Source organism: Hoplias malabaricus, chromosome 14 (assembly GCF_029633855.1).
Source record: "Hoplias malabaricus isolate fHopMal1 chromosome 14, fHopMal1.hap1, whole genome shotgun sequence".
Classification (NCBI taxonomy): domain Eukaryota; kingdom Metazoa; phylum Chordata; class Actinopteri; order Characiformes; family Erythrinidae; genus Hoplias; species Hoplias malabaricus.
Genome location: NC_089813.1, coordinates 31646205 through 31790383, shown reverse-complemented (window position 1 = coordinate 31790383; position 144179 = coordinate 31646205). Strand labels below are relative to the sequence as shown.

At 40.3% G+C, this 144179-nt stretch overlaps 4 protein-coding genes and 1 long non-coding RNA gene across 6 annotated transcripts; 3 read left to right on the top strand and 2 right to left on the bottom strand.

Moving 5' to 3' along the window:
• The first annotated feature begins 28339 nt into the window (after positions 1-28339).
• On the top strand, positions 28340-44452 carry wnt2bb (wingless-type MMTV integration site family, member 2Bb). The gene is made up of 5 exons (XM_066643232.1): positions 28340-28547; positions 34859-35079; positions 37026-37303; positions 38654-38918; positions 43325-44452. Exons 1-5 carry the CDS (start codon positions 28402-28404, stop codon positions 43552-43554), a joined length of 1140 nt encoding a protein of 379 aa, XP_066499329.1. The 5' UTR covers positions 28340-28401; the 3' UTR covers positions 43555-44452.
• Positions 29114-56581, bottom strand: LOC136665586 (uncharacterized). 2 transcript variants are annotated; one of them, XR_010795291.1, is made up of 6 exons: positions 56522-56581; positions 56240-56320; positions 50178-50582; positions 49816-49896; positions 35734-35847; positions 29114-29698 (listed from the first exon to the last, which is right to left on the bottom strand). It is a non-coding gene; the product is annotated as an uncharacterized lncRNA (long non-coding RNA). The 2 variants fall into 2 exon arrangements; XR_010795290.1 differs by having other exon boundaries at positions 49816-50582.
• A 5778-nt stretch (positions 56582-62359) lies between these two features.
• LOC136666057 (putative helicase mov-10-B.2) lies at positions 62360-79816 on the top strand. The gene is made up of 22 exons (XM_066644039.1): positions 62360-62511; positions 62973-63078; positions 66347-66534; positions 67146-67384; positions 67789-68038; positions 69832-69960; positions 70071-70233; positions 70368-70522; positions 71598-71771; positions 71877-72024; positions 73302-73463; positions 73541-73638; positions 73787-73884; positions 74248-74346; positions 74478-74580; positions 74726-74843; positions 74962-75156; positions 75855-75929; positions 76225-76350; positions 77226-77314; positions 77713-77831; positions 78304-79816. Exons 1-22 carry the CDS (start codon positions 62360-62362, stop codon positions 78360-78362), a joined length of 3045 nt encoding a protein of 1014 aa, XP_066500136.1. The 3' UTR covers positions 78363-79816.
• A 745-nt stretch (positions 79817-80561) lies between these two features.
• Positions 80562-93673, top strand: LOC136665911 (putative helicase mov-10-B.2). The gene is made up of 22 exons (XM_066643775.1): positions 80562-80732; positions 80870-80975; positions 82779-82993; positions 83202-83440; positions 83561-83810; positions 84187-84315; positions 84863-85025; positions 85164-85318; positions 85898-86071; positions 86359-86506; positions 86776-86937; positions 87228-87325; positions 87481-87578; positions 87707-87805; positions 88198-88300; positions 88378-88495; positions 89350-89541; positions 90443-90517; positions 90612-90737; positions 90896-90984; positions 91182-91300; positions 92333-93673. Exons 1-22 carry the CDS (start codon positions 80590-80592, stop codon positions 92401-92403), a joined length of 3072 nt encoding a protein of 1023 aa, XP_066499872.1. The 5' UTR covers positions 80562-80589; the 3' UTR covers positions 92404-93673.
• Positions 93674-98566: 4893 nt separating this feature from the next.
• On the bottom strand, positions 98567-134789 carry rhocb (ras homolog family member Cb). Its single transcript, XM_066643140.1, has 5 exons — positions 134632-134789; positions 109895-110052; positions 103342-103462; positions 102759-102889; positions 98567-100317 (listed from the first exon to the last, which is right to left on the bottom strand). The coding sequence occupies exons 2-5, from the start codon at positions 110048-110050 to the stop codon at positions 100144-100146; spliced, it is 582 nt and encodes a 193-aa protein (XP_066499237.1). The 5' UTR covers positions 110051-110052; positions 134632-134789; the 3' UTR covers positions 98567-100143.
• Positions 134790-144179: the final 9390 nt, after the last annotated feature.

Genomic DNA, 144179 nt, shown 5'->3' with positions numbered 1-144179 from the left:
GCATAACACACACTAACACACCACCACCACCATGTCACCAGTCACTGCAGTGCTGAGAATAATCACACCTGCTCTGTGGTTATCCTCTGGGGAGCCTGACCACTGATGAACAGGGTGAAATGTGGCAAAAAAAAAGTATGCAGAGCAACTGATAGACTACACTCTGTAGTTATAGAACTACAAAATGCTCCTCTATGGTCAGTGGAGCTGGGGGAATTAACAGTGAGTGTGGAAACAAGGAGGTGGCCGTAAAGTTATGGCTGATCAGTAGGAATTTCCATGCACTTGGACTTGCTTAGGATCCGAGGATAAAAAAAGCAACAAAATTCTGAAACAAATTTTTAAGTCTGGATAAAATGTTCCTGCAGAAAAATACGAAATGGTAAAAAACACCTGAACACCCTGTAATTATGCAATGACTGGACATGAACCCTAAACCTAACTGACTTTTGGGCTGAATAAAAAAAAAAAAAACCTAGCTGAAGTTTAAAGCATGTTTAACTTGAACACATAGACTGTAAGTGTTTTGAGGACTGGAAGAATACTTCAATATGAAGACGGTGTGCAGTGTGGTGTGTGTGTGTAAAGGTGAGGTCTATTCCCACGACCTGAGCACTGGTAACATTAGCTCGCTTTGATGTGGAGCGGCCCGCTAGTCCGTCCCCCCTCATAATGGTGGAGGCTGCTGATGGGATGTGACAGTTGTGAGGCCTCTCTCTTTGAAGTTTTCAAAAATGTAAGGGTATTATCGTCTCCAAAGGCCTACCGCACACACCCACCCACCTTCACACGCACACACACACACACACACACACTGAAGTACGTAAGTAGAAGCCTACACAAATGTTATAAGTCTTAATGATCTTGTATGCAGTTTCCTTGTAACATATGGAACATAACGTGGAATAAACGATGAACACACTGCAAAGCACAATGATAAAAAATGCATTGACTTCTCATTTCCCTGTACAGAGCACAATGCTAATGAAGTAGTAGGCATCCATTTCAGTCACAGCCAATAATCTTCACATAGTTACATGGTAGTTACAGAGAAAGGGGGATTGAGGGAAGGGATGGGGAAAGAAGGTCAGCTTTGTTCGACTGTAAAAGCATCACAACACCTTGTAGAGTTTGTTTTTTTGCTAGTCGTGTTTAGGGAAACAGCACAGGGTTATCTGTGTTCTCACTTGAGCCCTTGAGCGATGTGTGTGTGTGTGTGTGTGTGTGTGTGTGCGTGCGCGCTCATGCAAGCCTGAAAGGGTTATTTTAAGTAGACTCCTGGGAAAAAGTAGTCAGGTTAATGTGACATGTCAGTGACATCCACTCCACGTGAAGGAAGTGCAGAGATAAAGTCAATCTCTCAACTCTCTCTCTCTCTCTCTCTCTCTCTCTCTCTCTCTCTCTCTCTCTCTCTCTCTCTCTCTCTCTCTCTCTCCTCCCTCCCTCAAGGTTAGAGCCACTTGAATGGCTCAGACTCTTAATGGCGGGGTCAAGGTTAAATTCCAGTCGAGTCTCTCAGTTTCTGCTCCTCTCTCTGAAGATCTTGGCCAGTCCAAGCCTTGCAGAGTATTTCTGTGTGATGCTAAAGCCACAGGCTTAAACAGAGATCTTTCTTTGTGTATAGAGCTGAGGGCCGCATATTAGAAAGGATAAACCTCTGTTCACCTGGGAAGGGCGCTTCCAGAGTTATCTGATCAGATTTTGGCATCTGCACTGGGTTCAGTTCCCAGCCTGGCCAGTCATATTGTCAGCTCTCGGAATGTAATCCGACCCAGAAGGAAAAATCCGACAGGTTATGTGAATAGGTTTTAGGGAACTGGCCCCATTGCTTGTTGTTGATAAGTACCCCCCGATTCTTCATCTCACCAAATTGCCACACTAATGTTCACTTTAGGAGTGCAGAGGGAGATAGGTGTTTATAAAGTAATGATACATTGGCCATTTTCATCCCCTCAGTTCAACTTATGCGCCATAATTCACCATAACTCCCCTCTCTGAGTCTAATAAGCTTTAGAAATGTTTCTAGATGATAAATTTTGAAGTGCAAATTAGAGCTCTGTGTGTGTATGAGAGAGAGAGAGAGAGAGAGAGAGAGAGAGAGAGAGAGAGAGAGAGAGAGAGAGAAAATGTGTGTAACAGCACGTCCTCTGCTTGCTTTTTAACGCATAGCACACTGACTTATTGAAATGACTTATTGTGAGAGTATGGTTTCTGTGCTGTGTTCTCCTCTTCTGTGATATTATCCATACAACCAAATATTAATTTATCACTGTTATGGCTTCTCTGCAGTTTAAAGAAAGGCACCATGGACAGGCTTTATTCACAGGGAAAGGAGATATGCTCTCTAACCAGCCTTCACTGGAAAGATACAGATCATTAGAGCAATTGTCAGTGCACAGCTCAGATCAATACTCAGCACTCCAGCTGTGGGCTCTGTGGCCGGGTCAGAACATGGGTGACACACGGTAGAAAAAGGCTGAGACCATCGGAGGTTACACTGATTTAAAATTGAGAAACAGGCTCAAAAGCCAGAGTCAAGAGGCAGATTTTGTGAGAGCTGAGAATCAATAAGGTGAGCATATTTTAATATTTTATGAAAGAATAAGGTGGGAACGTGATGGTGTTCATCATGGTTAGGACGTTGTGGCTCAGGAGTAGGCCTAAGTTGTAGGACCGTGGCAGTGTGTGTGAGAATAGGACGGAGTTATATAGCTCTAAAAAAATGCAGCTATATCTATGAACATTAGCCAATTTACAGTTTCCCAACTTTGGCAGGTTTTTATTATTATTATTATTATTAGTGTTTTAATATAAATGTGAACAATTTTAATAAACATCAATAAAATAATTTATAAAAAGTGTGGTCAAAATTATTCATCCATTTATTTATTCATTGTCTATAAGCACATAGTTCAGGGTCGCGGTGGGTCCAGAGCCTACCCGGAATCACTGGGCGCAAGGAAAGAACACACGCTAGAGGGGGCGCCAATCCTTCACCGGGTGACGCCCATACTCACACCTTTTGAGTCACCAATCCACCAACCGACATGTGTTTTTTTGGATTGTGGGAGGAAACCGAAGCACACCGACACGGGGAGAGCACACCAAACTCCTCACAGACAGCCACCCAGAGCAGGACGTACCAACCATGTCCAGCTCCTTGGAGATGTGCGACTGCGACAACTACCTGCTGTGCCACTATGCCGCAAATTTTTTGTGTTTAGACATTTTTAGGCTGTGGTCAATCCTTGGGAAGCATTTTGACTAATGGTAGTTGGTGGGAATGTGAAACAAATTGAAACCTGTATAAATCTGCACAAAGAATGTGTGTCAATTGTAGAAGCAAACACTGATGTGAAATCAATGCCAAATCCCAGACATTTTACACAGTTTATAAATCCCAGACTGACACATTTTTTCAAATCCCAGGAAGAGGGTATGTCCAGGATAAAAAGGAGGTATGGTCACCGTATTCAAGACCAGGAGTCAAGACCCAAGTTATAATTGCAGAATAAAATGCCATATATAAGTTTATTTTAAACTAATTTTCACTTTGCTGTTGAACGTAACACGCCTTTTAGCACGTGTTGTTCAAACTTCTGCGTAGCAGTGTGTTCCTGCAGGCGGACTGTCAGCTCAGAGCTGCTTCTTAATGGGAGTGGAGATGATAACAGTGCTTGTCCTGAGACCGCTCTACATTACAATGTCGTAACCACCGTGGTTTATGTGTCAGCAGGAGACTGGCGGAAATATCTCTGCAGAGACCAGAGCATATGGATGCAGCATCCACAGCAGCAGGACTATCAGCCATTTGGATCTTAGCAGTCAGCTGATGCAACACTGAGTCTGAGGGTGACTAATTCTGTCTCTTTCTCTCTGTCTCCCACTCTCTGCAGGGGGATGTATTTCTTCGGCTCTGTGTGAGGTTACCGGGTTCATGATCTTCAGCCTCTAGCTGAGGATATTTCATTCTCTTATGCTACATATGAGTTAAGACAAGTCACTACAGGTGAATGGGATGATTTCTTATAACAACTGTTTTACAGGTAGTAGTCAGTGTCACTGTCACACAGAAGTCTATGAGAAGTGATGCAGATACATGAACTGAGAACCCCAGCTGATAGGTGGTGGGCTAAAATGTGTAGCAGTGGACATGGAGCAACATGTATTGCTGTTTTCTCGCGTGGGTTTACTCCAAATGCTCTACTTTCCTCCCACAGTCTAAAAACACAAGTTGAGAACTGGATTAACTTTAAAAATGTGTCTATAACAATAACAAGTGTGTGATGTCCTGTGATGGATTGGCGCCCAGTCCGGTGTGTGTTCCTGCCTTGTGCCCAATGACTCTGGGTAAGCTTGGAGCATCTCTGAACCTGAAAAGGTTAAAGCGCTTACAGAAATTAGTGAATGAATGGATGAATGACTGAATGAATATCCTGTTGTATGTGGAGAATACACACCAGAATTTATTATTTTGTTCTGAACAGACTATTAGAATTTTAAAGTTATACATGAAAAGTCCATTTTAAAACCTTTAAAAGATATTTCAAGTCTGTTCCTAGTAATAAAGGTAGTATAAATCCACAAAGGAGGAATGGTAAACTGCACAATAAACATAAATATGAATCTATTTAAACTAATGAATTCAGGGTTTTTTGGAAGCAACGTGTTGTGATTCAGAAGCGAGAGAAAAGCTGATTTCAAGAAAAAAAGTGTATAAGAATTTACAAGATATTTTTGAAAATGATTAAAAACATGTTATTTGGATAGAGGTCCCTATATAGTGGTCCCCAGAGGTCCATATATTTCAATATGGAATATGCAATAAAAAATTGAAAGCCAAAAAAAACCTACCAAAAATCACTATATGAACCTGTGGTGTTTGCCATGTGCCAAAGCCATTTTAATCACAATAAAAGGATTCAGTTTGTCTCTTGTGAGCACCACAGTTCTTCTGATTCCATGATACAGCCGGTGAAAAACAGGATGTGAAAATGTGGAGAAAAGCTGAACAGAACTGTAATGGCATTAGTTCACTAAAGTGGTTCTAATGGGATTAGAAATGGCCCCAGGAACACACAGCTGGATCAGAGCCTGCAGAGGGAGGAGATGCTTATCAAAGTTGGGGGGGATCATCAGGCATATCAGCAAATGAAACTGTATGTGTGTGTGTGTGTGTGTGTGTGTGTCCTGACTATGTCCCGGTCACTCTTGGGTTACGGGGCCGTTGCACGCTAGTGTAGCCTACATCTGGATGCTTTTTGTTGGCACTAAGTATGTACATACTGTATCTACTCCAGGAGGGGGGGCGAGGGTAGGGTGAGTGCTGTACATACTCTGGGGGGGGGTGTATATGGCCTGTATGGATTCCTGACCTGAGGTAAGAACCCAGTTAACCACTTCCAGCCTGCAGTGTGTTGCTGGCCTCTTTAGCATCCTGTATGAACATGATCATGACGGCATGGCTGACATTTCCATGATGTGTAACATTTTACCCAAAGGATGTCACACATGTAGAGACTGAAGCCAGTCACATATCTGATACAAACTCTATTTCAAACATGCACTAAAAGTTTGTATATCAACTCATCCACCTTTTCTTATGATTTCAAACAATTATCTCCTATTGGCTGCAGTGATATTCTCTACTCCCCAAGGAAGATTAAAGTAGGAAATAAATTTTGGAATGTTTCTGTGACAATTTGATAGCTTTCAGCCAAAGGGCATTATTAAATATCTTCTCCCTGGGCGCCGTGGCTAGGGCTGCCCACCGCTCCGGGCATGTGTGCTTACTGCCCCCTGGTGTTCACTAGTGTGTGTGTAAATGTGTGTTTCGCTGCACGGATTGGGTTAAATGTGGAGAACAAATTCCTCTGAGTGCAAGCTCAGTGGCCAAGAAAGTGATTCTAATTCTGATTCTAATTTATTCTAATATAACGTACTGTGAAAATGTCAAAGACCATCTCTCATCCATTTCATTTCCTGACAAACGTGACTTGAAACGTGACATTGAATTAATACAACTTAAGGAAGAACTAACTTCTAACTGCTTCAGTGGAGTGTATGTTAGCTATCACAGACAAATTGCCCTCTTGCTGTCCGCACACAGACACACACACACACACACACACACACACACACACACACAGACACATCTTGAATAGCATGAAACTACCCATTGTGAGGAGTGAGAGAGTTGGCGGACGAAAAGAAACAAATGTCAAGATGCAAAAATCAGAGCAGCTGGCAAAGTGTGATTTATATAGGGGAGTGTGTGTGTGTGTGTGTGTGTGTGAGAGAGAGAGAGAGAGAGAGAGAGAGAGACCAATACATAGATCAGGACTGAGAGAGATAGTGTTTGAGGCGTAATAAAGCAGAATGCCCCCTCAAACACTGGCCTAAGCTGCCTTTAATTCCTATTACATGTATTCTGCTTTAAGTTATTTATTTGAACACTAAAGATTGATAGCCTGGTATACTGTCAGTATGGAAGAGAAGAGAAGAGAAGAGAAGAGAAGAGAAGAGAGAGAAGAGAAGAGAGACAAAAGCACTAGATGTGATAAGAGTAATGCTTTTTAAGTTGAACATGAGGGCTACAGATGTGGCATTAGAACAGTGGCCTGCACAATACTACTCCAACACGAGCTTACTGCTCAAACCAAGCACAGCTGTGGAACCCCTGTACTCACTCACTCACTCTTTCTCTTTCTTCTTCACTCTCATTCTCATATAGGTTTGTGTGTGTGTGTGTGTGGGTGTGTGTGTGGCTTAATGGCTTGTTTCTCAGTCTGCCAGCAGCTAAAACGCTAAATCTGTTTTTTATTCGGGGAGGGGTGGGGGGGCAACGATTGTGTATTTTTTTTCTGCCTTAACTTGCCTCTCACAGGCTCAAAGATCACAAATGGTTTCCCACACAAACCATACTTTGAGTTCTGGCCTGTGCTTTTTCCTTTTCACTCCTTTTATTCTTCAAAAATCCCTGTCATATTTCAGCCTTCATTGTTTTCTTTTTTCCACCCTGTTTCCTTTCAGGAATCTAAACAGTCACACACATGTTCTGCTGTTTGCTCAGAAACAGGTATTTCGTCATTGTCAGAGCTTTGATTCAGATGCTGGCTTTGTTGGCGTACGCATCATCGTTATTGGCCTGTGCTCTGCGTCACTGGACTTGATGGTAATGTGGGTGTGATGAGGTGTGAACGAGAGCAAACACTTGTTTACAAACAGATGTAGGCCGGCGATGGGGCGACTCCAACGTTGTTTGGGTTTGGCGTTCCGATCGCTCCTCAGATGCTGAGCCGGGTCAAGAGAGCGCGACGCGGTGCCGCAGTGTTTGGAGAACAGAGATAAGTGCAGAAAAACAAGCCCAAGGAATACACACACACAGCAGTGTGATGGCCCCGAGGTCACCACATGAGCACTTCCACACTCTTATTCCAGTGTTGTTCAATGGTAGCAATTGAATGTCCATTAGTTTTGTTCTGTTTTAAAATCAGTGGCCTACAGTGTCATACTGATATTCTCCACCTGTTACAAATTTGGGGACTGCTTCCTTATCCTTTCGACGCTGCTATATTTCTCTCACTGTGAAAATTTACCCAACAGGTCACTGGACCAGAGGTGCCCAAACCTTTGTGTACAACTCTTCACACATGTCAAAACTTGACTTACATTTTATCATCTGTAAAGAATCAGTGTGAAAAGACCTTCAGTGCACCACACATTGTGTGCTCAGGCAAATGTAGGCAATTGCTTTCACATGATCTGACAACTCATAGATTAAGGCAGGTACATGTCTGTGGTAATGGTGGGAGTTTTCTTCTAAACTTGAGTGTAGGGGCAGTGTATTTAAGAGTGGGTCTAAAAATCCAAAATGTGAAATGATCCATGAAGATAGCAATACAAATGTGTGCATGTGCGTGTGTGTGTGTGTGTGAGTGTGTGTGTGTGTGAGCATATGTGAGTGTGTGTTTTAAGGCCTCACATGAAGATGCTGGGAGGTGAACATAGAGAGAGAGAGAGAGAGACAGAGGGAGAGATATGTGTGAGAAGTATAGCAAACCCATCTCCACACATGATTATATGACACCATTTCTAACTTGGTGCAGGTGTGCGTGTGTGTGTGTGTGTGTGTGTGAGAGAGAGTGTGTGTGTTTTACTCTGTGTGTATGCAATGTGTATGTGTTTGTGTGTGTGTGTGTGTGTGAGTGTGTGTGTGTGAGTGTGTGTGTTTTACTCTGTGTGTATGTGTTTATGCAATGTGTATGTGTTTGTGTGTATGTGTGTGTGTTTAAGTGTCTGTAACAATATGGGTGTAAGTATTAAGTGTGTTCATGTGTGTGTGTGTGTGTGTGTGAGTGTGTGTGTGTGTGTGTGTGTGTGAGTGTGTGTGTTTTACTCTGTGTGTATGTGTGTATGCAATGTGTATGTGTTTGTGTGTATGTGTGTGTGTTTAAGTGTCTGTAACAATATGGGTGTAAGTATTAAGTGTGTTCATGTGTGTGTGTGTGTGTGTGTGTGTTTCTGGGTGGGTGTGTGTTCAGCAGGCAACAAGAGAGCTTTGAAGTGGAAGCCAACTTGGACTTGCACCCAACCCAGACTAGCCAGCACACTGTTTTAGTTCAAACACAAAACACACTCACGCACACTCGTGCACACACACAAACACATACACACACACACACACACAAAGTGAGAGAAAAAGAAAGAGAGAGAGAGAGGGGGTACACACACATATCGATTTACACATTTTCTGTGTCTCCCATCTGTGTGTGCGGTGTAAGAGAGTATGATTTGTAAAAGTAAAGTAATACCATTACATCCCTTTGGGGTGGGGTGGGGGGGGTAATTATTTATATATATATATATATATATATATATATAAATATTTATAAAAATATATAAATATAAATGTATTAAAAATAAATTATGTATATATAATTTTTTTTGCTTAAATAAATAAATAAATAAATGTATATATATATATGTAAAACGTTTGACTGATCTGGATAGGGCCCATGCGATAAGGCAACTTCAAGCTGGTGTTCTGCAAAACCAAGTTGTGAAATTATTTGGAGTGAGCCCTGGTACAATCTCCAAATTGAAGGCTAAGTTTCACATAACGGCAGGATGTCAGAGACCGGCTGTGAAGTGAGCATCCCAAGAAGATGACACCCCAAGAAGATCATTTCCTCACCCTGTCAGTACCTGTAGGTACTGTAGGTACTGTAGACTTTTACAGATTTGCAGTCAAGGTTTGCAGGACGATTTGGCCGACGGCTCTCTGCCCAGACACACAGCCCATCTCCAGTCTCATCAGGCCTGCCATTACTGCCCTTTGCCATCAGGCCCATTTGTGCTGGTGTCGGCAACATGTGCACTGGAACCTGAACCTGTGGAGGAATGTTATGTTCAGTGATGAGTCCAGATTCTGCCTCCAGCAGTTGGAACCTAGGGTCAAAGTGTGGAGAAGATGCGGAGAATGCTACGCTGATTGCTGCACAGATAGGGTAACATCTTTTGGCGGAGGCAATGTGATGGTGTGAGGTGGCATCTCCCTCACTGGAACAGCGAGGCTTGTCATCACTGGAGGCAATTTAAATGAAGAGATATCGAGATGAAGTTCTGCATCCAGTGGCAATCCCATATCTCCACAGTCTGGGACTGAACTCTATCCTCCAGGATGACAACGCTCAACCCCACAGAGCGGGGTTTACCTGAGACTACCTCAGAATTTGGGAGTTGAGAGGATAGCCTGCATCCTGCCAGCGTCCTGACCTCAACCCCATTGAATACTTCTCAGGTCAATGCCACAGTGACCAACACAACCACTTTGGCTGACTTGTGACAAATGCTGTTTGAAGAATGGGATGCCATCCCACAGCAGTGTGTGACCAGGCTGGTGACCACCATGAGGAGGAGACTGTCAGGCTGTTGTAGCTGTGTATTGGTTCTTCCACATGTTACTGAGGCTCCTGTTTGTTAAATTAGTAAATTGTTAAATTGCCAATATGTTCTTGTTTCTTCAAACTTCAATCATCCAGTCACCAAACACCAAACAAGTCAATAGCAGAATAAGCTGTTTGGCATTGACAGAGAAGATCTGGCAAATTTTTCATGGGCGCAACCCACATACTCAGCTTTTCTGCTCATCACACAAATGCATGTTCCTTACAAATGTGGCACCATTTAAAAGAAAAATTAACAGGCTTTCCAACAGTATAAGATTTATTCAAGAAGCATTGTTACAATCATGCAAATTACAAAAAACCAAACACAAATTTCCTTACTTTTTGTGCTAAGTTTATATGAAAAGTACAATGTGGACAGCTGACAAACAAACACTTTCTCAAATTGTGTTTTCTTCAATTGATTGTGCTTCCTTTATTTTACTTCAGTATGTAAAGGAAAGTGATCAAACAGTGAACAGAGATTTATTACAGACACTGAACACAGAATATGTATACAGAACTATGTTTAAGACTACCGTACTTTGCTAAGCGAATTTGCAAACCCTTTGCTGTACATTTTTGCATTTCACATAAAATACATTAAATACTCTCTTGAATCTTTCTGTAACTTACAAAAGTACAAAGTACTTTCACTATTGTTTCAGTTGGACAAGAGCCCTTCCAGAATCATTCAACACAAGACAGGAACACAATATAGACAGGGCCTTCACACACTCACCCTGTCACTCACACATTTAGATACCAATCTACCCACCAATACGTGTTTGTGGTTGCGAGCTGGAGCACCTGGAGGCAGGGAGGGAGCCCACAACCCCAGAACTGTGGAGTTCTGTTGCAGTGACACTTGTTTTTACTGCATTATATCGAAACCCTGACATTTCCATTTTGTGGTGTAAAATTATTGTCACACATTATAACATTACAAATTCAATTCACTTTAATAGCATTACTATGCGTCAGTCAATTCAAAACCTAATATTCATCCTGTAAAGAGGTTTTGAACAAAACTTATGACATATCCATTGAACCATATTGTTTTAGGCATAAAGAATTTACACTTGATTTCCAGTCATGAAGCTGGAGGCAAATCAACAATGAAATCATTTATAGTATGTGGACTGGCCAAACGATGCTGGCAGGGACAGAATGTATTAGAGCAAAGGACCACAGTGGATGGTGCAGGCCAGTGGGACGCCAACATCACTTTGTGAGCAGAAATATCATCAAATGGATTGCTATTACACAAACCCCAAATCAGACCATACACTGTACAGAGCATCTGATTTCATTCTTGGCTGAGCTCTGTAGAAGGGGTGTGTTTGACGAGGACAGGGGCGTGGGTCAAATGTACATGGGTCACTGAGATGTCTCTCATGTAGCTGTAGTTTATGCAAAGCAAGTGTGGCTAGAATGAAGGGTGGATAACAACTATGCCGTTTTGTAAGTGAAGTTGGCAAGTAATTTTAGCCGATAGAAAACATGCTAAGGGCTCTATTTTAGGTGCATTGCACTAATTTTTGTTTTTATCTGCACAGTTTGGCCATTTGGTAATTTGGTAGACAGGAAGATACACCTGTGACTTGGTGGGAGGTGCAGTGTTATTTTGGAAAAGATTTTGCTTAAAAAACACATTTGTGCTTAGACTGCCTTGGACAGGGTCTTAATAATTTTGTTTGTTATTTGTAAAATTATTTTTTACTGTGATAAGAATACACTTCAAATTTCCATTATTGCAAATTGTTGTTTAAGGAACTTTTCTTGTTAAAAAGGATGGAAAAAGTTAATCTGACTTGATAAACCCTGACCACAGCCTCACTTTGGGATTGTCCCATGTTGTGTCAGACCTTAATGTATGCACCAGGTCTTATGCCTTGTTTCTGTGCTTGTGCTGGGTCCACATAATGATTATCTACATGCTATTTACTGCATGCAGAGCCTTGACTGAGTCTTATATTTTCTTCTGCACAGCCATCCTGAACAGTAGAATGCAGTACTGATAGTATGAGTGAAACTTGCATGAATCAGTGTCTCTGGTTTTGGCCACTTTTCATGCAGAAGAATATCTGTCATAAATTTCTTGTAAATAACATTTAGTTCCTTAAAAATGTTATCTCAGATAGCAGTGAATGTTTGGCTCAAATGGGGCACATCTGCACATCTCTTATGGTCCAAATCTGGCCTTGAATGACAGTGTTGACTCGGGGTCCCAGCCTTATACAGGCCAGATGTCAGATGTGTTGTGGACCACATCTGGGCCTCATGACCAACACGTGTCGTAATCAAAGCCAAGCCAGGGTCATGATATTCTGTCTACGCCTGGCACACGCAACACAGTGCCATAAAGTGACACAGATTAGATCAGAATGTCTCTGCTATATGAGCTGGACCCATCACTTTGACAATGAATAGAAGTAGCATTTCTAACCCTGAGCTCATACTGAGATGCGGGGCAAACCTGAATGTAATGCTTTCCTACCTGTTGCTGCTCTAAGTGGACCACCATACAATTCCTGACCATTCTCAAATGTCAATTAAGTTCCATGTCCTTCATGATGTCTGGATGCTGACAGTTGAAAGTTTTAAATCCACAAGTTTCTACTGTGACTTTTGAACTTCAAGTTGTGCTTTTGACAGATGAATGCTTTTGAAAGTTTCTGCCATTTGCTGATGGTTGCAGTCATATTTCACCCAGTCACCCTGCCAGATATTGCTTTTGGAGAAATCAGATTTCAAGAAAATCAAACTTTTCTCTCTTTGAGCAGCCATGACAGTGGGAGTGATTTGTACCTCTTTCATCGTCCTCCAGAGAGAGAGAGAGAGAGAGAGAGAGAGAGAGAGAGAGAGAGAGAGAGAGAGATATTCTCCTTACATTATTGAGTGAGTGTCAAAAGTGCAGCCAACTGATGTTGGAGAACTGAAGCACCTTTGTTTCCTGATAGTGTGATATTTCTCTAGCGTTGTCATTTTGATTTGATAAAATAAGGATTCTTCGGTTTGCTTCATCACCAACTGACTCCTCATCCTCAACACCTGCAACCTGCTTATACCAAGTCATAGTCTTTTATCAATTGAGTTTACATAGTTTAGAAATTGTGTTTATAGATGTTTGTTAGTCAGCTTCAGATGTCAGTAAAGCCCAATCGTGCCTGCTAGGGTTCAGCTCTAGTTCTGAGAATTTGTGCCCTGTGACAAACTGCAGTATTATGCCTGGAGTGTCAATCTGAATGTGGATAAACTGCCAGGAAAACATTTCTCACACTATTATACTGCAACCCAAGGGCGTAGACTTGTAGACTCGCTCTTGATATTGGTGGGGGCCTATATATATATATATATATATATTTTTTTTTTTTTTACCTTTGCTCTGTGATAAAATGACACCGTAAGAAAACAGACAAAAAGTTTGTTGTGCAGTTAATCTCCAAACCATGTTATTCACAGCTACAGACGATGTTAGCCTGCTGCTATGATGGACACATTTAATTAGTGAACTTGACTTTAAGTGACTTAGACGTTTCTTTGAAAAATAGCTCCTTGTATCCACCTTCTTCTTCTTTATGCTGCCATCATCACTTGCGTTTGACACCCATGTGTCACCCACGTTGCACCTAAGTCTTGCAGAGTAATAATGGCTTATGACTGGAAAGTTTTCCTTCCAGTTTTGGCTGCTAACAACCAAACTACAGTCTCACGTGACAGCTGGGAAAGGCTCAGCCAATCACACTGGCCATATGTGCTACAGGTAGGACTTCAGTAGAGAACATGATTTAACCCTTTCTGCACCTCTAGGTTAATGAGACGTTGACAGATCTGTTTTTTTTTTTTTTTTTGGAGGGCATCAAATTATTGGTGGGGACTGTTTATTAGTTGTTGAATATTGGTTGGGACATGTCACCTTGTCAAACTTGTCAACACTCTCTGTGTTATTTTAACAGTAATAGTGTTGATTTAACACTGGTGAATTTGCTGTGTAGCCTGAGCTGTTGATACCAGATAAGATAACACCAATAACTCAAGAGACTAGTGTCAAATTATGACTCTTCCAACTTATAGCTGAATAGGAGCCTAGATTCATCAGAGGCAAACTTTCAACTAGGCAAACCCCAGTGGTCCAGATTTGTTTGTAGTTTGTGGAGATCATCAGCACTTGACATGGTCTTGGACTGTTGTAAGTCCATTTACATAAAAACATTCAAAATAAGTACACAACACTTGGTGTGTAATTGCACCCAGTGCTAATTGCTGACTGAGCAACAAGAACAACACCAAGTCGCACCTCGGTAGATTTGTTGTTGATGCAGTCCTGCAGTTCCAGTGGCATATGATACCACTTCTCTGTTAACAGGATGGATGGAGGAGATTAGCTGAGAATGGGTTATATAGCCTTACAAATAGCAGCATGCCGGCAGGAAGACCATACACTCTGCAGCTCTACTGTCAGCTCAATGAAGATGGATTCGCTGTTACAACACACAAAAATAAACCAGTCCAGACCAATCCTCCACAAATGAGACAGAGCCCAAGGCCAAAGATGTTGAGGACAGAGCAAGAGAGGGATGGAGGGAGAAGGGGGGCATGATGAGAGAGTGAGTGATGACTAAAGCGACAAAAGGATGGAGAGAGAAGAGAGGATGAAGAGGAGATGGAGAGAGAGAAAGCAGCGAGAGAGATGACCCTAAGAGCACTGAACTCCAGATCTGTTTAAAGCTCCTACTACAGACTGTACTCAAACACGGTGAACCCTTCAGCACATACACACACACACACACACACACACACACACTCACACACAAGCACTGAACTCTTTAAACCCATACTACATCTCTTAATGCAACACACACAAACAAATGCATGTGCACGCACACGCACACAATGAACCCTTTCAACCCCTCATTACATCTCTTTATACACACGCGCTCAGCATTTTTAATATGACTCTGTTTACAGCTCTCACTTCCGAGGTCACAACGCCTGGAACAGAGAAAAGTAGTGGTCATCCTGCACCTTACATGGTGACTGACCGCCTCACACTCCAGCATTCAGACCCCCATCAGGCACAGTGTAAGCCCCATAGAACAACAAAGCATGGAAAACAAAAAATCATCCTAAATGTACGTATTCCTCGTTGGCATTTGACGAAATCCCACATAACCCCCTTGCTCTTGAGTATCGGGGTTTGTTTTCAGAGAGAGAATCCTTTAAGATTGCATCTGTAGGTTTTCATTTCCTGGGCTGCTGAGGCTGGGTGGCCACAAAGCTCAGGGCCAAGCTTCTTAAGTCCACTTTTCATTTACCAAGATGCTCACAGAGACTTTCAGGCTGAGGACGAAGCCCTTAGGTCTCTCCTGCTCTGCCTCGGATGCAGATTATTCCATTTTTCCTCCATGTTTACAGAAAGATGTCTGACACACAACCTCTGAAACTAGACAGTACAGTTTAGAACTATGGTTCAGCCAAAAATCAAATTTGCATAACTTTCCCCTTACCCCAAATAGGGCTGATCGGCCAAGACATGTTGGCTGTCCAAAGTTCTTTAGTTTGGCACTGGATCTACAAGGTTAACAGACCAAACTAACAAATAACAGCCACCAGTTAACACTGAACAAACCATATACTTAAGTCATTACACACTTGCCCCCAGCCATAGCCAGGGATGTGTGCTCATCGGAAGTTTCTTTGGAAATAAAGGGTATTAATAGGAAATCTGTCCGTCTTTACTGCAGTAATAGCCTCTACTATTCAGTGATAACTCTATACTACATATTAGATCATTTCTGTGAGGATTTGAATGCATTCAGCTGTGAAAGCATTTAAGCATTTACGAGGTCAGGTGCTGATGTTGGATGATTCACTGGGGATTGAAAAAAACAACTCATCCTAAAGAAACTGGGAGCTACTGCATCACTCCAGAGAATTCCGTCCTAGTGTTGTGCTTTATACCCATCTGGCCTACGCTTGGCATTGTGCATGATGACCTTAAACTCATGTGCAATTGTTCTAGAGCATATCATTTCATTACATCCTCGTCTGTGCAGATTATACAAGCTGTGTGTGCACCTGTATCAGCAGTGGTTGCACCTTAGAGTATTATTATGGGTTTGTCTTGGTCATATTATGTATCTGTAGGGCTGTCTGATATTGTGCTGATTGCGCAGGTCTTCGGGTGAAAGATGGCGCAAGATGCGTAGAGCGCCGCAGGGTGCGTTCACTGGGTGAAACATGCTGTTTTATGGTGTTTTTCAGAACAAGCCTCCACTAAACCTGGCTCTGGTGTTGAGTTATGATTCAGAGAAGTAGGCAGACTCCTGAAGGGCTCAAGGAACGTTCTCTGCTCCTCCAACAATCATTCATTTTCATTCGTTCTGTAATTGATTTGTCGAGTCTCAACCATGGGAGAGATTTGAATGGTGGACTAGGCGTTAGATAATGAATGAAAGGTACCTTTGTCTTACAGGTGGAACCAAGTTGGTGCTCAGTATTTGACACTGACTCACCAGCGTTTCTGGAGATTTCTGTACCTGGGCTTTGCCGCGGCAAAGAAGATGAACAGGCCATCCCTAATCTTTGGACTGACATACAGAGATTCTCCACTCACTCCAGCTCCTGGCCGCTGCTAACCCCGGAGGGAGAGAGTTATGGCTCCGATAGCAGCATGGATCCACTCTCCATTTCCAATGAAGTCAGGCACAGGACAGGCCAAATAAATCTTGCCCAACTCGCCCCACAACTGTCAGAGAGAGAGAGAGAGAGAGAAAGAGAGAGGGGGGAGACAAAGATGTAGAGAGTGTAAGGGAAGACAAAGCAAGAGTGGGCAACATCAAGTTCAGGTAGATATGGAAAGAGATTTTGGATGGATGTTGTGGAGTGGATGAATTCAAGTAGCTGTCTGAAGCCTATAGACCATCGCATTGGCTGTTTACTTCAGGTTCATTTGAGAACATGTTCAAAAGGTTGACTTTCTCTAATACAGCACTTATCTTTACTTTAAGGCTGAATGATTTGGTCATGAAATCAAGTAGAGCTTGAATAATGCTTGTTATTATATTTTATCATTTGTTTTATGGCTGACACAGAACATTGCTTCTGATTATCTGTGTGTTATAGGGTTAAATTTCACTGCGTAACATTTAAAGAAACATTATTGATCATTTAAGCCACACTAAAAAAATGCACTGAACTTCCAGCTCTACTTCAAAAACAATTGATTATGGAGAAACTTGCTGCTTTTTTTTAATACTATTCCAGTCATTAGTAACTCATACTGTTATACAATATGCATGTGCAGCATTCTGATGATGATGAATGGTGATGATTATTATAATAACACTTCTCACTGATTAAAGACACTGTTTTCATCTTGTAAGACTGGAATGATTCTGCTCGCCCTGATCCATGCCAGCTTTTCTGCGCTGTTTTCAGCCCATAGCAAATAATCGATTAGTCCTTCATACCATCGGCTGATTAGTTGACCATGAAGAATGAGACCTGCCCATCCCCAAAGCTCTGCACACACACACTCTCTGTAAGTGGGATGTAAAAAAAAGAGAAGGGGGTACTGTGATTTATGGATGAGAACATTGGTATGGAAGAAATAAATCCCTTTTTGTCTCCTACTCCGCTCCTCTGCCCTGCTATGGGCAGCGCTCAGAGAGTGGGACGAGAGAGGAGCGAGGGATGAAAGGGAAGAGAAGAGGGATGAAAGAGAGGCCAAGGGGGGACAGGGGGAGATTGTAGGTCTGCTATAGATTATCCCCATCTCTCCGGCACAGCCGTCCTGCTACCAGGAATGAGGAGGAAGGCAGTACGTGTAACAGGATTAGCTGTTTAAAGTAAGAGGAAGGGTAATGGTTATCCATTACTAAAAATAAAATAATAAAAAAAAAGGCAGAGTTTCACGTTGTGGATACGTTTGACAAATGGGGTGATCAGTCATTGGATTATGTTCAAGTCTATGTTCAAGAGAAATGCAGCAGTAAATAGGAGGAACAATCAATCAACACTCTCTCCATCAAGACAAGAGAAATATACGCAGTAGAAAGTGTAAAGGAATTGCAAAAACGTGACACTTAAGGGGTAAGTTTGACCTGGATTAGATTGAAGTACACTGCAATACATTTCCATTCTTCACTCTCATGACTACATTAACATACATTAATCAGTTCTTAGTAAGTGAATATAATTCATTGTAATACATCAGGATTTACCACAGAACAGCAGTTTACGTTGCTAAATGGAATGTACACTATTTCTACCTGCTGCCGCTGTTTTAGAGCCAGATATTCAGTTGTACACACATTTTCATGAACAAAATCATCAAACAACATGGGAAACTCTGGAGCAACTATACATGAACATTTATCCCCTCAGCACTGCACTGTAGAGCAATCAGTGTCTTAGTGATAATGTGGACTGATCCAAACCTAATCATCATACAGCAGTACCGGACCTCACTGGTGGATGACTATATTGCAGTTGGCCACAATCTTTTGACCACGATGTTTAGTTTAAATGAAAATAAAACAAAAATACATTTATATAGAGCTTTTCAAAGACATCAACTCAAAGACATCAGGTACGCATCCTCTAAGAAACTGTGTGACAGCACAGCCAGGCTGCCCTCTGTTCTCTTTGTTACCTCCCCATATGCTTCTAATATAACTCACGGTGGTCTCTCTCTCCCTCTGTCTCTCTCTCAACCCATTTGTTAGAAGAGGTGCTGTTCAGTTCTTGCAATTTGACAAAGAGTTGTAATGTCAGGCTCCCTTTTTTTAGTATGTGTGTGTGTGTGTGTGTGTGTGTGCATGTGAGTCCATGGAGACGTACACAAAGCTTACAGTATGTAAGGCAATACAATAAAAACATTTTAAAAGTCACTCAAAATTAATAAAGAATAAACAAAAGGGCTGTCTTTATTTCACACAGGGGGCCATAAAAATGATTACTTACCCTTTTGCTATTACTACTTCATAAATTAATTTCAGTTATTTAATACATTTTTTTAATTTAATTATAAAACGACTTCTCGGGCGGCGCGGTGGTGCAGCAGGTAGTGTCACAGTCACACAGCTCCAGGGACATGGAGGTTGTGGGTTCAAGTCCTGCTCCGGGTGACTGTCTGTGAGGAGTTGGTGTGTTCTCCCTGTCTCTGCGTGGGTTTCTTCCGGGTGCTCCGGTTTCCTCCCACAGTCCAAAAACACACGTTGGTAGGTGGATTGGTGACTCAAAAGTGTCCGTAGGTGTGAGTGAATGTGTGTCGCCTTGTGAAGGACTGGTGCCCCCTCCAGGGTGTGTTCCCACCTTGTGCCCAGTGATTCTAGGTAGTCTCCGGACCCACTGCCACCCTGAACTGGATAAGTGGTTATAGACAATGAATAAATGAATGAATGATTGTTACAGACTACTACAGTATATGTATATTTTCATAATTTAAGAGAGAGAGAGACTACTACATGGTTCACAGCACTGCTAACAAGGACAATATCACACACACACCCTCTCTCTCTCTCTCTCTCTCTCTCTCTCTCTCTCTCTCTCTCTCTCTGTTTTACACACAGACAGACAGGTTGCACAGATACAAACAAATGCATGCAGTGAGAATAACATAATCCAGTTGATTTAGCTGTTTGTCTCTCGTCTGCTGCTGCTCTGGTGTCCTCTGGCCTGGCTGAGCCTCAAATATTATTTAAATTTTATTCTTTTCCTTAGCAGACAATGTCAAGTTTGAATTATCTGCATAAACAGCATATTATTTCTGCATAAAAGCATAAAGTATTGTGTTTCACCTGTTCATTCTAAAGTGGTATTAAAGTAGGCACAGGGTATTTACAATAAACAGCTAATTACATCTCTCAGACTGTAGGGGGATTCTTGCACTTATTACATCATGGCAATCTATTTACTCATTATTCTTTGGCTATATATCCTCAAATAGATTTACAGTGTAATCATGTTACAGATGAAGGTGAATTCTGCAGTTGGAGTCATGCTCATTGACTTTTATTTGTCTCTCAAGGGAACGAATCCTAAGTGTTTCCCAATGTGCTGTTTGTCGGGTCAGTTTCTCCTCAGCCCTGTTCTCATCAATAAGCTTAATTTTATTTACTTGTTTCGTAACATTGTTCCGCAGTTCCCACACCTCTAGACAAATGATTTTGTATGTGTATGTGGGTGTATGCCGAGCCACACGGCTGCTGAGTTGTTTTTGCTCTGACTGGAATCCCTGAGAAGGGGGGGTGGGGTGGGGGGACAAGTGAAAGAATGAAAGTGGGGATTTGATTTGATGGAGGGATGAGCTCGGCATGATAAACAGCAAACCAATCAGCCGTCCGCTGCTGGGATGACTCAGACACTGACAAAACATGATACAGTCCTCACACAGGCCTGCAACTCCAGACATAATGGTCTGACCGAAATAGTACACAGAACCGTAATCAGTACACTTTGTTTCTTTTGAGTTCTGAGAGAAATGCACCACAGTCATATCTAATTTTATTTGTTTTGCCGTTTTCCAAATAGGGAGTCTGGAGGGGGGCAGAAAGGAGGAACAGTGCTTTCGCCTCCCTCAGCATCCATGAGTGAAATGCCCAAACCCCCAGCTGCTTCCCGGGTGCTATTGCTGCCTACGCAAAACTCTTTGTCTCTCTCTGTATGTGTGTGTGTGTGTGTGTGTGTGTGTGTGTGTATGTGTGTGTGTGTGTGTGTGTGTGTGTGCGCGCGCACATTCATTACCATGGTTTGATTAAATATGGAGTCTCAATTAAAAAGAAGTATCACTTTTTCTTCTTATTATTATTATTACTATTTTTCAACAGTAGAAAATCAAGGCTCTAGTTGTTGACTGAAACTGCTGAGAGACTCTTCTGGAACTTGTACTGTGGGAGACACTGAGACACTTAGCAAGAGAGAAAGTGAATGAGAGGAAGAGGACTGTTGCCCCATGGCCTTGTTTACTTGAGCTAACAAATGCTTGTATTAGTTATAAACACAGTAATCTGGTGAGGCAGCAGTCATGTTGGGAGAGGGCCAGGGACAGTTTGTATACTCCTCTGTTCATTATAGAGTAGCTGTAAATGTGTAGTGTGTGGTTAATGTTGTATAAATCTGCAGAGATGATACTGTGGGATAAAAGCCATATTAAGATATTTTTATGGAAAATAATGAGAAATAATCACATGTTGCCCTCAGAATCAAAAAAATACATTAAAACTAAAACAAGTGTATTATTAAATTCAACTGAACCTGGAATTTTTGTTAAGGGTTTTGTAAGAATTATTTAAACCCTGCAAAATATATATTCATAGAGATATAGGGATATATGAGATCTATACCAAACAAGGAGACGTCCTATTGATATTTACTTCTCACTGCTTCAAACATCATAGATTCATGCCTGGCTTCAGCTAATGCTACCTCTACTTGACCTTCGAAAATGCGCTAAAGTATGAGGGGCCATTGTGGGGAACATTGTTGAAGTGGAGGATTTCAGCTATGTTATTTGTTTTGTTCAGAATCAGAGAAACACACCTACACAATTTAACAGTGCTGTGAAATGTGGCGAGGTAAAGTACAGGTGGACTTATAGTATGATCAAAAGACAGGGGCAGGGTAATGACTACCTGATTTGCATATTGAGATGTGTCATGCTTCAGTATGGAGACACGTCATCTTGCTCCAATAGCAGAACTGAAACAGAGGCGGAACTGGCACACCATTCAGGGGAGAGAGAGAGAGAGAGAGAGAGAGAGAGAGAGAGAGAGAGAGGCAGTGTTAAATGAAACAAAAAGGTGAGGAAGTGTGGAAATTAGCTCAACAACAGATTTATGCTAATCCAGAATTAATACACCCTAAAAAACATTCATTCATTATCTGTAAGCGCTTATCCAATTCAGGGTCGCAGTGAGTCCAGAGCCTACCTGGAATCATTGGGCGCAAGGCAGGAATACACACTGGAGGGGGCGCCAGTCCTTCACAGGGCAACACACACATTCACTCACACTTTTGAGTCGCCAATCCACCTGCAACGTGTGTTTTTGGACTGCGGGAGGAAACCAGAGCACCCGGAGGATACCCACACGGACACGGGGAGAACATACCAACTCCTCGCAGACAGTCACCCGGAGCGGGAATCGAACCCACAACCTCCAGGCCCCTGGAGCTGTGTGACTGCGACACTACCTGCTGCACCACCGTGCCTCCCTCACATCAAATTTGTAGATTTAAAATGTTTTAAATGTCATTATTTTTGTCATCAACACACAGCACATCTTTCCTTCCACCTCTGTGTACTGACACCAGTGTCATCACTATTACAACCAATGCCTTAGCAAACTCTACTACAACCTGTTCTTACAAGTTGGACTAGGTCACTTCTAACGTACAAAGTCTAACGTAACGCCAGTCTAAAAGCAACAGATTTGATTGGGGTTTGTCCTACAGTGTTAACAAGGCTGTAGACTTCAGAAAGAAAGTCTTCACAAAGTCTTTGAACACGTACACTGTGACTTTCTGAGAGCCTCTGAAGTGAAGTGTGAATGTGAAAACCTCGCAGCATCCCTGTCAGAGCATCTAAAAATACAAGACAATAAATTAGAAGCAGTGTGATGTAGCTCTTTGGAGGGAAGACAGAAGGAAAATCCTCTCCTCCCCCATGATCCAACCTGGTATTTTTAGGGGGTGTTGTATTGTTGATGACCTTCAGCTGAGTTTAGGAGTAATGCTCCTGGATTTGCGCTGATTAATGTGATATAGTCACTCATGCATCTACCCTACTTTCTCCTTTATATAATCTGTTCATCCTGCTGCTATGCAGTGTCTAAAGCTTCAGTACATAAGAGCACTGAGTTCTCAAAACACCATTCTTCATCCACAACTCCCTTTTTTTTCCTATCGTCTTCGTCATCACTCATGTCAGGTACTTGCAGGAAGCACATTTATGCCAGAAGAAAGTAAAGCAAATGTGATGTTAGGAAACAAGGTGGAATATCTTTATTGAGAGCAGATAGTCTAGTCTTAGCATTATTTTGGGGGCTGTGCACTTCACAATTCACTTTTGGCTGTTGTTATCTTAGACTTGTGAAGACTGGATGAAGACTTGCAGCTGTTTTTTTTAGCATTGTGGTTTTGTCACACTGCTAAGACAGTGATGATCCAGATGTAGATTACAGAAGTGGAACAATACTGAAAACCACAATAAAGTGTCACATGACATCTGGGTTTCTGCATTCTCAGCTTTGTTTCCGCACCAATAGCATGCTTTGACATATAACACAATGTTCTGCTTGTATCATTACTTTCATCGTAACGACATCAGTCTGTAGATCATCTGCATGTAGCTATTCACAGTGACATAAATACACTCCCTCTTACAAGCATCCACAACAGATATCACAGCGAATGCTGGGCTCTTAGGGCTTCCCTATATGATCAAAGGCTAATAATGCCTGACTTGTTGTTACAATTTCACAAGAGGACCTTTGGAAGAACACCTGGTTAAAATAGCGGCATGCCTTTTTCTGGCCAGACAGGAGAGAGGACACCCATAGCGTCTCCATTCCTGAAACCCTGCCAAACCTGACGACACTGCACAGTTAAAGCTGCACTCTTCACACACACACACACACACACATACAGGAATAGACCATGAGCTCACAGCAGACTGTTCCAGTGTCCCAGGTGCTTCGATCCACGGTGGTCACCTTGTGTTATTAATCAGTCTTTAAAAACCTGCCGACAGTGCACAGGACATGACTGTGATGTCATAGAGTAAAGCAGTGCACAGTGTCATATAGCAGTAGAACACACTCTACCATTGCAGTGTCATTTTCTCCATTTATTCAAATCAGAGCTCATTCATAACTTAGTAACAGAACAAACGGTAATGGACAGAATGCCCCAATTAAAAATAAACTCCTCATTCAGATGTGAACTAAATTTACACAAATATTTATATGTGTAATGGTGCATTGCAGAGGATCCTGACTCTGATTCATTTTTGTGGTGGGAGTAGGAAATGGGTAAAAAATGTCTGTGATGCAGGTATATTGCCAAACACAGGCGTTTTATTTAGTACCTAAAATGTCCTGTGAATCTGCATGTACCTGTTGAGTAATCTCAGTAATAAAATAGCAATTAATCTATTTAAAAAACTCCAGGCCACCAGGCAGTGCATGTCTAACTATATGGTGTTATGTATTTATGTGAACAAGCTTTTAGGGGATTTGGACATCTGGTTTCGTTCACCAAAGTATAACTAACTCCTAACCAGTTTCTGGTTATCAAATGACTAAGCTGAAATTCTGAACACAGACAAAAAGTGTTGTCGGTATAAAGCACCCCCTTGTGGAGCAGTTCTTATATATGAGTGAGTATGTGAGAATTAATGCTCCTTGTGGTGCCATTCCTAACCGTGAGTAAGGAAGTATGTACGTAACAGAAATAGTGACTTAGTAAGAGTGAGTGAATAAGTGAGAGAATGAGTTACAAATCAGGTGCTTTGTATCTGAAAAAAGCAATGCCCTTTAATCTGTTATCCCAATGAAAAAATGGGTACATATTTGACTGAGCTAAAGGGCAAATGTATTCCTGGTCATATGCAGTAAGTCCAGCTTGCTGGTGTCGTTCAATACTGTTGCCCATTAGTGGTCAGTTTCTGCTGATCAGTCTAACCCAAACCACTCAGTGGCTGGTACAACATACAGCTCTGGAACTTCCAGAAAGTGACACATGATGAATAGGGGATGAGGCACCTGACGGTGTCATGGCTATATATTTATATATAAAGGAGATGCAGCTCATAAAACTCTCCATGAATGTCAGTACACAGATACTAACAAAGTGGATGATGGGTGTATTTTTGTACACTGAGACTTTGACAACTGCAACAGAGCAGTCAGCCCTATCACAATCTACAGCAGACAGCTATGATGTTCCAGATCAAATGTCTAAGGCACAAAGGGCTTTGTGGGTTTATTCTAATTTGGGGGGCAGCCCACTGCTCACATGCATTGCGTTCTTGTTGGATATTATGTGTGTGAGGTGTTTCAGAGGCATGCTAAATGTAGCTTAGCACCATGCATTTAGCACCATGCTGTAGACTTATTATGAAATGACCTTCTAATTTACATAGAGACAGATTGCAGTGGTGTAATCTGTCTGAGCATGGTGTGGACAACTGTCCAAGGACTTGACTTCCAACTTTTTTTTTTAGCTGTCAAGGTTTTTCCTGCTTGAAGTGTGAACCTTGTGTCAGTGATCTGAGCTCAGTTTATCAGACAGAGAACTGGCTCTGAATCAACACTTGCTCATCATTTCCTCTGTTCTGTTTGCAGCTTTGGAAAGCTTATGTGAAAGTGTCACACTGTGTTTGGCATGTTGCTGACTCATCAGAAGATCAGACTGTCTGCTATGTCATTATTTTCCCTTGAATTTGTCCACTCTTTAAAAAAAGTATGTTCTTCAAGTGTTCCTAAGAAAAGACTTTTTATGATTTTGATGGGGTCTAGAGACTAACTGGAATCAATGGGCGTGAAGGCACCAGTCCATCACATTCCACCACATACCCTTCAAGTCACTCACACTGGTTCTGTTTAGAACTGTGAGTTCTGTACAGAATAATGTGCATGGTTAAATGGTTCTTCAGAACGATCTGGAATATAGTTGTAAAATGTTTCTTCAGCCTGATGGAGAATGTGTTGGTTCCCGATAGCACAAAATATGTTCTTCTATTGAAACAAACTGGACATCGTAACAATATAAGAATGTAGCTGTATAGAACCACTTTCAAAATGTTGCTATACAGAACCATATGCAAGACATTCTTCACCAATATGTAGAACCATTTTGTCGTGCTAATATGTCTGTGTAGAACTCATGAATCTAAATAGAATCCTAACTTTAAAAAGAAATGAATAAAACCTGCCTGTTTCTTTTTTTATTAAACTGTATCTGCCCAATGTGTGAAATGTGGGACAAGTTATCCTGTAAGAACCTGTAAGAAGGTCCAGCCCCTTGCTCAAAAAGGAAACAGACATCATTTTATTCTCTATAGAACTAACTCACTTTACGCCCCTCCAAGACAAAATGTCTGGGCGCCCTTATTCTATGACCTCACTCCAAAGAGCCCAGATTTGGCAAAGCCTATTGTTTTGAAAAGTGTAATAGGGACGCATACACTCTTACATACACACACATAACAATACTACTCCTTAGCCTTGTTAGCTTTAAGGGAACATAAGCCTCGGCTCCACGGGCTAAAGTTTAAGAAGAAATAAAAATGTCAGAGAAAGGAGATTAGCCTAATTTAGGACTTAAGCATAAACATTAGAATTGTTCCCTCAGTTCCCAGTGAAAACAACAGTTTGGTTAAGCTAATTCTAATAGTTTCAATTCCAAGAGGGATTTGAGCCTAGCCTTCGGTCAGCTTGCATTACTGTAAAGGTCTCAAAGGAATGTAACAACACTGGAGCCTTTGGTGTGATATATCCCCTCAGCCAACACTAAAGGTGCTGTTTGCTTAAGGGATTGGCTTTTGATCATTCGATCTAAGTCGTCTGTTTCACGCCACAGACATCCCAGGAACGAAAAGCTGTGTCCCAGGTGAGACAATCTGAGAGGACCGGACCGAGCCTGAGCTCAAAACCAGCTTCTGCTCCACATGTGATTCAGCTCATCACATAACGATGATCCTAGTGATATGGAGCAAGTCACTGATTGCTCATGATAATCTTTAGACGCTTCACAAGACACTTCTGTTACAGATATAATTCACAGTTATATACAGGATCAAATCTGAGGAGAGTTTTTACAAGAAACATTTTAAGGCTTATCTACAGTGGATTTTTCTGTCCTCGTGGTAAAGTAATGAGTAAGAGTGGATTTTAATCAGTGTTTAAACTTAGACTGAGATTCAGTTCCTCATCTGTAAACATAAGCATTCCTTACATGGACAGCTCAGGTCTTGCACAATGAGACTCTGTATGAGTAAGAGTAAAGATGCTTGTAAAGAATATCAGTCATGATAAATTATACACTAATAAATGTGATGATTCTGAAGGTGGAGCGTGTGATATTATTGATTATAATGATGATGTTGATGATGATGATGATGATGATGGTGGTGGTGGTGGTGGTGATAATGGTGATGATGATGATGATGATGATGGTGGTGGTAATGGTGATGATGATGTTAATGGTGTTGATAATGGTGATGATGATGATGATGATGTTGATGTTGGTGGTAATGGTGATGATGATGATGATGGTGGTGGTAATGGTGATGATGATGATGATGTTAATGGTGTTGATAATGGTGATGATGATGAGGATGGTGGTGGTAATGGTGATGATGATGCTGAGGATGATGATGATGATGATGTTGGTGGAGGTGGTAATGGTGATGGTGATGAGGATGGTGGTGGTAATGGTGAAGATGATGATGTTAATGGTGTTGATAATGGTGATGATGATGAGGATGTTGTTGATGTTGGTGATAATGGCGATGGTGATGATGATGAGGATGGTGGTGGTAATGGTGATGATGATGCTGAGGATGATGATGATGATGATGTTAATGGTGGTGGTAATGGTGATGATGATGCTGAGGATGGTGGTGGTAATGGTGATGATGATGAGGATGGTGGTGGTAATGATGATGATGAGGATGATGATGTTAATGGTGGTGGTAATGGTGATGATGCTGAGGATGATGATGATGATGGTGGTGGTAATACTGCTGATGATGGTGGTGGTGTTGGCAATGAGAATATTAGTGGTGGTTAAGACTCTAATGATGCAAATTATTATTATTATTCGTGATGAGAAATTTGTATATGGTGATGATTGATGATGATGATGACGATGCAGGTGGTGGCAGTGAAAATGATGTGTCTTCTCTCTCTCTCTCCCGCTCCCTCAACCCCAACCCCCCCACCCTTCTCTTTACCCTATGCTCCCACCCTCCACACATCTCACGCGCCTCAGCTCTACTTCTGTGGTTGGTCGCGCGCCGAATAGTGGCATAACGCGTGGGGGTGTCTTTACAGACCACAGGGTTAACGCATCTCGACGTTAAGCGCCTTCACTCGCGAGACAGAGATACAGAGAGAGAGAGAGAGAGAGAGAGAGAGAGAGAGAGAGAGAGAGAGAGAGAGAGACGCACGCACGCGCGCGCACTCAGAGGAGTAGAGCGAGCTCTGGAGCGTCTGGCTCGGATTATTTCTGCTGCCGCTGCCAGCTCGCGGGGAAAACTTTTTAAATGGCACGCGCGAGCACTCGGTCAGATCGGAGCTGCTGCTCGGTGGAGCGCGCATCGCTCGCGCGCAGCGCCGCGTCTGGCCGGCCGTGATGCCCGCGCGCTGCTGAGAGGCGCTGGACAGAACTCACGCGCGCATCTCCGCGTGTCCACCTTAACCGAGGATAATACCACACTCCCGCCATGACCGCCACAACCGACAAACCCGCACCGCACGCAGGCGCCGGCGGCACCGGGTCTGCGGACAGCGCTCGCGCTTCCTCGCGGCTCTACTGCGCATTCATCATTCTGCTCCTCATCCTCACGCCGCGCGTGGACTCGTCCTGGTGGTGAGTGCCTCTTGAAGTTTCAGTTATGTCACAGAGAGAGCGAATAGAGGGTTGGGAGTCTTGCCCGATGACAAGGCGATGTGTGGTGTGGGAACCCCAGTCTTCTCCAGGCAGAGATCTTACAGCACACCACACCAGTCCATGGATCACTGGAATTACATCACATTATAGTGTCTACCTTTAGAGTAACTCTGATATCACTGTGTGTATAACTACAGCAGCCATTATGTAGTATACAGTATCATATAATATATAATGGGAAGAAATTAACTAGGGCTGAAAGATTAATCATTTTTATATTGAAATTACAATTTAAAAGTGTGCTTTTTACAAATAAAGAGCTGCAGTTTTATTTCTAGCCTTCTTTGAGAACAATGTCCTAAAAGTATTAAATAGTGATATTGAGCTTGTCCATAACAGAGTTTGGCCGTTCAGTGGCTAACAAACACTGTGCTGTGTACACAACAACAAGCAAAAATAAACAACAGTCTGGAACTCTTTATTCAGTGTTTAAAATTAAAGACAGATCCTCCTGGTGTTCTTGTTTATAAACATAGCCTTGGACCTTAATTTATAAAAAATAATTGCAATTAAAACTACAATGGAATCATTGGTTATCAAAATCACAATGGGATATTTCCCCCAAATCATTCAGCCCTAACTTTACTCTATGATTCTGAACTTACATTTTATTGACACCATCAATGATTCTTTTCATTGGAACCCCTTATTAAGACTGGTTCTGTGAATCAACGCCAGCCTGTGCCAGTGCACACTGTTTGGAAACAAGCTTAAAATAAGTGGAAAAAATGCACGCGTTCATATTCAGAGTACATTTTCCAGCATCGCGCATTAAAATGTGAAGCATGTGCTGTTTTGCGGTGAGCAGGCAGACACTCAGCCTTCGGCTTCGGCTTTCATCACGGTGCACAAGCGCGGTTAAAGGGGGATTCCACCCGCTCTCAGAATCTCTGCCTAAGGAAAAGGCAGGAGATGTAAACACAGTCACCGAGGGGTGTTTGATGTGAAGTGCTCTGTTCTGGAGAAACTTGCCGAATCCAAATCGTTCGTGGTGGTGGTGATAGGAACCAGACGTCATGTCTGCAAACACCTTACAGAAAGTCCACTCCTGGTTCCTAGCCGAGGTGTTCCTTGGTTCATGAAACATTACAAAGCAAATATGTCAGATAATGTGTACTAAATATGAACTGAAGTAAATTCTAAGCATGGCCGCCCCCGTGTTCTTTCAGGGAATAGAAAGCATTTACTCATCTCATCTGATGTCAATATAGTAATATAAATGAGAATATAATTACTCTCCTATCTATTTTCAGCTCATTTCTAGTGAATTTATTTCTAAGTCTTTAGTAAACACCAGCTGTGGACTATTGTTCTGTGCGGTAATGAATCCGGGGCTGAAATAGTTCTGTAGTGTCAGTGTGCTTCAGTTCTCTATCAGAGTTATGGGCTGTAGTTTTCCTGACGGCTTTGCGGATCACTGCCAGCCAACTCAGCTTCGGCCTAATAGAGAAATAAATGAAGCCCAATAAATGTAATCTGTGTCAGACCTGCTGGCTTTAAACACACACACACACACACATATGCGAGTGCATGCTCAGCTGGAGACCCCAACAGTGTGAGGCACAGACACTATTAATACTACCTCTCTCTGTCTCTCAAGCTCCCTTTAACTACAATGTTCTTATAAATAATGAAAAGTCTGTCACTGATTTCCCCCAGAGACTGAAATGCATCAGAGCAGACGTAGGTTTACAGTTTACATGGCGAGGAGACAGAGAAGTTCGGTCAGAGAGGAGTATGTCTGCCGCTCTAATTAGTCTGTCCTGGGCTAAAGAGAGCCGAGTCCTCTGTTACTGGCGACTTGTTATAAGTCAGCTGACGTTAATAAGAACACCGACCAAAGATAGAGAAGAGGAAAGGTCAGGGGATGTCTTTATCTGTCTGTCTGTCACTATCTCCAACACTACACTCACCCCACCCACCCACCCCCGGGTGTAATCCCCTCATCCGTCACCTCAAGCAGACGGAGGGCTCCTCTTAAGCTACTGAGCAGCTTGTTGGTGTCTCATACAAGTGAACACTCATGTGAGACCTCTTTCTCTCTCTCTCTCCCTCTCTGACTGTCTCTCACTCAGGTCAGCAGGTCAGGTCTGTGCAAAATTCAGAAACCACCATTTTCTAGTAATACTAGTGATTAGATTATTCACTTTAATCAGGGGATACATTTACAGAGAAATAAATGGGGCCCCTAATAATTATCCAAGATCCAATAGACCACCAAATGTGTCCTCATCAGACACAAAGCGCTCTCACCTTTGAGAGATGATTGAGAAAATCAGACCCCACTCTTTACTCTATAGGTGTTTCTGTCTGTCTGTCCACTCTGAGACGACAACGATCGAAACGAACATTCTGAATGGACAGACGTAGTGGCAGAGCGACTTTAGCTTTTCCTTTTACTCTTTGTTTACATGCAGTGCTGGAGTACTGCTCGCGGTCATCACAGTCCCTCGGAAGGCTTTGAGTGAGGAGGTTAAGCAAGTATGCAAATAAAATAACTCCAGCTAGCGTCAGCTAACTTTCGAAGTATTGCTTACATGTTGGACAGCTGTTGTGCAAGATGTCCAGGAATTCTTCTTGACTGACATATTTAGAGAGCCTTAATAAATGCTTTCATAACGTCTTACACTGCAACCACTGTATTAGCTTTACGTAAAGCTCCAAATCAGCAGAAATTACACTCCTAGCCCAAATTCCCCAGTTGATGATTAAGTAGGTCTTACTCTACCTGAGGGCAAGTTCGTTGATGCCGAACCAAGAGAAAACGTCTAGACCATAATTTTGGTCACAGAGGCTATATTATTCATGTGAGCATTTTTATACGTAGACAAATGGGTACACGGTCTGCCTGTTATGGGCTTTCTAGCCAGCATTACTCTAATTAAGCTTTTCCTATAAACTATTGCTGACATATTGTTTTTAGTGGCCAGTTTCATTTTCTCGTTGTCCTCCTGTGCATGTGTCTGTCTTTTTGTGAGTGTGTGGGTGTGTGTGTTTGGCTGTCTACGTATCCCTACGAGGGGGCAAATCACCGCAGTCATGCATTCTTTACCCAGTCAAGCCTAACCATATCCAATCCCTCACACACACTCTCTCACACACATATACAGTGTACATGACAGGGGTTACAGAATGTGTTTTTTTACGGTGTGTTGTTATAGTCCTGTGGATAATGATTTACTATAGCAGTAAAAGCCACTCTCCATCCCACCAACACGTGTGAAACCAGAGTGGGCTGTGTGTGTGTGTGTGTGTGTGTGTGTGGGCTTTATATGAGGTACCACCCCCTCAATATAACCTACACTTAAGACACCATTGTGGGAGCAGGCAGTATATAAAAGACAAAAAGATAAAAGAACAGTTTCCCTTTGGAATCTGCTTCAGTGGAATGATTCAAACACTTCAAACCCTGACCAAACTCAGCTCAATGTGACAGAATGATTTAACTGAACCTACCAGGTCAAAAACATAGCCTTTGATTCATTGGGCATCGTCAAGTTGGAAATTGGATGCCGTTATAATCTATAATGGGCTCTTTAGACATTTTTCATGTGTTGACATTGTCTATTGTGCAGTACACTTGATCATGTTTCACGTTTTCTCCAGTATACACACACTGACCCATGAGAACCTGCTGGTTTAGGTTATGGGGTGTTTCTTCTCTTTAAATGACGCAGCTTGGTCCACCGTCTAATCACCATTCAGGAGTTCTTTGAATCATTCAGTAGCTGTTAAGTGATGCACACACCCATCTTCACCGATGCACATACCGATTTGATGTGTGTGGGTTTGTACTGATGTAGCGTACTCGCATTAAGTGACAGAATGGGCCACACTCAGATTATTGACAGAAATATGACTCGTGGGACTGTGGCAGCTATGATCCATAGTTAGGGAAGGGACCTAACCCCCAGCTACTCCTCAGCAGCTTGGGATGGTTGCCCACCGCTTCCGGGATGTGTGAATTTGTGTGTGCATGTGTGTGTATGTGTGTGTGTGTGCCACAGATCGGTTAAATATGGAAGATGCATTTCTTTGTTAAATGAAAAATAAACACGTTATAATCTTTTCACACTTTGCTTGGAACGAAAACATTCAAATGACACTGGCACTCATATAATCTGTGCAATCTGAGTGTGTGTGTGTTCTGCTGTGTTGTACAAGAACACAGGTTGCGCTGTTTTATCTCAAGCTGAGACAGAGACCTGGGCGATGTTAACAGGAATGTTAAAGATAAAGCTAGTAGGGAGAAAGAGAGAGTCCGACAGAGACAGACAGTGTGTGTGTGTGTGTGTGTGTGTGTATAGTTTGTGCCAGTCTCTGTTAACGGGGGCGTTGGGGGAACGGTAAACAAACGGTGGGCAGTGATGGAGCAGGACATCCATAACAGGAGTGGAAACTGGCAAGAGAGAGAGAGAGAGAGAGAGAGAGAGAGAGAGAGAGAGAGAGCTGAGGGAGCAAAAGGGGAAGAAGAAAAGGGCTCTGCTATCTCTCTGTCTTAAGTTAGATTAGTGAAGATATCAGAGTAACACAGTCAAGATTAGTATACTCTATTTAAATACTTAGTATTTTCTAGTATCCTGATATATACACCATGTATCCAGAATGGTTTGTAGTCTCTTTTATAATTAGTCATTTCAGTTGCTTTTTTCAGCTTGTACACACAGTTTGTGTAATCTCCACAAACAATTATGCAATGAAATGGCACCCTGGAAGAATATGCATATGTGCCTAAGGTCACCATGCTCAGTGCCAAGTGAAGGCTAGAGGGATGAAATAAAAAAGACCCCCCTAGCATTTGCTTGTGGAGTAGTGGAAGTGTAATTTCTAAAGAGATGTTGCTCCATCTATTACCTTTGGGTATCACTGTCAATGGTGGTAGTGGAATTAGAGTAAATACAGGACGTGTTTAATAGGTTTCAAGGGAAACAAGCTCCGTCTTGGCTTTTTCTTGGATAAAATACCACTGCAAATATTCAATTCTATTACAGTTCTTTATGAAATTGAATTGTATTCTCCTTGTTTACGTGTGGGTTTTCCTCCAGGGGCTACATTTTAATCTATAAACACACGTTAGTAAGTCAACCTGCTGTGGGAAATTTGACCCTGGTGTCACCCACCAAAAACCTGATCAGGATGAAGTGGTTACGGAAAACGAATGAACGGATGAATGACATTTTTGCCTTTGGTTTTAACCAGAGAAACATGTTTTTAACCCAAAACAGATTTCAGGTTCCCTTATTCATGGGTTAAAATGAAACATTTACACACATCTATAACCTATAACAAGGATTAGTAGTTTGCAATGCAAGCTTTCAATTTACTGAACAGAAAGCCTGCAGATGTAATATGTAATAAAAGAAACATGAAATTAAGTTTCAGGGGATTTTAAAATGTATTAAAAGATCCAGAGGAAACTGGGCTCCCAACAACTAAGGCCTGGGAGACTGTCAGCATCAGATTCACAAAATATCATAAGGCCCACCTTACATACAGAGGAGAACATCAAGCTATACTTTTACTTTCAGATCTGACCACTGTGAGAAGACTACTGTAAATGTGCAAGGAACTGTCAAGAAACTGAGATAAGGAAATAGCAATACCAAATCTCAGAAATATACACCCTCTACCCCAGAGCTAGGACCCCCACATCATTGAATGTCTGGACTTATTTGTGTTGTGAGACTGAAAAACATCTACGACTGAACTTAAGACTGAAAATGAAAAGCTGCGCTGTTCTGACTGTAATTTAAAGAAATAAATGCTAGTCTCTGACTTTTACAATGTACTATGGAAGTCCATTTCCAACTGATAAAAAAAGACACAAATTTATTTTTCATTAATATGAGATCATATGAGATACTAAGTCAATATATTGAGGTACTATCAATTTTTTCGAAATACTAAGTCAGTATATTGAGATAGCACCTCATTATTTTTATATACTACATCAATACATTGAGATACTATCTCATTATTTTGAGATACCAAGTCAATACATTGAGATGATATATTATCTCAATATATTGACTTATTATCTCAAAATAATGAGATAGTTTCTTGAAATATTGAGATAGCAACTTGCATATTAATGAAACAAATTGGTGCCTTTTTTTTATTATTTTATGTGGTAGAAATGGGTTTCCATAGCGTACTGTACGTTTGAATGCTACTGAGATTATTCTGAGCCATGTTGTGTGTGTTTTTAACTTTGAATATGTGTGTTGCAGGTACATCGGGGCTTTAGGAGCACGGGTGATATGTGATAACGTTCCAGGCCTGGTGAATAAGCAGAGGCAGCTGTGTCAGAAACACCCAGACGTGATGCAGTCTATCAGTGAGGGGGGAAAGGAGTGGATCCGTGAATGTCAGCACCAGTTCAGACACCACCGCTGGAACTGCAGCACACTCGACAGAGACCACACTGTCTTTGGCCGGGTCATGCAGCGCAGTGAGTGTCACCCTGTATGTGTGTGTGTGTGTGTGTGTGTACACATCAGTGTTTCTCCTGAAAACGTGTGTATAACCTATCTGTTGCATTAACTACTCTTCAGGGCTGATATCACACTAGGTGCTGTAACACTGCTCTGAGGATCTGATTGCTTTTAGACACAGGAGCTTTAGTGAAGTCAAGTAATGATGTTAAATCATTAGTTTTGGCTACTTCTACATTCCCAATTTTAATGCACGTTTACTCTAAAACTCAGTGCTACAAATGCTGGGGGCTTTATACCCTTTAAGCTAGCACTTGGCATTGCACATTGGGCTCTTCAGCTCATGTAAACCTGCTCTAGAGCATCACTGGCAGTGCTTTTCTATGGGGATTGTACAAGCTATGTGTGGTTAGCTGAATGCTGAATCAGCAATAGCTCTCCCTTAAAGCAGCTGAATTTGTTCATTAATAAAATCTAGAAGTGATAAAGGATAAAGGACAGGAAATGCGAATGTGAATGGGTCCAGACTCCCAAATGAAGGACAGATTTATAGCCAGGAGTATTAGAAATAGGTGTGCTGAATGGTGGAGATCTGAGGAGCTTGGAACAGTACATATATAAGAGTCCAGTGTGGTGCCACAGGGTCACGAGGTCCTGGGTTCAATTCTCACCTCGATTCACTGAGTGGGGTTTCTCTGGGCTTCCTTCCACAGTCAATGTTGGTAGGTCCATAGGCTGATAACCAGATTAGCCTATGGTTCAACAGGTTAATGGATGTATTGATCCTTTAAAAAAAAAAAAAAAAAAAAACGATGGTTAATTAAAGTACATGGTGTTTCCAACCTTCTTAAAACTACTGGGATATTTTGAAGAAGTATGTCTGTAGTATTTTGCTTTCCTCTTTGTCCTATATACACACACCCACACAGCGCTTTAGTGGGAGAACACAGGATAACACTTGTTACGACCGAACATCAACAACTGCAGCCTTCACAAATACTTTCCAAAGAATTAAACCTGTACTAACCTCTTATTAATGTGACAGTAATGAGTAACTTTTACAGTAATCCACTGTTATTCCAACAGCTTAAAGAAGGCCACGCTGCCTCATATTCAGCATCTTCCCAGCACTGTGGGGAAATGAAGGTTTATATTTTCTTGTTTTCAGTTCTGGAAGATTAATCAGGGTGAGTGACTGGAAGGCAAACACAGGGGCTGCTCTGGGTGGGACGCTGGTGTTGGGGAGAGTGATCTACCTCATGTGACTTCCACAGAGCTGCAGTGAGGGGGGCATCAAACTGCCCGGCTTTAAACAGTTTATCTGAGTGGAGAGGAGCCCATCCCGGAGAGATTACCGCTGTACTAATATTTAAAAGTAACACTTACGCTACACACTGACGCGTCCTTTCAGCTCTGTCCGTGGCAGACGAACCAGCTCGGCGGGTGTGTGTGATATTGTTTGGGATTGGGAGCCTCTTTCTTAAACAACATGGAGTGTGTGATTATACATTTGAGTGAGAGTGAATGAGTGAGTATGTGTGTATGTTTGTAATCAACTACTAGAACTATACTGTTATTCCTACAATGCGGGAATGAGTTTGAGTGAGTGAGCATGTGTGTGTGTGTGTGGGTGTGTGTATGTAGCAGGAATATATCAAATTCTGTAGGTCAAAAAAACATGTACATACTCTCCTTGTGGGGACTTGGTTTCCTTGTGGCCCCCGCAGTGCAAATTATTACATTTTAATGAGAAGACGTTTTTTTAAGGTTGAGTTAAGTTTAGGGTTAGAGTTAGGATTAAGCTAATAATTCTTATGAAAAGTCAGCGCTAGGTCTCCACAGAATGAAAGTCTATATAATGTCCCCACATTTCACAGATACATGATTGTGTGTATAGGGCTATGGGTCCAAGTACTGAAAAGTGATGGGATTTTTCTCTTTATTCGGTTTCTGTTTCTTGCAGGCAGTCGGGAGGCTGCTTTTGTGTATGCAATCTCCTCTGCAGGTGTGGTGTACGCCATTACTCGTGCCTGCAGCCAAGGTGAGCTGAAGACATGTAACTGTGACCCACACAAGCGCGGTAAATCGAAAGATACACGAGGAGATTTCGACTGGGGAGGCTGCAGTGACAACATCAACTATGGGATAAAGTTTGCCAAATCCTTCATTGATGCTAAAGAGCGGACAGTGAAAGATGCACGAGCATTAGTCAACATTCACAACAACCGATGTGGAAGAATGGTGAGCAACCAGACAATCTGCACAGACATTTACAACACGTTACACCATATTGAGTTAGGGGGTACATATAAACGAACAGGTGTGAGTGAGTGAGTGAGTGAGTGAGTGTGTGAGTGAGTGAGTGAGTGAGTGAGTGAGTGAGTGAGTGAGTGAGTGAGTGAATGTGTGATGCCTTGTGATGGACCGGTGCTCTCTCCAGGGTGTTTTCCTGCCATGAGCCTGTAATGATTTTGGGTAGTCTCTGGACCTACGACGAACAAACAAACGAATGAATGAGTGAGTAAACGAGTGAGTGAGTGAGTGACTGAATGGATGGATGAACATAGACTTATAAAAAAACTGTATGTGAAATCCCTAAATCAATACGCTTATTAAGTCATGACATAACGACCGTGTGAAACGTCACGTCCGGGTCCAAACCGCTGCTTGTTATAGCAACTTAGTGATTTTGCCACTAGATTTAGAGACTTTTCAGACCTTCTAGTAAAATATTAAGAAGAAAAAAAAATGACAAGCACCAAATCTACGTACTTTCTTAACAAACCTTAGCTACTTTTAGTACCACGTTAGTACCACTCATTAGAACAGCAGGACTAACAGTGAGTGGGAGCCATCTCTCGGCGGTTCCTCTACTTTCAGAGACGGAGCAACTGGAGACACTGCACTCACTTTGTGGTCCTTGGCTCCCAGAGACATCTGTGTGAGACACAATTCTTCTGCTCCCAGAGACGGAGCAGCACAGTCAGTCCGCACGGCAGATCACAGATCAGAATTAGCTGTGGATGTGCACACAGTGCTACCAAACGCATGTTTGCTTCTTTTTACGTGTAATTTATTCCATTTAATGAACCCCTGAACCAAGATAACAGAATTGATTGAGATATTCAGCTTTATTTAAACTATAAACACATACCTTATGAATGTATGAGATGGGACCAGAGGCGCGATTGGACCCGGAAATGGCAAAGCGTCACACGTTAACATGCACAAGCAGATACATTTCCTCAGAAAATCTTTGCGGCAGGTTTTAGGGGGCTACAGCCCATTAGGGTGGATCTAGCAGCAAATGTTAAACACTTTGTTCCTATACAGGTATCTTTGTTATAAGATCATGTCTGACAACACAAGGCTATTTCTGTGTATCAAGCGAAGTATTCATCCATATTGGGTCCGTACAAGCATTGCACAATATACAGTTGAATTGTATCCAATTGAGCTGTCTCTAGAAGTCCTCTCTCTAATTCCATAATGGAGCTGATCATAGGCGGTTTCTAACACTAACAGTACTGGGTATAACAGTAAGGTAGTAAGAAAACATCTAACACCTCTCTCTCCTCCTGTGTTCACCAGTCAGTGAAGCGCTTTATGAAGCTGGAGTGTAAGTGTCATGGTGTCAGCGGCTCCTGCACGTTAAGGACTTGCTGGCTAGCGATGTCTGACTTCCGGAAGACTGGAGATTTCCTCCGCAAAAAATACAATGGAGCCATTGAAGTCACTGTTAATCAGGATGGAACAGGATTCACTGTGGCTAATAAGGACTTCAGGAACGCCACCAAAAATGACCTGGTGTACTTTGAGAACTCGCCTGACTATTGTTTAATGGACAAAGCTGCAGGTAAGAGATACTGACTGATAATGCCTGATCTTGTTAAGCCTTGGTATTGATAGTATAAACTATTTGGTAAAATGAACACAGCAGTTTTGGTAAATAGAGATCAGATGGGTTCCTGCATGCATTTGGAGCATGCATTTTAAAACAACAAATAGGAGAAATTGATGTTTTGTTTTATTGCCCTTAATTCATTCTGGTTTAGAAAAAGAGGGAAAGCTTGGTGACTAGTGACTGGATGCAGTGTTTACTGACGTTTTATTGTTAAGGATTAAAGTTTACGTACACTCTAAATATAATGCTATTAGTCTTGACATTTTGAGTCGAGAGACAGCAAGATTTTGACAGAACTTCAATCTGTGTCTATTACTCCTTTGTTGTTAATTAATTTAACTCCAGATTTTAAAGAAGCCTCGCCAATTATTTAGTTATAAGTTAAAACCGCTAGAGATTTACAGAATGTCTTTTTCTGAAACAGAGAGCTGACAAATTTTACAAATGTACAAATGGCCCATCTACAGCAAAATGCAGACTGTGGCTGTTATTCAGTACTAAAAACACAAAGAATAGACTTGTGTTCTCTTCAAAAACATTCTTGAGAAGTCACCTTGCAAGAGCAAATTCATGATGCCGCAGTGAATGATGGGACTTTCAGGTCATTCTTGTTGGCAAGTCACCAACGGAGGCATCCTTGCTATTTTGGATGGATCAAGAGCAACATCCAAGTACTTTAACCGTCCTTGCCGTTTGTGTCCTTGAACACTGGAATGTAAATTCATCAGGTCAAAATTATGCCAAGCAAGAACACATACTGAGAAACTGTCTGTATACCACGACGACCGTGGACTGTAGACAGCAAGGGTCTTGCCATCTAATGAGCCTAAAGCCAGTGTGATTAATCTAAAGTGGGTAAAGTATGTGTGAGAAAGCTGCTGAGTGTGAGACAGGTGGGATTTGTTGGCGGCAGTAAGCCGATTCTCACACCTGCCCCAGCTCAGGCCCCTGCCACACAGCCCCTGGGGCAACAGGGGCAGTAAGGGCTTTAAAGGGGTCAGGAGAGGTGGAGCATGATGTTTCTGCCCCGTTAATCCCTGATACTCTCACACTGTGACCCCACTGTCTGCAGGCGATATGCTGAGACACACATCTACAGGACACTCTCATCTATCTGCCTCAACTCACAGCACTTCACACACAAGCACACACACTCATACACAAACATACACACACGTTACTACATGCACAGGTCTTTGACCCCTTTGCTGGTAAGAAAAAGACTGTCACATATTACACCGATCATCACTGATCAGTGGAAGGGGCTTATATAGTTATGAATTATGATATTTTGTACCTGATCTTCTCCTCTGAGATTAATGAAGGTTTGTAATTATATATAATTATCAATAATTCAGATAGATAGATAGATAGATAGATAGATAGATAGAAAATTCAAGGTCTCAGTAGCTTACAGACATCACAAACAACAATCACTAACAGCAATGGACTAAAAAATTTTTTCAAAATATCAAAATCAAATACCAAGAAGTTAACATAGTGTGCTTAAGAATGATCAAACATAGCCTTGCAAGAATCTGTGATACAGTGAGCAGCTGAGGATGATCTCTTGAATGTTATCAATATACAGACATTGCATTATATATAATGTATTTTTATACTTAATTTAGTAAAATTACTTAATTTGATCAAATTAGCCCTTCATTTGAGATATGTTACTATGGCTGCCACACAGGATTCTTGGGTATTGGTTTCAATCCCTACACTGTAAAAAAATTATTGTAAATTTTACGGTAAAATACTGGCAGCAGAGTTCCCAGGCATTTACCGTATTTTTACAGGAACACTACTGTATTTCAAATTTACAGCACATTACTGTAATTGAGTAATACAATAATTTGCTGTAAATATTGTGATTTACAATAAAATACTGTAGCAGAATTGCTGTGAATTTACAGCATTTTTTTTTACAGTGAACCCAGTGTCTGTGAAGTTTGCCGTGTTCTCCCCGTGTCTACGTGGGTTTCCACCATGTGTCTGTATTTATTCTCCCACGTCCAAAATCACATGGTGGATTAGATGTGTAAAATGGCCGACACGTGTGAGTGACTGGGTGAATGTATGATGCCCTGTGATGGGCCTATGGCCTGTCCAGGGTGTGCTCCTGCCTTGTGCCCAATGATTCTGGGTAGGACCCGGACCCACCACAACCTTGAAAGATTAAAGAATAAATGAACAATTCTGCTTTTATGACTTTAGTTGGGTTTGTGTCATTGGTTGAGAATCACATTTGCAGATTAATGTTTTTGCAAAAGAAAAAAAACTGCAAGAAAAATTTGTGTTTTTTTGTTTGTTTGTTTTTTTCCTCAAAGATTATATCTCAGATTGTAACAATCTCCACTAAGTAGTTTAAAGGACAGTTTATTGTTATTGCCATTTAAAATGTAGGGTTAAAGACTTCAGGAGAACAATCAAAATGCAAAGTTATCAACATTGATTCATTTTTATAACTGAAACTATAAACTGTTTTTTGAGCCTAGAAGCCCAGAATATTAACATTTAATGCAATAGTATTCTGTGCAGTGTCGACTGTAAAGTGTCCTTGAGACGCTATATAAGTGTAAGTATAAATTTATAGAAATGTATCATTTTTGTGTTCTGAAGATTACCTGCATCTGATTGGCCCAGCTGTTCTGTTTTCAGGTTCAATATTTGCATTTTCTATCCACTGTAAGCTGTAATTAATAAATTGAAGCTGCTCAACAGTCCATGGCCTTCCCTCACTCTTCATCACCAGCAGAATGCTACCCACTTAATATACTCCTCAAAGTGTGTTGAGCTGTCCTTTAGTGAAAAAATAATCATTATTTGGCCTCACATGGCTCACAGGAAGCATATACTTGAGCTCACACGCTCAGGTTAGTGGCATTGGTTCCTACGTTTTGTTTTGTTTTTTTGCATTTGCACATTAGCACCCGAGCTGGGGCTGCAGGTGTGAGACGGACTGCGTGTGGTGAGATTGCACTGAGCTAGGGTTGTGTTACTGTTGTGGATAATGGCCGCTGGAGCAGTGGAGCATGACTCATGTCGGAGTGTGTGTTTGGTCTGGGTTGTGTTTGGTTTGGGTTTGTGTGTGACTCAGACAGACAGCTTACAGCTCAGTGATTTCAGTGGGTCATCGCGCCCTTGTCACCCCCACACCCCACCCCAAACACACACACACACACACCACTCCTGGTGGTATTTGCACCCCAAGGATACAACAGGCTCATTTTACAAAAGCCATTCTCTCTTCCTGCCAACACAGCCACGGAGCTGATGTGAGCGCGGCCGCAGGGCAGAGAGGGAGACGCCGGTGTCACCCATTCTTTCAGAGCAGGATACTAGCTGTTCTGAGACTGTTTAACCCTCTAACACAACACCATACACCCAGCTTCACCTTCTACCCCAGTATTTAGCCTGCAGAAATAATCTCTCTGCAAGTGAAATCATCTTAAATCTAATATAAATTTAATTCTTCACACTTTGAGATTATGTGAATAATATTAAAATATATCATGTTTATGGATGTTATTCACTTGTTTTAATTATTAATTATTTAATCATTAATTATTATAACTATAGTGGCAGGTAATTAAAGCTGAGCGTTCATAAGGACTTCAATAATCAGAAGACTAATAGAAATATGTGCTTGATTGAAGGGCATATTACTTGCTTTGCCACCATCTTTAAAAAAACAACCGCATTCATTCATTCATTCATATCCTGCTGAGGGTCACAGAGGGTCAGGAGCCTACCCAGATTAATTGGGTGCAAGATGAGAAGACATTTTGGACAGGGCACCAGTCCATCACAGGGCATGACAGACTCATCCAGTTACACACACAGAGACACTAACACATACAGACACTTTTGAATAGCCAATCCACCGTTGGACAGTGCGAGCAAACTGGTATACCTGGAAGAAACCCACACAGACACAGGGAGAACACTCCAAACTCCTCACAGACAGTAACTAGAGGTGTGGATTGAAGCCACAACCCTAGAGCCCTGAAGCTGTGTGAGAGCCACACCAAACTTGAGTCATACATTTATTCCTTCTTCCATTTGTTCTTTCGCTCATTTTTTCATCTACTTTAAACGCATCATCCTTATCAGGTTCGCATCTGGTCTACGTATCAGCTACAGTTTTTCATGTTTAATAATTAGGCTTAATATGGCTTATATCTCGCCTTTGAAACATGCCCATAACAGCCTTCCATAAGACTATAGGATCAGATCAGGGCGTCCCTGGAACACATGCTATGAATGAGCAGTGAACATATCTGATTTGATCTATGGCCAACATTGTTCTGAATTTGTAGTTCTAAGCAGTTTTTCTTTCTCTCGTCCTCCAGGTTCACTGGGCACAGCTGGTCGCGTGTGTAACAAGTCGTCTCGAGGGACGGACGGCTGTGAGGTCATGTGCTGCGGGCGGGGCTACGATACCACACGCGTCAAACGCATCACAAAGTGCGAGTGTAAGTTTAAGTGGTGCTGTGCCGTCGAGTGTAAGGACTGCGAAGAATCGGTCGACATACACACCTGCAAAGCTCCGAAACGAGCCGAGTGGCTGGACCAGACCTGAGGCCTAACCGCCAGATAACTCTTCAAACCTTCTTCCTGAAGATCTACTATGAACTATGGCATTCTGGGATGTGAAGCCCATCCCCCGTGGCTCCTCTTCCTGATCCCTATCCCTTGTTGCATGGCTTTATTGTAACTGTCTCTGTGAAAGCACTACAACTAAAAAAAACTATAACTAAAAACTGCATTTCCCATGAGCGCCTTGCACACTATGCCACATCTGGCATGTCCCTCTGCCTCTCTTTTTTTTTTTGCTCTTTTTGTTGTTTTTGGCAAAAAATGACCAGAGGACACTAAAGTATAAAGAATGAACTAAAAGAATGCAACTGTGAACCTTTTGTTGTTGGTTTATATGAGGAGTTTTTTTTTGAGATATTTTGTTTTCGAGTGATGTTTTGTGCTGCTTTCAAAGTGCTTTAAGGAGATTTTAAACAGACTGAGCCTGTCTATAATACCATGGCTAGAAGCAGAATATTCACAATAACTTGTTATTGAAAACAAAACTGTGTACTCCTAGAAAGCTGTCTCATTTTTTGGCTGGTGATAAAATGAGCATCTTGCAATGGATACAGCAGCATATAGACACAAGGTCTAACAGCTTTGCACACTTTCCACTCCGTGGTGACTTGGACGGAATAGGATTCTTGAAGGATTCTATGGGACTTTCTGAAAGATGAGAAAAGCAGTGAGGTCTATATTTGATGATAAGCCTGCACCAAGAAGAAAAACCTAAATATAACTGCATAATCCTCAATAGAAGATACAGTATCATTATATGAGCATAACGCACAGAATACCTGTCAAAAACAGCCATAAGAGATGCAAGTAGTACTCACTCGACTGACTGACGTCATTGTCGTCTGGGATTGTGGTGTCAGATAGATGCTGATGCTCTGTTTTGGCTCTTCTGTATAACTTGTATAACTTCATTGGTATTTTTAAACTGAAGTTCACATAAAAATATTGAATATTCCATTCATTTGTATTAATTTCTGCTCATTGTTGCTGGCTCCTAACAGAAAATCCAGCTCTGGTTCTTTCAAAACCAGCACAACACACATCAACATGCCACAAATACCCAGTCACTACAGCATTAAGAAAAATCCATGACAAAAATAATAGGCTGCCTGCTCTATAATGATCCAGTGGGGGCGAAAGTATGCAGAGTAACAGATGCAGCCCGGTCTGTAACTGTAACATTATTGAGTGTACATTGGCGGTGAGTGGAGCTGAAACAAGGAGGTCATTTGAATGGTAGGTAAGTGTACGGGAATGAGGTATCATTGCCCTTCTTGTGAAGAAATCGCTGACTAGTGGAGCGGCTTTGCGATCATTGTTTCAAGACCACAGTCATGATGAAGATCACAGGCTTTCTCCTTAGGCTGGGGACAATGCCGATTGGTCAATATCCAGCTGATTATCTTAATGACAGGGCAGCCGGCTGTAGTGAGAGTCAGGAATGCTTGTATGACAGTAGGACTTGTGTCTGCTTGTGTTTTCTTAGGTTTTTCAAAGCCAAGCTTATCAAAGCACATAGTTTCCTGCAATCCTCCTGCCTTCCCCCCTTATTAACTTTAATGCCCTGTTCTTGGAAGAAGAAAACCTTAATGAAAAAAGTCCTTATGGAAAAACCTAGCCTAGGCCCAGGTGCATCACAAGTCTCAAAAGAAAGCAATCTCTGAATTCTAATGCATTCTAATGCTGGATATATATGGAAAATAAAATAAAAGAAATAGTGGCTACCAAAAAGGGAATGTCGGATGCAGGTGCTCTTTGGATAAAAAAAACCCCACACACACACATTTGTGCTGGTGTTGCTTCCCTTTAAATGCCTCATGAAAAAGTAAAGTGAGTGCTACCCGTGACCCATCCAAACTTTGGAAACTATCCAACGTCTCTGTATTTATCAGAGTTGAACAGGGCAGTATGGGAAATGTAGTCTCTAGCGTATGCTGATGCGAATGTGTATTGCTTAAGTGATGGAGCAGTTGCCGTCTGACTCTGCTCTGTAATGCGCTTCAATGCTCCATGTAATGTGTGGTGATGGTGTGTCTCCCACAGCGATGAGGTCACTGCTCCTCTGCCTGGAAGCCTTCATACACCACAGTCCTGTGCAAAACATGGCCTACATTATCCAAGAATGTGTTTCTCTAAGGTGCAGCCTCTGTGAGTTTTTTGCACAGGAGAGTTTGCTCAGGACTCAGTGAGGAACGTCAGGCAAATGTTGTGCTTTCTGGGGGATATGAAGGATTTGGGTTTATTATTTTATTTCTCTTGGAAGCAACACATAACACATGTGCATGAAGGTGCAGCCATTAGCGTCGGTTAAATTCAGGTTAAAATCAAACCCCAACCTCAGCATTCTGAACATACACTGCTTTGCTGTGACCGCCTCAGCCTGTTTTTCATCTTCACCATTACTGCCTGTCCTAGCACACTGGTGCAGGTTTGGTCTCATATGGGAGCAGATGGCAGCAATATGTTAGCAGAGTTTGTGTAGATCTAGGGCTGCAGTGGCTGGAAATGCATGAAAATAGAAGTCAGTCTGGATGCTATGGGCCATTCTGCCAGCTAATCATCATCTCTGCATAATAAAGGGGAAATAGAAGCACTTTTGAAGGCCCTTAATGTGACCCTGGGGGTGGTGGCTTTGCTGAAAAACCATGTGATTACACAGACAGAGAGAAAGAGCTTTACTCTCGCAACTGGAGCTAAAACACATTTCCAAAATAAGGATGTTTACAGTAGAGGAAAACTTGTGGTTTCTGGGTCATTTTCTTCTCTTCAGCACGAAGTGTTTCCAGACTTTTGAACTGTTATATTATTTGGCATGACCTGACCAGTGCGGCGAGAGAGCGTGACGCGCCTTCAGGGCTAAAGACCTCCAGAGTGACTGACAGAGCTGTGAGGAGTAGTGATGGAATTCAGGATCAGGCCAAGGGCTGGACATCCTGCTGCAGGATAGGGCAGGTGAGCTGTGGGTCATGTCAGGACACAGTCCACAAGCCTTGGGGTCAGGAGGGAATGCTGCAAAATAAGGAAACTATTGGTCTTCTCTAACCCACTCTAGCCACCAAGTAACCAGCTCCAGAGGTCCATGACTGGACATAAGAGCGCTTCATAGTGGCAGTGCTGACTGGACAGCAAAGTCCATAGAGACTTATAGGAAATAATGAGAGAACATCAGGACATGAAGTGAAGAGATTTGGATGGAGAGAATGAATGCAAATAAATGAGAGGAGGGTGGTAAAAATGATATGGTGAGAAAGAGAGAGGAGAATAGGAGTGTAAAGTTACTGAGCAGCCTAGAGGACACATAGCAAGCCTTATCTTAATCTGGGAGGGAAGGACACAATGCGTGCACACACACACACACACACACACACACACACACGTGGCTTTACTACATGAGGGCAAAACAGTCATGGCAGCATTACGGGTTCATCCAGCATATCAAACTGCTATCAATCTATATGAACACACACACACACACATTATAATTATATGGACATCCAAATTCAATGTATATGGGACGAAATTCATTGATTGTCTGTAACTGCTTTAAGGTCGCGGTGGGTCCGGTGCCTACCTGGAATCAGGCGCAAGGCAGGAATACACCCTGGAGGGGGCGCCAATCCTTTACAGAGCAACCCACATCAAAACTCTCACCTATACAGACACTTTTGAGTCGCCAATCCACCTACCAACATGTGTTTTTTGGACCGTGGGAGGAAACCGGTGCACCTGGAAACCCACGTGGACTCAAGGAGAACGCACCAAACTCCTCACAGAAAGTCACCCGGAGCAGGGTCCGAACCCACAAACCTCCCGGTCCCTAGAGCTGTGTGACTGCGACACCACCTGCTGCACCACCGTGCCGCCCTGTATGAAAACTAAATATATTTAACTGATAAATAAAGATAGATAAAGATGAAACAGAGAGAGATTTTAACAATGTGTGACCTTAGTGAGACCACTATGGTATTTTCCATAGAATAAGAAATATCTAAGCAGTGGATATTTAAGTGAGTCTCATTTGCCTTTCCACCTGTGAAAGTAATTAATTAATTTGTGATTTTGGTCTCACTTTTAGATGTAGAAATGTCATTAAATTGCCTCATGAGCTTTTGATAATGTTATGCATAGATGGTGCATCAAAATCCGTGTAACAGCTCGTATTTTGATGGGTGGGCTCCGGACCCACCGCGACCCTGAACTGAATAAGTGGTTACAATGAATGAATGAATGAATGATCTGCGGTGTATGAACCAGAACCAAGCAGGAAGTTTGATGTGTGCTTGTTTTCTCGGTTCCTGTTAGAACAGACCACCCCACACACCACACACACACACACACACACACATCCACAACAATAAATCTAAAGAACAACAAAGACAAACGTGGTTCTAAAGGACTGAACTGTGCTGCTACTTAAGGAAACTGTTCTTTGTCTTGAGAAAAACAGAAATGAAAGGTTTTTGACAATAAACGTATTCAGATTAAGCTAAATTTGGCCATTCTTTTATCTGTAAATAAATGCAATTATTTTAAACAGAAATATGTCCACGTTAGTTTCAAATATGAGCAAATTAAACCATTGCAGTAATATGTGATTGGCTAAAGAAACACAATAATAAATCACAATGACTATTTTAATCATCTGACTCCGTTAATAAAGATGTATAAACATTTTACATAAGAAGAGAAACCCTAGCCTCAGTAACAAAAACATGTTGGCTTTCAGTGTTGGGAAAATGTATATAAAGCTCTGTAGACTCATTGCCATTATTTTGATGTTGATATTGGAGGATCCCTCTGCAGTTACACACACACACACACACACACACACACATTCTGTCATTTACACACTGCCCTGAGGCAGGAGATATCAGTATCAGGGACCCCCCAGTGTCAGACACCAGCCAATCATTCATCTTCCTCTAACAGCCCTCATGTCAGCACACTTTACAGCATGTCTCTCACTCCTGTCTCTTCCTTTATTCCCTCCTCTCTATCTCGCTCCCTCTCTCCATCTCATTCACCTCACCCTCCACATTCTCTTCCTCTATCTTCTCACTTCATTAATCTCTCCTTTGACCCCACCCCACCCCACCCCTTTCTTTTTGTTTTTTTAACTTTCTGCTTCCTCTATTTTTGTCTGTCCCTTACAGTGGGCAGTAAGCAGTAATTCAATCAAAGATAAACAAGTTATTGTCATATGCAGATGTGTACATACAAATGTTTGGCTTTGGTCAAGATTAGGTCACTTGTAACTTGTGGTGTGGATACTAGGTCTATAAATCAGACTGGAGACACAGTTTCCCTGTAGTATGAACAATGCATTGTTTTGGTTGGAGGGTCAGAGTCAGTGTTTGTGCCCTGGAGGAGAGCTGTATTCTACTTTGGGATTTCTGCATGAGTCAGAGGTCAAGAAGGTCAGATAGGTTCACTTTATCACTCACACACATACACACACACATTCTAGAGAAATACTAAACCTACAGAAGGAATGTATACAGAGATTAAACCAAGCACACACACCACTCAGTGAAAAACACTAGCTCTTCTTCCTCTGTCTGACCCACTACAATGACTTTGCACCTGTTGGGTTACCAGTTATTAAATAAAACCTCCATCCATCCAGCCATACACCGGCTGTTCATTTATCCCTCATGTGTGTTGTCTGTTTATTGAGTTGACCTGTTTCCTTGCTAGAAATTAAACATAATCATCATTTGTCAATCAATAATGCCACCATCAGTCTGTGTCCATCCATCCATCCATCCATCCATTCCCCAATCTTCCCTATCTTTTCATTTATCCCTATATTCATCCATTCACCCACTCTTGCCCTCTGTTTATTCATCCATCTTTTCACTTGAATGATATTAAACATAAAGATTTATCACTCCATATTTATCCATCCATCTCTCCATTCAGAACATAAATACTTAATGTCATCTGTATATTCACGCATCCCTGCGGATTTTACAGTGGTATTGTATTGTAACCAGATTCAGTAGACTACAGTATGGTTCCCTTTCTCGAAAATAATTCTGAAGATCTTAATTATTTTGAGATGACCATTTCACTTTCAAATGGAATGGACATTACCTGTGTGCTATTCAGTTTAATCATTCCTGCATGGCTTTGTGTGTATGGAGATACAACGTTTAACATAAGCAGAGCCCATCTGATGAGTGTGAATGTATGTACTGTATGTATGTATGATCTACTGTTAATGTGTGCGTCTGGAGCCTACCTGGGATCATTGGGTGCTAGGCAGGAACACACTGGGGTGGGCACCAGTCCCTCACAGGGCGACACACTCACACTTTCACACCTATGGAAACATTAGAGTCACTAATCCACCTAGCAACATGTGTTTTTTGGACCGTGGGAGGAAACCGTAGCCCCCGGAGGAAACCCACGCGGACACTGGGAGAACACACCAAACTCCTCACAGACAGTCACCCGGAGCGGGACTTGAACCCACAACCTCCAGGTCCCTGGAGCTGTGTGACTGCGACACTACCTGCTGCACCACTGTGCCGCCCTAATCTCTAAAATATTATGTTTTAAAACAGAATTAACAAGTGAATGAATGATTTAAAGCTACATTACCTGAGTCCTGAGGATTTGGAGACCTCCCTGTTGAAGGTGTGTAATTGCAGGCAACATGCAGCATAACATCATGAGTCTGAAACCTTCCCAGACTGGATGAATTTGTGAGTGCATTTGAGTGGAATTCTAAGGAGAGGTGTTGTCTGTACAGTTTTAATTAATTAGTTATTTAATTTATTAATTATTTAATGTATTTAAACAACAAACTCTACAATGTTCAGTTTCATATGGTCATTATTATGAATATTAACACATGACTCTGGTACATTACTGGTCATGCTAATAGCATCCTGAACTAATATTGACTAACTGAAAGATAGAGAGGGGAGCTGGTTTAATGAATTTATGGAGACACAGACAACCTTGACCTGGGAACACAGGGTAAATTCCAGCTGGATTCCTTGCCTGGGTAGATCAGGATCCACATAGCAGAGAGAAAAAGAGAGAGAAAGAGAGAGAGACACTCAGGGTCATCACATATTGAACACAAATACACACATATACGCAGACTGAGGTAAATGTACACACAGCGAACATGTTATTGTGACTTTAAATGTAATTAAATAATATTAAATTAGAGTTTAGCACTACATCCTTCTACATGGCAGTCAATGATTCCCAATGACTCTACATGGCAATCAATGACATTCCCAGCTATACCAATAAACCTCCCTGGACAAGACTCCTAACCCTGTAAAATTCAACCTATGTAACCAGTTTATTGTGGTATGCATCTGCCACCATCATACAAGACATACAGAACCTGAACACACACACACACACACACACAAATATCCACACACAAAGTGTACTGTTTCCTGTTTTTGAAATGCCAGAAAAATCTCTGTGACAATAGCTATAGCTACATGGCTAATGGGGTCCAGCTAAACAAGGCTTGCCTGGTTTCTCTTTGCTCTTGTTTGAACTAAACAGCACAGTAGTGGGTCATAGAGTGTTTTTTCGCTCCTGTTTGCTCTGCTGGAGAAAACAGCAACAATGTTTCCCCTCCAAAGGGAGGATGTTTTATTGTTAACACAAATACAGAGCCTGCCTCATGGACTGTGGTTCTCTCATGTGTGATGATAATGCCATGGTGTGGGTAGCATAAAAAAGTGTATTATGTGCTTTAACTAATTATATTTTGCTGGGAGAACTGCAATAAGAACAGCACTTCAAGCAGCGTTGCTGCCACACAGTTTCAGGGGGCAGGTTCCTGGTTTCAATCCTCACCACAAGCCACTGTCTGTGACAGGTTTGGGTGATGAGTTCACCCTGTGTCTGAGTGGGTTTTCTCTGCGTGCTCTGGTTTCCTCCCACAACCCAAAAACACATGTCGATATGTAGGCCGGCTTTGTGAAACTGTTCCCAGGTGTGAGTGCATGAGTGACTGGGTGAGTGTGGCACGCCCTGCAATGCACCGTCCAGGGTGTGTTCCTGCCTTGCGCCTAATGATTGCCTGTTGATATTAATCTCTTAATAGACATCCAGGTCCAAATACAGTATTCACTGGTAATCCACGCAGCATTCTGCCTAAAGGTTGACAGTATTTGGGAAAGAGCCCAGCAAATAATTTGTGCAAGAGTTTTAATTTGTTCTCTTCCTGTCTGTTATTTTAAACAACAAGTCCTAATAAAGTACTAACGCCACACACTGCTGCTAATCTCTGACTCAACACTGACCAGTCCATGGCTGAGTCATTTTAATGATTCCCATCACTAATAAATTCCAACACACACACACTCAAAGATACACGCCAAGCAACAGCTGAGGAGTCCTCTCCGACTGCTGCCTTTGTTTGACATTTTCTTCATCATTGGAAAGCTAACTTCACTCTCCCCTCATGGCCCTTCCTAGGGGTCTGCCGCTGAGGGCTCCCAAAGCAAAATAAACAGGAATGCCAGGGATCCCGAAACGGGGCTTCCTCAGGGTCCTACTCACAACACGGCATCTCCAGCAACATTTTTCAAAAAGTGTTTAAACTGCCATAGTTTTTCAGCCATAAACAAACCTCTAATGTGTTTATAGAGTCATATGTTTTACCTATCAACAGCAGCTAGAGAGAGAGAGAGAGAGAGAGAGAGAGAGAGAGAGAGATGGAATTAAAGAAAGAAAGAGGAAAGGGAGAATGGAAAGAAGTTGCTCAATCAACATCTCTGGTCTTCTCCAGACTTTAGGACACTCAGATTTAATGTAGATGTTACTGAGACGTCCCAAAGGCCACAGGGCTATGTACCACTTTAGAATAAGACTAAACTCATAAAGGTGTCTAAAGTATTTTATATTCTCATGATTAATAGTTATTAATAATCAGTTATAACAGATAGAATATATTTGATAGTGACCTGTTGTTTGCCAAATAGTGAACCCACATCCATCTACACTGTTAAACCTCTGACCTTGCCAGACACTGACCTTCTTCTTATTGATAATGTGGTGTACCTTAAAATATTAAATGACCATTTCACATTCTCAGGTCTGAGCTTTTTCTTTGATTTGACATTTTCAGTGAGTTCTCTGACACTTTCAGTATTAGATAAAAAAAGAGATCACCGTTTTCCTTTCAATCTGAGTTACAAATGATTATTTATTAAGGTGTTTACAACCTGATTAATAACCATGTAATAAACAGGGTTTTAAACTGTTTATAAACCTTTATAATTGTAGTCTCATTTGAAAGTGGTACCCAGGGCTCTAGGCCACAAAGTGGATAATGCAGACATTCTGTGTACTTCCAGAAAGGTCACTTAGAATGAAGACCTGCAGATTTATGCAGACTTTGCTGGTGATGAGGAAAAAGGCAGAGGACCTGATGTCCTAAGTCTTACACAGGAATTTACAGGCACGAGTAATTCCTGTTGAAGGAACCGGTGCATGATATCTACAATTATATATGCAAGAGGTGCACAAAAACACATTCCATACAGATGACTAATGTCTGGGCAGCTAATATGTGATCATTTTAAAGAGAGAGAGAGAGAGAGGAAAGAGGGAGTGATAGAGAAGTGAAGGAGTCAGAGAGAGATAGAAAGAGAGGGGTAAATTTCCTGTGTACAGGAAATGTGTACAGAGGAGTGTGTGTGTTGTCAGCGATAATGAAGGCAGCCAGTGAAAAGGAGAGGTGGTTGGGGGAAGGCGGATTCAGAGAAACAAGTGTGTGTTTGAAAAGCTCAGTAAACATTTCAATAAACACTATCCACTCGGACGAGACAAACAACACAATTCAGCAGTGTGGAAGAGTCACAGCAGTCTCTCTCTCTCTCTCTCTCTCTCACACACACACACACACACATATACATAAACACACACACACCAGCTTCCTTTACATAATTTTCCCTTTAAGTTTCTTGTCTTTTCTAATTCTTTCATTTCCATTTGTCCTGTTTCTGTCTCTCCCTTCTTTTTTCTACTCTTTTAATAGGGTTGGGCAGTATGATAATGGGCGGCACGATGGTGCAGCAGGTAGTGTCGCATTCACACAGCTTCAGGGACCTGGAGGTTGTGGGTTCGATTCCCGCTCCGGGTGACTGTCTGTGAGGAGATGGTGTGTTCTCCCTGTGTCCGCGTGGGTTTCCTCCGGGTGCTCCGGTTTCCTCCCACGGTCCAAAAACACATGTTGGTAGGTGGATTGGTGACTCAAAAGTGTACGTAGGTGTGAGTGTGTCTGTGTTTCCCTGTGAAGGACTGGCGCCCCCTCCAGGGTGTATTCCCGCCTTGCGCCCAATGATTCCAGGTAGGCTCTGGACACACTGCGACCCTAAATTGGATAAGCGGTTACAGATAATGAATGAATGAATGAGTATAATGATAATAATGTATACCGCTGTATTTAAAAATGTGGATGGTATCTCAAAACAAGGGCAGTATTTATGACCAGTGTGTGGTGGGTCAAATTAGTGTTCAGTGTCTTTAAGAATGCAGCTAAAATGTTTGTGTGCATTTAAGGGAGCCACAGGGAGGGGGCGCTTTGGGAGCTCAATGAACAGCCTGAAAACGGGTGGAGAAAAACACAAGCCTGGTAGCCCAACTCAGTTATAAGTTTAGCACTGGGTTTGGGTTAAAAGAGAGAGGAAGAAAGCTGTAAACTCACAAAATTCTCAGAAAATCCTTCACTTGACTTTGTGCTCACAGGTATATGGCTTTATCCTCTAAATATGTGTGTTTTGAGCCTCAGTTCATTGAAACATCTGCTGTGGTGTGTCTGCTGCAGGCGTCTGTTAGCACCAGCTGTGGTTTTAAACAGTGTGCGGTGTCTTATTTTGTTTATTTTCTAACTTTTCTGTTCCTCCAACACCAGTTGCTGAAATGTGCTCTCTCAGAAACGGGTTTTTTATCGTAAACACGTGTCAGTGTGCACTATCAAGCTGTGTTTAGCTAAATTCACTCCACTTTGTGCTCACAGCACCCCCTCCCCAAGGTCATACCTGGAGCTTTGAAAGGACTCTGATTTGATTGCTGGGCTGATCTCTCTTGACCAGGGCAAAGCTTCTTATAAGTTGATCAGAACATTTTCAGTACATGTTCAAACTGCTCAAGGCTTTTGGTACAGAAGACACGTATGTTAACTGGGTGTGGCTGCTATACTCTGCTGCATTGTGTATGGTCAAAGTGTGTGTGTGTTGGAAAATTATGCTGGGAAAAAAACAAGGCCTTATGGATGGGTCAGGGAAGAGCCCACAGTCTCTAGACATGAGCCAGGGAACAATTTTTGAATGCTCCCTTGGAGATCAAGTCCAGGATCAAGGCATTTCATCTGCAGGCACCTCAGAGACTGCTGCCTGATGGCTCTTTTGCTGGAAGGATACAGCAAGGAGCTGTGAGAAGAGCTGCTGAAATGAGGCTTGATAGTTGCAGTGTAGACAGTGTGGCTGCTACCAGTGGGTAGTGAGAGAATGGACACCAATATGTCCACTCTGCGCTGACTCTCACTGCTATGGTAGAAGATGAAAGGTTTCTCTTGTTTTATGCCACTCCAGTACTGGCCGTTTTCAACTTGGTAAGAAAGCCCTATATGTGATCTCTGATATCTGGCAGGCCCTGCACAAGGATCCAACTCACAAGTGGAAGACTGGTTTCCTATGAAGGAGTGTGGAGTACGTTTAAGGGCATTGTGGGGATCCTGCAGAATTTTTTTTTTATTTTAAATATCTGTGGAGTCACACACCACAGACAAAGTGGGATATTTGCAGCTGACTTTGACTTTGTGGTTGTTGCAGACAGCTGTCTCTTATTTCCTTTTGTGGCATATCTCTTAAAAAATAAATGAAACTGGATTGCTGGTTTCTTCTGTATACTTTGCTCATTGTTTCAGTTGTGGTGAAACTGTTGGGCTCATTTGGCTGAATTTAGTTTGATTGTGGTGCCACAAAAAGGGTTCTTTTAAATAAATAAAAACATTTAAAATCTCCTTCTCTGTCTCTCTCTCTCAGTATTGTTTCATTAAGTAAGCGCAAGCTTCAGATATTCCGATTCCGCTTTGCCAAAGTTATAAAAAAAAAGCAAGAATGAACATTAGGAACATTGCAGGATTTACTTAAATTCTCAATTTCATTAAAGAAATAATAATATCAAGAATAATAACAGCAAGAGAAAAATAAACTAAACCAAGTAGCATCAAAGAAGCACATTATTTTGGGGGAAATGTAATATAAAGTATAATCATAAAATAATAATTTAATAACAGAAATAAATGCATGATAAAAATCAATAGGTCAGAAGCAGGGGCGTCGTGTGTGTTTCCAAAGCCCTGCTCTCCCCTAGTCTTTCTCTCTCTAGCTCCCGTCTTCCAATTCCTCCCTTTTTCTTTCCATTCTCTTGTTTTTGTGATTAATGTGATTTCACTCACATTAATGCAATGAACACTATCATTCATTCATTATCTGTAACCCTTATCCAGTTCAGGGTCGCGGTGGGTCAGGAGCCTACCCAGAATCATTTGGCACAAGGCGGGAACACACCCTGGAAGGGCCCAAGTCCTTCACAGGGCAACACACACACTACGGACACTTTTGGGTTTCCAATACACCTACCATTATGTGTTTTTTTGGACTGTGTCAGACACTCACCCGGAGCGGGACTTGAACGCACGACTGGAGCCGTGACTATGACTCTACCTGCTGCTCCACAGTGCTGCCCTTGAGCACAAGCTGAAGACAGAAAACAGAACTAGATGTGGATTTAAAAATAGACATAAAACAAAACATTGTTGCTCAGTTATCCAGATTACTTGAGTCAAACGTCCAATCGAAGGCAACCTAATCTTCTGGCGCTTTGAACTTATAGTTCACAATAGCAAAACAACTTTTTTCATATAAAATTCAGAAGATGTTTCCTCAGCATTCACTTACTTTTGCTGTTTCGTATCACTTAAGGTGGAAATGTCTCCAAATTCGGGAGACAGCTAACGGCATTACTAAGGGGGGGGGGTAGACGACTGACGTGCAGACTGACCAATTAAATGTTTACAGAGAAGGTTATCGACCAATAACGGTAGCTCTACAGTCAGATCGTCCAATCAGAAGATTTTAGGCTACTTCACCACGCACCCTTCTCGAACCAATCGAAGTAGGGGAGGGCGGGACTAGTTTGTGAACAAAACGCTTCTCGAAATTCTACAGGGCTCTAGAAAAACAAAATCCCGGACATTTTTTAAGTCTAAAAAAGAGGACATGTCCGGGTAAAAGAGGACGACACCCTATACAAAACTGAACAGCTCAGGGAACAAATGAGTTTCTGTGATAATTCATACAGTGAATAAAAACTTACAGACAAGTTAAACTTCAGCATAAGGCCAACAACAATCGCTGTTTTCCCTCAAACATACCGTTCCACCTTAAAAGCCACGGAGCTTAGAGCTTCGTTTCCCCACAATCTTAGACGTCTCCTTTAAGTTATACGTTGTGTAGCTTTATGAGAAATCCTTAAGTTATCTAACTGAAGTTATGATGAATGAAGGAAGAAAGAGTTTTGGTGTTCTGCCCATTAACAAATTCACCTCATTCATCTTTACATTGCATAAGAGAGAGAGAGAGAGAGAGAGAGAGAGGGAGGTCAGTATCATAAGGAAACACTAAAGCACCCTTCTACCCCTCTGTCAGACCACCAAGTCTAGCATGGCACAGCATTTCAGTTGGAACTGAACAGTACATTTGCCAAGTGTAAATCACACCCACCCACCCACGCACCCACACGTGTAGCACACTTCACACACTCACATCTGTGAAAGAGCATGCTGTGCATCACCTCTGTGATGATCTCACCACTGTGAACTGCTGAAAAGGAGTGAAAACTGTTGACAGAAGACAAAGTGTTCTCAGAGTGATGTTATGAAGAACTACGTTTTGTTTATTAAAGAACCATGTTTGGGAAAGAGATTTGAAAAGGGTTGACCCTCATATTATCATAAGATTCTGCACAAATGTAAAGGTTCTGTAGCTCCCTGTCCTGCCTTGACCAGGTTTCCCCTGCCCATGTGCTTTTGTTTTTGTTTTGGTTCTGGTGTTCCTCCCTCTCGCCGCCTGTGTCATGTGCTGGACTTGGCTGTGGGCGGTTGCCATCAATATTGTTAGTCAGTATGGGCTCAGTAACACTGACTCACATTGGCATCCTGCCTCCATGCCAGCGTTCTTGAAAGGTTCACTGAAGAACTATTTATTAAATGATCTTCCATTGCATGGTGTTAATTTAGTCAAATGCATTAGATTATAAAAAGCGTATAATGGGTTATATTGTAATATAAATATCAAACACTCACCCAGTCACTCTCACACTCACCTGTGGATAACTTCACACAGCCAATCCACCTACCAACAACCAATGTACGTTTTGGGACTGTGAGTTAGGTTCATTTGGTAAGGACTAGTAACTTATTTCCTACTGACGTCTCTGCTGAAATTGTTTACCTGAAATGTCCACCATTATGCAACCAGCAACACTCTGAACTACTGCAGGGTTTAGAGATCACTACCTCACACTTTCTGTTCTATTCTTCACTTATAGTTTGGTGGCATACATCAGAGTTTGAGTGTGTGTGTGTGTGTGTGTGTTTGGTTTGCCACAATCAAAGTCAGGAGCCCCTATAGGCCACACAGTGTACTTTACTAACACACTCCATCCCTTAGCAACACTGCTAGTGTGTATAATACTGCTACCAACCTACAACAGAGAGATACAGAAACTGAGTGAGAGAGAGAGCAAAAGAGTGAGAGAGAGAAAGAGAGAGGCCAAGTTCATACTCAAACAAGCAGGTCCTGTATCTAGATGTTATCTATATATTTTAAAAAACAAATGCAATGTTGTTATCGGACTGTATTGGGATTACGCTCCTAAAGCTGAGGATTGTGACTGGATCGGCTTGTGTACATAAACACTTTGTGACTGGATCTGTGTTTCTAAATGCATGTGTGTGTGTTTGTGTCAACACACAGTAACACTCCACCACCACGTCAGGGATCTGCAGTGCTGAGAATGATCCACCACCCAAATAAAACCTGCCCGCAAGTGTTCCTGTTGGGGTCCTGACAACTGACCAACAGGGTGAAATCTGGCTAATGAAGTATGCAGAGCAACATATGAACTACTGTCTGTTATTGTAGAACTACAGAATGCACAGAGTGTTGGAAAAAGGACGCTTTTTTCTGTTACGGCTGATGGGTGTATATCGAATGAAGGTGGAGGAACCCTGACTATGGAAGTCAAGATGTAGTTGAATATTGCACAGAAAACTGAGATCCGATCAGCATCTGGACGCAGAAGCTGCACTTGAAAACGTGTGAAGGCACAGTATCTCGACTGAATGATCAGGATTTAATGCTAAGTTTAAACAGAGCCAGAGAGAAAGGTGAGGACATGAGAGAGAGTAAGAGAGTACACCCATGATTTATAGGGTCAGTTAATGAGCACTCACATTACTCCTCTTACAGCGCAGGTCAGTTAATGAACGCTCTGCACTGTCCCTCATAAAAACGAAGAAGCCTGGCAGTGATGGCTATCTCAACAGAATTGGAGACAGGAACCAGTAAAAACCAGGCCTATCCATCTGCTTAATGTCACACTCTGTCTTTACTGAGAGCCACAGAAAGCCTCATTTTCCTTTTCCTTTGACCTCTGCGTTTGATCACTCTTGGAGGTATAGTGCCCGACTAGGATCAATTCAGAATCCAGGTAATTTAGAATAGTTTTAAAACATTTGAATTGTAGATATATATTAGTTTTATGATTTTTACAGACTTTCCACCCAGCAGCTTCCTTATTACATGATGCTACCAAGCTGTGATGGTGAAATCTGGTGAAAATAAAGCACTATTATCACCAGTACTGTACAACACAAGGGCAATACTAAAAATGCTGAACACAGTTGTAAACATTTGCATAAGTAAAAATAAATTATACAAAATACGCTTAACAGAATCATTGCGATCAGTGTGTGAAGACAATCCCTAAGAAATCATTTTGTTAATGAGATGAGTGATGGTAAAGAACAACTGCATGTTGTAAAGATGGCTACGCATTTTCAAGACCAATAATTTAGTTAGAAAGACTTTGTTCTCCAAACTGCTAATCACAACCAGATCATTCGGGGCCTGGAATATAACATTTCAATCTACACTTTATTAATGATTACTAAATAAAATCATTATCCAGACATTTTTGAACTGATGGAGGAACTCTCGTCCTACCCCGGCCTCCTCGAGGGCTGTTTCCCAGAGCGGCTCGTAAACAGCACTGTAAACAAGAGGAGAGCTCATAAACACGGCAGAGTGCAGATTACCAGCCCAAACACAGAGGAGGAGAAGTAGGAGGCCATCAAAGTGCAGCAGAGAGGGGCACTTCAGAGCGGCCTGTCATCTTTTTAAAGAGGAGGAATAAATACACACACGTACACTCAGACGGAACAGCGTGCCTCATATGTCTGGAGCATTCCTGCGGAGAGCAGGGTGATAAGGGGCATAATGAGCGAGCGTTGGCCCAGCAGGGGCAGCTGAAGGAGGGCCACTCCAATCTGTCTGGATCCAGAGAGCCACGGTCAGGAGGAGATAAGAGAACCACAGCTGAGTGGACAGGCCTCTTCAACACAGACAGAAGAGAGAGAGAGAGAGAGAGAGAGAGAGAGAGAGAGAGAGAGAGAGAGAGAGAGAGAGAGCGAGAGCATGGCCATAACTTAAATAAGAACCAGAGACTCTCATTATTGAATGATACCTCATTATTTTCCATCATACCATAAATACAGTCTTGCTTCCCATGACTAATATATATACAACTGCTTCTCTCCTGTACTGTGTTGCCTATTCATAATGAACATCAGTATACTACAGAATTCTGATGAAGGTATATTACCTAGGCTTCGGTAAAGGTTAGCATATGGACCCTTCAACACACGTGGAGCCAGCCAACAGGTCACACCAACAGCAGTCTGTGTCTGTGTCAACTAACAGCCCTCATTGGCTAGAATTATGCTGATTGATGAGGATGAGGGAGGGGCTATCCTTCCTATTTAGAAGCTGCCCAGTATTTTATGAAGCATTTTATTTTGTTCCTGTACTGTAGTGTTTTCCCTGTTCGTCCTCACACACAAAAGATCCCTGAATCAAAACAAGGCAGTAACACAGCTGATCCCCCTGTTTCTGCAGCCTGTTTAAAAAAAACATAAAACCTGGGCAGATGATTTTGAAAAGGGGCTTGGGCTTGGAAACGGAAGGTCATGGTTCAATCCCCTAGATTGGCAAGAAAATTGGGTCTGGGGGCGAGGAGTGAGAGACAGCACTGTCTACGCTCTCAGCAAGGCACCTGCCACCCACCAAATAGGATGGCTCCTCGCAGTTTAGAGTGTATTTGTGTGTCTGCGTGTGCTTATGGCCTTTTGTGTGTGTCTGTGTGTGTGTGTAGGTGTGCACCAGAAATATATCACATTGTGAAGACCACACTCACATTGTGGAGACTTATCTGCCTTGTGGGCAACCACCACCTGATCCCTTCAGTGTAAATAATTACATTTTAAGGCATGTTTTATGTTTGGTTTAAATTTAGGTTTAAGGTTATAGTTGTAATTACAGAATAGTGAATGGTGAGTCTTCAAAAAAATCCCCACAATTCACTGATGCGTAAAAACGTATATATATATATATTTCTACCATCCTAACACATAATTGTGCCTCTAATATAAATATTATATAAATAAAAAGAGAGAGTGAGAGATAGAGAGATTCACTGAAATTCTTCTCTTTTTTCCCCGAGAACATGTACTCATGGATTCATAATTAGAGTATTAAATATGTTAGTGGACTAGCACATACAGTACATCTTTTAATACCTTCCCAATCTAACCCATCTTCTTTATAAAAGCCAATAACTCTCTGTCATTGAGGTAGATTCCTCCAGTAAGTAATTTCTTATAAAAACACCCTATATATCAGATGTAATTATGTGTAGCTCGTCGCGTTAATGTCGACGTTGTTCAGCGATGCCGCACACATCCTGTGGGGATCAGCAAAAATAAAACACAGTTGGACAGCGACATCTAGCGGCAAGGTTGAGTTACTACATACAACACGATTTCAAACATTATTCAACAATCAATTAATTAATTCGTTTATTCGTCTTCCGTAGCCCCTACATTCCGGAGCCCCTCCAAGGTTTATATGAATGAACAAATTAATAAATAAACGCTGGTAAGTACATTTTTGATTGTTTATTTTTAGGAATCTGATTCCCAAACTCTATTTTATATTTCAATGTAGTGGCCTTAAAACACCGTCTTCGATTGTTGTTTACCTGTTTTCTTTTTCTTTCTTTTTTTTTTAAAATGAAATGCCGCCTACGCCCGGCAGGTGTGTTCTTTCACTTTATTCATGTCTTCATCCGCTGATGGTTTAAGACTTCATTTACAGTTAACGCTATGACATAAACACTTATTATTATTATTATTATTATTATTATTATTATTATTATTATTATTATTATTATTATTATTATATGTTCCACTGTATTAAGTCGTGTTTGCAGTTTTGCTTGCGTTTTTCTCTTCTTTCTCGGGGGTGAGTTTGAGTTTCGTTTCACCGTTAAAATCGACGAGCCGTTTCAACAGAAGGGGCGTGTAGAACCAAAACAAACCCAGCCCAGTTCACGGGCAGTTCTTCAACTCAGCATCCGTTTAGTGCTCAGTGCTGTAGGTTACACATAAACACGACATGGGGAGGAGAACCAGAGCAGCGCGACGTCCTCAGGCCGAAATCCGCTCAGTTGGTTTAGACTTTATAGAGTTTTTACAGGAGTCAAACAGGTTTAATATCGTCGACAGAGACGAGCTTAAGGAGATATACAACAGCGAATTCAGAAACAGGTGAGAGCGGTGTCGTGTTCGCGTTTATTTTGTTTAAAATCTCAACTGAAAGAACAAGCGACATCGACCACATTCAATATCACGGTATTTCTCTAGTAAACTGTCACACTTCATCGATGCTTTGTGGGTGTTCATACACAAATATACACCAAATATGTGACCCTCCAGTAAAAACTGAAACTTTCTGAATGTGAAAACTCACCCAGGATCGAGACGTCAATAAAATTAGGGAAATAAACACATTAATTATTTTGAACACAATAAAGAACAAACGTAAATTAGCTATTTTTCTGCTTTAAAATGATTAACACAGACCAATTGGCAGAGTGTTATTAACGTGTTATTAATTAGATTTTAATCTAAATCTGCCAAAACACATTTATTCATTCATTCATTTACTTTCTGTAGCTGCTGCATAGAGTTAATGCCCAACACTAATTAAGCCTTACATTTTTTTTCAGGGATGGTCTGAACAGAGACCCCAACTTCTCCTCGGTCCTCTATGTGCTCAGAAATAGCGGCAAGGCTCGAGTCACCAGGGATAGACAAGTTTACTTCAACAGCCATGTAAGTTCTACCACTATAGAAAGTATATGTTGTTGCACCCAGTGTTGCTTAATGGCAACATTCATGACTCCTTTTTTCATTCTTACTGCAATCTATTTAAAAGTTTCTGCTGGGAGTTTGTATATTAATACATTCACAGCAGGAAGTGGAGCTCAGGTACGGCCTACAAAACAGTCACATAACGTGAGAAAACAAATACAAGTCTCAATCATATGAACTGGAGTTTGTTCACTTTTGTGGAGAGACATTTGTTGTGAATTAAATAACAAAGTAAGTCAATATCACAGTCCACAGGAGGGATTAGAAGTGGCCTTAGACTGTTTTATGTTTTAATTCACAGTCTGCATCGCTCAGTCATTAAACTAGATGGTTTCTGTTTGTATGAAACGAAACTCAGCCGAGCAGGAATCTGTTATCAGTACAAACAGCAGTATGAATAAGTGATTATATCATGTGCTGGAAGCCATGTGTAATTTTACATATTTATTTATAAATAAGGAACTTAAGAAAACCGTAATGCTCATTTTTTATAATGAAGACTTGTGATAGATCTGTGGTCAGAGATTATTGCAGAGTTGTGAAGAATGTAAATAGTGGTTGTGTTGGAATTGTTCTGGTTATGGTCATGGTTAAGAATAAATATTATATATGAAAATGGACCCTGATAAACGTTCATCTTTCATCGTTGTTAGGCTTGAGATTCCATAAACTGATTCAAGTCTCAGGGGGTGGAGCTGGAGATTGTTTCTCATTCACAAAAACAGAAATCCAGGCATTTATACGTCCTTCTGACAGAAAAAAAAGCCTTTGGAATAAAGTGTACCCTTTCCCTGAAAAGTGCATATTCGTGTAACTGAATAAAGAAAACACCAGATAGGCTTGGAGCCAGTTGGATGACTGCTGTAAAGATGAGTCCAGGGTTTAGGGAACACTTGTTTGAACAGGATTCACAGAGAGAAAATTTACTTTTGGTCAGAGAGTTGTTCTGGAGAATTCTGGAATCCCATTTCTCCGGATCATCAGAATGTTTTTTTTCATATGATTAATTTGATACAATTTTAATGGCATTCTTACACTTTTTTCTTAATCTTCTGATCTTTTTTGATCAAAACTCTTTGGACTGGAGGATTTTAAGGTGCATAGTCACACACTTTTATTCCAAGATTTCTGATTGGATCTCTCTCTATATATATATCCACCGCAGCCCTGAAATGGAAAAGATGATGAGATGAGATGTGATGAATATATATATATATATATATATATATATACAGAAAAAATGAACTCAGACTTTATATGTTACAGTTATAATATGAATAAATATCAAGATGAAAACAGATTATACCCATATTAATTAGGATGGACTAAATATGATCGGGGCGGCACGGTGGTGCAGCAGGTAGTGTCGCAGTCACACAGCTCCAGGGACCTGGAGTTTGTATGTTTGATTCCTGCTCCGGGTGACTGTCTGTGAGGAGTTGGTGTGTTCTCCCTGTGTCCGCGTGGGTTTCCTCCAGGTGCTCTGGTTTCCTCCCACAGTCCAAAAACACACGTTGGTAGGTGGATTGGCGACGCCACCAGTGTCCGTAGGTGTGAGTGAATGTGTGTGTGTCTGTGTTGCCCTGTGAAGGACTGGCGCCCCCTCCAGGGTGTATTCCAGCCTTGCGCCCAATGATTCCAGGTAGGCTCTGGACCCACCGCGACCCTGAACTGGATAAGCGCTTACAGATAATAAATGAATGAATAAATATGATCGCTATGAAGTGCTTGACTTACACAAACACCTGGGGTTTGTTATAGAGGGAGTTCTTATGTGCTCTACACTTTCAAGGTCAGTTTGAGATGTTAGCAGCAAAAACAAAGTGTTTGATCACAAAGAGGAGAGGACATTGCTCCACTCTACATCCTCCTTATTGCTCAGATATATCCCCGGAACTTACTTCACCCTTCTGTGATTGCTCTCTGCAAAATATAAAAATCTGTGCTAAAATCAAGCTACGTAGTAAATTCACTCGTGTTAAATCAACACTATTAGTGTTAACTTAAGACTGAGAGTGTTCAATTATTACACTAACAGTGAATTTACTGTGTAGTTGCTTTTATTTTGTACAATAGGACAGAATGGAACCCTTGAATTCAACTATTAGGAAGTGTGTCCCAATACTTTTGTCTGTATAGTGTAAGTGCTTAATAAATATCAGACTTTAAAAGGCTTATTAAATACAAAGTCTTATTATACAGTAACTACAGGGTCTTCAGTGTAAACTGGTGAGGATATTCTTAGGTTACAGGAGTGTGTAATAAAAATGTGGTCCCTCTGGCTTTCTGAATGAATGTCTGATACATCTTTAGGAAAGGATTTACAGGTGGGAGGGAGGGTGGGATCAAATAACCCTTAAACTTTAGAGAGGAAATTCAGGCCAAAAAAAGCAAATAACAACAACAACAGCAACAATAACCGTATAAATGTAATGTAATTCTCTGAGTGGGTACAGGTAGACAGTCTGTATTGTGTAGTTAAAAATATTTACCCTTTTTTATCTTTTGAGATACTGTGGAATGTCTTTTGAAGAACGACATGAAACTCAGTGGTTAGCTTTGAGAAGCGAAATAAGCCATTAATTAACCATTATGGAATTTATTATGGCCTTATATCAGTCAAATGCTGTAGTATAAGTGGATACACGAGCAATAATCAGGATTGATCATTTAAGGTGTGTCCTGATGCAATATGCAAGCTTGGCAGATGTTCAGTGGCATGCAGTTTATTGCATTATAGACTAATCTGGGAAATGTAAGACAAGATATGTTACTAAATTTATTTTCATGGGAAAAGAAAACTTTGTTATACAGTTTATTATTAAATATGTAGCACCTTGTGGAACTGGTTTGTAACTCAGTCGCTCACACACTCACTCATTCACATACTGACTGATGTTTAGGAAATAATCCACAAGGTGTGCTTCAGTTCAGAAACTAAATGTGTTTCCCTCCATTACCCGTGCTGATTATAACCAGTTTGTCAATCTTTGAGTGATCAGCATTTGCATTTAGCCAAAAGTTTAGAGAACACCCTGTAATACATGCCTTTAGAAAAACAGCAGAGGGCCACACAGACAATACCAGCGGCTTACTATGATTCAGATATTTTTCATTTTGTGCTTAATAGATTAAGGAATTTGACTGAACTCAACATGAACATACTGCAGTGTTGGTGATGTTCCTAGCAGATCTAATCTTTGAATTTGTATCATTGTCGTTCCCACAGGTGCGAGAAGTGCTAAGGGACCAGTGGTGGAGACCTCCTAACACTCAACAGAGTCCCAACAGCAGCTCTCCACCACCCACTAATGACACAGACGCTTCGCCACCTCCTGCACCCCCTGGTCCTGAGGGTGGTGTCAGAGCCAGAAGAACACTGGCTCGAGAGCTCCTCAACAAACTCAGGAATGAGAGGTCAGCACACACACACACACACACAAACACACACACACACACACACGGTGTGTAAATCATTCATGAAGAAAGCATGAAACAAAATTTACATGAAATAAAGATGTTTATTTTAATTTGAATTATAATCATGCAAAGGTGTGTGATTATATGACGTTTTTATGTCATTTATATACTTTGACAGACTGTTTACATTTCTGTTATTCAGCAAATGTCTGTTGCTATCCCAGTAAACATTTAGCCGTTGATTCAACGTTGAAATAACGTAATGACTGTCGTCTAATCAACGTTCTCTTAAGGTTGAAAATGAAAATTGAAAAGACGTCCAAACACAGACATTGAAAAGAAGACTATTAGACGTATTTTGGACGTCCATTGACGTTATTAATTGGTCCCAAAATAAATTACTTGTATAAAACGCATTTTGGACGTCCACTGACGTTATCGATTGGTCACCACTTAACTAACTTATTAAGATGTATTTTGGACGTCCATTGACGTTTAAAATGGGTCCTTGACGGACAGACTACTTTTAGACCTATTTTGAACGTCCAGGGATGTTTCTTGTTTACTGGGATGGCTCCTTTACTACTACTAGTGTTTTTTTTCCTCAGGTCAGAGTTTGTCGCTGATAAAAATGGCATTCATATCAGCTCGGAGAACGAGATGGTCGATGGCAGGATCCACATCTGTGTGGAGAAGGCAGAGGTTTATGAGCAGAGGCTTTTTGTTGAGAATAAGGGGATGAGCAACATTTATTTCACCTACTATTCACCACTTCACTGGATCCAATGCTTCAAGTTTGAAGATTCTCAGAGAGTCACACGCAACAACCCTCTGCTTCTCGTAGCTGGTGAGAATAGACCCCTATAGTCTCATTGTATCACAGCAAAACCTTGCAACTTCTTTTGTTTTGTTTATCAAAGTAGTATTCACAGGTTTTTGGCCTAATTGCACATTGCAAAGCCATTTAGAAATGAACACTGAACCAAAATGTGATTATAAGAAGTATGAAGTTGATTTAAAGAAACACAAGGTTGTATTTTAACCTTAAAATTATGGCTTCAAAGTGACTGTAATGCTTCACTGACCTGTAATGAAGAGAACATAACCCTTGTCATTTTTACTAGGGGTTCAGCACTGCTGAAAGTGCACGATGTAACATTTGATGGAAGTAAGAGGTTTCTGGAAGAAACCAACACATGAAATGGTTTCAGGTATCAACCTTCACCAAACCCTGTAACACATTTTCCACAGGTGAGATGTATGAAGTCAGAATGAAGTTCTGTTCAAATGATGTGGGAGTTTATGGGGCTACAGTGGCCTTTGAGTTCAAGCAGAGCATGCAGCAGCCCTTCAAAATATTCCACATTGTGCGCTTCATTGAAGTGGAGTTCAGGACACAGCTAGCTGCAGACCTGGCACCCATCGAGCCCTACAGACCCTTCAGACTGAGCAGTGTCCAAAAAGCAAACTTTACTGTGGATGAAGGGGTGCAACCAGAGAGGTAAACGTGATTGTTCATATATAATAAAATGTTGCATTATGGGAGTAAATGAGCGTACAGGATTACGGTCTACAGAGTGGACCCCTCAAAGGCAACATAAGTTTAGTACAGAATCTTTGATGCATCCAGGCCACTAGGTGTCAGTGTAATGGTTGCTTCGAAACATGAAGAAGAGTCTTGGTCAGTGTGACTGATTGATATTTTAAGTAGCTATATATATATATATAGCTACTTTGTATATATATATACTTTGTATATATATATATATATATATATATATATATATATATATATATTGTATATATATATATATATATATATATATATATATATATATATATATATATTGTATATATATATACTATATATATATATACTTTGACTACAATTCAATATTTACTTGTTTTCAGTGGTGTACAGTAACAAAGTAAATGTAATTTGTTACTGTACTTAAGTAGTTTTTTTCATGTATCTGTAATTTACCTGAGTACTTTCATTTTGGATTACTTTGGTACGGATTACATTTGATACTTTGTTATGTACCATTACGTGGTACGGATTTGTAGATGTCATCAATCAAATCCAAACAGAGGGTGAGAATCAGTCACAGGTTTATTTACCAGTGTTTAATAACAGTGTAAATTCACACAATACTTGAATCGAGGTCAAAACTTGGAATATTTAATCTTGGAATATTTAAGCCCAAAAGGCAAATCTAAAAACAAAACCAAGTATAAGGCAAAATGTCAGAAATCTAAAAATGTATTTAAGAAACAGATGGCTTGGGATTGCAGAAATCGCTCAAACCATAGGCCTACTTTACAACTGTGAAGATGAAACAGAGCTTAAAGGAATTCTGTAAAGTTTTTACCCAGCTTCAAGATTATTGTGATGCTTCACTGAGCTGTAAGAGGGAGAATAGAGCCTCTGTCAATGCTAATCTTGGCTCAGCACGGTAGAAACTGCACTTTTGGTGGAGGGTAGGCACATTTTTCCACTCCTTGTTGCAAGTTTTTATTTCTGAATTTGCTGCTGTCTGCAGTCTCTGTAGTGTGGAGGAGTTCATATTTTTGGACTTCCTCATTTCAACTTGATCCATGTCCGTCTGACAGCAGACTAGTTACAGTCATCGTGGTCTGCGATGATGCGATATGTAGTTAGTTATATTTCTGGAGAGGTGTGACTCAGGCGTAGGGTTCAGATTGATGTGTGCCCTACGGCGCAGGTTTGATGCAGAGTCATAAATTGGCCTTAATACTCAGGAGACAACGACCTCCGTTAGTTTGTAGGGCAAACACCTTGGGTGTATGTGACAGTTCTTATAGCATTCATTGTAATTAATCTTTGGCTGTTTCTATTGTGTTCAGGCAAATTAATGACATTTTATTAAAAGACCAAAAGTGAGACTAGAGTCTTTTCACCTACAAGGCTTTGATTAAGCATACATTCTTGTTACAAAAATGATAATAGGACATTAGAGCCACAATACGTCATGGTACTTTTACATTAGATTCTCATGTACGTTTTAAGATAGAAACTTTTGTACTTTTTTGTACTGGAGTATTATTTTACATTCAATATATGTACTTTAACTCAAGTATATGGGTTGTGTACACAACTGCTTTTTTTTGCATCAAAATTGCAGTGAAAATGGCTTTAAATTTGAAATTACACATCACATTTACATAACGTTTTTATCTTAAATTTCATTGCTACATCATTTGAACCTAGCTTTTTCTGGATATTTTCTTGCTGTGATTTCAGTCTGTTTTTCTTTATATTGTCTTCTATAGCCAGGACTTAAATCGTCTTGGATATGAAGTGCCATTGCAACATTATAACCTTCCGTCTTACATTACTGAGTTAGCCAAGTTCCTGAAGGACCCTTCAACAGCTCCCAAAACCTATTTCCTGGAAAAGAAGTAAGGGATCCACAGCATTCATCATAGCCTTTATTTGTCCTGCTCATTGATCAGATTTGGCTCTTAATATAATGAGGCTGCATATGTGTATCTGTGGTGGTGGTGATTAGGGCTCTGCTGGAGTCTACACTGAGCTTCCAGAACTATGCAGAACGCTTCCACCTACTGCTTTACTTAGAGGAGTCTCAGATGTTGGTGGATATCAAGAGATACAACAAGGACGATGTCACCATGAAGAAGGATCAGCAAAGCAGGAAGTTGCTGGTGATAGAGGTCAGTGTCAATATTTAGGTTCAACTATTCAACTAATCCATGTGCCTAATACATCCATGTGCTTTATTTAACCACCTACAAAAGCTAGCACATGTACAATCTCCAGATGTATATATTTTTGTCTTTGTCTTCAGGTTCCAGGTGTTGCTGAGAATCGTCCATCGGTGCTAAGAGGAGATCACTTGTTGCTCACTAAGAAAGAAGACCTGCAGCTTGACTCTGTCGTCAAATACAAGGGCTATGTTCATCGTGTGGAGCTTGACAAGCTCAAACTAGGCTTCTCCCCAAAGTAAGATGGTGGATATGATGTGACTGATATATTTGTTTTTTGCCTTTCTCTTGAAGATCTGCTAAAATAGGCAATGTAGCAATATTGTGGGGCAGCCACTTGGTGGTTAAGATACTGGGCTTGTAACAGGAAGGTTGCTTGTTCGATCCCCAGAACCGACAGTTCATGACTGAGGTGCCTTTGTGCAAGGCACCTAAACCCCATCTGCTCCCCAGGCGCCATGTCTAGGGCTGCTGTTGATAAGTGGTTCTTAACTGTAGACTTTGCCAACAGTCTGCTCAAAAAAGCAGGTTTATTTATCACAATATTAAGATTAAGCACCATGTTAAAAGATCATCATACTACTCATCTCTATTTCCTGATGATTTGTGTGTTGATAATTACAAACATCATGACACCGGATACATGACAATTAAAAGGTCTAGGGGCAGAGTGGCACATTTAAAAGAGAGTTAGATTAACTTAAAATTATAGCATTATAGGAACGCAAAGAGGAAACACTGCAAGAAGGAAAGGAAAAGAAAAGGAGGGAATACAAACAAGCAAACATCACAGCCATGAGAATATAAAATGAAGCCAAAGCTTTCTTATCTTATGTTACTGCATCCTAATGCATCTTTAGAGTTTCTGACTGAAAAGCCTTCTGGTCATGCAACTGCAGCCCAAACCCTCTCCTTTGTCCTTAACATCGGCCCAACAGGAGTCCTCCCAACACAGCAAACGCAGCGTGATAACAGCAGAATATCTAAGTGTCCTGGTAAACAAAAAAATGACTTTCTGAACAGTCTCCAAGGCATAAAAGAAGGTTATCCTGGCACAAACTAAACAACAAAGAAATCAGATGGACAGCTCGACTTGTAGCAAAAGCTTTTACAGAATTCCCAGTTCTAGCACCAGGTGAACAAGCCAAAACAACTGTGGCAAGGAAATGTCAATGGTAGAAACCTTGAGATGAACAAACACTCAAAAGGAGAACACATGCTCCTCTGGTTGACACCTTCTGCTTTCAGTCTTAAGGGATGTAAAAGACTGAACATAAATCTCAAACCTACAATCCCTGTGTATAATTCTGCAGGTTTGTGGAAAGCTTCATAGACTGCATGAAGTTTCGGGTAGAGTTCACCTTTAATCGGCTGCTGATGAAACTCCAGCATCGTGCTGTGCACCTGGCAGTCCAGGATAATCTCCAAGATGTATTGTTCCCTACACAGCCACACTCTGTGAGCTCAGGGGCAAAACTCTCATTAAGGTCAGTGAGAAGCCAACCACCACTGAGTGTGTTGACTGATCTTGGTTTGTGAATAACTGATTGAACCTGTGTGTATTATTTTAAATATTCTGTGTGTGCTGTTAGTCTCTTTGACAGAAGTTTGGAGGGGAATCATGAGCAGTACACTGCAGTGTGTAACATTGTGGCAGGTGTGTCCAAGCCGGCTCCGTACCTGGTGTTTGGGCCTCCAGGCACCGGCAAAACAGTCACCTTGGTGGAGGCCATCAAACAGGTGGAGTCTGTAGTACAAGCAGGACATTATAGACTTGTTTAAACACACTCTGAAGAAGAGGTATACCAATAAAGTGCAGTCATGTCACACATTTGCAAATAGGTGGAGTCTGGAAGTTCGGTGAAGCAAAAGGTGCTTTTAGCTAACAACCAGCTAACTCGCCAACCACAAAATAAAACTAACACTTCAACACATAAAGACCTTCTAATCCAACCTCCTGGCTGTGTCCTAGGCCACCTTCCATTTATGTGCTGTTATATAAGTTGATATAGCATCATGTTACATAATATGTCTTGCTCAGACCCAGCTTCTATTATAGTCTACAATACTGCTGTATGAAACCATGCTTCTTCAATACACAACTTCAACATGTCAGAGTTCACCAATCTTGAGCTTGCCATTATGAGATTTAATTCCCGGGATATATTCAGCAGGAAATGGATCATTGTGGTGAACTCCATTCAAAAGAATAGGACTTCATTCTGACAGTTTGCTGTGTCTGGTGTAACTAGTGTTTATTAAGTTATTATTTTGTATTTGTCACATTATGTTCTGAATTTCATCATAAATTCATACAGAAAGGACTGAACAGCACTATTAAATAGGTATAAGTGCAACTTTTAGATTAGTATTTATTTTAAATTATGTTTTAGTGTGATTTCCTTTTGTATTTATAACACTTAGTTATTAGGAGCTATAATTTATGCCATGGAAATCCATCCATCCATCCATTGTCTGTAACCGCTTATCCAATTCAGGGTCATGGCCTACCTGGAATATTTGGGCGCAAGGCAGGAATACACCCTGGAGGGGGCGCCAGTCCTTCACAGGGCAAGACACACACACACACATTCACTCACACACTCACACCTACAGACACTTTTGAGTCGCCAATCCACCTACCAACATGTGTTTTTGGACTGTGGGAGGGAACCGGAGCACCCGGAGGAAACCCACGCGGACACGGGGAGAACACACCAACTCCTCACAGACAGTCACCTGGAGGAAACCCAAGCGGACACAGGGAGAACACACCAACTCCTCACAGACAGTCACCCGGAGCGGGAATCGAACCCACAACAAGCTAAAATGCATATTTTGGGCTTATTTTGTGCTTATGTCAAAACTGTTAAAACGCTTTTTGCAAGAAATATAACAAAATATTTGTTTGTTTTAAAATTAATTATTTTCTCTCTCTCTCTCTCTCTCTCTCTCTCTCTCTCTCTCTCTCTCGCTCTGTCTCACTCTGTCTGTCTATTTATCTATGTATGGCCCAGGTGGAGAAGTGTGTACGTGATGTGCATATCCTGGCTTGTGCTCCCTCTAACGATGCTGCAGATCAGCTCTGTGAGAGACTGCTGCAGCATGTCGATCGTCGTAAAGTCTACAGAATGTACGCCATGAGCCGCAGTCCTGACCTAGTGCCCCTCTCTCTGCGGGTGAGTAGCTGTATGAGTGCTCTTCTAACTCCGCTGAGCACAGTTATGCTTGATTACATTCAATTTTGTCTCTTTAGGACTGTTGTAACCTTAAAGGTCAAGTGTATGAGTTCCCGAGTAAAAACGAGCTGATGTCGTACAAGATCCTGGTTACCACTGTGTTTACAGCTGGCAGGTGAAGGTCCTTTATAACAAAACCTTAATGTTTGTTCTAGAACGGGGGATTGACCCACTGTAAAACTCAGCAATTAAGACTCTTTAGTGGACTACTGAGTTCAGACTTCTTATGGTTAACCCTAAGTGTGCTCTGTGTGTGTTTGCAGGCTGGTCACTGGAGGTTTGCCTGTTGGTTATTTTACTCATTTCTTCGTGGATGAAGCTGGTCATGCTATGGAGTCAGAGGCTATTATTGGCATAGCTGGTAAAGAAATATTCCACCAAGGTTACTGTGTGTATGTGTGTGTACAATGTACTTAGGCTGCCCCCAGCTAATGACAACCAGGTCAACTCAAAACCCAACTTTTTAACTACAAAAGCTGACCATAAACATTGCAACTACGTAGCTGACGTGTTCACTGGGATAGCTTTAGTGTATAATCTATTTTTAGATTTTATTTTAGCATTAGTTTGGTCAGGAAGGGCATCCGGTGCAAAAAACTGTGCCAGGTCAACGGTGCGTGTTGGGTTGATCCGCTGTGGCGACCCCTGACAGGAGGGAGCAGCGGAAAGAAGAAGATTTTAGCATTGGTTTAGGTAAAAGTGTTTTTTGTCTGTGTGCGTATAGGTCTCCTGCGTGCAACAACAGGTCAGCTGGTTCTGGCTGGAGATCCAAAGCAGCTGGGACCTATTCTGAGGTCACCAATCGCTATTCAGTATGGACTTGGTGAGTCTGCTCTCAGACTGTGCTTACACAGTGACCTCTCTAATGCCACACACTGAGAGATGGAATATGTATCATTACTGCTCAGAGTGTGTGGTCACGTTGTTTTTGTTTTGATCACTATGCCACTTTAGGTCTCTCACTTCTGGAAAGATTGATGACGACAAATACTCTGTATCAAAAGGGAGAGACTGGATACAACACTTTCTATGTGACCAAGCTGCTGCGCAACTACAGGTGCAGTGCTTATAAATATTACCTCTGCATGAAATGAAGTGGTCCACTTTCTGCTCCTTGTGTTCTGCACTTATTTTACCAGGTATCGTCTTGTATACATGGCCTGTAAATGTTTTTGATTCTGATCCTGCTTGTTCTGCTTTAGATCTCACAGGTCCATCCTGAAGATCCCTAATGAGTTGTTCTACGATGGTGAGCTGCAGCCATTTGCAGATGAGTTCAGCACAAACATGTACTGCAACTGGGAACATCTTCCCAAGAAAGTGAGTTACAGTGTATTTTCCTAGTGATTGGTGGTATGTACAGTGCCACTCTACAAGCTCATTGCAGACTAAAATATCATTACTAATCTAGTGCTCTTGTGTTCTTGTGCTCTCTAAGAATTTTCCTCTGATTTTCCATGGCGTTCATGGAAAAGATGAGAGGGAATCCAACAGTCCATCCTTCTTTAACACCTCGGAGATCACCAAAGTCGTGGATTACCTGAAGAAGCTGCTGTTGTCAGGGCAAGGCAAGAAGGGCATCACCAGGATCTCACCCAAAGACATCGGCATCATCACACCCTACAGAAAACAGGTGGAAATTAGTGATTTTATTTCAAGCTTTTGACATATTTTTTTCGTGTACTTTTTGTTTTGTGATGCAGTTTCCTTGCTTTATTTAAAACATTTTATCAACAAATTGTGAAAAGTGCAAGTCTTATCTCTGTGATTTTAAAATAACATCATTTATTTTTATGCTGTTGTCAAATTAATTTGATAGTTATGTGTTCGTTTTGACAGCAAAATCCATTAAATAGAAACGAACTATGAAAGGTGTCAATGAGTAGCCTAAATGTAATCTTTATTTCTTCTTTTTTGGCTTTTAGGTCCATGTAATTTATTTTTGACAAATGATAAATGATTGTATTAGCGCCCCCTGCTGTTGGTAGTTTTTAGACTCTAAATTTTGGTTATTGAACAGCCGTGGACCGGACGGCGGTTCTGGACTTCTCCAGTCCGGCCCTGTGTACATATATTAAGCTGCAAATAGCCTGTTTCATAAAAATAATTTCATGTCACAACAGGTAGTGAATTCATATATATACTATTCACTTGTTTACCCTACTGTTATTGAGCCCCACCCATTCATGGTGAGTGTATATAAGCATGGTATTAACCCGGATTACTTAGTAAATTAAGCCGCAATCATCCTGGATATCATTAAGACACATACCTGTGTGTTTGTGTGTGTGTGTGTGTGTGTGTGTGTGTGTGTGCGCATGTGTTATCCAGGTGGAGAAACTGAAGAAGGCCATCACAAAATGTGACAGAGAGTTGAAAGTCTACGAGGACATTGAGAAACTAAAAGTAACATTCAGAATTTCGTAATCTGCTTGATGTAGCCTTGATAAAGCCTTTTGAAATTTCTTTTCATTTATTTTTTTCTTTTTGCAACTGTGTGTGTGTGTGTGTGTGTGTGTGTATGTGTGTGTGTGTGTGTGTGTGTGTGTGTGTGTGTGCGCGTGTGTGTGTGCGCGTGTGTGTGTGCGCGTGTGTGTGTGTGTGTGTGTGTGTATGTGTGTGTGTGTGTGCGCGTGTGTGTGTGCGCGTGTGTGTGCGCGTGTGTGCGTGTGTGTGTGTGTGTGTGTGTGCGCGCCTGCAGGTGGGCTCAGTGGAGGAGTTTCAGGGCCAGGAGCGGAGGGTGATTATTGTGTCTACTGTTCGCAGCAGCAGTGAATACATGAAATTAGATGCAGATTTCAACATTGGCTTCCTTAACAATGAGAAGGTAGTATATACACACACCAACACACACACACACACACACACTTGACAAGAAGACTGCACACAGATGCAGTTCTGATGGAAAAATTGCTAAATAATATCTAAATAAAACTGTATATAATTACAACAAATACAGAAACATAAATACAGTAAAAAGTAGTAGATGTGTGGTGAGCTAGAGTGCAGAACATAGTTTGTTTCCAGATGTTCTCTTTGAGCATATGGACTGGTTAAATCAACCAACTCTTTACTTAACAAATGAAGTATTTATTAACCAGTAAAACAAGGTATTGGATGGCAACCAGAATTAATACTGGAGTGCCACAAGGAGAGATTTGGAAAGGGTTAAACCAAAATGTACCGACACGTATCACTACTAACTGTCATAATGCTATTTGTTTTTAATTCTAAAATAAGTTTATTTGTTTGTTTTTTGAGGAAATGAAAAGCTTATCTTACTGCTTAGATAAGTAACTGCTCTAATATCTCCATTTTACAGAGGGAATATGCACTTGGCGTCTATGTACATGGGTGTGATATTGGGAATGTAGTCTAATAAATGTTTTCCTTATAAAATCTGTCCATCTAGCCAGTTTCATTTATCCACAGCCCAGTGCCCACACATGGCAATGGTGACTTTAGGCCTATGTGAGGCTGCTACAGAGTGCCCCATTCAGTTTGCAGTGCTTTACTAAAGAGGGTTTACCTCCTGGGTGCGGCCTTTAAATACTTCAGGAGTTAGTGTATATAAGCAAAATATTATGAGAGCATTTAAGCCTTTGAAACATGTCATAACGACATAGGTTTCATAACTGTAGGGCAAAAATAAACACATGCTTGCTGTTATAATCATACCGCTCTTATCCGCTATCCCAACAGAGATTCAACGTTGCTATGACACGGGCCAAGTCCCTGCTTATTGTGGTGGGAAACCCCATCTTACTCAGCAGTGATCCAACCTGGGCCAGGTACATACCATCAATCACCTGATGTTAATATATTTATAATGTTTATAACGCATGTTTATAAATGTAACTTTATGACTGAAAGAGTGAACAAAGCCGTAATGTAAAAGAACACATTATTTAAACCTCTCAGGAGATACACTTTTATATACAGTACAAAGTATCTCAGAAAGAGCTGGTTTTAACATCTTTTAACCTGCCTGGAGATGAAAGACCAGCCTATCACAATGTCACCAGCAAACAATATATGCGGCGGCATTCTTGGCCAAAATAGGTCTTGATCTTTCAGTAAATCATTTAAATTCAAATTTCTAGTCGAACTACTGTATGTTTTCCCCACACCATTCGACCAAAATTGGCATGTTCTAATTAGTTCTTGTGTGTTTACATGTCTTTTACAGGTTTATTGAGTATTGCACTGCAGAGGAAGGCTACACTGGTTTTAATCGTGCTGCTGTAGAAGGCACAGAAGAGTTGATAGAACGTCTAGCTGCCTTTAGAATCCAAACCTTGGAGGATGGTGAGTAGAGCACAGGTCAAAGAAGACAGTTCAGGTCTGATTCTGTTCCTGTACCTTAACTTTGACTGCACACACCCCCCTTTTACTTAAAGCTGCCCCATTTAAAATCCAGTCTTTCATTATGATCATCCATATTGTTATGCATTCTCTCTAAATATTTCTGTACATTTTAAGGCAAAATTGTCAAGACGTTTTACATATTTTAACATATGGGAACCAGAAATTAAACAAAAAATATGTCTCTGTAATGGTACGGCATATTTTATGTTTGTACCTGTCCTTAAAATGGCATTGGGAAACTTCAGTAAATAAGTTGATGGTTGATAATAAGTTGATATTTAACATGCTGTTATAATCATATATGACTTATGTATATGATATGTTCAGGACCTTGTTTAATCTTTTCATATGTGAAAGATACTGTTTTTAAAACTGTGTCAAATAAATTCTCTGTCTTTCTAACTCTGTCTAGACACTGAGGAGAGTAGCATCCAGCAGTATGTTAACCTGGAGTGGAGAAATGAACAGTGATATCATTTCAACATTTCTGGGGTTGTGATAGAGCTACCTCTGGCTTTTGACTGTAATTTTTTTAATCCATTGTCCTGTGGACACAAGGGCTTTGAATTGTTTTTAATCAGGATGTCAAACAGGAATATACTTGAATTTGTTGAATATTGATAATGTTGTGTAAACATTACCAAGATGAACTTGTTTACTGTGGTAAATTATATGTTCTTCTTTCAGAGTATTGATTAAATTAAAAGTTTACCTAGTTATATTTTAAGATCACAGCAACTTAAGTCTTCTCCTACCATTAATAAATTCAGTAAGTAATTCACAGAAGTAATTTCCAGGGGGAAAAGAATCCTTATTGAATGCCTTAAATGTGGCTTAATTATAATCATACACAAGATAAGATGTACAATATCATATACCAATCCATTAGGAACTTCTGATAGGGCCCATCCCACACTTTTCTTACTGGCAGCCACACAATTCCATTGTTTCAATCCTACAGCTGGACCCTAAGGTTGCTGTGGCCAATTATGATCCGATGAGCAACCAGCTACCCTTAATAACTATGGTTGCTCATTGAGCCCATTACATGAGTACCCAAACCACACTCTGCATCACTAGCTCTTCACAGGTGTCATCAGGTAGGCACCTCCTCTCACCAGTTTTTTCAACAGTGAAGTCTGGCATCCCAGGCCCACTCCCCTCCAAGCCAGCTTTACAGTCCTACCTTAGCCTTAAGCATCAACAATCGTAAATCAGCACTGGCCTCCCTGGTTACTAAGGCTGTACTTAGACCCACTGGCACTGTTAATGCATGCTCAGTGCCGGCAGTTCCATGTGATCTTTACGTGCTATATCACCAACCACCACAACAGCACCTCCGCCTTATTCACAACCGCTAGTTAGTTTCCGGCCCCTGATGCCGAACTGCACAAGCAGGGATGTGGCAAACTTGGCTACATAGCCTAACACCTATTTCCATCGCTCTTACATGTGCCTGTCACCCCCGTTCCCTCACCTCAGCCACCAAGTCTGCATGCTTCGGCTTCGTCCTTTTGAATGCTTCATCTACTGCAACCTCAAATGGAACTGTTAACTCTATGAATAAATGACCTGTTTACTTTCTGAGTACAGCACCATATCTGGCCTCAGTGTAGTTAATGCAATGTACACTGGGACATGCAATGTTTTACCTACATACACCAGCAATTTCCAATCTCTTGCCCCATTTGACCTTTGAATAAACATGTCTCAATTTTGTTTCAATGTCCTTGGTGTCTAAAAATCTTTTCACTGCTTTTGCAATTGAACAATTTTGCAATTTGTTTTGTTATTTTTAATTTACAGTTTTGCAATAAAATATTCCAAGAGTCCAAGAGAAACTCAAGCAAGTGTTATTGACGGAACATAAGTTTGGCATTTGTGTCTACAGTGTTGCTGGAATTGTCTAATAAAGTGTTATCAACTCCATAGGAATCACTTTGAATTTTTGACTGTATTTATTTTAACTGCTTAATAAATGCTGGGTCCCACAATCTGATTACAGCTTCTGTAATACTAGTTGCTGTAGTATGTTGGAAAATGTATTGTGGGCTTTGATAAAAAGGTTTTAGATCACAGCATAGTGCAGCTGTGTGTACGGGTCTACGTTAGATTGGTCAGTACCCATGATGAGCCCTGTCCACTGCCAAAAGTGCCTGTACATTGAACATTATACATGGAAGAAGGTGGCTTGTTTTGATGAATGTTGTACATCATGGGGATAGATGACAACAGGATGGCAGTAATAGTCGGATACAGCAGAAAAGTTTGCCCTGCCACAAAAAAAAAGGAAAAAAATGATCAGGAAAGCTCTGAGGAACAGGACAAAGTGTTCAAGGTGCTGATTTAGCCTCCATAAAAAGCCCTTTCCATAAGGAATACCGCCTGCGGACAGCAGAGGGTGTTTTCCCACACAACTCATATCACATTCTCAAACTCTCGAAACTCTCGAATTAATAATAAAAAGAAACCGAACACTTCGAATTTTTTAACCTGAACACTTGATTTACAGCCGCAATAAACGCGTCCTGTTTGCGTTTCCTTCTTACTATCGATATATATTCAACGGTCAGGGCTGTCACTTAAGTTTCGTTTTTCCGTTAGAGGCAGCTCTTCCGTGGAATGAAGGTTTAAACCCATGACTTGTCACTGCGAGGTGTTAACATCCGCATTAGCGGTTAGACCTGCACTTTACACGATGAGTAGAAACAGCACTCAACTTCCAGCACATATTCGTTCTGTTAGCCTTGATTTTCTAGAGTTTCTACACGAGACAAATAGGATTAACATTACAGACAAACAGAAAATTCAACAAATCTACAACAACGAGTTTAAAATAAGGTGAGACCTGCCGTTTAGCTTGTGTTATGTTTAGTCTAAACAGTCTGTACTCTACTGTGTCGGTTTGGACAGTGTTCTCCTTTTTAAAAACACTACTGGAATAATAATTAGGACGGTTCTGCTGTTCTCCGTCACAGTGATGGTGTGAAGAAAGACCCCAGATTCTCCTCAGTGCTCTATGCCCTCAGACTGAGCGACAGGGCTCGGAGAGGCAAAAACGGACGGGTTTACCTCAGCAGAAATGTAAGAAATTTGACCTCAGCTCTTACTTTTCCAATTAGCTAACTGTTTAAAATGGCGGTGTATTCGTACTCGGTGACACTTGTTAAAAATGTGTTCTATGCTTTGTACAACAATGTATTACTCTGAAGTAATAAGTAATTACTCAATCAAATGTACTGTAATAATATGTATGTACTACAATGTACAACAAATGTATGTACTTGCACTTTAATGTGTGTGCACTGTTTTATGTTTGCACTAGTTGCACTTTAATGTTGTGTATTGTCTTATGTAGCACCTTGGTCCTGGAGGAACGCTATTTCGGTTCACTGTGTACTGTAAACACTATACTGATGAAATGACAATAAACTTCTTGAACTTGAACTTGAACTTGAACTACTAATCACACGTTAGTAGGCTACTCAAAAGTGTCCATCCCTAGGTGTCAGTTTGTGTCTCACTGCGAATGACTGACGCCTTTCTCTAGGGTGCCGCCTTGTGCCCAGTGTCTCCGGGCTGAACTAAGCGGTTACAGACAATGGACGAATGAAAAAAAACAAAACAAAAAAAAAAAATATATATATATATATATGATGAGGTCACGCCCCTCGCTGCCGTTGTATGCTAAGACCTATGTGTAGTTTTAGGTCCTTTACACCTTTGTTTGCTACACAAAACATGGGATTTTATTTTTTAATTCATCGTTAATTCTTACATTTACGTTTCGGCATAGCTGCTCCAGATGAGGGTAAATAAGGACTACTGACGTGCAGATTGACCAATTAAATGTTTACAGAGAAGGTTATCGACCAACAACGGTAGCTCTACAGTCTGACCGTCCAATCAGAAGATTTTAGGCTACTTCACCACGCCCCCGTCTCTCTCAAGCGAACCAATCGGAGTAGGGGAGGGCGGGACTAGTTTGTGAACGAAAGTTCTATGTAAGCTCTAGAAAAACAAAATCCCGGACGTTTGTAAAATTCCGCCCGGACATTTTTTTAAGTCTAAAAAAGAGGACATCTCATACTCAAACCTCAAAAGTAATGTCAGGTTTATTAATGTTTATTTTGTAAACACAAATTGAATTTGATATGATTACCTTTTTTTTTTCAAATTTTTTATTTTTTGGGCTTCCAAGGAATATTTTCCTCAATGTTCAGACTGACATGAAGGATGGCACGTCATGGACGAGAAGTTTGTTGTCGCAGCCATTTTGGGAGTTTAGTTTATTGTGATCACACAGTAATGGCGCAATAGTGACCGACAGAGACTGATTGCACAGAAGACAGCAGCATCTTCTTCATTTGATTTGCACATTTCCTTCCTCGTGATTATTTCTCTCTGTAGTGGCCTCTTGACAGCTACATGTCCACAGTGTTGAATCATCTCCTCACAGTAGATGGATGGACAGAAACACATGTGGATTTTTTCAGATCTGAAGCAGTCTTGGAACATTTTTTTCTGCAAGCTGAAAAAAACAGCTTTAAGTACTGTTTATCTGATGGACAGGGTCTTGCAAGCTTGTTAACAATAAGTGACTGATTAAATTTAATTGTTTGAAGAATAGCATGGTATTTGGCATGTAAAATGGTGAGAGAACTTTGTTGACTTTAATTTTGCATCAAAATGAATGGCACCATCTGGTTTTCAGCTAGTGGCTCTTTACCCAGATCTGTAGAACATATGCAAAGTAGCTCTACGTCTTATGAAAGGAAATATTAAAAATTAAAATTTTAAATAAAAATATAGTTTTTTTTCATACAGAATCAGTGATGTTCTTGGCAGTTCCTGACCCTTGAGTCAGTCATGTCATTGCCCCTCCAGGTGCGAGTGGTATTACGGGACCAGTGGTGGAAACCTCGCAACTCACATCAGAGCGCCAGTTATGCCCAGACCGGCTCCAGCGGCACCTCTCCATTGCCGCATAATACTCCGGAATGTTCTTCCTCTGCCACTCCCTCACACCCTGGGCCTGAGGGTGGTGTTAGGGCCAGAAGGAAACTGGCTCAAGAAATCTTGGACAAACTTAAAAATGAAAGGTGAGCACACATTAATTTTTATCCTCGGTGTTGTCAGTATATTGGTGTTAAAACTCTATACATATTTTTAATATATATTTTTACCTAATACAAAATAGGCCTTTGTTTTGGCATTAGCCAATCGTTGTTAATATAAGTAATTAGTCATTTAATCATGGTTTTTATATATGTCTGTACCTCCTTTGCTCTGGTAATATTATTTTCTCAGGTCAAAGTTTGTGGCTGATAAACATGGAGTGCACATCATCTCTGAGACTGGGCTGGTCAGTGGTAAAACCTGCTTCTGTGTGGACACGACAGAGTATTATGAACAAAGGCTGCTTGTGGAGAATAAAGGGGCAAGCAGTGTTTACTTCACCTACTATTCACCACTTCATTGGATCCACTGCTTCATGTTTGATGACTCTGAGAAAGTCACACGCAGCAATCCTTTGCAGCTCAGACCCGGTGAGAAGAATTCTCTATAGCTATAGTGTATCTCATGAAAGCTACAGCTTATGTTGTCTTTATAAATGTATTATTAAACTATGCCTGATGTTTTTACACCATATATTTTTTGTCCACCAGGTGAGACATATGAGATCACAGTGATGTTCCGTGCAGAGCATGTGGGGGTTTACAGTGTAGTATTGGTCTTTGAATTTAAAAAAAGCATGCAGATGTCCTCCAAACCATTCCACATTTTACACACTGTTGAGGCAGAGTTCAGGACTCCGTTGGCAGCAGAGCTGAAAGCCAGTGAGCCCTACAAACGTCCCAAAGTTTGCAGCCCCCAAAATGTGGACTTTACTGTGGACGAGGGAGTGCAACCAGAGGAGTATGACTTCATTTCATATGTAGTATTACATGTTACTCATATATATTTATTACAGCCCCAGTCCAATGAAGTTGGGATGTTGTTTCAACTTAGGCCTCAAATTCAAAATAAGTGAATATTTGCAAAAAAAAAACATAGAGTTTATCTCTTTGAACATTAAATATCTTATCTTTGTAGTGTATTCCATTGAATATAGGTTGAAAAGGATTTGCAAATCATCGTGTTCTGTTTTTGTTTATGTTTTACCCAACGTCCCAACTTCATTGGAATAGGGGTTGTAGAAGTGGGGACATTTTGCACCTTGTATTGAGATTTACTTTAAGAAAGAATACTCTGGAAGTTTTATTGTCTCTGCCCATGTATTATTTTCCTGCAGCATTGCCCAGAACTTTCTGAAAAACGAGGTTCCATTGCTAAAGTATAGTATTCCACCTTATATCAATGACCTGATCACGGCCCTGACAAACTGTACAAGACCTTCCAGTTCCCATCTCCAGAAGATAATGTAAGTGACCCTTAGTGTGCATCATGCTGTCAGCACTAACCTGAAAGTAGTTATAGAGCATTTACTAAAATGAGTTCAATTTCCTTTTCCTGATAAGTTCTAATCAGAGATTTATGTTAATTTGGGAATGATTCAGTGTGTGTTTTAAAATCAGACTAAGATCAAGTTGTATATTGGTTCAGGTTGCAAAAGTCACTACTACTCTGTTATGTCAAGATGGGATAAGTTATTTCAAAGGTCACATATCCTTGAACAGAAGCAACTCTTTGCTTATAGAGGTCAATTAATTTAAAACAAGATTGCGAATGTTTTTTTACCTTCTGTTTTTATTGCTCCCACCAACATCAGTTGTATGTATTTAAACTGTGACATGCACCAGTCCTCCAGTACCTCTCCCATTGTAAACTGGAGCCATTATAAATGATACAGGCAATGATCCAATAATATGGGAATAAACAACATTTGAGCCACTGAAACCCTGTAGTTCATTGGCAAGATGGCGGTGTGAAAGGAAATTATCGATGTATCTGTATGTGATATTGATTAGGTCTCTGCTGGAGTCCCCCCTGAGCTTCCAGAACTATGCAGAGCGCTTCCAGGTCCTGCTTTATCTGGAGGAATCTCAAATGCATGTTGACATCAAGAGCTACAACAAGGAAGATGTCACTATGAAAAGGGACATGTTCAATAAGAATCTGTTAGTGCTCAATGTGAGTTTGATGCAGTGTAAATGCCCCTTTATTATTAACATCCTTATTGATTGATATTATGGTAGTGACTTGTGAGTATGAAAAAAAAATGCATGAGAATGTTTTCTTATGATCCAAATTGGCACATCATCTCCTCAGGTTCCAGGAGTTTCTGAGAATCGTCCATCAGTACTGAGAGGAGATCATCTGCTGATCACTAAGAGTGAAGACCTGAAACTGCCAAATTTGACTAAATACAAAGGCTATGTGCATCGTGTGGCGCTTGACCAGCTCAAACTGGGCTTTTCCAAAAGGTAAGACAGCCTTCACTAGCAGTGCAGTTTATTTTACAAACATTGGTGAATGAATGTGTCGTTCTACACACACACAAACACATACACACAAATGCACACAAAATTCCACAACACCAGCGTCTGATGAATGCATTAAATGTACATAAGCAAAAAAGTTTTTCCCTGATAAGAACATACAACATACAAGGCTGTGTTTATGGACTGGAATATTTTGAATTTTTGTCTTTTATTTATTTATTTATTTATTTATTTGAACATATGTAAATACTACAAATAAATCCTTAAAATGTGATCCATGTACTGCACACAACCTCTTATTTCTAGTAGTTGAATAATATTTATAGAATTTCCTGAATAGTGTGGTTTATTTTAAGTCTTATTTTTATATATGTGTTTATTACTGTAGTATTATAATAGTTATTATTATTATTGTAGTGAGTTGTTATTCTAGAGGTTTCATTTTATAAATTCTATGTCATTTTTATATCGATGATTTTGTTGGGTTATTTAGCTCTTTTTCTACTGTGCTACTGTAAAAATTGACTTTCCACCTAATATCAGTAACGTGATTTTTTTCAGGTTCTTGTCCGGGTTCATAGACAAGATGAGGTTTACTGTGGAGTTCACTGTTAACCGCATCCTGTTGAGACTCCAGCATCGTGCTGTGCAGCTGGCTGTCCAGCACAAACTCCAAGATGTCTTGTTCCCTACCAGGTCAAACGCTGCCACCCGGAAGGCAGAACTTTCACTGAGGTCAGTCAGATATTTAATTATCGTGTGATATCGTAAGTCTAAATGCATTTTTGAAAATGCCTTTTACATTCTCAGAAACAAATAGTTACTGTATATGTACATTATTGTTCAGTGAAGGTGCTACAGTGTAATGTACCTTTAAAGGTACAGCAGTGGTTTTAAATCCAGTTGTGTTCCACAAAGGTACATTATGTGTTTGTGGTTTTGATATGTGTTTGAATAATTAAATTAAATGAAAATTTATGTAAACACCTATAAGAGACTCATTGTGGTTAATGTTTTTGTAGACTCTTTGATCGGCATTTGGAACAGAATATTGAGCAGTACACTGCAGTGTGTAACATTGTGGCAGGTGTGTCCAAGCCAGCTCCGTACCTTGTCTTTGGGCCTCCAGGCACCGGCAAAACTGTCACCGTGGTAGAGGCCATCAAGCAGGTGGGGCAACTTTCACCAGCATCACCAAGCACTGAAACAAAGGCCACATGCACTGTTTTACTACCCTAACAACCCTATTGTCAACAATACAGTTTAATAAAATTCTGTCTACATGTTTATGATAATCTTGGCACTCAACGTCACACTCACACCATGAAAAACATCCTTTATGAGTAGCCACTGTGTACACACGTAAAACACCAACTTAAACCAGTCACACAGTCATGCTAACTATATTTTTCACATATCATTTTTCCTCTATGTTCCAGGTGGAGAAGACCGGGGCAAATGTGCGGATCCTGGCATGTGCTCCCTCTAACAGTGCCGCAGATCAGCTGTGTGAGAAGCTGCTTCAACATGTTGATCCATACAATGTCTTCCGAATGTATGCCAGCAGCCGTGACCCGGAGTTTGTGCCTCCCAGTCTACTGGTATGCTGGCTAGTTAAGGCTTGGCCACCAGCCCTCTACAGTTTCATCACAAATTAAATATGTATTTGAAATACATACTGTGAGCAAGACTCACTGCTAGGTTTGGACTATGATAATATTGCAAACAACAGTTATGTAAAGTTAAACATTCAGATAGAAACTGCATATTCACCAACAGTTCTTCAATGACTTTTGAATGAAACGGTATGTCTACATTGAAAGCTTAATAATGGTAACATGGAGTTTTGTTTTTGAATGAGTTTGCTGAATTTTCTGCCTGCTGTCTCTAGGAATGCTGTAACCTTATTGGTGAAATGTATGAGTTTCCGAGTAAGGAGGAATTGATGGAGTACAAGATTGTAGTCACTACTGTGTGTACAGCTGGCAGGTGAAAATGCTTAATAACCATTTTGCCCACACTTACACTTGGTTATATGTCAGTGTCTCTGACGTACTGCATTGAGTATTCATAGTAGAACAGCAGGTTAAAATTCTACCTATACATAAGAGTAAAGCTCATATTTAGATCTTTTCTGGTTGCAGGCTGATCACTGGGGGTTTGCCTGTCGGTCACTTCACTCACATCTTCCTGGATGAAGCTGGTCATGCTGTGGAGTCTGAGGCTATTATTGCCATAGCTGGTAAAGGGGAATATACCAATGAGGATATTTAATATTTTGCCCATATTTCTATTAATATTATCATATTTAGACTGGACTCTAGGAGTAGTAGTTCTGCTTATGGGAAAAGTGTGTGTGTGTGTGTGTAGGTCTGCTGAATGTGGAGACAGGTCAGCTGGTTCTGGCTGGAGATCCAAAGCAGTTGGGACCTATTCTGAGGTCTCCAATTGCTAAGAAATACGGATTGGGTGAGTGTCAGACCTTTACTTTCTCTCCACATGGTGCCCTAGTCAACAATGGTTTTCAACCTTTTTGGTCATGCGCCCCCTCAGTGTGTATACTTTAAACCTGCGCCCCCGCATCACTGAGAATCTCAAACCACAGCTCCGTACCCCCCCATGGCATCATGCCATTATGTATCACCATGGCTAAAGATATTTCCACTGTGGCATATGTGACACACACGTTTAGAGTGTGTACCCCTTTGCAGCGAAACAAAAATTATTGTAATAACTATTTGTGTGTGAGTAACGCTGTAGATATGCTTGTGGTTTCCTGTGACAGCAGCACCGGTTGAAATGTTCCTGACTGTTGGGTTTGTTTACAGTGGTGTTTTGCATTTTCTTTCCTCATTCTGTAGGTCTGTCACTTCTAGCACGACTGATGGATCAAAACCCTCTTTACCAGAAAGGCGAGACTGGTTATAACACTTGTTATGTCACCAAACTTCTGCGCAACTACAGGTACATTGTTAAATGAAATGATCTAGAAATCTGCTTTGTTTTGTTGCTTTAACTAAGACCTCCTCTCTGTCTTGCAGATCTCACAAATCCATCCTGAAAATTCCAAATGAACTGTTCTATGATGGAGAACTGCAGCCATTTGCAGATGAGTTCAGCACCAGCTTCTACCTCAATTGGGAAGAACTTCCCAAACGAGTGAGTTGCAATTCGTTGTTTTTTTTTGTTTTTTTCGTTTTTAAATTAGGCAGATAGTCAACACAAGACCTTGTTGACATACTCTAACCAAATATGGATACACATTCCAAGTGTACTACTGCATTGTTGGATTAGAAAAAAGGATTGGACTGGATACCCCAGTATTGTATTTTATGGTAAAAACCTACACCTAACTATTGCTGTTTACATTTACATTTATGTTTTTAAACAAAGCAAGCTTTTCCCACTCCAGCTTTTCAGCATCAAAAAGTCCAAATATGGTGGATCTTGTCATGCAACAAAAATGAAAACTTTAGTAAAACCCTTGTTATGTGTGTTACACAAACATATTATTTTAGTTAGCATAACTTCCAAATATTTGAGTTATATTGTACACATCGTATTCTTGATAGTTGACACTGTTATTTGTTATTGAGTTTCTGCTTAGACCACATGTGAGAAATGAAACTCTATTATTCACTTCCCTGATGAAGTCTTAGCAGGAACTAGATATGTGGTCTTTGACTGGAATTAGTTTGCTGGTTTTAACAACACACATTCAGGTTGTGCTGGTTTGTCCGGAGTGGTATGAAGCCTTAATAGATTCTGGCCAAAACACAGAAACACAGGGTTCACTCCAGCCTTCATTTGAACAGGAAATGTTAGCAGTCATTTCCTCCAAGGCCTGTGTTTGTTATGATATAAAAAGTGCTGATATACAATTGCATAAAAACATATACAACATTTTATATTGACCTAGAATTATCAACGTTTTACACATTTCCCCACTGTTACTATCTCAGAATCGTCGATACACATTGAGTAAAACACTGGCTTATACATTCATTCTTCAGGGTTTTCCAATGATTTTCCATGGCGTACCTGGGAAGGATGAGCAGGAGTCTAACAGTCCATCTTTCTTCAACACTAGTGAGATCATTGTTGTCGTTAACTACCTTAAGAAACTGCTGTTGACACAGAGCAAGAAGGGCATCGCCAAGGTCTCACCCAAAGACATAGGCATCATCACCCCCTACAGGAAACAGGTGGGAATTAGTAGTGATTTTTACCTGTTAATATTGGTGCAGTAAACAGGATGTTTTTTTTTCGTGAGTGCATATGTCTACACTTGTCTATGCTCTATTCAGTCTGTAAACATTAATTGTGTGATATGAATTTACACAAAACTGTGTCAACACTGTTTTAAAAAGAAGACATAAACTATTGTTAGATATAGAATTTGGCTCATTCCCTGATACACTGATCATTTCCACATGATCGATAACAGTGAAATAGGGCTCCCTCACCTCTGAAGTCCTAATTTAGTTATTGTTTAAAAGAAATAATTCAAACATCAAGTCTTCACAATTATACAATATAATAGAAATTAATAAAGAACATGACAAGATGCTTTATATAAACTGATCTATAGTGAGAATATCTGGGGACATACATGAGATTTATTGAAAGAAATGTGTGAGGGGACATTTGTGTGGGACAATGCTGAAAATTGAGTTTTTATTTTATTTGAGTTTTATTACAAATATCAAAATTAATCAAATCCAATTGATTATGATGGGAGCCTTTGTCAAATTCCAGTCTGAAGTTCTTAGGAATCACCAACACTGAGAACAGGATCTCATTCTCATCAAAACTACTATTAGGAGTGTGGTGTGTTCTCCCAGTGTCCGTGTTTGTTTCCTCCGGGTGCTCCGGTTTCCTCCCACGGTCCAAAAACACATGTTGGTAGGTGGATTGGTGACTCAAAGTGTTCGTAGGTGTGAGTGTGTGTTGCCCTATGAAGGACTGGCACCCCCTCCAGGGTGTATACCTGCCTTGCACCCAATGATTCCAGGTAGACTCTGGACACAACGCGACCCTGAATTGGATAAGCGCTTACAGATAATGAAAGAATAAATGTCTGTCACATTTGTCTGTGTGTCCCAGGTGGAGAAACTGAGGAAGGCCATTATAAGATGTGATAAAGAGTTATGCAACTACAGGAACATCACAGAGCTGAAGGTAATACTCAGATAATTCCTTATCTTGTATCTTCCAGTCTTGTTGCGTCCTCCATGCAGTTGTGTTAAACTGTGTGTGGCTCTGTCTGCTGTAGGTGGGCTCCGTGGAAGAGTTTCAAGGTCAGGAGCGAAGGGTGATTATTGTGTCTACTGTCCGCAGCTGTGATAAGTATATCACAATCGATAAAACATTCAACATTGGCTTCCTTAGCAATGAGAAGGTACCACACTCTCTCTCACACACACAATGTACAGTTTGATCCTGGTAATGCAATGTAATATGTAAACCCCATAAAAAAGAAAGGCAGAAATATGTAAACTTGTTAAAAAAATCACACAGCAGTAAATGACCATATTGTTTATCTTTCTGCACCTGTAGAGATTCAATGTGGCTGTGACACGAGCCAGGTCCCTGCTCATTGTGGTGGGAAACCCCATCATTCTCAGCAGTGATCCCACCTGGTCCAGGTACACACACAGTCACCTGTCAATGCTATCTGTTGATGTAGAGATGTGCAAGGAATGTAGACACTATTGTCTTGTATTTAATGTGTTTATGTGTGAATTAATTAGCATTTAAACTGATGTCAGTAGGGATCTGACTCACATTTCAGGTATTTCAGTAATGCTCTTTCTAAATGTGTCTTGTGTGTGTGTGTGTTTAGGTTTATTGATTACTGTTCCGCTGAGGGAGGCTACACTGGTTTGAACCGGGCCATTGTAGAAGGCACAGAGGATGTAGTTGCACGATTAACAGCCCTCAGCATCCAAACTGAGCCTGAAAGTGAGTGGAGAAAATAGTATACACATTTATCCCATACAGACACCTGATTATTTTTGATCACCTATATATTTCTTCAGTGTATTGTATACAACTTTTAAGTTTTTAAACTGTTTATAAACATTTATCTCCTAAAGGACTGTTTTTCTCCTGTATAGACTTCCTTTTCATCCCCAAGAGGCTTCCTTTTTATTCTTTTAGACTTCCCCATTGTCCCCACTGTAAATGTACATCGAATCCTCTATAACGGTCCCTTATACGGCCCATAAACTCAACCTTTAGCACCTAATGGTGACATTCAAGATTGCAATCAAAAAACACTTTTTGTAAAATTTAGAAGATATTTCCTCACCACTTGCTAGTTCTCCAGTCAGTGTGTGTGCTGGAAACTGGTTTAATGTGTTTACAAAACCCTGGTGTAAGTAGAAAATAAAACAACAAAGTGGCTAGGTCAGACATGCTAGGCTTCCTCTCTCCCTGCTCACCTCAGGAAAATGGCAAAGAGCCTCTCAAACGTTGAAAATCATGACAAGTGATTAAGTTATTGCTTTATTCCAGCTTCATAGGCAGGTAATATTGAATTATTTCTGCTGTTTCAGATTATTTAGTTAGGAACCCACTCTAAATTAGAGAGACGGCTAACAGCATGAAAGTAAACACAGGCCGAAGTGCTACTGTGGTAATTCAAACTGTATAAAAATTTACAGAGAAGTTAGACTTCAGCCACTACAAACAGTCATGTTCCTCCTCTAACATACTGTTCCACCTTAAAAGATGCGGAACCAGAGAGAACTGCAGTTCCCCACAGCTGTAGATGTTCCCTTTAAAGTCTTGTTCTTTATCTTTGTTAGAGCGGAACTTTGGTTATTTAAACTACACACTTAAGATCTGAAATCATGTGTAGTTTTATGGATGTTACAGATGTGTCTTGTGTTGGTTGGGGTTTCTGGATTGTTGTTTTCACTGGATTTTTCATTCCACAATGTCACCAATGTTTCAGGTGTTAATTATTTCTTTCTCTCTTACACCCTCTAGCGGATCCTGTGAATACTGAAGCGAGTGCAGTCCAGCAGTATGTTAACCCAGAGTGGAGGAATGAGCAGTAGCATGTACATGCTCACACACACACACACACACACAGACACACACACACACACATACACACACACACACACACAGAAACACACACTTCCTGTCTCTTTTTTAATATTGGCACATCACAATTTACAAATCATTTTAAAAAGTGCAATTTCCAGATCCTAAGGCTTGTGGACATGTCAGATGATATGATTGTTTCATCAGGAATAATGAAACTGTATCAAACCTTTAATGTAATGTAAGATTTTAAAGTTAATAATCATGTATCAGTATATCACATATGTTCATATTGAATTCTAAATGATTTTATTTTTTTTACTTTGATTAAAATGAAAATGACCAGAACCTCAGGTTCAGTCTCCTCTAGTCTATTCTCTGCCCTCCTTCCTCTGTAGCCGGATCCGAGGAATCAAGAAACACAGACGCCAGAGCAGTTAATCAAGCGTTCCCATTAATTAAAGTCAGCATAGAGTTAATATGTGTGTCCTAAGCCTACTATCTAATCTAAATGATGATGAGGAAAGGGAGAAGCATGTTAGTAAGGACTGGTGTGCAGAGAGAGCGGGAGAGATAGAGGATAACTGCGCTAGCAGAGGGAGCAGACATCCTTGGGCCAGCAGACTGTGGTTAAGCAGATGCATCCCAACTGATAAGAAATGGCATTGTTGGCTTTGAGTGTCTGGGGTTAAAACGACCAAGACTCTGGCTGAAGGTTTTAGTAAATGTGATTTCTCTGAAAATGTGAAAATAAAAACCAAGGTCTTGGAATAAAATATTACCCAGATGGTGTATCCCAGGTTTTCTCAGTGAGTCAGATTAGCCGTGGCCTGATAGTTAGAGACTGGGCTTGGTACCGGAAGGTTGCCGGTTCAGTCCTCAGGACCGGCAGGAACATCCATGGCTGAAGTGCCCTTGAGCAAAGCTCAAACCCCCAAACGCTCCCTGGGTGCTGGGGATGGCTGCCCCCCGCTCTGGGTGTGTGTTCACAGCCCTTAGTGCACTAGTGTGTGTGTTCACAGCCACAGATGGGTTAAATGCAGAAGACACATTTCGTAGTACATTGTACAATGACAAATAATTGCACACTACATTACACTACACAAATATTGATAAGAGTATCGTTTTGAAATGTACCTTTAAAGGCTAAGCACCACTTAATGGACCTCCATGAATATTTCACATTATTTTAGTTAATGACATATATAAATATGAATTAAAATGAAAATAGCAGCTTAATTTGCTTTAAAACTGACAATTTTATTAAACTGACGGAAAAACCCGAGCTCGCTACGGAAATTCTTGAACGCAACCCTGACGTCACTGGTGGACAACAGCTGAACAATGCCGTGGTAAAACACCGTTATGACTGAGTGTTATGACAGTATCTAGCTAAATAACCAACATTATTCATGACAATAGCCTAACAATAAGCTAAACTCAAATTTAGAGGTACCTTTATTCTTGTAAATGTGATCGAAGTCGAACTCGATGGGGTGACCAACGGTCTTTTAAACCTAATTGCTTGAATTAGTAAGAAATAACATGTTTTCTGACTATTAATAAACACAAGTTAGGAACTCAAATAACACTGTATTTATTTGTTTGACACTTTCATATCGCTGGTGCTTAGCCTTTGAGAATCACATGCAGAACACAAAGACAAATGCAGTAATATTATTCCGAATCAGAAAAGGCTGTAGACAATATTAATACATGAAGTGAGACTGCATTCTTAGTCTGAGGCCACACCAAAGGTGCTCATAAATCAATCTTTCGCTAATATTTTTATTCTTTACTGTGCAGTCTTCATTCAACTTTGTAGATTCGTTCATAAGGGGTTCCTCAAACCTCTCAAATAGGCTACGGAACTTTGCATGTACTTACATTTGTATTCGATTCCCACGACCGTCAGGAAAACTGGGGGCGTTGGGAGTGAAGGAACAGCACTGTCCTCCTCCCTCAACCCACAGCGGAGAGGCCCTTGAGCAAGGCACCGAACCCACAACTGCTCCCTGGGCACCGGGAATGGCTGCCCTCCGCCTGGGTGTGTTCACAGCCCCGAGTGCACTAGTGTGTGTGTCTGTGTTCACTGCCACAGATGGGTTAAATGTGGAAGACACATTTTCTTGAATGTTGTACAATGACAAATAATTTCACATTTTCATTTATGTGTGCGCGCATGAGCTCCAGATAACCCGGGATACACCCCGAGTGATCTTCTATTCTAAGGCTCTGATTGTTTTCTCAAAGATATATTTGTTTGTGAAAGGAGTTAGAATTCAGACTTATCCTGTGAATCAAAGTTAAAGTTTGATATAAATTTAATGGATATTATATTAATATTATTCAGTTAATACGATAACAGTGGTGGAACATTGGTGACAGGGTAGAAGCTCATGATGGTCTTCTGCGGTTAGAGTGACATCAAGAAAAATTCTAAATGTACCTTCGCTTTGAAGGAACAATGTTTAATTTCAGACAGATAACGGAGGGACTCACTTCATCAGAACATCTCTCCTCTGCTTTTCTGTGCGCTTTGTCTCCTTTATCCTCCTCTGCCTTAATTCAATTATGATGTAAAATGCTGACAGAAGGGGATGTACTTTTCATTTAGAAAGAGCATTAGATTTTTTATAGATATTCTACTTTCATAACTGTAGTGTTGAGGCCAGTCATTCAGAGTGAGTTTGAAATGGTGCAGTGTAGAGGAACTAAAGGGCTTAGTGGGTTGGGTGAGATGGTGGTGAAAACTGCCAGACAGACCTGGTAGACAAATGTACAGTGAGGGTTTGCTGGGAAAGGACAGAGGACTCTGTCCAGATTGATTTAAACTCACCTCTGAGAGAAATTTTCACACATTCTGGACGTAGGGGACGTGGAGTCTGAATGGACACTGTACAAGGCCTCCATCGTGGAAGGGGCTGTATAGTACATACGATTGACAGTGTTTTTTGTTGTTGTTGCTCTTTTTAAAAGTTGTAATGGAGGATGATTGGAGCAGATATAACTAGCAGTATCCTGTGTTTGTTTTTCATATTGTCACTGTCCAATTAAAAACACGCAGCTCCATTTTTGGGTGTGGTTTGTTTACTACAACAGCTGTTGAATGGACCAATGGAAACGCTTAACAAAATTTTGCAATAAATCTTTTTACACTGACTTCCATTGAAAATTAAGAAGGTTTTATTCCTTCTCCTGGAAAGTTACTGTTTTGGGAGATGCTTGTTTTTCATTGGACAGGACTGTGATTATAGAATGCCAATCAACCCAAAAGTTAAATCTTAAACTTTAATTAATTTAATAAAATGAATCTGCTCTGGGGCGGCACAGTGGTGCAGCAGGTAGTGTCGCATTCACACAGCTCCAGGGACCTGGAGGTTGTGGGTTCGATTCCCGCTCTGGGTGACTGTCTGTCTGTGAGGAGTGTGGTGTGTTCTCCCTGTGTCCGCGTGGGTTTCCTCCGGGTGCTCCGGTTTCCTCTCATAGTCCCAAAAAAACACGGTGGTAGGTGGATTGGTGACTCAAAAGTGTGTGTGTGTGTGTTGCCCTGTGATGGACTCACCATTAGGCTCTGGACCCACCGCGACCCTGAACTGGATAAGTGCTTACAGATAATGAATGAATGAATCTCCTCTGAATTGCTTTAGAACTATTCATGGTATTTGGCAGTGGCTCTTTTTTAAAATAATATTACTGACATGGACAAACAGTGTTTAGTCCTTCTTAAGGTCTCTGTTTGGTTTAGATGGGAACAGAACAGTTTTTGTTTTGTTTTAACAATGTAGCAGTGTTATCCACTGTGCTACACAGAGACCTGACTCTTTCCTGAGGTAATATTAAATGCCTTCATGCATCACATCATTTATACAAACTTCATTTATACTTTCTGGAACTGATCAGACTGATCTTCCCATCACCCCCACTGATGTTTCTGTCCTTAAACACACGCTGATGTTCTGGTGCCTTTAAATCCGATTGTTCTGAAAGCTGAATAAATTATACAGTTTTTGACACTGTAGGATTTCTTCCTGCCTAAACGTAAGCATTTAAAACAGCTCTCAGTTTTAATTATTTCAGCTGCCCTTCCCCTGTACTTTATAAACCAGTAACAAGTCCCCTGAACTCATCTTTACCTAAAGTAGTAGAGATGCAATGCCTCCTATTGGACGAAATGCAGTCTCTTCTGTGCACAGTTGGACCAGCCACTAGAGGGTTAATGTGAATATTAGGCCAGAGAGCATCAGATCCTCATCCCATGGGTCGTCCTCTGGCGTTTCTCATCTCTTGGTCCTACTCCAGGGATGACCTCATGTCTGCTTACAATAAACAGAGGAAACAGAGAAGCTTTGCATCCTGTGGACATCCCCTCATCCTACACCAGGCTCCGTACACAAAAACAAATGCGGACAATCGTGGCGTCAGGACACTTGTGATTAATGAGTCAAGCAGCTTTAAGGCTTTATATGCAGATGTTCAGCTGTCCATTCACAGCTTGTATAATATCCATGGGGAAGCACAAAATGAAATAGAACCCCATTAGGAGTTGTGAGCCCATGGTCACTGAACATGTTTGATAGGGTTACTATGGCTTTTTGACTCTACACTTACACTTTTAATTGAGCACCAGGTTGAGTCAGCACTTGAGACAGTGCACACCCAACGCAGCAGGCTGCCATCCTCAGCGTCCAGGGAACATTTGTGGGTATGGTGCCCTTGAGCTGTGAATTGAAGGAGGACAGCACTGTTTAGGTAACACTCTTGTAACTTCTTTTAAGAACTGGGTAAACTAAGTCATCTTTCTTATTGAAGATGCAGTTTCCCTGCATAGACCAGCTGTATGCACACACTTATACATTTCCTTTACAGTGGGTCTGACTGGGTGGTGTTACATCACAGTCTGTGTAGGCTCCAGATCTCCAAACGTATACTTACATTACCTGAACAAAGGACTATTTGGTTTGGTTTCCCCCTCGTGGTGGCTGAGAGCACTACAAGGATGTAGAGAACCTAAGCCTGAACCTTGAGATGTATAACTCTTCATGAAAATTATGATGCAGATATTACGCAAAGTAACAAGTGACTGAACAGTGGAGGCTTAAACATATGGGCCCTCTCTGGTCATCAATGAAACCTCTACAAACTATTCCCAAATGAAAAATATCCCCTTAATCTCTAAAAGGAAAGTGTAACTACATTTTGCCTTTGCTCAGAAGCAGATGCCTTTCTCTCCACTTCCTTCTCCATTGCTTTCCTGCAGCTCAAAATCCCTGGTCCACAGGCTGATGGGATTGGTTCTTTAAAGGTTATACATAAGAAACCCTGGCTGTCAAAATTACTTGTTGGAGCTGCAGATCATCTCAACCACGTGGATATCAACACCAGAGACAAGGTTAAATACGGATGGGGCTTTAAATTAACAATATTAATATCTAACTTTGACTGTGCAGTTCAAATTATTTTCTCTGTTCTGCCACACAATATGGGAAGGGTTGTTCATGCAGTGCTTTGATACAAAATGTTTGCCACATCAGTTGTTCAGAGGCGGTGACAGGAAACAGACATCTATCTTAAAGCTCACTCAGAAATTCTGACATTAACAGGTCATAAATATGAATGTATGGGCTTCTCTGGAAGTAAAATGTATAGCAAAACTAAAAGTTGCGATTGTTTAGCATACATATAAACCCACAGGGCACATCAGCTTCACCGGGTAATTTGGCCGGTAAAATGGCTGTGTGTCTTGTAGCCAAAACAGCTGGTTTCCCATCCTCACCACTGAAACCTAAGCATGTTTCTCTGGAAAAGTTTCCTGACAATGAACCATTTCCCATCAAAACTCCAAGAACAACTCGGCATGACTCAATGAAGTTATCCGCCTCTACCTCTGACTGTATCAACAATAAGTGGACACTGACTGCGGGATTGTTTTAAAACCCTCAATCCAAAAACTTCTCCTTTGTCACATGGCGCAGTGCAACGATCCAAAGAGCAGAATAAAAACAATACAATTCTGAAAAGGCTTGATGCAGGAGGAAGTTGAAGAAATCCAACCAAGAGCTTATCCAGGCATTTTGTCCAGTGGGCTGTATTGTGGGTGTTGTGCTCTATTCCACTTTTAATGAAGTGAAGTTAAACGGGAATAATGTATTTTTTTTAATTAGAATTTAACAGGTAAATGAAAAATAAACTGTTGTAGTAAAACAAGACCAGTCAGAACTGTTCAGTGGTGGTGACAGGAACCACACGTCTGCTCTAAAATCTCCCTCACTTTCACTTAAAGCATGTCCGCTTCCTCATGTTCAGGGTTCTGTTGAATCTGGAGAATACTTAGAATCACTGGGCACAAATTCATCACAGGGCATAATACACTCACCCAGGCAGGCTCTCGCTCTCACTCACACACACACACACACACACCTGTGAATGTATTTAAATACCTACCAATGTGGAAGGAAAATGGAGCACCCGGAGGACACCCATACAGACAGCAGGAGAACACAAACAGACAGTGTCCCAAAACATGACCATGTCTGGACCCCAGGACACAACTGCCACATTAGCTCCCACCCTCAGTTAAATTTATAAACAATTTTAAAGGCATTTATGTTTGAGAGGTACATGTAAAAGGCCAAAAGAAAGTTAGATTCAACATATCTTACCATTAATAAGTTTAGACATGGCAATTATAAACACGTAGAGGATATGCTCATGGTCACTGCTGGTTGGACCAGTGAATAAAATGCCTATTTTTTGTTGCACATATGTCCCCCTTATTCCCATCACCACCAGCAATGTATAGAAACCTGAGCCAGTGCTGAGTCAGTCACGAACTATGAATGTCTCTGCTGACATCTCAATCATAGAACTATGCAGAACTTTAAAAAAGAAACAGGTGAATTTCTGCTTTATGAGGAATGAACTGCTGTGTCTGCAAGATTCACAACAAGCTGCCCTTCCTTGCCCCGAGGCCTGGCAGAACAGGACCAACTGCAAGTGAGACATTTCCAGCAAGATACAGTGTCATACTCATCTCATGCGCCCACACACATCACGAGGCACACAGTGACAGGCTGAACGAGCTAATTTTGTTAGCACTCTAGGCTAACCTAATTTCACCCCACCGAGCCCCATCTTTGCCGTTTGTCCCGGTTAGGCCTAACTGTTCATTTGTGAGCTGACTCTGCAAAAAATCTCCAAAAATAAATATTACAGCAGGTCATAATGACTTATAATCCCATATAAACTAAGACAAACATGCCAAGTGGTTTGAATGAACAATAAATGTATTCTTGATCTTTTTTCCAATGTAGCAGAGTTGGCCAGCCAGGCTGTAGCCCAAATAAGTAAACAATATATAAAGAAGCAATGTCTGAATATAACATGGAATGGGGAAAGAGAAAGAGAATGAGAGAAAGAGGAGATTACGATTTATGTACAAATACATACAAAATCAAATTCAATCAATCTTTCTCCCACACAGAGGATGATATGCTGGCAGAAGAAAGCAAAAGTCAAGAGACTGCAGAACAAACAGGTCTGTGTGCATACGGAAACTTTAAAGAGCACAGGTGGGTTGGTTTCTCTATAAACAGGTTTATCAGTCTCTCTCGCGCACATCTTGCTTGCGTGAAATGCCTAATACAGTACAGCGATGATGTCGGTTTGGTTAAGGTTATTTATTTTTTTTTTGTTTTGTTTTCCTGGAGCACTGTCAACTGTTGGCAGAAATGTGTGCACATAGCACATGCTCATAACAGCAGGCAGCCGCTTCTCTTCTTGCGCTTGCGAACTTGCAACGCCGCCCTTGTGGCCATCTCAAACACCTCCCGCACCCCCTCCTTAGTTTTAGCAGAGCACTCCAGATAGCCGAACGCACTGATCCTGTTAGCCATGTCTCTGCCTTCCTCTGGCTTTACTGGCTCCTGAAAGAGACACACAACTTGTTTCAGTAAAAGTATACTTTATGCACCAGGTTACGCATTTGCTGCACCAGAAATTCTACACAGAACCATTAACTAATAAAGAAAACACGTGTCTCGTGTGTGGCATCACATCATCTCTTGTGTGTTTTCACAACAAAACGTATTTTTGGACACCAGACGGTTGCTGGGGGTTCATGACTCCGTGTCGCTGATCAGTCATGCAGTGCCGAAAGCAGAAACACTGAAAAACTCCTGATTATAAGAGAACACATTGTGTAATGTACATGGCTTTCGACTGTTCCTGTCCCGATGCCAGCGGACTGTCTTATAATCTAATCTCTTAAAAAAATATCTTTTAAAATTGCAAACTTGTATGTCATTTTGAATGGAAATTAAACAAATTAAGTGTGGTCTTGAGTGTGATTTGACCACAGTCCTGTGTATATATAAAAGGTGGGTCCTTTTTCTTATCACGTGTGGAGTTAGTGGTGTCATGATAGCAAAATTATGACTTTCGATTCGATACCGATACTGAAACGATACCATGGCAAATCCTAAAACATCAGGAAAAGCAATGTACTCTCTCTGTACTCTCAAAAATCGCTGATATCCACTTGTTCAGTGTGACGCCACACATGAATTTCCCCATTTCTGGGTCCAATCGCCCCTTTGGTCCCGTGTCATAAGACGTGTTTACTGTTTGAATAAAGCTGAATGCCTCAATCAGACATGTGATCTCAGTTCAGAAAAAGAATTAGTTCAACATTCTGATCTGTGTGAGCTGTTGTGGACCAACTGTGCTGCTCCGTCTCTGGAGCAAATGAGACGAGTCAAGGAAGCTGTCTATCACGGTCAGTCTAGGTGTTCTAACGAGTTGTGCTGCCGATGATTCTCTTCTATGAAAAGTAGCTTTTGTACAGAAAGTGGCTGGTGCTAGTCGGGTTTTTTGTTTTTTAAATAACCCACTAGAAGGTCTGGATTAAAAAAGAAATAATAAAGAATTCGCTAAAACTAGCAGCAAAATCATTAAGGGAGGCAGGGGAGGCTCTGAGGGGGCACACATTTTGAATAGACTCTACTGGCTTCGGTACTACAACTGTATCTTATAATACTCTATGACTTTGGTCACCAATCTTTTATTGTAAACCTTTTCAAATCTGAACAACTGAAAGATCTACCAGCATAATTTCCAAGCGTATGCTATTTAAAATAAAGCTTTTTATTTTTCATTTTTTTTTTTTTTAATAAAACTCAATTAGACGCCTGAGGCTGTATCCTGTCTGCAAGTGCTTTGTAAACCAGTGTTTTGACAAGGTGTGCTACCATATCTATGCTACCTAGCAGCTCTGGGCATGCCCAGACCCACCATTTTGAATGTTTTCTTGCATTTTTCATGGTTAATGTGTTTTCTTCGGCTGCGTTAGCTTACTGTTATTTATTTAGCATTCCAAAACCATAAATGCTGTACATTCAAATAAATATATAAACAATTCATTTTCAGCATAATTATTTTTCTTTTCAATTATACAGGGATTTAGGCTGTGCATGTCTTCTGCTTATAGTGTTATTGGGAGCATTAAAGCATTTAAGTGGCTGTATTAAGAAAAGTGGGTGGCGTAGTGGTTAGCATTGTTGCCTCACAGCAAGACGATCCGTTGTGTGTCTGCTGACAAGAGATTGGGATGCTCAGTCAGTTTATCTACTCCCATAGAGCTCCATGAATACAGTGATTGCCTGACTCTTCCATGCAGCCAACCATCGCAAAGCTATGATGGCGATTGGACAGTGTTGACTCTCGCTTGTGTTTCGTAATCTGCATGAAACTGTAGTATAATATCTACCATTTTGAAACTGCAACCGTCAAGCACTGCTGCCATGTTGGCTCAGAAAGGGCAGAGACAGTATAGAGCAGCAGCAGCAGCACTATTGGTCAGGGATGCGAATTCAAGTGTCAAAATTAGTGGACACAAACACAGTGTGTCAGCGCTTAAATAGCTAGCGAACCACTGGTCTTGGATTGGCTGGTTTCCGACCACTGTTCTATGTGAATGTCAACCAGAAGTCTCCTTTATAATACATGACATACAGAACTATGTTCTTCTTCCTGGCCTAGCGCACACATACAACCAAACACAAACACTCTTTTAGACCATGATCCCACTCTTTAGGAGAGAAGGGAAGTGTTCCTTTAACAGGAAACAGCTGCATTCTAACTTCCTAAAATGGTTGCTGGAGAAAGGAAGTACATCTGGGCCTGGTTTTTTTTAGCGGAGACGTGAATGAACAAAACAAACAGGCGTCTGACTTCAATTAGCATATGCTACCTTTTATTGCCCTGACAACACATACACATACACACACAGCACAAACACATCATAAACATGACAAACACACCACACCCCACACAGAACTCGACTCTATATTTGGGGTCAATTCTGTACCTGCTTCATCTTTGCCAGCTCTCTGCGAGTGTGATCATCATTGCGCAGGTCTTTCTTATTTCCCACCAGGATGATTGGAACATTGGGACAGAAATGCTTCACCTCCGGTGTCCACTTCTCTGGAATGTTCTCTGTGTGAAAGAAAATCATATGCAAAATGATGATAAGAGCCAGAACTTCCAGGTCTCACCAGCCTAACACTTCTTTAAAAAAAACTAACTAGTTTTACTTAGAAGAGGACCCAGTTACCATTAATAGTGCAAAAATCAGAGACCACATTTCATTTGTTTAATTTTTAAATGCCGTATGATTTTCAAAGAAATCTGCAGGGACCTTTAATTCCCATGTGGCTCCAGTGTTTACTCTTAGAATTTGGTTGGATTTTCTGTTTCCATTTATAGCAGACACCTTCAGTATTGTTGAGTTCTTGGCTCTGCAGTGGCAGAAGTGTGATCTTTCGTAAAGTACTGTATACAAAAGCTAATTTAAGTAAAAGACCTCTGTTGAGCTTTTGATTTTGTTGCAAAGGCAAGGACACATATAATGGCATAATGCATTATGTCTCATGGTAATTGTCAAGTACCTAAACTGTCAGGACTGTCTATGGAAAAACACATGAGAATGACGTCTGTGTCGGGATAAGACAACGGCCTCAACCTGTCATAGTCCTCTTGTCCTGCCGTATCCCATAACGCCAACTCAACCTGAAAGAGTCAGAGAAGAAACATTTTTAAAAATATATGTATGTATTCACACACACCTTGCACCCCTTATCCACATCCAGCACCTCATAATTTTTGTCTAAGTACGATGGGACCTTGTCAGTTGAAGGTCCTTTCCTTGGGCTTGCTGAGTGGCCTCAATTCCAGCAGGCTTAAATTTGGATCTCACTCCACTCTCTCACATTATATATACACACACGGCAAGGTTTATTTATGGCACTGGGAATGCACAGATAACTGCACACAACAACCTTCATCCCATCCCTCTCATACATACTCGCTGCTCATGCAAAGCCTCCAAATATGAATAAAGAGGTGTCTGCTTTTCATTCCTCACAAAGCCACAAGTGAGATAAAGCTTAAAGGAGAGAATGTCAAGTTCATCTATGTGCTGTGATCAAAAAAGGCAAAGTGGTGCTGAGATCATAAACCGACAACACTTATTCCTGTTTTTTTTCAACCACAAACTGATTACATGCATATAACCCCTGTCCTCCTACCTCTCAGAACAGGTAACTAAACAGGAGTTGGGCTTCTAAAAATGATTCTTAACAGTAAAGACAAATTTAGGCTACAAGAAAAAAAAAGCTTCTATCCATCCATTTTCCATGTAGCATAAAAGGATACACACACACAGGCCATAAAATTAGAATATCATGAAAAAGTTCATTTATATTTGTATATTGTATTGTACTTGTATATTATACTCATTCATTACACATAGACTGATATATTTCATGTGTTTATTTCTTTTCATTTGATGATTATAACTAACAACTAATGAAAACCCCAAATTCAGTTTCTCAGAAAATTAGAATATTGTGAAAAGGTTCAATATTGAAGACACCTGGTGCCACACTCTAATCAGTGATTTAACTCAACACACCTGCAAAGGCCTTTAAACGGTCTCAGTCTCGTTCTGTAGGCTACACAATCATGGGGAAGACTGCTAAAATGACAGTTGTCTAACAGACAACCACTAAGACCTTACACTAGCAGGGCAAGGCACAAAAGGTCATTGCTAAAGAGGCTGGGAGTTCACAGAGAACTGTGTCCAAGCACATTAATAGAGAGGCAAAGGGAAAGAAAAGATGTGGTAGAAAAATTTGTACAAGCAATAGGGATAACCGCACCCTGGAGAGGATTGTGAAACAAAACCCATTCAAAAATGTAGGGGAGATTCACAAAGACCAGACTGCAGCTGGAGTCAGTGCTTCAAGAACCACCACACCCAGAAGTATGCAAGACATTGGTTTCAGCTGTCGCATTCTTTGTGTCAAGCCACTCTTGAAAGAGAGACCGTGTCAGAATCATCTCACTTCCAAAAATGATGGGACTGCTGCTGTTTTCTAATGAAAACTAATTTTGCATTTCCTTTAGAAATCAAGGTCCCAGAGTCTGGAGGAAGAGAGGAGAGGCACAGAATCCACGTTGCTTGTGGTCCAGTGTAAAGTTTCCACAGTCAGTGATGGTTTGTGGTGCCATTTCATCTGCTGGTGTTGGTCCACTGTGTTTTCGGAGGTCCAAGGTTAGCGCAGCCGTCTACCAGGAAGTTTTAGAGCACTTCATGTTTCCTGCTGCTGACCAAATTTATGGAGATGCAGATTTAATTTTCCAACAGGACTTGGCACCTGCACACAGTGCCAAAGCTAAAAGTACCTGGTTTAAAGGACCATGGTATCCCTGTCCTTAATTGGCCAGCAAACTCTATCTATGGGGTATTGTGAAGAGGAAGATGCAATACGCCAGACCCAACAATGCAGAAGAGCTGAAGGCCACTACCAGAGCATCCTGGGCTCTCACTACACCTGAGCAGTGCCACAGACTGATCAACTCCATGCCACGCGGCATTGCTGCAGTAATTAAGGCTAAAGGAGCCCCAACTAAGTATTGAGTGCTGTACATGCTCATACTTTTCAGTTAGCCAGCATTTCACTTTTTATAAAATCAGTTGCATAAATTACAGCATGACTTAGAGCACTTAATTTTCCCTGATTTATTAAAAAAAAAAAAAAAAAAAAAACCTCAATGGCTCCATCATAGGGAAATAAATTACAAGTTAAAATACTAGTAAATCTTTATATGGTGAAGAATGAAAAAAACAAATATATGTATATGTTAGCATAGTATACATGACAAACTGGATTAGAGGAATCTTTTATCCTTTATTATAATTATCTCAGTGTAGTTTTGATGATTTCTGAATTAAAATATCTTAATTTACTAAACAAATTTTGGGGTCAAACGTGGTCATATGACTGATCCGTGTTAAGCTTGAATCCATTGGCCTTAACAGCACTATTTTAAGATTTATACGTAGAATCTAAACAGGCTCAATTCATTAGGCAGTATTTACCATTTTCCTCTCCTCTATTTCTCCCTCTCACTTGCTTGTCAGGTGTGTAAAGATAGAAGCAGTGTGGTAGGCGTCATTATTCCACTTCCTGTATACCTCACTTCTAAATAAAAGCCCTCTGCTTTTGTAAATGTGGTTTTATGTAACTGGTAATATATATGTACTGTGCTACTTTAACACCAGCTTAATTTTATGCTACATAGAGGCATGTGCATATTTGGCTGGTATAAAACATAACTTTAAATTCAACCCAAGGCCAACTTGGGATGAAATAAATTACCGCACTATCCACCAAATACCCCCGGAATAATCATCCCTCTTTATTCTTTTCATCCTTTTGACTAAAAGTCACATGGCATCCCAGACACAATTCATCCATGCTGTAATAATGTCAGTTTCAGTCATTAAGGGAGCTCCATGCTGACATCCCACACAGTAAGTTGGATAACAATGACATTTGCAGGTTTTTAGAAAGCCAGGGACTCCATCTGACAAAAAGCTTTATATACTTTATTGCAAATGGATCAGTGGTGTTGGTGGGATTCAAAAGGTTACTCACAGTGCAAATCAATTTTGCCACAAAGGTCATTCAATGTGCTGCACATATCCCTCTGGCAGACCATGCTGGATCTCATGTGGTTGATTCTGTAGCAAAGAATCAGCATTGGGCCACATGGGAAACAATGGGACCGAACTATATATTTCTGGAGGATCTTATGCAAAACAGAGATTTTACTTAATTCACACTGTCAGGAAAAATGTTTTTGTCAATTCGCTGCAACTTGGTAAACATAATACAATATAGATTTTACTTAACATGTCAATAGAAAAGTTATTAAACAGTGTTGCTGTACAAATTCACACTCGCTGCCCTAGTGAGAGTTTCAGTGTGAGAGACAACCAGCCCACTGACCATCTGACACAGTTCTCTGCTATTTTCATGTTTGACTTTTAAAGTTTCACAAGTAAGCGTTCCTTGGTCCAGTTGAGGTGGTAATCACAGGCACTGGTTCTTAACGTTAACAAAAGTTTGCGTAGGGGCTTGATTTGCATTTACTCTGTTGACTCAGTGTTAAAGATTCTCAGCACATACTAGATGATTTCCAGAAGAAAAACAAGAACATTAATTTATATCATTTTTGAATTGATAAACAAAAGGACATAGCATACATCCCAAACTATTAAATACAAACTCAATCTGTAATGCCATGATGATAATATATATCCCCATCCTGTCATCAATTAAGCCTCTAAAAATGTATTTCATTCATTCATTGTCCGTAACCACTTACGGGGTCCAGGGCCTACCCGGAATCATTGGGCATAAGGCAGGAATACACCCTAGAGTGGGCGCAAGTCCTTATCAGGGCGACACACACACACAATTTTGATTCACCATTCCACCTACTGTTCATAAAAATTAAATATTAAGAAATTATTCTCAAGAACAAAATCCAGTAATGCAATTTAAAGGGGGGGATGCCATTTTCTCTGGTTTGCTTACATTCAGAAATGAGACATTTTATGGTGAAACAGTATATTTAAGGGGAGGGGGGATTTTAAAAAATTAAAAGGATTAAAAATTGTATGTGGCAGCACGGTGGCGCAGCAGGTAGTGTCCCAGTCACACAGCTCCAGAGACCTGGAGGTTGTGGGTTCGATTCCTGCTCCAGGTGACTGTCTGTGAGGAGTTTGGTGTGTTCTCCCCGTGTCTGCGTGGGTTTCCTCCGGGTGCTCCGGTTTCCTCCCTCAGTCCAAAAACACACGTTGGTCGGTGGATTGGCGACTCAAATGTGTCTGTAGGTGTGAGTGTGTCTGTGTAGCCCTGTGAAGGACTGGCGCCCCCTCCAGGGTGTATTCCTGCCTTACGCCCAATGATTCCAGGTAGGCTCTGGACCCACCGTGACCCTGAACTGGATAAGCGCTTACAGATAATGAATGAATGAATGAAAAATTGTATGTGACTGAAGTTTAATCTGTATGTAGGTTTTATTCACTATTTGAACTACCACAACTCATTTGTTGTACTTTTGATCTGTTTACTTTCATGAAATTAGCCATCTCCTGAATTTGAAAATATTCCCACATTAAGTAATCTGAAACAACAACATTTAAAGCTCTCTCTGTTGTTTAAAAAAATTCCAGATGCCTTTTCACCGGCAGTGATCAGAGAAAGCTTGACGTACCAGACCGAGACAGTTAATATTTTTCAGGCATTTACTGACCCCGGGGTTCGTAAACACATTGGACAGGTTTCAAGCACACAAATAGACTTGAGAGCTAGCAAATGGTGAGAATACAGTTTCCAAAATATATAGAAAAAGCGTTTTTTGTTTACAATTGTGAACGTGGCCTTTATATGAATTACATGAAACTCTACACCTTTACCTTCATTCAGTACAAGCTGAGGATTTTATAATGCTGGAGAAAGAAAGAAAAAAACAAAAAAGACTCATTAAAAATATCTAACATATAGAAACCTGTAAAAATGTTTACCTTATATCCCTGAATATTTACAATGTACTCAACCTAAAATTCACTGCATTTGACCATTTCCCTCTTATGAGCAGTCTGCATTTCCTTAAACTACACTACTATAATCTTTGTGTTCCCATCTCTTTTAATTACTTCAGTCATAAGAAGTAAATCCATTGAATAAAAACCTCATTGTTGGAATTTACACTCAGTGGATAGATCGTGCCCAACACTAACAGTGTAAAATTAAATGTGTAGGAGTTGAACAAATCTGTGTGACTTCTCATTAGGCTGATTATTACATAAAAGCACAAGCTTTGCTAAAGTAATATCGTACTATTACAAAGCTAAAGGTTTTAGTTACTCACAAGGCAACAAGCAAGGGTCACTCTGCAAAAATGAACTGCAACCGTACCTAGCCAGTCGCAGTCTACTGGCAGTTTGAGTGCAAACCCAGCCCACGCAGTGTTTAGAAAGCACTCTTCTCTGCCCTACCATATCCATTAAACTGCAGTGGCGTGTAACTAGGCTTTTGAAATCCGATTACACACTGCCCTGTTTGTATTGTACATGCTTCTATACAACATGTTCGAAATCAGTGCGGCTAATGCTCCTCATATTGTGCTGTCCCAACTCAGTGAGCACTGAAACTAAACTGAACAAACCTGTTCAAGTGATTCAGTCAGTGGAGTTATTGGAGCACATTGACATTCAGCTAATAGCGCTCACTGAGAGCACAGGCTATTGAGAGAGTGACTGCCCTTAGACAACTCAAGTGAAGTTGAGAAGTGGCATCATTACAGAACACACCTCTACCACAAACACACATTCATAGACCACATTCCTAAGACCTAACTCTTCTACACTTCATTGTCCTTTACTGGCAGGTAATAAATGATGTAGCTTAAGGGTCACTGAATTGAGTCACTGACATCCTGTAACAAGTTATTACATAAAATGCAATGCTTTATTCTTTCCAAAAAATAAAAATACTGACTAGCATAAAGAGACTTTGGTCAAAAATAAACGTTCTGATATTCTTACTGAAATATACGGTAGGCTCCTGCTTTTACCTAATGCTGGAAAATGCATGTCCTATACTGGAAGCCTGAATAAACAAAGGGTGTATGGTACTGTACATCAAATGATTAACAGGAGCAGACTTCGCCAGAAATGTAGCGGCCGTACAGACAAAATTCAGGCTCCAAAATGGCTAAGTGTATAAATTTTATAATTGGTCAAATCATCACTTTAAGCAAAGGAATAATGCTTATCTAAATTAGTTCTTTAAAATAATTAAAAAATCTTTTGCCCAACGTCGACTGCTTGAGGACCTCCACTGATGAAGAGCTGACAACACCTCTGGACAGCAATCGGGATTCCCTGACACACTTCTGATCAAAATGAGACATGCATATCCTTATTTATTCTCATTTAAATGAAATCCACTAAATGTCTTTCAATATTTATCTTAAAAAAGTTGTCATTAGTCCAAAGAAATTAAGCCTTTCCTTGTAGGCTGGCAACCAACATGTACCAAAAGAAGGGGTCTGTAAAGGACAATTTTCTGACTCATGACTGACCTGCTTCCCGTCCACTTCAATATCAGCAATGTAGTTCTCAAACACAGTGGGCACATAGACCTCAGGGAACTGATCTTTACTGAAGACAATAAGCAGACAGGTTTTCCCGCATGCTCCATCTCCCACAATCACCAGCTTCTTGCGGATAGCTGCCATCTCTGTAGAGACACAAAGAAACAGCACAACCGTTAAAACAGCTATAACACCTTACTGTTTTTAAAAGCATATAAACGTGGAAAGTTAAATGAAAAAATATCAACTATCTAAAATTAGTGTTGTTCCGTTGCACTGAGTGAAAACTGGCTTTAAGCCTGGCCTCAAGCTGCAGCAAGAGTGCACTTTGCTATTAGGCTACAAAGTGAGGAAAAAGGAGAAAGAACAAGAGATATGGGATTACTTCCACACACTGCATTGAAGGGAAATAACAGAGATTTAACACTGTTTTGTTGCTCCGCCCTTTTCCTTTTGTCTCTTCCTGCAGGGAGCACATTGAAAACAAGGACACGATGGCCTGGAAATGTCTCTGCCAGAACAGCATGGGAACACTAACACACACACACGCTCTCTCTCTCCCTCTCTCGTTCTTACACAGAACTCCAGCAGCCCTTCAAGTTTTGGAGGGATACAGACTTTCAGAACAATTCGGTCACTTTGCTTCTCTACTTAATTCAAATGTGCAGGCTCTGAAAATCTTACAGAAACTTAAGACTTTTCAAATACTGCCGAATTAGTCATTTAACTAAAGTGCAAGCTCATTAGCCACTTTAAATTCATTTAAATATTTTTAAAAAATATTTAATTAAATAAATTCAAAATGTATCTGAAGACAACGTAACCATATTCCTTCCTTTTTTGAAAGTTAATAATAATAATACCTCATAAAAACTCATGACTAAAAGCTATAATTGAATTGACTAATACTAGACTAAAATGCTGTTTGTTACCATCAAGTAAAACTAAATTACAACTAACAAAGAGACTGAAATGATTAAGACTAAATCAAAATCAGCTGCCAACATTAACACTGTCCAGAGCAATGTGAAACAGACTGCTGTAGTTAAACACTACTGTTACTGAATATTTGACTTTTTTCCCCTAATATAAAGTATCAAACATTTATTATTACATTTATGTTGCAACATGAATAAAAACAAATTAAAAAATAAATACATCATAAATGCACTCCTCTCACACATGCGCGGTAATCCAGAAATGTTTCAAAGTTTACCCGGAGGAGCTTTAAGTGTGAATGCGACCACCCCCAATATTCGTCCCCAGTATTACATGGATTTTCTCCTGGTAGCGCCCCAGTAAAGACTTGGGGTAAAGTCTCAGTATTCCACAGTTTCTCCTGCGTGTGCTGCTTCACGCCTAAACCAGGTATTTCATTATCCGCTGCGACACAGAAAATCTCCCGCTGTGAGCTGCATGGGTGAAAGACCACTCCAGGACACCCCCGGACCTGATGCTCTAAAGTTCCTTTAGAAAGTTCATGTGTGAAAGAAGCAAGAGACTTTAAAATACATGGCACAATCATTTGTCTTGCCCATCTTATCAATTCCTAATGAGTTTGATGAAGAGTATGGCAATAATATACTTTTACAAGCCCTTACAATTCATTACAGCATGCATACACACAGACACACACACAGACACACACAGGTGTAGTTAACAAGGATGAACTGCAGATGCATTCATTGCTAAGATAAAGGACACTGAACCTGCAGTGACATCTATGGTTAATCAAAATTATTCGAAAGGAGTAAAGAGGGATGGCTTTCAAAACACTTAAACATATCAATCAAGTCTGCTGGAATAAGACCAATTCCCTCATGCATATGCCTGTTTTCTCTGACCGGTGCCTGTCAGAATGGGTTTGCAGTCTAACTGCACATATCTATGAGCAATGCCAGGCATGCGCACACGCACACACAAATCGATGAAGGACTCCCACAAGTGGACAATAATAGAGTGAGGGGAAGGAGACTGTGGGATGCTTTTCTGGGGGTCTGCCAAAGGTCGGAAAAGATCTATACCCTGCCGCCCCCTGAATACACACAAACACACACACACTAACCTACAGCCCATCAGGCAGCCTTAGGAAAGTCTATGAGGTCCAGTGCAGGACACAGGGTGATTAGATATAGATTAAAGTGGCTAACTGGCCAAACATAGCACTCAGGATTTCACCTTTACTCTCCCCCTCTATACACAGACTCAAACCAATCAGAAGAGGTTTCAGAAGGCTCTGAGAGAAACTGGGGGTAGAGAGGACTCAAAGCAGGTCAGAGCTTGTATGAGTGTGTTCCTGGTGATAGTGTCCTAGTTTCTCACACACATTCATCACACTGTCATTCTCATATGAGAAAGTCTTCCATTACACCTGGCTCTGCTTGCTATAGCTGACTTTTAAACCGTCAGTGCAGGGTTTACTGCAGATTGAAAACAAATGCCCTCAATTTGCAATTACTGCAACACAAATGAGAAACAAGTAGCTCATAAAACCTTTGGGGGCAGCCTGCATTGCAGTTTGACCTTGATTTTTTTCCCTTCTTTTACTTCAAGTTGATGAAATATAGGTCGACTGCTTCTGTTCTAAAAACACACGTTTGTAGGTGGACTGGTGACTCAAAAATGTCCATAGGTGCGTGAGTGTGTGTTGCCCTATGAAGGACTGTTGCCCCCTACATGGTGTGTTCTGGCCTGGCGCCCAATGATTCAAGGTAGGCTCTGGACCCATTGCGATCCTGAATAATCCCAACACTGTATAAGTGGTTACAGACAATGAATGAATGAATGCTTCTGTTCTTTGTTAGCTAGAGATATACCTGTAATGCACTATGAACTTGTGGATTAAAGAACGTATAAAAAATTAAAAACTATGCAACATTCAGAGACCAGGTGTTTCTGGCCATCACTCTGCTATAAGAACCTGCTCTATGCAATGTGTCTAAGGATTTGTAGCTGACAAGAAGCTTTTACTAAGAAAAAGAAAGACAAAAAGAAAGGGAATTCACCAATCAAATCAAACTGCTGCGGTCCTCAAAAGTTATGTATTTACTAGATATGGCACAACACCAAATTTATTCTTTTCTGATACAGAACACAGAGTATTAGCTGATCTAATATCAAGCATTACAACATTTGTTGTAAATTTAAAATATTAATTTATCATGTTTACATTTTGCTCTTAAAAAGTGTTGTGTCTTTTTCACATTTTTTTTTTTTTTAAATACACCCTATCTTTCCAAAGTAGTTTTAAAGACAACCATGGTGTCTCTCCCATGGATTCTCCTCAAGACCTGTCTCAATACCTGCAGAGTTTCAAGAACATTTTTAAGAATGATTATTTATTTGAATTCTCTCTCTCTCTCCCTTTAGTGTGGAGCCAGAACACAGATTGGACAAGCGGTGTAAATAATAATAAAATAAACAAACAATCAAATAAATAAAAATCTCAATCTCCGAATCTCAAAATTAAATCTGAATACCAACTTAATGATCAATATCCAAATATTCAGGGGCCAGGCCTACTTAATGTATTCATATAAATAAAAAGCAATTTCTTTGCCTTTAAGCAATCCTACCTCAAGTCCCACAGCCACACTGGTGCTTCCGGACTCAAAAGCAATAACACTGATGAGGAGGGGGGAATAGCTTACTTCCTGTCCTAACCACTCCCTTCCTGTGTCCAGTCAAAGGTCTGAGAATGAGGCACTAAACATTTACACCCCCAGTAGATGCACTTAGTGCAAACGAATTGTTATATAAACAGCTTTAACACTTCGCTTTTAATAATAAGTAAGACTTGCATAGACTTTCCTGATGCCCTGCTATTCTTTAAATCTTTGTGTGATAGGGTTTCTGTGGTGAGGCTGCAGAATATGTAGCGAGGCAGTGACACAGGAGGATGCAGAGATAAGTAGGAAGGCAAAAAGAACAAATCATTGGTTGCAACCAGACCAACAGCAGAAATGACCCTGTCAGGATAAAGAATAGACCTTTACATTTAAAAAAGAAAGGAGAGCAAAATGGTACCATCAAACAACCTCCACTATGTATCAGTAATAACTTACAGGCCTAATAATGAAACCAGAACATCCCTTAATCATGCATACATGTATTGTGCTAAAAACACTTCTTATATACTATCACAACAAGCAGAAACTCTTGAAGGTACCAATGAAACCAGAATTAACCTGAAGAACCAGGCAGCGGATTCACAACACTTTCCTAAACCACAACTTAGAAAGAATTGAAAAATAAATCCTCTTGTAACTCTTCACAAGAAACTAAGGTCTCGAATATTTTTACAAAAGACATTTTCTTACAATCCTCTTTAGGCACTCGCCATCCTTTTCTTATTTAGGCCACTGGTAGTGTGTACTTATATGCTACATTTTACAGCTTGCAAACCTTTAACTCAGACTTTCTTTGCTATCCAAGAGACAGACAACTGCCATTATGTAGAAAACAGTATTTTAAGAACAATCTGTTCATTGTACATTTATGCTAGTAATTCAAACACTGAAACAGAAAAATTTAAAGCTTACCTTCTGAACTCAGTGATTGTAAAGAGACTTTAAGGAAATATTTAAGAATTCATACTTTTTAAAAATACAATTATTCTTAAGAGAAAATATATATATTTAAGAAGATATTTTGAGGAATAATATTTAAAGGATGAATATTAAAAATAATAATAAATAATCATTTAAAAATCAAATGTGTTCCTATAGCAAATAAAAGCAATTGAAGAGGATGCACTGAATGAGACAGTCAGGTCCATGGCTCTGGTATCAGAGCACAGAGCAAGTTCTTGGGGGCAGCTTTAACTTGTTTATTCTTAAAACAACAAAGACTACTCATAATTGTGCGTAGGCGAAGCAGTGTGGTTTGTGGCAGAGCCAAAAACTGTACATTCTGGATAAAAGCAGGGCTATTGGGTCACCCTGTGAAGCAAAACAACACACTTCCTGATCCTGGGAGGGGTGCTTGGCACAGTGCATGTCTACAAGGGTTTCCACACAGAAACAACAGAAGGGCTGGGCTCAGATCTGCTCCTGCTCTTCCAAAACAAAGTCTAGCCAAAGACTAGCGATACAGACAATACAGACAATCATGGAGACTCTCCTTGGAGAGTTAAGCACTGAATAGAAATGGTCAGGCATCAACAGAAAGCAATAAGTAGTGTGGGAGAAGGAGAGGGTTTCATTAATACCAATAACAATCTGTAATAACTGGCAAGAACCTTATTATGGGCAATGAATTGAAATTAGATTAAATTAATGAGGGAATTTGATAGCTATGTTTTGAAGATTTACATCAGGGATTATAGGGTAGTTGAGTCCAGCTAAAGCAGCTCTCAGGCCTCAGCTGAATCTCAATCAGAGGCAGCACACAAGTAGCTGAATGTCATGTTCATTGTACACCCCTGAGAAAATTTAACCTGAGTGCAAGCACTAGAGAGACTTTGGTGCTTTTCCACCACATGGCTCTACACGACTCAACAACACTCGACTCAGCACACTTAAAGCTTGTCGCTTTTCCACTGGCAGGGCTCCCCTGCGAAATAGTGCCAGTGACATCGCTCTGCACCCCACTTCTCACAGATCAGTTTTACATGTTGCACATTCTGCTTTGACTGGAAATTTGTTGTTGGAAATTGGCCCAAGAAGCACCTTTAGGTAAAGTTACAGGCTGCATTTTGTAGTGATAGACATGTCTCTCTGGCCAATCCACGCTCTGCAGGGTTTACATGTTACCCTTTAGTACCTACTTGGCGTGGTTGAAACCCAGAGTGAGCTGGGATTGAAAGCCTACTCGGTTCCAGGGGCCAGAGGAAAAGCACAAGTGTCGGGCGAAGTAGAGTCATGTAGGTTCCATGCAGTGGAAAAGCACTATTCCTTTGATGAGAAGACTGGAGATGTTAAATGCCAGCAGTTAGGGATGGGCGTTATCCACATTTGTCATACTGTCTCAAAATATTAGCGCGATATATGGTATTATACCTGAGCCTCATATCTGTGAGCACAAAATCTAGTGAATTTAGCTAAACACACCAACACATGTGTTGACGATAAAAAAATTAAAAAAAAAAAACTGTTTCTGAGAGAGCAAGAAGAACAGAAAAGTTAGAAAATAAACAAAATAAGACACTGTACACTGTTTAAAACCACAGCTGCTGCTAAAAGACACACCACAGGAGATTTTTCGATGAACTGAGGCTCAAAACACACATATTTAAAGGATAAAGCCATATAACTGTGAGCAAGTCGAGTAAAGGATTTTCTGAGAATTTTGTTCCCCTCTCTTTTAACCCAAACTCTGCGCTAAACTTACAACTGAGTTGGGCTACCGGGCTTGTGTTTTTCTCCAACTGTTTTCAGGCTGTGACATCAGCAGTCATTGAGCTCCCAAAGAGCCCCCTCCCTGTGGCTCTCTTAAATGCACATTTAGAGTTAGTTAGGGGACCGGACAGAGGCCATATCCTCTCAAGGGTCTTAGTTCAGTTGTTGATCCATGTCCAAGTGCAAAATAGTTTATTCACACATGCCCAGATAAAAGGGTGGAAACGAAATAGAGTTTGAATAACCGGACCAAAATTTGCGACAGAATTCCAGGTAGCTTCTGCATTACAAATGACACTTCAGTTTGTTTACACTCTTCATGGTCAACCAACCTATTTTCATTCTCTATAACCCTCCGAAACACGTATGACTAGATGTATACAAAAGCCCAATAAAGGAATGTCACTCCCCTTAATGTTTTTTGGGGCAGTGGAAGTGTGAGTGAGAGACGTAGACACTTATGAGAGGCTGTCTGGTAGAGGCTCTGAAGGACATGTTGTTAATATTTGATGTTGGCAGAAAGAGCAGAATGGACCTGCTACAAGTGGGGATGTGACAGTGTTGCCTGAAATCTTCACACACTCAGGATTCCAGACGCCAAAATCCAGCCGACTGCGAAATGACTTTCTGTACCACTTTTCCTAAAGGCAGACACTGAACTAGCATGCTCAAGTTAACAGCTATCTGAGTCAGGCTGCACCAACACCTCATCAAGATCCATGACATCAAGTGTATGCCCCAAGAAACCCAGACATCTAATTTTAGCACTGAAAGGCAAAACTATAACAGACAACTGAATGATTAAAGGAACAAAGGTGTATTCTATGTAATCAGAAATCCTGTGTCAAATATCAATTTAGTAAATCCCGCTAAAGGCCATTAAGTCTATTTAATGAACTTTAAGCATTTACTAAATGAGAAGCAGCTGCCCCATCAACTTTAAGAAATCATTTCAACTTTAGATACATATTTTGGTAATATGCACAATCACTGGACATTGAAATTTTTTTTATATATTTTATTTAATTAAACAACATTATAGCAACCAAGTAACAACGTATAATAGGTGGTCCTAAAAATGATCAGATCTGTGACCCAAAAACCATGATTTGATCATAGCCATCTCTTATATAACACATAGCACATGATCAATTACCACTGATAACTTCAACTTTTTGCTTTGGTTTCTGGTGCATGTGCGTTTTTAATGCAAATGGGCTTTTCTTTGTTTTTTACTAAACAGAGAAGAACATGTTAAAATTATTCTTGATGGCCATTGTCCAAAGCTATTTTCTGTAGAAACTGACCACATGCAACAATTTCAGCAGATGGAAAACTGGTTTCAATGCACTGGAGTATTCCTTTAATCAGAACCTGATACAAGACACAAATCTAGGAGTGTGTCTCAGGGCATGTGCTTTTACACAACCTTATTTAATCAAGGCCAAAGAATCGCAAAAGGCTCTGCAATATTGGTGTACTGCATTATTAAACAAATTTAATTAAACCAGAACAAATGCTTCTTTAGGGAGTTTCTGCAGAACTATGTAGCTGCTGCTAGTTCTCTTAATCTGTCACATAATGAGAAGTGTGATCTTATTCACAAGGTGAGAACAGGAGCATTGGGGAGAGTAGGGGCAATGCCATTGTTCTCAGTTTAGTGACTGAACTAAATGAATTTAGCTTGCAGCTCCAGCAGCAACCTCAGACAGCAGCTGATGATTTTTTATTTCAGGCACTTGAGAAAATTCAATCAAGAGTCACTTCTCTCATCACCTCCTACATCACACCCAATGAGAGGAAAACCCGAGGTCCAAAAAGGTGTGGGTGAATCAGAAAGCTTAATAGAAATATGCAAAAATATAGAAAATAAAATGCAATACATTTTTTTTTCTTTTCAACCCATAAACATACATCAGAGGAACATATGTTGAGTACTGTGTTGGTATAAAAGGCACCTCTATACAGGAGTAACGTCTTCTCTTATGGAAGGCTTGGGGAGACAGGTCACATGCCACGGCTGTATCTGCACAAAGCCCATAATCACCATATTACATTTCTGCAGGAAGAGGAGTAATGAGAGAATGTGGAGGATAAGCCAAGTTTTTCTCCTCTCCGCCAATGAGGAATATCAATTAAAATCATAGACAAAGACTAACTGTATTACTGTACTCCTCTGAGAAGGTGATGATAATTACGGTTATTCACTCAAAGCATAACATTGAGAAAATTTCCATAACTATACTGGCACTGGCCCAGCTATTATTTGAATAAGGAAATACTGCTATATTCAGTTATTAAAAATGTAGTTGCGTGTAATTGCATTACATTCCTGCACAACATCACAAAAATATTAGATGATTCAAAAGAGCATTGTATATAAATGACAACATTAGGGCTGGGCAATTAATAGAAAATTAAGCGAAATAGACATTCAGAACTTCAAATTGACATAATCTTGTCTGTATCAATAGTTTTTATTCTGTTATGTCCCCAATGTGTGTTCATGTACTGTCCCTTTAAAACCACGCTACCAAGCTGTAGTCACGTGATTCTGCCCCAATCTGCCACATGGAAGCAACCTAAAAACAGAGGCTGACCAAGTGACTCGAGCAGCTAGTACGAAAGAAAAACACAGCGTCTGTGGTTTGACTATAATTAAGACGACACTGAGCAAAAAGAAGTCAAATGTAAATGCTGAGAAACAGTTTCAACGACTAAAGCACAATCACACACCAAATAGAAACAGTGCTCAAAAAAAATAAAAAATAAATAAAAAGAGAGAAACAAGCTCCCAGCAACATTAGAAAAAAAATATCCTAGCTTTAAGAGTCAAAAATACAAATGAACTACATTGAATTGAAATTACAGAAACTAATGTAAATACTTAAATACAACAGTGATGACATTTTCAATAAAGATCAAGTTAATTTGGACAATTTGGTTAAAAAAAATCCATTGTAGAGCCACATTACTCTGAAAAAATACAAAGCATAATAACAAAAATAACACACAGCATAAAAGTATTGGTAAAACACCCAAGCATAAGCCAATAAACAGTGGCAGGAGTTAAAAGGAAATTTAAGTCCAACTGACTGGCCAGATTCAGACCCATTTACACTACTGTACCATTGAGAGCATCTAGGTCAAATGTGTCACAGTGTGGTGTTCAATTGGAAGGCCCTGGAGGGGGTGGTGAAAAGTGTCCAATGCACCATCGGCACATAGCAAGGGAGGTGTCCAAAGTGAACTGAACTGTTTACTCTGCTTCTGTACAGCAAAAGGCCAACACCACCAGACAGAGGAGGAGATTTTGTCCCTGCACCATTTCCGCTACTGAACTCTGACCACTATACCCTCCCCCCACCTCCACACACCCACCCACACTCAGTTTAGTGGTAAACATTTTTGATGTAAAATTATCCTTTCATAGCATGTTTACAATTGGCTTATGATTTGTTTAGATCTCCATGAGGTTTTGGCCATCAGTTAATTCAAAATCATGTAGTTAAGTTCACTGAAATATGCCTAAACAGCTCAGATCCTGAAATGCTGAAAATGAATGATGAAAACCTGAGTATAAACCCCAGAGCTGTCTTCTTATGCTGTTCTCTATATGACTTTATAATATACTTTTATATGTATCTATACATATCCTTGATGAGATCACCACAAAGTAGGGACGCCCTGATTTTGACTTTTTTGGGCTGACACAACAACCAATAATGAGCACCTTGGAGTAGCCAATACCGATATTGATATTAATAAGCGATAATTTTATCTTTTAGAAATTAAAGCTAACTCACATTGGATTAAAGCAAAACTAATTCTTTTTATTATGTGTTGTCATAAGACATAAGCATTTTCTACAGTATTTGTACATTTCTGTACTTTATAATTGTATCTTTTAAGTATATTAGTTGTAGTATTTTATATTTTTATCAAATATTTACTGCTGGTTCCGCATGAATGGTTTCTAGAGGGGCGCTAATTAGTGCAGCACCAGGTTTTTTTTTTGGGGGAGTTGAGCGAGTTGAGATTTTAATTGATTATCATCATGTTTCAGTAATAAATTCAGACGCTGAATAACTATTTATTTTCATGTGTTTTATATAAGAAGGGCTCCTGCACTGTGATGGCTGAGAGTATCTTACTGTCATTTAACCTGATGTGTGTTGTGTGTGTGTGTGTGTGTGTGTGTTTACACCACTATCTATGTGCATGTGTACTGAGCGTCACTCATATTTCAAATTAGTTTACACCATGGAGAAATTTAATCCGAGAAACTGTTCTCTGCAGAAACTGTGAAAAGCATCCACACAGCAGACATAGTTGTGTATTTACAGGCGCCAGCGTATATGCGCAAGCACAAAAAGGCAGTTATCGGTTGTAATATCAGCCAAAATTCCAATATTGGACAGATAACTGGGAAAAAAAAAAAAAAAGCTACATAACGGCAAATAATATATCGGCCGCCGACATAATCACGCATCACTACCACAAAATGTACACTTTTGTCAGAGTTCAGGAGAAAAATCATTTTAGTTTTTTTTTAAATGTCTCTTTTCTTGAATACCAATTAAGAGGTTCTCACATACAATATTTCACATTAAACAGGTCAAGTACAAATGAAATGTTTTGTTTATTTTGTATATTTTTTTGCAGGAGAAACAAGAGGAGCATGAGAATATTTGCCAGAATGTCAGTGTTGTTCTGTGAATAATGTGTGTGTGATCCATTCACTGAGGGTTGTGTGGGTCTCTCAGTGACGTGGAAAACAATCCCCAGATAAAACAGAGCCTCTCTACAGAGGGTGATGTGGTCATGGTAAAACAACTTACTATGTCATTGTGGTTTGCACTTATCAGGGTGTCTTTGGGGATACTACAGTTTTTTCAGAAATTTTTGAAAGAACTGATTTTACAGTTACCAAGTAACTAATGAAAGACTATTAAGGTATTACATAACATTAAAGGCACATTTGGGCCAACATCAAAAAATTGACACATCTGTTGTAAACATCCCTACTTACCACCTACAACCGAGACATAGTGGTCTCTGGAATGAGATTTCTGTTTGAATATAACGTACTATAATATCATATCTGGCTGAGAAGACAAAGCATAAGAATATCATTTAATCATTAAAAGAGCTTCAGTTATTCCACAACCTGGCGCACTGCCTTAAACAGAAATGTGTCTTATTTTTAAGTGAATGTATTTATCAGCCTATAGTTCAGTAGTCTGTAGCAGTTTGGATATATTAAGCGCGACAGAGACTCAAAGTCTGTAAGACATTTTTGTGAAACACAAGCTGGGCATCGCGGTAACAATGCAAGAAAGAAGTACACTTCTACAAGGAAAAAAAAAGCAGCTTTGCAGCCTTTTTTCAAACCTATTTCCAGTTTTCTGAAGTTATGCTGAAAAGATACACTGCAGTGTTACAGAAACTCACATAATTTGATCAATGCTTGCATATTAAATGCTCTATTTATGCCAGAACGCATCCTTTAGGGTACATTCATTCACCAACACAAATTGCAAGCTGAATTTGGACAAATCAAACTGTATATAGGCAAGTTAAAGGATAGTGAAATTCCTACTACAACTAATGTGACAGATATCAGAGAAGTTAAAAAAGAAAACAATTAAACTGTCCCACAACATCCTAAGTGCTAATAGAGAGCTTTAACAGGTGAACCATAATCTTGAACAGGACAAATAGCTCCTGACCCCTGTTTGACAGCGCTACTGTTTACAGAAGGAATTGGCATAAAAATAAAGGGTATTTTCAAATGTAATGAAATAAAGAGTGGAATGGTTCTGTGTGCTGCTTCTTTTTTGGGAATGTTTCTGGTTTACAGATCAGTATTTTAAGCTCTGACATAACCACAAACCGCAGCCATTCTTAAGCACAGTTCCATTTTTTATGAATCCAAAAGATGAATGGCCCACTCAACAGACACATCATTTCAACATAATTGCTCCTGCATGGGCTGATTTCAGCTGTTTTTCCTACTATGCTGGTGACTACAGATAACTTTAAGCTACCGATATAGACCATTAATTACACAACAATAAAGGTCTGACTAGACAGTCAATAATCACCTCATAAATGGAAAATCCCAAGTTCCATATCAGATCCTTCCTGGTCATTATGAATGTTCCAAAGCACTCAAAAAAAACAAAACAAACTACATAGCCACTCCAATCTGCCTTTAACGCTGAGCTACACTATGCTCCTATCAACACTAATCATGTCATACTGACCTGAGGACATATAGACTTAATAATTCTGCTCAAACTGCCATCTTATCCCTCTCTCCCTTCCCCTCTCTCTTTCTCTGAATCACACACAGCCATGCCTTAATGCCACTAATTACTGTGGGTATTAATGCTGTTTGATTAATTTCATTTTGATTCTTAGTAGGCTGAGCTGCCACAATAAATCCTCAGCACTGCTTCTTGTACTCAGGCTGATTTATGTTTACAATTATTGTGGTAACCGATGGTCTAAACATAAATAAATAAATAAATACATTTAAATTTCACCCATACAGCGATACTTTTCACATCAGATACCACATTTCCATTTAGGTTTCTTGGTGTTCACACTGAAAATTAATAAACTATTTTGTGAGCCAGGTGTCAGAACAATGCACCATACTGTGCTTAATGCGGTTATTAAAGTGGTATTTTTACCAACTGGAAACAAAGCAACAGAAGAAATTCCCCTGCTGCACATGTCATAGAAGGTACAATGTTTACTTTCAACGCACTCTGTTCCCTCACAGCATGTTTAAAGTTATATTTTGTGAAAACACATCCTGTGTTTGGTTTGTTTAGATGCCTTTGGTTTGTATTGTGTTCACACTTGAAACAAACTACACCAGAATTCTGTAAGTAATTGACCCATCTGCTCATGCAGTCTTGGTCCACTTGTTTGGTTTATACCACAGTTCGACAGGAAGCATTCACATTTACTCTAAAAAAAAAAACAGCAATATCGCACCAGGGGTCATTTTAATTAAACCAATGCTGACAAGTACAAACACACATTTAAATGCAAAGCGAAAGAGTAAATGGTCTCCTATCAGCAAACAAAGACGACTTGTAGAAACAGCTCCCCAGCAGCTCAGGAGATGGGGGCAGGCCTGTGTAACTAGAGGCTGTGGAATGTTTTTAGGCTGATGTGCAGATATGTTGGCATGCTGGATAGCTAGTCTGGAATGCTTTACAGCTGGTGTAATGTCACTGGTCATACAACAGGAAAATGTGTGTTTACATGTATGTGTCCCTTAGACAGACTGGAAGTCATGTGCATTAGATAAGCTTTTTCTACTTCTTCCTTAATTTAGAAAATAATTTCATACAGCTAAGGCAAAAACTTAAAAATTCCCATGACCATGGTAGATAGCAATAACACAGTAAACTTATATCTAGGGTTTTATAAAGTTGTAAATATTGTTGTGAAATAAACCGAATAATACTGAGGACTGTCATGAGAACAGTAGCAACTTTATGGTTTAGTTTGAAATTTCTTTTATTTTGGTCAATTTCCAGACATTTTTCAACAATGACTTATGGACAGCTACACATCTATTAAGACCAATGACATCTACTCACACTGTATTTCTGATCTAAAGTGGAATTTTATTTTCAAATACTAAAGCTTTACATAGCGTCTATTCGAAGGATAAACAGTTCTGGTGGTCAACCAGATCAAACAATGTTGTTATGAATTATGTAATGTTATGTTAAACTCCCATGTAAAAATTCCTTTAAACATATTTTGATTTGAATAATCTTTTTAATATCTCCTACAAAAAAATTACAAATTACAACTCAGTCTTGGCTAGAAATAAAATAACCATGGCCTCTGACTTTTACACAGTAATGTAGGTTAAGTTTAAGCAAGTATTTTCTGAACAGGTTTGTACCATGCATATAGTCCCATTTTATTCTGAATACAAATACATACTAGAAGAAAAAGTAAACATAAGTGTGTCTGTGTGTGTGTGGTTTGGGGGATGGGGTTGTAAGCTGAAAGGAATGTCTCTCTGGATTTGGCTTAACCACAACCCACCCAGGAAATCCACATGTACCACAGATCACACACAGTTCTTTATTTCTCTGAAAAGTAATTAACACACATATAGGGCTAACAATGCAGAATTATATGACATGAAACTGTAGAGGTGGAGGTAGATGTAGCACAGTTACACATGCATCCTCATTAAGGGAGTTGGTCTAATGACTGTGGAAACTTCTGCAAAAGCTTTTAAGATAACTATAATAATTAGAGCTCAAAGATTAATTGCTTTTATGTGGAACAATCAATTTGAACTACTGCAATTGTCAAATCACAAGCACTGCAATTGCAATTACTGTGCACATTATAAAATACAAGGTCTTAACACATTTTAAATGGGGACATTTATCTTATATATGACTGAGGGTGACCAATCAGAGGCTAACAACCTCTGCTGGGTATACAGAGAAAACAATGATATTCTGGCACTCTGCATTCAGCATTCAAAATATAAACTACATCTCCTTGGTCTCCTTGGGAACAAAAATAGGCCTGGAGCTTAAATTATAGAAACAAATCCAATTTAAACCACAATCAACACAAGAGTGAGAATAATAACACTAATAATAATAATAGTAATAATAATACTATAAATAAATAAATCACCATATTTTCCACAATATATTCAGCTCTAGTAAGCATTTCACCGTGTGGGGACTAGAGTTGCGATTAATCGTTTTTTTTTTTTTTTTGTTATCACATCAGTTTTCGTGATAAACTCATCATAAAAGGACCATAATAGCACACAGAAAGCGGTCAATAACAGTTCCACTCAAACTGCATTACCAGCTAAATAATAAACTACACAAACGTGAAGTAATTAGGTTGAAGCCTATGTTGGCCGGATCATCAACTTATACAAGCCAACCCAGAACCCAGGGAAAAAAAAAGAGAACTCAAGCCTGGGAAAAATATAAATGCTGCTAAATGCACAAAAAATGCAGATGATCAAGAATTGGGGTAAGGAGGATTTAGTTTGTTAGTTAATTGATTACTTACATATTCAATCATCCTACATCAATGATTTGGTTTGAGACAGGATAAACATGCTCTGTCCAAATTTTTAAACAAGTGTGCACAGCCTTTCTAGCTACTGTCACAGGGAACACAACTAGTGTTGCATGGTATACAGATACTAGAAAAGTATCTCGATACTTTACCATTAAAAACGGTACGATACCCCATTTAATTAGTACTAGTACTTTAAAACCTTTCCTCTACACAAAACACAAATACCCACACACTGATTTTCAGCCGCCTTCGCTCAACCATTCTCCAGAAAAACAGAGATCCCACCCTGTTCTGCACTGAGTGTTTACACCTGGAGCAGGATGACGTTTAAACCATAACAGACATGTAAGGTCTCTTTTCAGATTCCGTCTTTAAAAATCACTTACAGTCTCAAGAAAGGCGCCATGCCGGTGAAACGCTCCAAAGGACAATCCCTTGCTCACCACGCCACACTAAACTTGCCTTTATTTCCTGCGTAACCGTAACGGACTGTTCTGGAGCTTGTGGCGGCCAGGCAATGGGAAGGTTTTACATAAAGTCTTTGTGAATTCAAAGCTGAGGGCGTTCAGTCAGTCTAGCTGTGGACGAATGAGCGGCTGCCAGCTGTGAGTGGGGTCCTATTAACCGTGTGTGCTGCTGAACGCCGCTCTCCACGGGGATTCGCTCACAGCTCTCAACAGGAGGGTCAGAAATGATTGACACCTCTGTAAACCAATAGCAGGGACTCAAACGAAGACAAGGAGAAGCGATGTGCCGAGATCACTCACACTCTCCAGAACCACAAGGTAAATGAGTGCATATGGCTGAAAGAGCGATATGGAACACCATCCAGGCCAAAATATTTTAGAATAAACTTAAATTTACTTGTTTTATCACAGAACAAGCAAATAAAACCAGACTATTTTAAACTTTTGGGCACTTTGAGGTACATATTGTCTACTTTCAGAAAATGCTGTATAACTCCATAATACTTGACCGTTTTTGCTTAAAATTTTGTAAGTTGTGTTACAAGACCCTGGTGAATCCGAAAATGTAAAGAAATGGCTAGTCTGTTATCTTCAGCACTCAATAACACATTGCTTACCCCTAAAATAATAGGTGCTTTTGTTTGTGGCTTTTTTCTGTCTTTAAAAGTTCTCAATTGGAACTTAAATGATGAAAACAAAAGCCTGAAAAAGGGTGAATGACTGCCTTGGCCCAAGTGTCTACGTCAGCTTAAGCCTTGAATTATCATCCTACTATTTGCAGGATTTAAGATATCCATGAATGTATGACCCAAGGCCGAAAGCACAATTGGACCCAGAAATAGCTAAATGTCACGCGGGGCGTCACACTTAACAAGCAAATACCAGCGATTTTGCCGACTGCCCTCAGCTTGTAGAGAAAGTACATTACGTTTCCTGATGTTTTAGGTTTTTGCCATAGTATCGTTTCAGTATCGGTATCAAGATATTTAGGCAGGTATCGTATCAAAAGTCATCATTTTGGTATTGTGACAACACTAAACACAGCAAACCTTTGCTGCTAAAGATACGGGGCAATTTAGGCTGCTGCAGTCAGTAAATAACTATCAAATTTCACGTCAACATCAGTACATATTTGTCCATATAGTGTAGCCCTAGTTGGATCATTCCGTCAACAAAAAGTATGAGAAGAGCACCCACCATGGATATACTATTACTACAGACTCTGAATCCCGTGTGTGTGTTCTGTTTATGTGGGGTGGGTGGGGAGCAAGCATGTATGAGTGAGTGCTTGTGTGCTTGAGCGAATGTCCCTGGCCCTGAGGTGATGCTGTAGTACAGCAGTCCATTGTATAAAATAAAAGAATTTAAGCTTGCTTACAATCACAAAGACCACTGCGTTCACCAGAAAACAACATTTAAATGTATACATAGATTCTAACACGGTTATTAAAACCTTAAAACATCATCTTTAAAATGTATATTAATTCATAGATTTTTTTTTATAAGTAGAAATTAAGGTGCTTGCGATCAGTGTCTGTGTGATCAGTGATCATGTTTCTTATTTTACAGCAACTGTCAAACTTTCTTATATCAAGCCTGCTAATTTATTTATATATGTTAATAATTATGGCAATAACAATAACGGATTGCTTCTGTGTCATGTTAACTGTATGTTGAGACTATTCTTCTTTGATATAGTGGTGAAATTTTGATTGAAATAATAGAGTGATGCAATAGCAGGTTTCAAAGACATCAGAAAATGTCTTGCACTCCCAGACTGTGCAGCCAACACACCAAAGTAGAGAGTCCAACAACAAAGAGAATAGGCTATCATTACGCTGGATGAGTTGTCACATTGCTTTTCTGTAACACAGATAAATCTGCTCCTTTCAGAGAACCTTGCACCAAGATCTGTCAAAACAGAACCTCATCAGCCCTGAACAGCACTGAATGTAGAGTGGAGTATGATAAAAATACATAAATACAAATATTAAATAATAAAATACTTTAGTAGGTGTGGATTCAAGTATTGTTGACTGAAACCTCTGTGTTTGTAAAGGTCTACCAGTCACTATCAGTTTCTGCCACAGGTAGGCTAGTCCTTCCCTGCCATTTTTTTCTTGTAGCCAGATTAACTAAAGCAATGTACATAGTGTTTCCTTGTGGAATTATAACAAAGGCAATGGCAGGCTAAAATAATAATAATAATAATAATAATAAAATAATAAGAAAAAAAAGTGTTCATATAATTATAAAAATTAAGATATATTAAAAAAACTGACATAGGGGAGGCATATTTGACTAGTTTTTAGTAACATTTTATATGTATAAGTATAAATTATAGGTATAATTCCACAATATTGGCTTGGTTAAATGACTGATATGAATGATAAAGTACAACATTAGTTATAACAGCTATAGATAATGCAGTATTATAGGACAGCAACAGTTACACTCCTAGTGTCATTTTCTCAGGATTAACATGCACACACTGCAGTAACCTGAACAAACAAAAGGAGCAATGGCGACAGTGGGAACTATGCAAATGTAGACCTACCACAGCTCTGGAATGCTGAAAGGAATGTGGTCTAGGCAAAAAAAGGTCAAAACAAACAGTTAATTCTCTTAAACATGAGACTCCAAGTACAAGTAAGACCAACATTAAAGCTGAAAAGCTAAAAAGAGGGAGGTAAAATCTTCCAGCTCAGGCTATGGTTAAGGTTCTGAAATATAGTAAGAAATCCTAACTAGCCCAGAGCCAAGGAAGAGCTTCATCCCACATTCTTCACACTGCATACAGGACACAGAAAGCGAAAATCAACTCAGATTAGTCACTGTCAGAATTTTTCCTTAGCAAGATGAGCTTATGGGTGGGGGTGAAGAGAGAGAGAAAGAACAAGAGAGAGAAAGAGGATGAAAGCAACACTAATGTTCTTATACCAAAACATTGATTAATATTCAATGGCTTCAAATAAATAAAATACGTTAATAAATAAGCCATTGCAAAAGACCCTCTGGGAAAGAGGGAGAGCGAGTGCCTGCATTTCAGAAGTCTGTTACTAATCTGAACCTCCCTGAAAGAGTACATGGAGGAAAATGAATTAAACACTAAAGTAAGGTGTCAAACGTTGCCTCAGTATGGCAATACTAAGTGAACATTTAGTACCTTATCTTAGCCAAACAAATCCATTGCTGCTGTTTGTTGACCAAACTGTCATGGTGCCAACACCCAGTGCTTGTATAAACTAATTCCCCACAAATTTTAAAAAGTTTAATTTAGTACATCTTCAGAGCACTGGGTCTGGTTCAGACAATAAACAAAATGGCGTTTGAGGTCAAATCAGAGATGACTATAGCAACATTTACATGCAGCCTGATATTCCTGTAATAATTTGACTAATAGCTCCAGCAAAATAGTATTTGTCCATGTTTACAATCACCTGGAATTAAGGGCCATGCCAAATGTAATTTCTATCTGACTGAACAACATGGATAATCCTTTAAATAATTAGTTGAAAAGAACAATAGCCATGTAAACACTTCTATTAGAGTACATTCCCAGAGAAAATGTTAAAGCATGTTCCGTGAATACTGTGAATGTCTACTAGCCCTCAATTTCTGTCCTACCTGCGTCTCCGCACCACTGCTCGACTAGGCTTTAACAACCTAAAGTGGGAGTCAAAAAATTCCATAAGAACACAATTTTCTCTCCCCAGATTTAGCAGTGCCCAAAATATACAGACGATAGTCAAAGGAAGAGTTGGATGCCATAGCAACACGATGGAATTCATATTCCACCAAAAAAAAAAAAAAAAAAAAAAAAAAAAAAGAATTTAAAAGATTCAGAAGAAGCATTTGGCCTATTTAAGTGTATATTAGTTCTTAGAGAGAAAGACAAGGAGACAGTAGAGAGAGAGAGAGACCCAATTTAACCCCCCTCCCCCTCACCTCTTTCACATGATGAAGTTGCCATCATGAAGGTAATGGACTGAAACCCTTAGGCAGGACAATGAAACGCTTTGAGATGGGCACAAGAGACATGAACCTGATTCATATATAAAGAGCAAGAAGATGCTAATCAGTTCCACTACTCTCGTGAAAAAGCCTAGAAATAATGGGGTAAAACAAGGTAAACAAACACCTGTTTATAAATGCCACTGGCATTTTTGACAACACGCAGATAGTTAGAAAGCCTTTTACAGGATTTTACAAAACTTCTTCCATTTTAAAAGATGAACAGTGTTGCAAAATTTCTGCTAAAGGGGAAGATGCTAAAGGATGCGAGTGAGGTTTAAAAAGGGTCTTATGACAAGTCCTTACATGGACACTAAGCCTGTTAAGGTTGAATGTTTTTGTGAGGTCACTGGGACCAATGCATTTATAAAATACTCAACAGACAAGTTTAGCCCCACCCATTCAACTCGTGTTGAAACTATAAAGGAGAGTTTCAGTCTTGACAGCTTTTTAAAAGAGGCATGAGACAGGGCAGCCCACAAGAACCTGTGTTATTTTTATAACCTATCAATAATTAAGATACAAACATACTATCGACAAAGTGGTCATTTCAGGCCAAAATATGACAAGCTAGAACAGATTTTACTGATCAAAGATATCTTTGGTGTTAGCCATGCATGATTTTGGAACTTAATGAACCAAAATAAGAAACTTAATAAGCAGCAGACCATCTTAAGCATGACCCAAGATGTTAAGCTAACACATAGCATCATAACTGAGGATCGGTGTCCTCCAACAACCAGGTGTTAATCTCTCAACAGCATGAGTCCTCCAGTGGCAGGTTTTATTGCTTTGCTAATGCTGCTGTTGGCCCCATTCGGATCCATGTTTATCAAGCGTTTCCGATAAACTCTATTAAAGGGTGATCTAGAATCAGCTCCTTCTGACAGAGCAGAAATAAAATTTAAAAAAGAAGAAAAATCTAAAATAAACATATGACAAAAGAAAAAAAAAACTGTTCCTAGATCATGACTGTCAGGGGATGGCTCCATGTCAATTATTAGCTATACATTCATATCCAGTCATGTGCTTGATTTTGCACAAATCCACCCAGCATAAACACTTACATCCACACAGTACGTGAGTGCTGATGAAGGACTCCATATATTATCATCTTAAGCTATAATGACCTAAATGTAAAGCCATGCTGGAACATTATCAACCATGGATACTATTTCGAGCAGGATTCAGGCAGAAAGTATTCCTGTGGTTCAGCTTTATTACTGGTTTTAAATAAAAGTCGCAGGGAGTGGTGTAAATGTCTGATTTATCTGAGGATTTATTCCTCTATAAATGGGTGACGAAGCTAACATGGCCCACAGACATGATCTGACTGCTGTGCTACATCACTGGATGCATCTCCGCACACAAGACATAAAAATTTAAATAAAAATTTTTGGGGGGATATTTCTTTTTTATTATTTTAAAGCAAACATTAAATTAATTTAAAAAATAAATAAATAAATAAACCCTTTCGCAATCACCATGATTAAATCATGGATTAAGTTCAGCCTTGGATTAAGTGGCTGCTAATGGGGATTCTCCAGTGAATCACAACAAAGCATTTCTAGCCTTTAATACTTTCTTCTGTGTGTGCTGTTTGAGCATGGATCAATCTCCAGTATTCCAGCTGAACATTCTGTCAGTGTTCTGGCAAAGTTGCTGATGATATCTTTACATATCACAGCCGCTCCTCTTTAAATGTAAAGTACATCAACCATTGTTTGGCATAATTGATCAAAAAAACAATACCACTCAAAATACTCGTTGTTGTAAAATGCTAAATAGCACATCCCTAACCTCCTTAAGTCACTCCCTTAAGTAAGGGAAAATCTTAAGGTGTCTTATGCAACTGGGCACAGAGCATTTATTGTCTTTTGTTTCATGGCATATGTTAGATTTGAACTTATGCACATAATCAGACTACGGAGGTAAATTTCCATTCGGATATAACTATAATAACAACAACTTCAGTGTTAAAAACTAGCAGCTAAATTGGTTAATTGTGTAAGCAGCATTAGCATTTTCTATAGCATATTATAGGTAGCAGAAGACATTCAGTAATATTCAACATGTTATTAAATGCTATACCCAGCTTTTTTCGAAAGTGGTCTGTCACCTCAGTTCAAACTTCGAAATCAAGAATCTCACAACTTATTGATGGGCAGTGTTTTTTATGACAGTAAAAACCATTTCATAGAGAGATCAAAATAATGAAATGGCAGCCCTTTAAACATAAAAGCACTATTTGAAACAACCAACTCGCGGAGTCAAAATTCTACTGCTCAATAGGAAAACCCCAATATCAATCACTCTGAAATAGGACTGAATCTGATTTTTATTAGACTTACTTTACTAGATACATGGCAGGCTAATAATAGCAAACACAACACAGTAAGGAATCAATGAAAGTTTTTTTTTAAATAGCTGGATGTAGCACAAATATTTTAACCTCAGCCTTCTGGTCATACCCTATAAGTGAAATTAAATTTTTCACTATGCCACAAATTACTTACTTTCTTACATTCTTTAGCTGAAAATAGTCTGAGTTCGCAAGCAAGAACGTATACAAAATAACTACCATGTGAAATGACTGGAAAAAGAGTTAAATGAGAAATCTGATTGTTGGGCTTCAATTCAGAACTCAAATGTATGTAGACTATTACAGGCACTGACTAAAACATTAAAAGGCATGTAACATCATGTTCCACAACATTGTTTATGTAACCCCTTAAATTAATTAAAATCAGGTTTCGCCATCATCGCACTTCTTTACATTCAAAAACAGGAAAAGAAATAATGTTGTGTGGGAGTTTTATTCATGTAGTTGCAGCTTTATAAACCTACACAAACCACTAGTTAATACTTCCTGCAATAACGACCTTCTTTTAAACTGCTGAGATTTTCTAGACAGGAATTCAGGCCACACAAATGCATTTCCTCTTCTCTGCATAGAGAAGTAAAGAGTGTTTTTTTAAAGCTCAGTTTTGAGCTGTTTACCTACAGGAACTGGTTCTAGAGGTCACTGTAAACTTCAACAACAAACGCAGTCAACCTACCAGTCAAGCAAGGTCTCAAATTAATCAATTACATTTTCTTGTGTTGAGAAAGAAGCCATCTGATACTTAGGCTACAGCTTCATAACTAGCTGCATGAAATATTCACAAGCTAGTTCCTCATGATCTGCCTTAGCAAGCAAAGGATGACCAACACTTTAGGCAGTTCGGTCTGAGGCAGGATATGTGCCATTTCCCAACAGGAGTAAGTTTAAGAAAAAGATATTCTAACTTTTATAAAACAAATATATAACATTAAGAAAACAGTGTTTTTGGCCGCCCTAGTTCACTGTTACTGTACTTTACATAGAAATATAATAAATAAAATACTTGTGATCCATGTAATACATTGTATTTTAAGATTTCATTTCAATTTGCTACATTCTTTGTCATTCCTTTCATCCCCATTGTGAAATTATTTGTTGGAAATATGCAAGACATTCTGGGCCACTTTACTGGTTGTCCTTTGTTTATTTAAACATACTTTCATTCCAGATTGAGGACATTAAGTAGACTTAGAGCATTCAAATATTTGTGAAATATCACTCTTTATTAATACAGTTATTCACTTAGATAGCGACGTTTACTTTTTAGTCCAGAAATGCAAACAGAGTGGCAGAGCTGAATTTTCCTGGCAGAATTTCTAACTGGTTGTGTGTAGTTACCCCATTTATTTATACATGTGTACAAATAAAAATATGTTATTTTTATATATAAGATTAAAAGAAAAATACATCATTTTTCATGAGATATCCTGTGTGGATAAAGAAGTAAAAATGTCTAATATTCCTCAACAAGTTCTATAAAATAAGAAACATCTAACACATGCCACAAAGATCCTGTGAACAAGTTTCGTTCTTTGAGACACAATTAAAAACAAACAACGTATAAATGTATATATTGATCCTGAGATGACATTTTTTAAATGAGTTACACAAATAAAAGTATTTTTCATATAACAAAATGTGAGAAAGTTCCTTAATATATTTTTGCTATTAGCAAGAATGCTAGTTTAGTGCATTTAGTAATATTCTGAGCAGAACAAAACAAATTACTGTAACAGGATTTAGCCAAGTTTAATATTTATAAAGGCTCAATGGCAACCCATTTGTGGAAGCACACATATAATGTTTATAATGTTGGATATTTTCAGGAATGTCACTTGACTGAAACTTTTATCCAGTCTGCGCCTGAGACCAGCGGTGTGTAACCGTGAAACAGCTCCTGGTTTACCTCAGTTTTACCTCAACACAGCCACATATCTGCAAGAAAAACGGGCGTTGTCGGACACGAAGGCGGTTACAACGGTTAGTACGTTAAACTATAGCTTCAGAGCTACTCGGTCATTTTCAACAAGATGTTGTCGATTTAACGGCAGCGACGGACGAAGCCTCTGCAGCACTTGGCTGCTCTGAGCCCGCAGAGAGTCGTACCGACGCCCGCTCAAGAAAACAGGTGGTAGTTTATTCAAACAGCTTATAACTTCAGCCGACGACTTCCCACGAAAACCAAAGCGTTACATAACAACGAGAGACGACACCCGTCTTTAAGAGGTGTCAACTTCATTTAACACAAAACCAAACGCTCCGGAGCCGGAGTCGAGCCACCACCTACTTTTCCCTCCCTCGGCAAAGTGCGAGCCGAGGAAAGCTGCTACTTGTTCCTTTGGCTCAAACCAAGAGCAGCACACACAAAAACTGAAAAAATAATTCAGATTTCACGTGAATATTGTTCACATTATGCCTCACCTCTCTCCAAAGTTGACTAAGCAGTATGTGCTCCGTGTTTTCTTTTTCTTTTCGCCCCCTCTGTCTTTGGCGCAGTGTGTTCAAATGTGTTCGCTGCGCTCAGCAGCCCAACTGCCACAGGCGCGTTAGCCCCGCCCACCGCCTTCGCTGGAGACGTATGCGACCTCCGCGGATTGGTTACCGGGGAGGAGCAGCCGTTCGAATCGCACAGGGCCCCGCCCACACACGGTTGGAACGGGATGACATCATCATTGGCACAAGTAGGACTTGTGTGTGTGTGTGTGTGTGTGTGTGTGTGTGTGTGTGTGTGTTTGAAGAGTGGACAAGAAGTTAATTGTCAACTGCAATGTAATGCAAAGGCAAATTACCCTTTATTCTGCACTACATCATTTGCATATACAAACCAAAACCATATAGAATGTCAACTTTGAATTTGAAACCACTTTATTGCTATGCTGCTCTTCAGTTTACATGGGTCTTGTGGGTGTGTCTTGACCAGAAGTCATCAGCTTTACTTTTGGAAATTTACATTCCTGCATGTTTCTCCAATCAAAATCTAACACAATTCATTTAGCTAATCAAAAATGTCTGAAGCCGGTTATTAGATGGATCAGGGTGGGTTAAGAGGGAGTAGCTCACACAAAGTACAATATTGTTTTATTTGTAAAATGCAGTTTCACTGTACCATGGGGTGGAACAGTGATGCCACATGTAGTGTTTTTGCAGCACACCTCGCCTCAGGTCACTGCCCGTGAAGAGTTTGATGTGTTCGTTCTATGTCTAGGTTTGCCAGGGTCCTGGTTCATGTGTTCACTCCTACTCTGGTGGCTGTCTGTGAGGAGTTTCATGTGTTCTCTCTGTGCCTCCATGGGTTTCCTCCAGATGCTGTAGTTTACCGTCACAGCCCTAAAACCCATGTTGGTAGGCAGACTGTCTATGTGAAGTTATCCACAGGTGTGAGTGTGTGAGTGTCTGTGTGAATGTGTGATGCTCTGCAATGGACTGGCACCTTATCAAGGGTGTGTTCCTGTCTTATGCCCAGTGATTTCGAGCAGGCTCTGGACTGACTTTGACCCTGATTAGGATGAAGTGGTTACACAAGGTGAATCTGTTGTTTCTAATCAGGTAATTAAAATTTATTCCGCCATTAATGTTGAATAAATATACGTCAGTTTACTGTAAACTAATCTAATATTAATAAAAGCTAACTGCATTCCCAAAAGGAATTGTGAAATTAAGTGTTAGCTGTATCATTTTTAAAATATGTATAAAAACTATTTATAAAATAATATATAATATTAAAAGCTACACTTGGCTTTAATCCAAGTTTACAATGAACCTCTGTTGGTGCAATTTCACTTTAGGATAGGACCTAAAGTCTGTATGGAGAAAGATGCTTAGGAGCCTGCCCACATGCCACATCCTGATAATGTAAATAACAGAGTATTATATACTGCTATACTAAGCTAAATCTAGGCTGTTTGCTGTCCCTAATATACATTACATTTAAAAATAAATCAAATAGGAGTCATACATTTGAATCTGGACCAGATTTATTACTATACTAGGCCTCATATGCTGTACACTATGTCAAATAAAACTTGACCAAGTATTTCAGAAGTCAATTACAGACATCCTTGAAATAAAAAAAATAACTATTTGAATATGGACCACTTTCATAATTTCATAACTTTCATGTATTATTTCTTTACATGCTTTATTTGGTCTTAGGTTTATCTGAGCCTTGACCTGTGGTCACTAATCCTCCTGCTGGAGCTTTCTGTAGACTTTATTTCTGGCTCAAATTGATTCAGATAGAGATGTTAGATGATGATTAGAGATATTTAGATCTTGGTGAAGAGTTGGTGAACACTGTCTAAAGGCTCTGTTGTGTCAGTCATTTTCTTGGTTTTAGGAATGGTAGGAAAACTAAGGTTCAGTTTTAGCACTCATGAAAAAAGACTGGATATGTAATACATAGAATATACATAGTATAAACATGCTCTTAAAACCATACATGACATCACAGTACAGAAAAACGCTAACTTTACAGGAGGTTAGAATGTTTTTACATTTTAATGTGCTTTGCAGAAATTTTATTTCATGTCATTTTTATTATTTTTAATTAATTTTTTTGTTTGTTTTTATTTTATTGGTTTCTATTTGTTTTCAGCTGTTCTAGAAAAATAAAAACAGGAGTTTTCAAGCATTTCTTTGTACATTCTATTTTATTTAACCCATTTTTAAGGATGTATTTTGTAAATCACACTATAATCATGCTAATAAAATAATGAAAAATTGTATTTTAGTAGGAAATACATACAGTACAAGTAGGTCTCTCTCATTGATGAGGGGGTTGGAATAAGGTAGTGGGCAAAATCAAACAACCTGTAGACTTCAAGCCTGATTTAGACATTATTCGTTCATTCATTGTCTGTAACCTCTTATCCAGTTCAGGGCCAGTCCTTCACAGGGCAACAAACACACACACAAACACTTTTGAGTTGCTAATCCACCTACCACCATGTGTTTTTGGACAGTGGGAGGAAACCGGAGCATCTGGAGGAAACCCACGTGGACACTGAGAGAACACACCAAACTCCTCACAGACAGTCACCCGGACCCTGGAGCTGTGTGACTGTGATACTACCTGCTGTGCCACTCGTCTAGACATTATGCTGAGTCAAACAAATCTTTTCTCTAGACTTTTAGAAATGAGTGGTGGTACCTTTTGGTGACTATGTGGTGGTACACGCAAGGGGACACATTCAGTACGTTTGGTTAGGAAATATAATTGTACCTTTTTTCTATTATAATTGTACATTTTGAAATTATGTTGATAACGTATACTCCATTTCACCTCCAGAATTTATATATATTTTTTTATTTTACACAGTTCTGTAATGAAATATTACAATATTTACCTCTTCGTCTGGAGAAGAAAATATAATGTACCTTTAGGGAACAAAACAGGGCTTTAAAACCACTGTTGTACCTTTAAAAGTACATTTACACTGTGTGAACCTTTAGTGACCAATAATGTACCTCTACCGTACCTTTTATCTGAGAGTGTACTGGGGAATTAGAAATGGAATCACTGGGAATCACTGCCCTATTACACTGCAGAAAAAAATAATATAATACATCATCTGGTTCAGCTTCTAAGCTGTTTGATTTCATTCAAATTGTTTTAGTCCTTTATACTATGTTAAGTACTTAATCATATTTTTACAGATCTTTTTACATGTTAAAGATATATAGACTTCTGAAAACCTTTTTGGGAGGTAAATAACACAATTCTACATTCTAATGCTCCACTGGTACTAACCTCCTTTATCAGTGAGCCTCAGTTTAACCCCATTCTGCAGCCTGTGATTATGTGAGGCAGATTAGGCCTACTGTGAATAGAGAAAAATCAATGGGCAAAGTTGTGTAAGTAAGCTTGCATAATCCATAATCCTCATGTCTACTGTAAAAAGCACCTTTCAACAACACAACAATATCTGTTAAAAAACAGAATGCTTCACAAAATGAATCCATGCGTCAGCACTACAATATACTGAAACCCAGTCAGCCTTTTTATTTAGATCTCTGCCCATTCCCTCAGTATAGAGTGGATGTAGGCCCACTTTACTCGCTCTTGCCCTCAGGCTGCAGCCTGTACTCTGCTGCTCCCACGACCAGTAGGAATTTGTCAAAAGCATGGAGCTGGCCTAAAAAAAGCGGTCCGGACTGCGAAGCTCTCACAGAGGAACATGTATATATTTAGGTGGCCTGGAATCACTTGAGAACACGCATTCTGCCCTTCTATCAATAAATTTGGCAGCGCTGCGCAGTTGCCATAGTGATGAGGACTAGTGTAAGCTAATGCATGGCCATAATCTACGACGGGTGGAGAGATGTATTTTTTGTGTCAGCTGCAAGGGTGGTATATTGAGGAGGTCATGGTTTTCCTTTTTCTAAATATTTTTAAAACAGGAAATATTTGAAGAAACCTAAAAACCGAATGACTAAATATAATTTAACATATATCAGTATTTAGTGCATCCGTCTTCTGCCCTGCTACATGTTTTGTTCAATTTGAGATGTTTGCCTTAGGTTTTTCAAAGAAATCATCAGGACTGTTGCCCAAACATCCAAAGTTCAGTCTGAGATGTTGATTAGGTGGTCAGTTTATCATGTTTTAATAATCTCACATTCAATAATGCAGAGGTATGGGTTCTTGGGCAGGCAATCTATTGTTATGAGAACTCCAGCTGCTCCTTTGTTTTAAAAAGTAAGGACATGGGGAGAGGTGGGTTTAAAAGAAGAAGAAGAAGGCGAAGAAGAAGGAGACACCCTTATTGATCCCTTTAGGGAAATTACTTCTCTGCGTTTGACCCATCCGTGGTAGTGAACACACAAACACACACTAGTGAGCGATTCTTTACAAACACTAGGGGCATTGAACACACACCACCAGAACAGTGGGCTGCCAGCCACCTCAACGCCCGGGGAGCAGTTTGGGGGTTAGGTGCCTTGCTCAAGGGCACTTCAGCCTTGAATTAATTGTTCCTTGCTGGTCTCTAACCTTAAGGACATGGCTGCCCATGCAAGGGTGGATATGTGGTCAGTCTAGGGTGGGTATATAGTGTTTATAGTTTTCTATAGGGTATATATATTCTGTAGGGTATATATTTGGGGTGAGGTGGTTTAGGGTGAATATAAGGTGTAGGGTGGGTTGGGGTGTCAGGCTGTGGTGGTGCAGGGTGTATATGGTGTGGTGGGGTAGGGAAGTTATATGGGTTGGGCTGGTGGTGTATACAAGCAGACAAAATATTGTCTGTGTTTTAATTCCCTATAAAATCACAAGTGTTAGAGATCCCACTCTTTTGCATATTATTTCACATCATTTAATGAGAACAGGGCGAGATTTGGTGTGTTTGAGGAAGCAGCAAAATCAGCACACGCTTTGTCCCAAAAACACCAGCAGGACTCCATTTTGTGCTCAAAACCAGGTCATGTATTCAGAGCTCCCCCTAAAAAATGCTGTAATACTCTTATGACTGGTGGGTTAATGCCCAGCTCAGCTGAGTCCAGTGCTCATGTGGGCCAGTCAGTGCTCTGTTCTTTGAGCTGATGACTCACTTTCTTATCTGGTATCATGGCCTACCCATCACCCATCAGGGACGACACTTGCCATGTTTGATCAGATTTCTTCTGCATGGTAACAAGAGGGGAATGAATCACCAGAGAATCTAACTGCAGCAAAGGGCAATTAGAGAGAAAGGTGGCAGTCACGTAAAGTTTGAGATAAGAGTGTTATTATGGTCTGTTCAGGAAACAGTTATTACAATACTTTTCCACTTAACTTTCATGTAGCATTTTGTCAAAATCAGACTAGCTTGATTTTTATAGTCAAACCGCCATTAAGTAAATTATGCACTTTTCATTTTCAGAAAACAAGAGCAAACAGAGAATCTAGGCAAGCCTAGTTCTGCCTGCCCTACATTTATTTGACCTCTTATTTTCTATTTTTCACCCACTACTGGAACCTACTGTTCTTTGGTTCCAGCTGGGAACAAATTTGTCTGGTTTACGAACGAAGTTTATGTCGGTGGAAGCATGCCAAACAGTTCCAAATTTAATTCATGAACTCGAATGTGAAATTTGGCTGAACTAACAACAGACGGTGTAGTAGTGCCACCTTAAGTTGTCTTTGTGAAATATAGCTGTACTAATAACAGACAGACGGTGGTGCAGCAGGTAGTGTCGCAGTCACACAGCTCCAGGGACCTGGAGGTTGTGGGTTCGATTGTCTGTCTGTTATTCGATTCCCGCTCCGTGTGACTGTCTGTGAGGGTGTTCTCCCCGTGTCTGCGTGGGTACCCTTCCACGGTCCAAAAACACACGCTGGTAGGTGGATTTGTGACTCAAAAGTGTCCATAGGTGTGAATGTCTGTGTTGCCCTTTGAAGGACTGGCTCCCCCTCCAGGGTGTATCCCCGCCTTGTGCCCAATGATTCCAGGTAGGCTCTGGACCCACCGCGACCCTGAACTGGATAAGTGCTTACAGATAATGAATGAACAACAGACTGTAGTAGCGCCACCTTAAATTATCTCTGTGAAATATGGCTGAACTAACAACAGACGCTGTAGTGGTGCCACCTTAAGTTGTGCGCATTTCAACACTAGGAGTCAGCCATTCAGTCAGGAAGCGAAATAAGAATGAGAATAAGGCAGTCCGGCAAAAAGAATATCCATTTAACAGGAAATCACAGACACCTTAGCAAGATAATCCAATATTTAATTTTTCAGTTTTAATGTATTTGCCCTTTGTCTTTTTTTCTGTTTGAGACACTTACCTTTACTTTTGTGAACATGGATTCATCAGTCCATAAAGCTTTACTCGACATCTCAAACGGTCTAGTTTCAGTGTTCAAGGTCTATTTCCCCCCCTTTTCTCATAACAGCTCCTTAACAGCTACAGATCCTTTCAGACCCACAGAATTGGGTTGTCTTCTGACATTGACGTAACAGACCGTGTTTTTTTTTTCAGATCTGATGCAGGAATTAATTTTTATATTTGCTAATCTCTCTGAAATGATTACTTGATGATGACAGTTTTGGTGATCTGCCCAGCACTGTAGATTAGCCCTGAACCTTCACACACTGTCCTAAAAACTTCAGAAAGGCTTTTTACATTTGCAGTTTTTCTCTGTAAAACACAAGCTGAAATGCTACGGCACACTGTAATGGCACTGTTCCAAAAATCCTTTATGGCACATTTGTTTTTAAGAGTATATGATGAGGATCACAAGCCGGAGCCCGATTACAAGGCCACATTGATGATGGGTTATTTTCCATTACAGTACAGAGCTGTAAACACTGCAAAACATTTCCCTTTCATTATCTCAGTTAAAGCAGTAACGATGCTCTGGTTATATTTTACTAGCTGAACCGACATAGCTGGTCATTAAGCGATGTGTTTATTGTCCAAAGAAAGGAGGCCTCACTTCTGTTATGTTATTACCTCCAGCAGGGTTATTATTACTCAGAAAGTAGTGAAAAATTAAGTTCTGTTGGCAGAGGTTGGGAGGGTTTGGTGGGGGAACAGATCTTCGTCTGATGTTGGAGGGAAAACTAGGCTCTGATTCTCTTTGCCTTGAGCTCAGAAGTGATGAATATTTGATGTGTTGATAGAGGAGTGTGAGTAAACAAGGGGATCATTTGGCTGTGTGATAAAGGCAGTGACTCTATCTGTAGGGGCCACAGCAATGTTTCTGCCTGTGATGTTTTCTTTGGGTAAAGCTGTTCTGGTTCTGGCTCTGGCTCTGGCTCTGGCTCTTTCTCTCTCTCTCTCTCTCTCGTCCCCACATAAACTCTCCCTCACTCTCTCACACATACTCCAGAAGACACTGACATCTACAGGACAGTATCATGCATTACAAGCTGTTATTATAAAGAGCCCTTGGGGTCAAAGGGTTATATCAGCGAAAACCTACTAGTTTTGAAACAAGAGCATATAGTACACATTGTTTTTCATATTATTATATGTTTCAACAAACATAATAAATTCACTAGTCATATATGTCCGTTTACGGCAAATTCACTGCACAAATAATTATACTTTATTCGTTTATTTATTTTTTGTAATGGAACCAACGCTTTTGAGTATGTTCACACATGTGAATGCCACTGTAGTATCAAAAAAGCAGCAAAAAAAAAAAAAACAACACTTCCCAGCCCTTTCTAAACGTAGGCAGTATGTTCCTAAATTTTAAAAAAGTACAAAAAATAAAATGCAAAAAGATGTCTGTCACACGTTTAAGAGCTTAACAAATAAAAGTGTTTATGAAGATAGGGTTTCACAGCGCTTCTTAGTTAGGGTTAGGGTTAGGAGCGGTTTAACCGTTGACTCTCTCCCCACCATCCCAGAGCAGTGCCCCGCCCCAGCATAGCAAGTGACCAATCACAAAAAACCGCCTGTCTTTGTTTTCGTCTGTGTCCCTCTGTGGTTTACAGAGAGGTGTAAATCACTTCTTCTCAAAGTTAGAGGCTCTAATTGGTCCAAAGGAAAAGCGGAGTCTTTACGTCAAAACAGTCCATGGGGCATTAGTAGCTCAGGGGGTTTTACACAGAATTCTGTGAACTCTGTGAGAGCTCTGTGACCCTAGAGGGCGCTGCGTCATAGCCTTGACTGCCGTTAGAATTTTTGAATATTAATTACATACATGTACTTGAACATGGAGATTTAGGCTCATACATTCTGAAAGCTAATTACACTTTATGCCAAGGCTGTGATGTAGCGCCCTCTAGGGTCACGGAAACACAGACTCTGACGTGATCTTACATGTTTACAGTGGTTTAAAATGCTGAGCTCTAAAATTTGGTTTGGTGTTTCCAGAGAATGCTTGAGTGTAGAAAGGCGGTGTACATGTAGTTGCATTAGTTCTGAAAATTGGAAGTTGTTGATGTAGACTGTGTGATGAACATTTGACTCTAATAATTAGTTTATTTTAGACGGCGACTCTGCGCGAATGGGTTTAACGATGCGTCGACACTGAAATACCGAGCCAACATTTTTTTCAAATAATCGACGTTGCAGTTCTAGGAATGTAGTGATAAAGTTCTAGTTGACTGTAAAACCAGTAAGCTGAGTAAACACAAAATCTACATCCAAATTGTTTGCACAGTTAACAGTAAATTTAGCCTCAAGCTATTTACACTGAGGAGTTCGGACATCCGGGAGAGAGTGGAGCCGCTGCTCCTCCACGTCGAGAGGAGCCAGTTGAGGTGGTTCGGACATCTGGTCCGGATGCCTCCTGGACGCCTTCCTGGTGAGGTGTTTTGGGCATGTCCAACGGGGAGGAGGCCCCGGGGCAGACCAAGAACACGCTGGAGAGTGGCCTGGGAACGCCAGTATACACCCGGTATACACCCGGAGGAGCTGGAAGAAGTGGCGGGTGAGAGGGAGGTCTGGGTTTCTTTACTTGGACTGCTTCCCCCGCGACCCGGACCTGGATAAGCATTGGAAAATGGATGGATGGATGGATTTACACTGACAGCGGCTGTACTTTGCTACACTGGCTGTATGACTTTACACACGCATGTCTTCAGTAAAATATTACCAGAATAGAATTATGTCATACATATTGTTATTGTAGGGTGGCACGGTGGTGCAGCAGGTAGTGTCGCAGTCACACAGTTCCAGGGGCCTGGAGGTTGTGGGTTCAATTACTGCTCCTGGTGACTGTCTGTGAGGAGTTGGTGTGTTGTCCGCGTGGGTTTCCTCAGCTTGCTCCGGTTTCCTCCCACAGTCCAAAAACACACGTTGGTAGGTGGATTGGTGACTCAAAAGTGTGTGTGTGTGTGTGTTGCTCTGTGAAGGACTGGCGCCCCTCCAGGGTGTATTCCCGCATTGCGCCCAATGATTTCAGGTAGGCTCTGGACACACCGTGAATTGGCTGAGCACTTACAGATAATGAATGAATAAATATTGTTATTGTAACACAAAACCATCTCCTAAATGGGCAAAATCTTTATGAAATAAATGTCATTCCACCTCAC

Excerpts from the sequence above, each read along its gene's own strand:
- wnt2bb (XM_066643232.1), top strand. The coding sequence starts at position 28,402 with ATGACCGCCACAACCGACAAACCCGCACCGCACGCAGGCGCCGGCGGC. Across the intron at positions 35,080-37,025 it reads TGGCCGGGTCATGCAGCGCA|GCAGTCGGGAGGCTGCTTTT; the intron begins GTGAGTGTCACC and ends TGTTTCTTGCAG. Across the intron at positions 38,919-43,324 it reads TTTAATGGACAAAGCTGCAG|GTTCACTGGGCACAGCTGGT; the intron begins GTAAGAGATACT and ends CTCGTCCTCCAG.
- LOC136666057 (XM_066644039.1), top strand. The coding sequence starts at position 62,360 with ATGGGGAGGAGAACCAGAGCAGCGCGACGTCCTCAGGCCGAAATCCGC. Across the intron at positions 71,772-71,876 it reads GGGGCAAAACTCTCATTAAG|TCTCTTTGACAGAAGTTTGG; the intron begins GTCAGTGAGAAG and ends GTGTGCTGTTAG. Across the intron at positions 75,930-76,224 it reads AGGACATTGAGAAACTAAAA|GTGGGCTCAGTGGAGGAGTT; the intron begins GTAACATTCAGA and ends GCGCGCCTGCAG.
- LOC136665911 (XM_066643775.1), top strand. The coding sequence starts at position 80,590 with ATGAGTAGAAACAGCACTCAACTTCCAGCACATATTCGTTCTGTTAGC. Across the intron at positions 82,994-83,201 it reads GACAAACTTAAAAATGAAAG|GTCAAAGTTTGTGGCTGATA; the intron begins GTGAGCACACAT and ends TTATTTTCTCAG. Across the intron at positions 87,326-87,480 it reads ACTGTGTGTACAGCTGGCAG|GCTGATCACTGGGGGTTTGC; the intron begins GTGAAAATGCTT and ends TTCTGGTTGCAG.
- rhocb (XM_066643140.1), bottom strand. The coding sequence starts at position 110,050 with ATGGCAGCTATCCGCAAGAAGCTGGTGATTGTGGGAGATGGAGCATGC. Across the intron at positions 103,463-109,894 it reads TTGAAGTGGACGGGAAGCAG|GTTGAGTTGGCGTTATGGGA; the intron begins GTCAGTCATGAG and ends TGACTCTTTCAG. Across the intron at positions 102,890-103,341 it reads AGACAGTCCTGACAGTTTAG|AGAACATTCCAGAGAAGTGG; the intron begins GTACTTGACAAT and ends TCTTTCACACAG.